Source organism: Camelus bactrianus, chromosome 2 (assembly GCF_048773025.1).
Source record: "Camelus bactrianus isolate YW-2024 breed Bactrian camel chromosome 2, ASM4877302v1, whole genome shotgun sequence".
NCBI lineage: Eukaryota > Metazoa > Chordata > Mammalia > Artiodactyla > Camelidae > Camelus > Camelus bactrianus.
Genome location: NC_133540.1, coordinates 127,683,333 through 127,827,511, shown reverse-complemented (window position 1 = coordinate 127,827,511; position 144,179 = coordinate 127,683,333). Strand labels below are relative to the sequence as shown.

The window sequence follows — 144,179 nt, the reverse complement described above, 5'->3', positions numbered from 1 at the left end:
TCTTTCACAAACTTATCCTTGAGTTTGTGGATTTCCCTGCACATCTTTCCTGCTGGCTATTACATTTGAGTAACTGTACCTTTCCAACACAGCATTCCAACTGCAGTGACAGAATGCGGTCACTTTTGATAGCAAATTTGTGTTGTTTGTATTCCTATATAAAAAATCTCAAGATATAGAACACAAAAATTTTAATTTTTTGTTTAATTTCTAGTGCCCTCACTAAATTCATTTTATAACCCACTAATGAGTTATGACCCACTATTCCAATTACTGTCACAGCATAACAAATCACCACAAACTAGTGGTGTAAAACCACCACCATTTTATTATGCTTGGGGATTCTGTTGGTCAGGAATTTGGGCAGAGCACAGCAGGGGTGGCTTGTCTGTGTTTTGCAATGTCTGGGGCTACAGCTGGGAAGACTCAAATGACTGGGAATGACACAAATGCCTTGGGTCTGGAGTAATCTGGAGCATTCTTCGCTCAGTGTCTGCATCCCGTGCTAGGATAGCTTGAAGACTTGGCTTAGCTGACACTGAATGGGAGTATCTCCATGTGGCCTCTCAGTGTGTCTTGGGCTTCCCGCAGGATAGTGGCTGTGTTCCCAGGGAAGCGTCCTGAGACGGTGTGACCAGAAAGCATGTATTCACAAGACCTGGGCAGAAGCCGAAAGCTTTTTCTGACAGAGCTTTGGAAGTCATGTACGATGACATTTCTGCTGCATTCTGTTGGTTATGGCAAGTCACTAAGGCAGGCCTAGATTCCAAGGGAGGGGAATTATACTCCATCTATCAGAGAGAGAGCGGTGGGGAACACTGCAGAAGTACCTCTGATGGGAGACAGTGTTGCAGCCCTCTTTTTGAAAATATGATCTGTTCCAGTTTGAAAGGCATTTGTCTACTAAGTAAACTATATTTATATGCAGTCTCTTTGGGGTTGAAGTCCTAGCCCTCAGCACCTGTGTATGTGATCTTATTTGTAAGACTGCAGATGTAATCACGTTAAGATGAGGTCATTGTCATGAGCTTTCAATCTAGTAAAACTGGTGTCCTTATAAGAATAGTTAAAAATACAGAGTGGGGAACAGCATGTGAAGATATAGAGACATATAGAGAGAATATGGAGGCTGAGATCAGAGCAATGCTGTCACAAGCCAAGGAATGCCTAGAGCCACTGGGGCTGGAAGAGGCAAGGAAAGATTCTCCTTTAGAGCCTTTAGAGAGAGCATGGCCCTGGGGCCACATTGATTCTGGACTTCTCACCTTCAGAACTATGAGAGAATAAACTTCTGTTGCCTTAAGCCAATGTTTTGTTACTGCAGCCCTGGGAAGCTAATACACAATCCCTCCGTTTTTTTACACAAATATTACATACACCATACTACATTTTGCTTTTTTTGTTTGTAAGTGTTCATATTTAATCATATTTAAATGTAAAATTTGCTCTACTTCTTCCTAACATTTTCTTCATCTGAAGACATAAAGATTGTTGTCAATTCACTTCCTGAACACTTTTACCTGATAAACACTGGATTTTTCTTTCCATTTCCAATTCTTTTCTCTGTTGATCTCTATGGGATTTTGTTAAGTGGTTTTCCCCTGGCATTTTTGTTCTTCCCACTCTAATCATGATTTAGTCATATTTATATGTCTGCAAGTAACAAAATCAAGCTATGTTCTTGAGAAACCTTCATTATTCACCCTACTTTATATCACTTCAACTAACACAATTCTATGCATTCTCTTCTCTAAAGGGCTATTGTTCACAACCCAACTTCTGATACCAACATTCTTAGTTAAAACTCTTTTAATTAAGATATAACTGACATATAACATCATATTAGTTTCAGGTGTACAACATAGTAATTCAATATTGTATATATTGTGAAATGATCACCAAGGTGAGTCTAGTTTACATCCATCACCACTAAGAGTTACACATTTTTTTCTTAGCAACTTTCAAATATACAATACAGTATTATTAACTATAGTCACCATGCTGTGTAATACACCTCTAGGATTTATTTATTTTTATAACTGGAAGTTTGTATCTTTTGACCCCCTTCACTCATTTCACCCAGCCGCCCACCAGCTTTGGCAACCGCCAGTCTGTATCTATGAGTTCTGTTCTTTTTTATTTCTTTTTTCAGATTCCACATATAAGTGAGGTCATACAGTATTTGTCTCACTCTATCTGACTTATTTCACTTGGCATAATGCCTCCAAGGTCCATCCATGTTGTCATAAGTGGCAAGATTTCCTTCTTTTTTGTGACTGAATAATACTCCATATGTATGTATATATATCACATCTTTTTTATCCATTCATCCTTTATTAGACATTTAGATTGTTTCCATGTCTTGGCTATTATAAATAACGCTGCAGTAAATATGGGGGTGCATATATCTATTCAAGTTGGTGTTTTTGTTTTCTTTGGACAAATCCCCAGAAGTAGAAAATGCTTTGGATTAAAGTAGTAGTCTGTAACTTGAACTAAACAGTAATTCGTTACTGGGACAAAGGAGTGTCCTATAGAACCAATGGGTAAGAATGGAAATAAACTTAACAGGGAGACCTTAAGCAAGACCTAGAAATCCATAAGAAAGAGACTGTCTATTTCTTGTATTTATTTCTCTCTCTGCATATAATTTATTCCAGTCTATCTAGCCTGGAATTTTCAGCTTCCTTGCCCCATCCTGGAAGATAGCCATGCCTCAGCCCTCAGGCTTACGTGACTGTAATTCTAATTGCATATAGAGATGAGTTCTCTGTCCCTGAATCCCAATTCCAAATTACTGGAGAGAATCAGACTGGTTCAGGAGTCCATTCCAGGTCTAATCACCTGGAGCTGGGGGCAGGGTCACAGACAGTGTCCTTGGTAGGGGAGGACAGTCATCTGAGAAAGGGTGAGGGGGAGATGGCTTAAATTGCATAGTTCATGGGGAACAACTTGACAGATCTCCCTTTAGACTTTCTCGTCCTTCAAAAGTTATGCTTCAGGCTCCTTTCTACCCAGATCTCTCCTTTCGTCTCTTTCTTCTAGGCAGCACCCAGCTACGCTGGCTTCTTTTCCCTTCTTCCCGATTCCCCTTAGAACTTTAGATTTCTCCTGCTTTATCCCCTGTGTGCCAGCCTACGCCTGCATATTGGGGTTGAGTGTGCTTGTGTCACCAGGGGTGGTGGAATGGGGAAATGAGAGCATCGCACTAACCCTAAAAGTTAGTCCTATACCTAAAAAGAACTACGGAGAACAAAATTTCTCCATCCTAATTCATCTATTTCTTGATTGATGTTTATCCTCTCTCTTCTCAAAAACGATGTGAAGCAGCTCCCCTCATCTCTACATCTTCCCTTTCACTCCCTCTTCCCTTCCTGCAGCTCTTCATCTGGCACAGATTATGTACAATGCTTGGACTTAGTCCTTGAGCGTACAGGAATTAGTGATCCTGTAGACACTCCCCAGTCCTGAGACATTTCTTGTTCTGCCTTTGAACTTCCAAGTTCACATTTGGGGAAGATATATTTGAAGCCATACGGTGTCTTGAATTGGCTTCCCTGGAAACAGATTTTGAACCAGAGAACTGCATGCAGATGGTTTATTGGTGAGTGCTCCGGTGGGATACTTCTGTACTAAAGTCTGGATTGGGCAAAAAAGAAGCTGACCCTGAATGCAGTTGCAACTGAGGCTTCAGCCCACCCTACAAAGTGCTCTGGAGCTGGGGTGGCTCTTCAGAGTTGTCTCAGATGGAAACAAGGGAGCCAAGTCTTTGTATTTCTGAATCAGCCAATCATTAACCATGAGACACTCTCTGGGAGTAGGTGGTGCGTAACCTTCCCAAAGCAGTTTCTGGCAGCCAAGGGCAATTCTTTGTGATGGATGCAGCGGTGAGCTGTCAGAGCTGATGCCCAGCCTCCGAGGGCGAGAGCATTTACCATGAAAAGAGAATCTGGGCAGAGCACCAGAACAGCCGCTATACACAGTATCGCAGAAAGGTCAGTGGACTAAAATCAGAAGACCTGGGTTTTGGTCCTGGCTTTGCCAAAACTGTGTGTCTTTAGACAAATCACTTTATCTCCATGGACGCTGGGTACCTCAATTATAAAATATGACAATGGCAGCAAAGTCCATAGGTATTTATTCTAGAATAATAATCCCCCATGTATGTAAGAGGGACAAGGCACCTGGTTATAATAGTGAAACATTCAACACTTGAGAGGCACTTAATTATATAGATTTACAGGCCCCAATGAAAAAGAATTAGGTATATCTATATGTACTAATATGGAGAGCTTTTAAAATAATATTACAAGGTGAAAAAAAAGCAGGTTGCATGAGAGGCATGGTGTGATTCCATTTATGTTTGAAATAAATCACACACACACAAATTATGTATGAAAATGCATTTGTGTCCGAAAGAACCAACACCAAAGTACTATCAGTTAATTACCACTGGGAAGGTTCTAGGACTGCGGGGAAGCAGGATGAGGGAGGAGAAAGAGTACATTCTTTTACCTTACATAATTTACATATTTTAATCGTCATATATTATGTGTGTAATTTAAAAGAAAAAGAGAAAACATGAAGTAGATTGAAATAAAGTGACTAAATATGAGCTGCAAAATTCCAGCTCTGAACATCCGAGGTGTTAAGGCTACTCCTCTATCTCTGTTCCACCTGCCTCCCTGAGACAGCTAGCTGTCTGTCTGCCAAAAGACTGGTAATTCTAACAAGAGAGAAAGTTGACTGTGGCAGCAGATCCAACCCGAGGTGACAGGCAAAGGTGAGAAACGAGAAATAGAAATATTCTCAAAAGTGACTGCCTCTCAAATTTAAACGTATTAGCTAAGGAAACCTTATGCACCATTTGACTGATATGTCCTCTATACTTAATTCTAGTTTTGATTCAATAAATAGAGGCACAGGAAGAGGTATTAAAATTGAAACAGCTTCAAACACATGTTAGCTGATTCAAACAAGTCTTTGAGAGAGGACTTTGACTTTTAATATAGAAAGAAAAACTAGCCCTCCAAAATGTGATTGCTATCTTGGCAATCATAATTTTTAGTATGTATAAATTATTATAATAAAGCATTCTTGATTTCCACTATGTAAAAACTAAGCTGTCGAAACTCTGAAGTTAACATAACTGCTTTACATCATCCCTTAAAGTGCCCTAGAAGTAAAATCTTTTGAAGAAAGTTTCTATGCATGCAGCAAATAATATGTATACTTTATAAATGCTAAAGCCCTCTAATGCTTACACGTGCACAGTGTTGAAATTAACTACTTTGATAATGTGCAGGAGGTTGTAATACTCGCCAGAAATTTAGCCAAAGAAGGGATGACTGTCTCCTCTCCCTCTGCCAGAATGGAAATGTTTAGGAGGGAAGGCTCCTTAAAGTGAAGAAAAGGGTCAGACCCAATTAAAACTGCAAAGGAAACTTCGAAAGGACGAATGCCATTAGCCCAAACTGGAATGTGGCCAAAACACAGGGTAATACTTCAACTCTTAAAAAAAGTGCCAGGGGGATATTTAACAACCGCAGGTGGCCAAATGCTTTCTCCGAAGTCTCATCAGAAAAGTCATTTATAGCAACAATATTCACCGTGGTAAAGTAATATTACTTGACAAACTGCATATTCAATTATTATGTTTAAACTCTGATATTTGTCAACTATCAGTTGAGACTGCTTCTCTGTAGAACAATAAATAGAGAAATGAAATGCTTCTGTTATTAAGATTACAACACAGGAAACAATTGTTATTTAAATCTTACATTGGGCTTTCCTTAAATGAAACACCAATTATCATTTTGTCCAATAAACTGAACCTTGAAATATGCAGGTTTTTCATTTCCTTCTAGATTTTGGAAATCTTTAGGAAATCTTAACCATGATTTTATCCCCCATAATATTTTCTCACTATCTGCTTATTTTATATGACTTTAATCCAGTTTATATTTTCCATTATCTGCATGAGAATGAGTTTGACTTATTAAAAAATAATACATCAATTCTTATCATACGATACACTTTCTTATTTCTTTATGCTTCTTTTTATATCTGTAACTTATTTCTCTTTCATTCAAATGTTTCCCTCTTTCTTTCTCTGTCTCTCTCCTCTTGGGTTGTAAGAGAAACACTTTGTGAACTGTGATCTAAAGGCAATGGAAAATGCAGGCCTGTTAAGTGACATAACACATCCATTCTTGAACCCTGCAAAGGATATTATGTGAACAAATGCACAGAGTGAAACCTAAAAAAGGTTCCAGTTTAAAATGCTGAATGCTTGAGAGCGCTGCTTTTACCTGCTGTGATTTAAAAGGCTAGAGGCCTCATTTTGAGCCACTAAAATTCAAAGTGACAGAAACCTACAAATTTTTATTGCTGTGCATTTAATAAAATTTACATTTACAAGCTGTCAGTTTGAAATGTTGAATAACTGGTACTTTCGCATTGAGACGAGCAGATTTGGTTGTATTGGGGGTTCATTACTACCTACTTACACGTTCCTTAAATACTCAGAATAATCCTTCAATCTATGACTTTTGATATCTCTTAACTCAACACTGCACAAAAACACCATTGAGTGTGCAGTAAGGTCAACAAAAGGAATTTATTGTGCTCCCATAAAGCAAGGCGTAATTAAGAGCCCCCTTTCTGCTTTTTTTAATGTGCTAATACGAGAACATTAGAGCCAAGGAACAGCCAATTGCTAGGTGTCTGCAGCAGCTGCCTAGGTTTTTGGTAATTTACTTACTCAATTATGTGGACTCTCTTAAATCCACAACACTGGTGGGTGGTAAGGTGGAGGGATAATAAAAAAACATAGAGTAGGAAACGCCTTTAATGCATGTTTTATGTGCATCTTGGGAAACATTTTTTTGTTTGTTTGTTTGCCTTAGAGAGCAAGAATTAAAGATTGTAACTTTAGGAAATTCAGCACAGGAATAAACGTGCATGGGTGTGAGGCACCTCTAAAAATTATGAGATGTCTAATAATCCTATGATTATGTGGTCTGTTCTGAAAAAAAAAAAAAAAGAATATTAAACCAAATATTTGACTCAGTATTACAAAAACAGATTATCTAATGGCTTACAAGGGGGAAATATGAGAAAGGCCATTCATAAAGTTCCTTAATAGTAATAAATTATACACACTTCCTTATTCTGCACGTAAATGGAAAGACAAAAGGAAACTCTGAGAGAATGTGTTCTCACACCTTTAAAAGCATAACACATTAGTAAATTTCTCTTCAAATTGTTTGCTATCAATATAAATTCGATATTCTTTTCAAATGAGCACCAGAAAAATGCTCATTACACTTGTAAAAATACCTCATTTTTCTTAACATTCAAAGAAGCTTTGAATGCCAACCTCGATGTCTTAATTTTTAGAATGCATTTGTTTCATAGGCAAGGCAGAATGCAAACTGGGAGAAAAGGGTCAATGTGAAAAATTCATCATTATTCAAATATGAAAAATGAAATTACTGAACAAAATGCAAATTACTGACTTAATCTTGAAAATTAAATAACATCATTTTAAATTTCATTTAAATTGTCTCTGTAGCTGTGGCATTCATATAAAAGGGCGCATTGTAACATGTTGATATAAATGGAGACTTTGGAGAAGAAAGAATTTAAGTAATTTTCTTCAAGTGCCAAAATTTATGTAGCATTCTTCATCCATTTTCTTTTCCATTTAAGTCCCACAAAGTGTCTTTGATAAATCAAATGATCTCCAATTTACAGCTCAAAAATTGAAAAAGAATTTACAAGTATCAATCTACTAGTTTTGATTGCAAATTAGATATCCTTAAACTTTCCTCCTTGGAAATTTTCATCCTCTGTTAGACAAAGTGAAATTATTTAAAAATAAGAGAGAACCAAAAACACCTTAATTGTATAATTACCTTTTAATCATTGTATTTGAAATAATTTTTATCTTTTGCCCCTAAGAGAAAATTTTTTTCATTTTGGTCTCAAGGGAATTGAAGGTATAAAATATATTATACCCAATTAAGTCCTATGCAATATTATGTTCAGTAAAAAGGTACCCTTCTGGGTTTTCAGAAGCAATTTATGCCTTATTTTTCTTTTTAGTTGCCAGACGTGAATTAAATAGTTTGGAAGGGAGCCTGTGAAATTTTGTTTTTAAAATGAAAAGTGAAACCTGAAGACGGCTGAGAGGCTACAAAAAGACAGAAGAATGTGTAAAAGTCATCTTTCCCTTTTTTCATTTTGCTAATAATGAAGCCACTGAGCCATAGGGGACCCTGCTGAGTTATCACTGTGCAAAGATCACTGAACTAGCCTCAATCTGAATTCTGTTTGTTCATGACATCCAGCTCGAGCTGATTCCATGTTTCTAAGTGAAATGTGAACATCCACTCTGCTCAGAAAATGTGGACAAAAATAATGTCTATAACAGAGTAAAATAATTTCACCTCTCAAAAACACTGAAAATAGAGTAGCTTTGTAATGATGTATCTAAGATAACACATGCCAATGACTCATCTACTATAGTTCAGAGTTTTAAAAGAGCATCTTTTGCTCTCATTCATCAGCTCAGAGCAAGCTCAGGCTGAACGTAAATACTCACACACTCATCCTTTCTCAGACACTGAGTTTCAATGTCTGTTTAGATGCAAGGCTGATTAGTGTAACATATGCATTGAATACATCAGGTCTATATTAATTGACTGGTTGCTTTCAAGATAACTAAACTCTAAGTAACTAAAATAACACCAGTATTAATGTAATTGTATTTATTAACCTCTCGCTACACCCTCCTGCCTGGCATAAGCTTTGGAATTACAAGTCAGACAGGGCTGAGCAGCAATCTTCAGGAAAATTGCTTTAAATTGGCCTTCATTAGCACTCACGGCACTGAAAAACAACTCCAAGTGCATGCCTTAAAGGAAGGTAAGCCAGTAGCAATAGTGCCCTATTAAAAAGGCAGCACATTAACCTGCTCAACCAGCATTCACCACATTCTATAAATACTATTAAATAAAGAATCTTCAACCACAAACTAATTCTGCTATTTCTAAGTATTGGGGCTATTAAGACCAGATTTAACATTCCAACCATCAATGGCACATATGTTGATTCCAGTTTACTTTTTTTTTTTTTTCCAGTTTTGGAGAATTGGAGATTGTAGTTGAACTTTTAATTTTCCCTTACATAATGGGGCTCCTGGGTTATAAAAACTCAGTACCACACAGTAACAAAGAATAAAGAAACCAAAACTTTCATTGGAAACTCAAACTTACATAGATACCAACACCAAGAAGAAAATGTATTTCAAAGTGAAGAAAAAAATTCTTCTGTTTCATAACTTTGCTTTGAAGAGCATGCTCTTTCTTGACATCTGCATAGTAAAAGGGAGCTTAATTTCCTTGGTCAACTATCCTTTCTGAAAATCCTGCATTGGCAGACTTGGAAATGGAAGGAATTTTTCCCGGGGATTAATTCGCAGCTCTTCTTAACATTCAAAATGCTGAATATCTTCAGTACACAAGCCAGGGACTTTGGCCCTTAGAGTTACACATTTTAGCAAACAAATGTTAAAGAAAACTGTTTCAGCAGAAAGAGGCCACATGAAATCTATCAGACATATGAAATTGTCTGATATGAAAACTTGATATCCACATTAACTCCCCCAATTCAGCTCCCACCGGTTTACAGCTTGAAAAAGTTCCAACATTTCATCCTTTATATTGGCATCTCCATTTCTGAACCTTACCACTGGTTTTGTTCCAAAACATAACATTTCAAAACAGAACAGTAAAGTAAAACATTTAAGGCCTAGCAAATAAGACCACCTTCTTGAAAGCCAGGTAATTTTTCGCAAAGTCTAAGTTCATAGCCAATTCTACCATTTCAACTTGAACCATTTAATTTAGTAAACATTTTTTTTTTTTGAATACAAGGTTCTCTGAATTCAAGACTGTTCAGTGAAACACGCCTATTCGTGTCAATGGAAGGACACAGCAGACAGCAGTGGCTGAAATTTGGATCTTACGGTCAACCGACCCCAGTGCCACCATTTACCATCTATATGTCTGCATAGAGGGTCCTTATACTCTCTAAGGGGCAATCTTCTCACCTGTTAAGTGGGGATAATATCACAAATTTTCACAAGAAAGAAATGAAATAGTATTCACAAGTCATCAAGCATGCTCCCTAGCACATGAGAAGCCCTCAAGTGGTAGCTGCTATCCCCATGTTTAATTTGACCTTTTAAAAAAAAATGAAACGGAATAGTTTCAGACCAAAATGAGCAGTGTTTTAAAACTTTATCTATGTTCAGTTCAGACTTCAATTATCCGTCATAAACTGCCTATACCCAGCAGATAACATGTGAAAACACTTTCTCTCTCATACAAACACAATGCCATATTTTCCCTTCCAAAATACCTGGTTATCTGTTCCTGTAAATAGGACACAAAAATGACAAATGACATTTTTCACTTTTCTTCAAAGCCTTTTGCCATCTTAAAAACAATAGTGGTACTTTCTTTTTTGTGAAATTTTCATGTAAACCAAATTGTATTTTAAATATTTATTCAAGACTTATCTTGAAGCTGACTTTAAATTTTCTTTACATAGACCGCTGTCAAGTAGAATTCTAAATTCCTGCTCTTCATTCTAATTCCAAATAAGCTACATTTTTGCTAGATTATTATTTTAAAAAAATAAGAAAAAATATATACAGAAGGCAGGGGGTATGTGCAGTTCTTTCCCCCAGTTTTCTTGAGTACATAAGCAATGTTTTTCAACGGAGGTAACATAAATTAATTTCATCCATTGCAACACCCATCAGGACCCAAGATTATTTATTTCTATGCCAATCTACGTGTTCTTTACTGAGTAACCCTTTTCTAGGGATCTAGTGATCCTATTAATATTATTTTTAATTTTATGATCGAAAATAAAGGAGTATAGAAGCCCGAGGTAAAAGCCACAGGTGGCTCACTGTGTGTGGGGAAGGGGTGAAAATAATTTCAAACTCATTTGCACTAAGGAAGAGAACTGGGTATTCTGTTAAGGGAGCAGGGCAGCTTCAATTTAGGGTTCATATTTAGAGGGTAAAGTTGGAAGGATGGCCCAGGCAAACCAATTGTTGAAAAAAAAAAAAAAAAACCTCCAATGTAATGATGGGCTTCCCATTTACTCTCTGAGAAAAAGGACTAGTTGAAGAAGAAAGGCACCCAGGCCCAGTTTCACAAGAAGTCAGGGGCCAGGGCCACTGTGGGATGCAGTTAATATTAGGCATTTACAACACAGATTTGGCCAGCTCACACTTAAGCGTGCCATTTATGCCATTTTCTACTGGTCTACCTCCATCCATGAAGGTGGGACTCTGGAAGTCAGTGTGAGTTCAGGGCATGTGAGCATGTGCAAAGCAAGCCCATACAGCCCAAGCAGGCCCATAAAAGCCAGGAAATGAACAAGTTCAAGTTCTCCTAGTGTGTTAATGTGCCCACAAATGTACCTACTTTATACATTTAACAACTCATGTAGTAATGAAAAATGCCATGTAGAACATATAGCTGCATGTGCAAGGTGGGGTAATTAATATGCCTATGTGTGCTCCTTAATTGTTTCATGCCCTGTATTTTTGGTTAATGTAACACTCTGCAAACTTTTATATAAATAGTTTATGTTTTATATGGAATTCCACATTTAAAAAAAAAAAACCAAAGGGGAGTGATGAATAAGGAAAAATTCTAATGGTATTCTTGCTGAATTTCATTAGCTTGATATTCCACCTTTTTAATTTTCTATAAACTGCCAATATATTGACACAAAACTTTCAATTCTAGTATGGTCACTGAGCAAGCGGATCGTCAACTTAGCAAAAGAAAAAGGAGAGTTTCAAATCTGTCCTAATTAACATTTTACATTTTCAGTCATTTCTCAGCCAAGCTATCTTTGTAAAAGAGCCAGATATCAAGTTTGACATTTTGAAGTCCAAACATGTTTGAGTTGTCAGTGTGAAAACTGGGGAAGCCTGGGATAAAGAGCTGAATTTTAAAGTCTTCACTATAACTGGTGAGGTCTGGGTTTGGGTTGTTTTTCTAGGAGAACCCAAAGGCCACTGAAGATGTTTTTCCACCAATTTTTCATAAGCATTTAAGCTTAAAGGGAAAAAAAGGTGGCAAGACAGGAGGACATGGTTTTCTTTGGGGGAAGGAAATTAGAAGCCACCGCAAATAATTCACCTGGATAGGTAAAGGGCGCGCAAACACTGTCTGCTTGTGAATCCCTGACAACTTCATTGCCTTTTACCCAAGGGAGGGGCAGAGCCTCTCGCTTCATTTCAAACCAGCATGGAAAGGGCTTTGAGAAAGGAACCGGGAGGGGCTCCTTCCAGGTGTGGGTTCAGCCCCACTCTCGCCCACGGCCTCCACAGGTGGCTCTCCTTGGCAGCAAGGCCGGGCGCAAACCCGCCTGCTTGGGAAGCCTGACTTGACCCCCGCCCAGGCTGGCAGGAAGCGACGCCCCTGTTGCAGCGGGGCCCAATTTGCTCCCATCCCTCAGGGCAAACCGCCTCAAGACCCGAGTTAGGGAAATCTCTACCCTCGCACGCTCCCCAGCTGCGTGACCGCTTCTCAACCACGCACCCTCCAAGCTGGCAGAGGCCTGGTCCCCGGATTGGGTGCAAAGATGCTCGCCCGAGCGCTCAGAGCCAGGGCAAAGCCTCAGCGCACGCTGTTCCCACTGCTGCCGGGACCTGAGGGCGCCTGTGCTGTCCCCAGCCCTGCACGGCGGGTGCCACGAGACTTCACCAAGCAAAGCTACTTAGAGGCAGAGAGGGATCCGGGGAACAGGAGCGCGTGGAGGCACGTGGAAGTTGCAGACACCGCGGCTTGGAGGCCTCACTGGAGTGAGTGGCTTAAACACAGACGTCTGGTCCCAGGTCTGACCCTCCACGGCTGAACTGTCACTTCCCCGAGGGCAGGTCTTTGACCGTCCCTGTGCCCCCAGAGCTCCTGGCACAGTGGGTCCCAGGACGAGCTGACCCAGCCTAGCCGAGGCCAGACTCCACTCCCCTCGCCTCCCCCCACCCCCCGCAGCGCTGGGTCTCCCTGTGAGGTCCCTGAACCACGTGCATCAGGACCACCCGAGGGGTAAAAATGCAGATCCTGGGCCCCACCCTCACCCACTGAAACCGAGCACGCTCCGCACTTAATTTTTAAGCGTGCCCGAAGTCGGAGGCTGGGTGGGCCCTGACACACACCGCAGCTTTTTCGTTTTGGAAGCGCCTTTGTCTTTGTTTCAGCTTCTCGAGTAAGGAGACATCATCAGCCTTGTCTTACAGAAGAACCTGCAGCAAAAGAGGGTTGCTGCTGCCCACAGCCCCTCGCGGGAAGCGGCTCTGAGCCCCCAGGGCTCTCCCTGCAGAAGCGCAGAGTCGGACAGGGCTGTGTGCTGCTAGGCTTCCGGAGATTCAACCGCTCCGGCTCCCGAGTATTTGACCGACTACCCCCGCCCTGCCCCCGCCCTGGCCTTGACTGCGGGCGTTCCAGGGAACTTGGCTGTTGTTGCCTGGGGCAGGGAAGGAGAGACTAGCATAGAGGTCTGGGGCGGGATACAGTCAGCTTCACCTTTGGCGCTACTGCCAAGAGGGAAGTAACAGGAGGAGAGGGGGTACTGGCCTGGTTGGTGTCTGTGCGCCCGGGCCAGGTGACCTCCGCCAGGGCCCAGGCTGCATCCTTCAACCCTATCGCATCCAAGCCACACCGCACCTGCGATCCCTACCCGATTCACCCCCCTTCGCTCCCGGCCACTGTCCCAGCCCGGTTCCACTCCACTCACGCCTGCCAGCTGCTCCAGACACCAGCCAGGGACCAGATTCCCGGCCTAATCCTTTCTGTCCGCTGTGCTTGGGGGACACCGATGGGATCACTGCCAGCCTCCGCGCACCCAGACAGACAGACAGACACATGGTAGAGTCCTGCTTGACCGCGCCTCAGCCTCCAGCACCCTGGACCCGCCCAGTGTTTGGGGGAGGGGGGGTAGGGTAAAGGTGAGTCACTGTTGGGGTAGCCTACCGACTGAAGAGCTCGAGAGTTGAAACCAAATCTGCGTCCTCTGGCCCCCAAGCTGAAAGACCTTATTCACAGACCCTCGTGCTCTCCTTGGGGCAGAAGGACAGGGGTTTTGAAGGCAGGGGTGTATCAGGCTAGTGGTCCTGTGTCACGGCCATTTCCAATTCTGTGTCCACCTGGGACGCCGGGTAGAAGACCATGCCAAGGCGGCCTCGGCCGGCCTCCTGGCCAAGGTGGGCCCAGCAATTCTGTCCACTGGCACCATTGGTAACACGAGGATAACAGAGGATAAGTGACTCCTCTTTCCACAAGCATTAAAGAAGACTATCAGATGTTAGGCACTGTTCTGGCCCCTAGGGACAGCAGAAAGCGGCACAGAGGCGTGGTAAAAACATGAGCTGTCAAGGTTCCAATCAGAGTTCCACCGCTTGGTTAACTGCAGAACCAGAGAAAAATTCAGCTCTTTGTACCTCACTCCTCTTAACTGTAAAAATGGGGATGATGATACATCCCTCATAGAATGGATGTGACAAAATTTTTAAGGGGCAGAGATAGATAGCTTGTCATGGTTGCTGGCCCCTATGGAAAGCTCAACAAACTCTAATCCTTTTTCGAAGTGCACCGTGATGTCCACCTTTCGGTAAATATCAGAGGGAAGGGATGTAGACGTGAAGACATGTACCCTGGGCGCTCGGGCGGATTCCAAATCTCGGCTCCTGCCTGCAGGACCAGAAAGCCGAAAACACAGAAGCCCCGCCCGCTCTCCCTGGCCTCAGGGTCCTGGCTGTGAGCTGGGAAGATCCAGCAGCGCTCCGGGCACACGGCGGCGGACCGGACGGGATGCCGCAGAGCTCGCCGCCCGCGCAGACGCTGAGCGCCCGAGAGAAGCTGCAGCAGGTGCCGCTGCTGCACAGATCTCCCCAGCCTTTCTGAGCACAGACGCTGGGCACTGGGAAGCCCGGGAAGCAAGCGCCAGGAGACCCAGGCCACGCACCTTTCCAAGTGAACCCCTAGGATAGACTCCTATCTGAGGGAGTTTCCAGTAGAAAAGGTTTCTCAGCCTCAGAATATCCTTCAGTGAAATGGACAGAAGTTGCACCACAGGCTTTTCAAAGGCTTAAAAATGCACTGTGCGTCTTCTTGTGAATATATCCCGGGAGGTCCTGCTCAGGCCGTTTTATTTCAGGCATTTATGATCTGACTTAATAATAGGGGTTCCCACTTTTTTTTTCCAGTACTGTGTGCTAGGCACATTGCCAAGTATTTTACATGCTCTAATTCTAAATGTACGAAATACACAGGCTGAAGCCTGTGGGCCTTTTAGTACCTTGCGGGCACATTGTAAGTGGTTCATAACATCTAGTAATTAATCAGGATTTCTGATCCAGGCTGTCTTCCAGAAGAGCAGTTTGTGAACTCTAGAGGAATTCTGCCCTTCTGCTGGCATTTTATGAAGGACTAAGCAGCAAGTGCCCCACTCAATCAGACTTAAACCTTCCCTGTCTGCCCCACCTGCAGACCTGAGGAATCGCTATGGGAACATTAGCATCGCATTTTGTTCTCTTTGAATAGGCTGAGCAGCACAGGGCACCATAGGCTGCAGTCTCTCTTCCAGTGGATCCACAAGCACACATCCGACTTAAGTCAAGAGCTTGCTTGCTCTGCCAACCAGCTCCGAAGTCCTCAGACCTTAGAGCCCTCCCTTTTAGGATATTCTGGAATCTCTGCTGCGAAGTGAAAATTGTTATCCTCCTTGGGGAAGTAGCAGCTGGCTCAAAGAGGCTGTCATTGGGGCAAGGTCACCCCAACTGTGAGTGGTCATGTCAGTCGTGGATTCAGATCATCCCTAAAGTCCTTGGCCCTGAGCAATCATACCTGGTTACCAGAGCATTAACCAATTATGGCATCTCCCTCTATACTGGCAGTGTCTGTAAGGGCAGTTAATATACAACAAGGAATAAGAGCTAACAGTATTGAACTCTTACTGAGTCTCAAGCAATGAGATAAATGCTTCACATCTATTTTTTTAAAATTCATTTAACAGAGAAGAAACTGAGGCACAAAGAGATTAAGTATCCATTAGTTTAGGGTCACCTGGTTAGTAAGTGGCAGAGCTGAAATGGACAGCCAGGCCCCTGACCAACCTCCAAACTGCTGTTCCAGGCAACCCTTAAAGCGTCTCTTTGCAAGTCTCTTTAGGTTCCATTGGTCTGTGATAGCCTTTATATTTGCTTGTTTAAATATGGGCAAAGACCTGAGATTCCTTCTACATGAGCCATGATGTCTTTGAAAACAACAAACACATATTGATTTCTTAGTATATGTCAGGCACCAGTAACGGAGTGCATAGTATATACCAGGCACTCTTCTAAGCCATCTACAAGTTTCAACTTAATGCTTAGCAAAACCTCATGAGGTAGGTCCTATGGGTACCCCCAATTTACAGATGAGCATATTGAGGTCACTGTCATACAACCAGCAAAATGAAGAGCTGGGCTTGACTCTCAGGGACTCTGGCCTGTAAATGATGCTGTACTGGATGTGAAAATGAAAAGTCCCTTTGCTCGGAAGCCTCTGCACCACTATCTACCATCTCTTTTATTCCCAATTAGAAGGATGTCCCGTTGGAGGTTCTCTGCTGAACTAAAGCCTTAAGCAACCTAAAGAAAAGAGGAGGGCCACGCTTTCCAGTCTCCAAGTTAGTAAAACGAGCAGGCTATGTAGGTTTGAGCCCTGCAGATTTTGCCTGGAGCCTGAATGATGGAAAGGGGGCAGGGGCGTGGCTCTCTACAACCTCTGGGCGGCCCCATTAGGTAACTACTCATTGTATACCTTTTTGGTAACAAAATCCTTTCACAAACGACCCTTCCTTTGCATCCTACGTCGAGGAAGGTGGCCGGGGAATTCGTTGTTCTCTCACTTTTCGTAAGGAACCAAAATCCAGAATCTCCGTGGACATGATCCACTTTGGCTTCAAGCCGGCCAAAGGCATGAGCGAGGCTCCTAGTTTATCCTGATAGTCAATTGTCTTCAGCCTCCCTCCCTGAAAGCCTCCAACTTATTTGTGTCTAAAAAATGTATTACCAATACATTTCTTTTTAATTAACAAAGGTGGACTTTGGGAGTAGGGTGGAATAGATATTACAGAGAAGCCAGCTGCTTTAGCGTTTACACCCCACGGCCTCCCCGGGCATCTCAGAAGATACTGAGTTGGAAACAACAATCGAGGCTGCGGTAGTGACCGACCGTGGTCCCAGCAGACCTTAGGTGCGGAAAAAGGCGCCCTGCGTGGCGCGATCCTCTGGGGACCGTGGGGCAGACGCCAGAGGAGGCGCAGCGCGGAGCCGGGTGCGCCAGGGCAGGCTGGTGCGTGGATGGCGGGGATGGAGCAACGTGGAGGCTGAGACCCGCGCTCAGCTTTCAGACCTCGGCGAGAGATTTCTCCAGCTCCCCGTTTCCGGGGTGAGTGCCAGCTGCTCCGTTTCCCTGCCAGGTCATCTCTGCTTCTGGTCAAAGAGGAGCACGCTTTGATCTGAGCCGCGGCGTCCATAAACTCTCGTGGTCCCTCGCGGACCAGACTTCACAGAGAGCGCCCAGGATCCGTCCGCGACTTCTCTGCGCTCGCGCCACCCTCGGCTCAGGCCCCCACACGGATGACAGAAAACCTTCACGGATTCACCCGCACCCCATAGGGAAGCTCGTGGCTTCCTTGCCTGACTAGGGTGCGTCTCTCAGCACCAGGGGCGTTCCCCTGTCCACCGTGGGAATGGTATAGAGGCTTTTCCAGATTGAGTGGGATGGAGCCCCAGCGAAGGTCCCCAGTGCCTAGACAGGAGGCCTCTACCAGCGTCTCAACCATGTTTGGAGGTGGGCTCTTCTCCCTTGCCTTACTGAGGATGAATCTGAGGTTCTGTGACATATTCCAAAGCAGGGTTAGTAAATTATGAGCACACACTCCTGCCCAGTGGACCCTCCTGCTTCCCTAGAACAAGCGCGTCGCTTTCTGTTAAGCCCCTCAGGCCTGCGTGGTGAGCCCCTAGTGGAGGGGGTCCACCTCTTCACTTCTCTGTCCTCAGAGCCTCGCTTAGACCTGCGACTGGAGTGTGGGTGAGGGGAGTGGCACAGAGGAAGTGACTCCTGTAGCAGACCGGGGAAGGTTGGCCAACAGTGGGGTTCGCTGGGCCCCCTGGTCCTCTATAGTGAGCAAGACTTGGGCACGGCCATTGGAGTTTTAGTCGCAGCTTTCTGCCTATTGGCCTCAATTTCCTCACACCCATGATGGGTGAGTGGTCAAGGTGAATTACATCACCTTAGAAAGAAGTTAAGAGCAGGGACTGACTCCTCTACCAGCACTGTGATCTTGGGCAATGTGTTTAACCAATTTGAGGTACCTCAACTTCTTCCTCTGCTCTAGCTCTCCTCTTTTTTTTTTTTTTTCTAGAAAGCTTTGCCTTCCTGATGCTTCTGAGGCTTGTAATAAAATGACAAGCCAAGTCTCCCTTTCCAGGGCTGAGGGACACTCACTGCTGCGGAACGCCTTGGTTTTGAGAAAAAATTTGTCCTCCAATGACCACCTGGGAGATCTTGGACACACGGCACTCCCCTCCCTGCTCCGTCTGTGTCCCCAACTGTAAAATGGGTCCCTGAAAATTCGTGTCTCTGAGGCCCCTTCCACGTTCCGATTTTTGTCACTGGTGGTTCGTTGAGCACCTCATGTTGGAGGGAGGGGCCGGGAAAGCTGGGGAGCCAGCTGAGACCAGTCCATCCCTGGGGCCGCTCCGGCTCCACCCCTCTGGGCTCTGCTGAGGGGGTGGGTGGAAGCACCACACCGCAAGATCTCGGTCGCACGGCGGCGGGGAGGGAGGACCGAGGGGCCCAGAGTTCCCGCTGCCACATATGGTCTGTGGATTTAGGTGTCAAAAACCGGAGAATTAGAAATGGTAATTTTCCGTCATTATGGCTGAAACGCGATCTGTCACAACAACTGGAACATGTCTCCGCGCTAGCGAAAATAATGTTCGTGATTAGGAATCATTACGCATGTCAAGCCGAGTCCATTAAGTTGTAGGGAGAAATTAGCCTTGACAGGAGGAATCAAACTACAAATATACAGGCCTCGCCTTCAGAAGGCCGAACAGCGGCCCCTGGGCAGAAGCGGGCCAGAGAGGGGTGTTTTCTTAATAGGAAATCGCCCAGAGAATTACTACCCGCTTTCTCGCTCCCCAGGGGATTCCTCGCGCTCTCCTCACTGCCAGGACCCCACCCTAGGAGTGGGAGTGGGGTGCAGGAGTGTCACAGGCGGTAGCTGGAAGCTTTGAAGTCCTATAGTCTCCCTGACCGAGTCCCCTGCCCAACCTTGGCAAGCTGTGTGACCCTGCCCCAGTCACTTGACCCTCCTGAACTTCGCTCCCTCATCTGTAAAGGGGGGATAATCCCACCCACTTCATGGGATTCTCCTGGGGGTTAAATGAGATCAAATGTGGTTAGAGCAGAGCAGTAGAAGCTCTTTGGGCCTGTGTGCCCCCTTTCCCCTTCCTGGAGCTTCCAGTCTCTGCTGCTGGGGACCCTGGGTGTGGGGGCTCCAGCGCCTGTTGGGAGGTGTTGGAGATAGGGGTTGAGTGGAGGGAGCTGAGAGGCTCTTGCCCTTCAGGCCCCGAGAAAGGAAGCCAGAAATCTTCAAAAAGCAGGGAAGAGTGAACTGGCAGCAACTGACGTGACTTTGGTAGACTTCACACACCCCTTCCTAACACAATGCCCAGGAAGAGGGGCACTGAGTCCTCCACCCTGCCTCCCCAGGCCTGCGCAGCCAGCCAGCCACCAGCCCACAAGGATCCACGATGTCACCAGGAACCACACTGTCACCAAGGAGAGGTATATAGTAAATGGAACCTAGGATAAGAAGCTTTCCTCTACAGGCTGTCTCAGACCACGCCCGCCCCCAGACAAAAGAGCAATTTAACTATCCCTAGATGCGTCCCCAGTAGGGAGTTTGGGGAAAATCCTATCCCTTCTGCAGATGGAAAAGAAAGGAGAAAGACCAGGGTGACAGTCTAGGAAGGCTGGTTTCTTTCAGCCCTGTACCCTTATCACCACTGAGGGTTTGCTGTGTGCCAGCACCAACTCCCAGGACTTTGCCTACATTATTTCCTCTTATTTCCCAGCAAACCTACATCTCCATTGTTCAGATGGGAAAACTGAGGGCCAGAAGTTAAGGAACTCGTCCAAAGGCCATGCAGCTGGGAAGCAGCAGAAGCGGAAGCCAAGGCCTAACACAGTGCTACCATTAGGACCTGCACGGCCAAGGCCAGCTGACCGGGCCTTATCTATTTCTCTTCCTCCTTTGCTACCCACGCCACCCATGGGAATCCCACCTCTCAGAGAGGTCGGCAAAATGACATGAGCTAAGGAACGTCGAACGTTTAGCTTGGTGCCTGACAGTGCTGACTCTCTCCGGGCCTCATTTTCCTCCTCTGTAAATGGGCTCCTCGTCGCCGCGGCTCTGCGGTGGGGGGAACAGAACGGAAACGTGGCCAGAGCTGAGCGGTTTGGAGCCAGACAGTCTAGTTTGAACCCCAGCTCCGCCAGCAAGAGCCGCAGCCTAGGGTCGATCCCAAACGTCGGGTAACAGTAATCGAGCTGCCAGGAGGAATGAATGAAATAATTCACGTAAAGCACTTAAGGAAACAGATTAAGCACAAACAGATGAAGCACTAAATAAAGCGCCCGTTACCGGGATGGTGATCGGCCCGCGCAGGCTTGGAGGATTGCTGTCGAGCAAGGAGAAGCTGCCTTCCCAGCTCCTTCCGAAACTTCACGGCATTTCCAGCGGCTCTGAGCACTAGTGATCGGATCTCAGATCCAGACTCCTGAGAGCGCATGGATCCTGGGGCTGCGCCTCCCAGACCCTCCCGCCTCCCGGGCCTCCCAGGGATGGAGGGGTTGTTAAAAAGGGCACTCAGAGCTCCCGCCTGATCTCCGCCCTCAGACACTCAAGAGCTGAGAAGGCTCTGAGAGGAACAGAAAAGAAGGGACAGAGACTTAGCCCCAAATAGAGACGTTCTGATGGAGTCAGAGAGGCAGTGATGCGGCCCTAGTGATCTGCGCACGCGGTAAGCGCTCTTGCAGATATTTGGCATTCCAATGACCTTCCTTGACTGACCACCGCCACCTACCCCCCAATGAAGCCCTGCCCTCAGCGGCAGTGCTACTCCACAGCCCGCTTTATCTTCCTTTTGGCACTTCCATTCCTGTCTCCCACTGGACAGTAAACTCTGCCAGGGCGGGGCCTTTCTTCTCTGCACATAACAGGCACTTAGCAAATACTGCTGAATATTTGAAAAAAATAAATGAACGAGGATGAAAAGAAGGAAAAAGAGGTCAGACAACCATCCCACAGCACAGATTTATCTCTTTAAAAAAAAAAAAGCCCCCAAATCTCTATATTTATGATTCCCATCCGAGCTCTCTTTTGAGGTCCCTCCCTGGCCAAACGTCTGTGTGTAGGACCCCTGTTCTCTCCCTGTGTGTCCTATGGCTGTCTTCCCAAATGTGCTCTGAGGCTGCATTCTCCTCAGGACTGAACCGGAAGGCAGGACACCAGTCTCCCACACACATGAGTAGCAGCATAGCATGGAAAACAGTTATTTTAAATCAAATAAATAATACACATCTTAGGAAAGAATTATTTTCAAGAAATTCTTCTGCAAGTTCTTGTGGACAGAAGGAATTCACTGGAAAGCAGATTAATGTATTTCTTTTCTAAATCTGAAAAATCTATGCATTGGATTTATTTTAAAACTGCAACTTCAGTGGCATAGAACATGCGAAACTTGTTGCCTTCAAAGTTTCCAGTAGGGGTGGACTGCTCTCACTCATTCAGTGGTTTTTACAATCTTTCCACAGTTCTTGTCCACCTCTTACCATCTCTATAATTTTTTTAAATGGTAAATGTCCTTGTTTAACTTCACAAAAATTATCAGTTAGGCTATGAGCATTACGTGGCGCCTAATGCCCAGGAAACACGGGGTTCTTGGATTACCCTCTCTCTGCTGGGGCTGGGGTTGGGAGGGGGGCTAATTCATATTTTCAGCAGCACAGCTTGAACTAGATCTTCATGAAGGACCTGGTTTCAAATCCACACTGTTCATATGGAGTTTTTCAGGAGGAAAACTGCCTTCCCTCCTGGAGAATCACAAAGACCTTGAGCTTGAATGCCTGGGCTCAGCCTTTCTAGTGGAGCGCTCCTGGACTCACCCTCTTCTCCCACTGCTTCTCATGGAAGCAGAGCTGCCTGCCTTGAGATTCAGCGGAGGTGGCTTGGAGAATCCATTCTTGAAACTAAGGTGCAAAATAGGAATCTAAAAACTTTTGAGTGCTTACTATGTGTGAAGCCATGAGCTGAGAGTCCAAAGTCCTAACTCTGGAAAGCCGCTAGCCCAGCTAGGGGTACTGCCAACAGCCCACCCCTCCTGGCATGAGCCCGGGCTGGCTCCTAGACTCTGGTGCAGTCTCTCTACCAGGACCACTGAGGGCTCAGCCTAGCCACTTGATTGACCACCTGATCCTCTCCAAGGGTGTCTCCCCATTCACCGCTCTGCCAAACAACTGCCCTCTCCAATCACAGCGCTTGTCCAGTTCTGAAACTGGACCATTCCCCTCAACCTGTATATACCAGAAACAGAACGTTTATTCAAGGCATGTTTTTTTTTTAGCCCTTAGCCAGTCAGGTTTTATGTGCATTTTAATACAATCAGATTTGAGGTTGAGATACTTTGTGGAATTTGCTGTCAACTAAGTGGGTGCCCGGGTGCCAGGAAGAATCTTGAGCCTGAGGCATGATAACTTGATTCCAAGGCACACCGGGCTCTTGCTCTTGGCAAAGACACTTCTGTGAGGAAGAAGAAACTGGCACAACATTACCAGCCCTGGATCAAGATCATGAATTCTTAAAGCACTTAACAAAAACATACCAAAGCTCTGAAACTTCTAACCCAGGGACCAAACCCTAAGGAGGCACTTCTTTAAGAATCCCTTTCTCTGGGTGAACCACAGGTGTATAAAGCTTTTTAAACTGAATGTTAATAAAACTTTCCACCCCTCTAAAAAAACTTTGCAAAGCTCAGGGAAGCTCCATTGGCTCTCCTGTCCTCTGTTAGCTTCAGGAGCACCTGTGGCTATGCACTCAGAGCCCGAGGTGCCGGTGGGGTGTGGCAGGGACAGACAAGGACAAAGCTGAGGCTCCTGGTTCTTATTTAGGAGTCCCATCTGTATGTATTGAATGTCAAAAAGCAACAGCCCTTGCACTAGGCACTGAGGGCCACTGTGGGGGCAAGCCCTCCTGGCCTGTCTCCTCAGAGGTCCCTAGGCCAGGCCAGAAGACAGTGGAGTGTGACACTGAGCCAAATATCACTTATCACCACTACAAGTAATAAGGACCAGGACGGTGGGTCTGACTCAGAAGGGATTTTTAATCAAAACTTGCTGGGAGGGTTGCCTCGGGAAAGGCCTGCAATCTGTAAGTTGAATACAGAAAGATACTGAGCCTTTGGCCAGGAGAGGTCGTCCCAGAGCCCACTTTTTTGCTCACCTGCCCTGTGTCCTGGCGTGTCTCTTCCCTACCCTTCCTCACCACCTTGTCTCTATGTGTCTCTACCTTGTTTATCACAATCCTGGGGGCCAAGGACTCATCACTCAACTTTTCCTAGAAAGAGAAGGAAGGGTGGCATCCCGGGCCTTCTTAAAGAGGAGGGAGTCCTGGACGTCTGTCACCCTGGTGACACCGGGTCCGGGATGTGCTGGACCAAGCTTGGATGCTGGCCCACGCTAGCAGGGGTGCCACAACACCTGAGCAGGGGGGGAATGTCAATTCCACCAGCACCCTTTGCAAAAACACAGCAAAAATGTGCTAAAGCAAGACAAACCCTCAGACCTGAGGGTCCTTGGAATCTGTGGGGACAATTCGGGGTCATATGTAGGGTCACTCAAGCTCCTTTGTGACTTCTGACCCCATGTAGCCCTATATCCTCCCATGGCCGCAGTCTTGCTAATGGTGCACAGCAAGGCGTGGACCAGCCAGGGACACCCGGGTCCAGAGTTGGCACTGTGGGGCTGCCCAGCTACCCCCGCCTGTCCGGCCCCCTGTGCCAAGAGCGGCAGCACCATCGAGCTGGTGTGCTTGTCGGTGCATAAAGATCCCCGGCTGCGCAGCTTGGTCACACCACCAAGGGAGGCCTCGGAGTGCACAAGGGAAGCCATTCAAAATGTTAATAAGCTTATTAAAATAAGCGGCTTTACTGGCTCTTGTTTTACAGCGGGCTGCCCACCGTTGCTTTCTGGGGGACTAAGGGAGAGAAAACACTTGTGGTATTAATTTTTTTTTTTCTTAAGGTGTTACCTTTTCCGTTGAAGGACAGGGGACTCTCTGGAGCTCAGCAAGGCCACAGAAGCAGAATAGCCTCAGGTCTCCTCCCTCCCAAGCTTGGTGGGTGGGGAAAAGTCCTTGTAGAGAAAAAGCTGGACTTTCCAAAACTGCTGACCACCCAGGCCGGGGAAGCAGATAAAGGAGGCCCAGAGATAATGACTTTGGGGAGGCCTGTAGGTGGCACTTTGGGGGACCCAAATTCTTTTAAAAAATACCCCCCCCCAAAAAAACTGCTCACAAAGGGCATGGCATTATTTAAAGTAAAAAGTAGAAAAGTTCTGTCCTTGCTTCCACTCCAAGCCAGGGGTGAGTGTAGACCCCAAACACTACCTAGAAGTCTTAAGGAGCATCTCACAACTTTCGTTTTGTTCCTTCTTTTTATTTTTTAAAATAGAGATTCTGAGAAGAGAATCAATTGCCTAAGATTCATCAAGTGAGCGGAGGGGCTACTTCCAGCCTATGGACTCCAGACCTGGAACAGAATCACTCTGTGGACCTATGGGGCCACTGAACCCGATTCGACCACTTCCCACCCTCGAGTGTGCAGGCTGGAGAGAAAAGCTCTCACCTTGTGCATCCCGAATTTCCAGGGCCGGGTTTCCCAAAGTGCGGGGGCGCATGTCCAAGTCACAGAGAGGGCTGCTCAGCCCGGAGGCCTGAATGTGGCGATGGGAGGCTGCCTGGCGGGGAAGGAAAGGACTCACCAAGAAGCCCCGAGGCCTGCGCAACCCCGGCGCTGGATCCTCGCGCCAGAAGCTAAAGCTGCAATTGCAGAAACAGCAGAGAGGGATGCAGGCGCTAGCTGCAGGCCGTGAGGCCTGTGCAGAGACCACGCGCTCTTGGCTCCGGGGAGCGCTAACCGCGGGACTGCGGGGCCGCACCCGGGACTGTGGGCGGGGGCACCGAGGGAGGAAGCCCGGGCGCTTGTAGGAGGGAGAGTGGAAGAGAGCGCGGGCCTTGCGCCGGGGAGTGTGTCCCGCACACTCAGGCAAGCACGGAGGAAACGTTTGAGCCCAGGAGCAGGAGCGAGCTTACCTCTTCTGAGGCTCCGGAGTGACGCCCCCTCTCCCACAGCTACCTTTCAACTTGACATTCCAACAGGAACAGAGAGGTGCTGTTGCCTGTGCCCCGGGTTCCGGGTCAGCTCCGGTCCGTCGGAAGGCACGCTCCTGCCTTTCCTGGCCAGACTTACTGCAAAAAACTGCAACAGGAACCGCAGCGCTTCGGGAGGGGTGCGGGGCTGCAGGGCCGTTCGCCCAGTTCTTACAGTCGTGAATTGCCCTCAATTTGGACTTTCTCACGTTTCCTTCATAGGAGGCACAGCCTCAGATACACCCAACAGATTTAAAAGAAGTTCATCGTTCAGCTTAACCGGGACCCCACACCGGACCACCCTGGGACTCAATCTTCTTTTAAAATGCTTTAATGATTTGAACAGCCCAATTTATGTTGAATAACTTCTATGTGTGACTACAGAAAAAAATTAATTTATTACATGATGTAACCGTTTACAATATAACACACGTTTTGCAACCCTGTTTTGGCATTTCTTCATTGTAAAAACATATTTATCAGGAGATTCGAAAACTGGAGGTGGCCCAGGGTCTCTACCCCTTGGAGGCCCCCTTCTCTGGGCACACCACAGAGCACTTGGAAAACTTTGAAGAGTGTAGGAGTCCAAGGAAGATTGTTTCAGACCAGCCAACTCAGCATTACCCAGAAGTTCATAATAATCATTATGGCAACAATAATAGTAAGTCCACACCAGCTGCACACTGCTTAATGGTTTTCAAAGCACATCCACCCCTCTGTGATCTAGCCACCCCAAAGCCAAACCTAGGGGATGCTAGCTCTGAAAGACTAAAATATGCTCTAAGCTGCTGCCTCACATCCTAAAATATGCTCCTAAGCTTTGAATGACCCTGACTTGGCCTCTGAATGGCCTGTGACTTTGGGCAAGTCACATTGCCTTTTTGAGCCTCAGTTTCTCCATCTGCAAAATGGAGTTTGTGTCCACAAAGCCAGGGCAGCCTCAGGGGACGGCTGTGGGACAGGACGCAGAAGCACTTTTCCACATGTAATGAATGCCCCTGACAAACAAATGCAGTTATAGTTATTATTATCATTGGTGGTGGTGGTGGTATGTATTGTTTAACTGCTCCCTCAAGCTTCTGCCTGTGCTTCCTTCATGGCTCTGAGTGTGATTTTTCACCAGTGGCCATGACTTCTGCAGCAGCCACACAACACTGACTGGTACATCTGCCTTGCCGCCCTCAGCGCTTTCGAATATTTGCTGTGTCTGGTAGACATCATGCAGCTCCGTGTGGTTCCCAGTGGAGACTCAGGAGGGTGAGGCTGGAGGCTTGCAAGACTGAAGCCCTGCGGCCTCTTGCCTGGGGCCTGGGCCCCAGCTCAGGTGTGTCTCTCCCTCCCCTCTTCTCTTTTCTGCCCAGGAGCTGCTCAGCTAGTTTTCTGGTTCGGGGAAATGTGTGATTCGCTCTGATGCTCAGGCTCCGGAGGTGGCGGCTTTCCCTAATGCAGGAGGCTTTCTGAAGAGCCAGGTGAACTCCGTGGACTTGAGGGAGGCCAGATTCTACCTTTTTCTGGGTGATGAAATGTGGATGGAGTCTCCACCTGGCCAGACTGAGCTCTGGTGGCCAGTTAGGGTCCCGATCCTGCAGACATCTGCAGGCTTTGGATGAGGTCCTGTCTCCAAGGGACTCTTGGTGTGGCTCTGCCCGTTTCCCGCTCCCTCAGACGCCACCTCTCCTCAGGCCCAGCTTCTCTGGTTAGGCTACCACTAAGCCGCCTCTCAGCGGCACATGGATGTCCTGTTCGAGCTCTCCTCCGACCTTCTTGGTTGAAGTCAGATTCACTGTCACCTCTTTCCTTTGCTAGAGTGGAGGAGTGAGGATTTGCTGGGGCCCGGAAGCCATTTGTTTTCTGAAATGGAATCTAACCTCAAACTCCCCCTGCTTGGCCCAGCTCTTTCCGAGATATTCTCCCAGGGTCCATGAACTCCTCAAATCAAGTCGCTTTGAGTGAGACACAGCTTGTGATCTCTATGGTCTACAGGCCCTGGAGTTTGTGTTACACACACACACACACACACACACACACACACACACACACACACCCCAGCAACATTTGATAACCGATCATCCCAAATTTGCTGCCCAGAGCAAGATTTATAGGCTAAGCCTGATTCCCCAGGACCAGTTTCGGCACAGGTCACAGCGTATTCTACCCTCCTTGCCATCATTCTTCCCATCTAAGTGTGTGAATTAGACTCAATAATCTTTAAGGCCAGCTCTGAGATTCACTAAGGGCAGAAAGGGGCTGAGAAAGATGAAGCCAAAAGTCTACTGAACTCAGGTGACAGTTGCTCCTGGCGACCAGGCCCTGAGAAGGCTGAGAGGGCTCAGCGCAGCCCAGGGGCACAAGGAGTGGATGAAGGAAGATCCCCTTGGACTGGAAGCAGGGCGGGAGGATGCAGAACTGACTTTCTCATCTTTAAAGAAAGGTGGGAGGGGAGTAGAGAAGGAAAAGGAGATGAAGAAAGTCATACCGAGAATTTCCAACAGGAGCTGTGTCTGCGGCCTGAGGCCCAGGTAAAGACATCCACCTTGGGTCTCGAAACGTGATGGGAAATCCTCCTAGGGCGGACTGGATCCGGAGGCTGCCTCCAGCTCCTGGAGTCAGATCTTTAGTCCCTCTCAGCAACACCAGCTGCAGGGCAGCTCAGAGTAAAACTGCAAGAGTCCAAGGCAAACTGAACTCATTTGAGTCATTTTTCCTGGGCGACTCAAGCCAGCCCAGCGGAACTGGCCCAGGCAGGGAGCCTGAGAGGGGGCGAGGAAGGGAAGGGGAGCTGCCCGGCCTACGGAAGACTCCCCAGTCCTCTCGACTCCAAATCCACAAGGATGGAGAACAAACTACATTCTTAAGATGTAGCCACAAACAACTGACATTTTTAGAAAGGGAAAAAAACTGACCTCCTCCCCCTCAAAAAAAAAAAAAAAAAAAAAAAAAAAAAAAAAAAAGAAAGAAAAAGAAAAACCCTTCAGTAGTTCTGATCTGTAGAGAAAGAGAGGAGATTCTTGCTTTATTGGCAACGTTCTAACTTTCTATAAGAGAAAATGCACTCATAATTAATAATGAAATTGAAATGAAATTTTTTAATATGTCAAAAAGAAACAAAATGATTGCAGCAATCCTTTGGAAGGTAGTTGGACTTGGGGGCGAGAGTGTGCCTATCTTGAGAGCATTTGTTTTTCCCTTGTCGTCTAACTGTTTCCAAAAGCAAGAATCGTTTTGTAAAGCATTTGTCTCGGTTCTCTGACCCCATCCGGGCTAGGGGGGTTGCAGAAGCCCGGTCAAGGCCTTTGGGGTGCCAAGGCCGGGGGGCCTGATGTTGGGAAAGCTCGAGGGCGGGCAGCGGGACAGGGAGGCAGGCGTGGTGGCTTATGGGCTCGGGAGAAATTGAAAGTAGCCCCGGCCTGGGTTTCAGTGTTTTCCCGATTCGCCGGGACTGGAGGCCTTAGCGCCTGCAATATGTCCTTAACTCTTGCTGACTAGCCCCAGGCCCGACGTGAGAGGTGTGTAGCAGTGAGTGCTTCGCTCAGGTGAATCCTCGATATCTGGGGAATCATTCTGGGGAACGCCAGCGGGGCGCGTTCATCTCTAAAATGGAGTAATAAATAATCATCGCCCTGCCCATTCTTTGCTCCCACAGTGAGCTTCTGTGTGGATCAAATGACGGCGTGTCACTGAGGGAGTGAATGGAAGTGCTTTGGAACAGGGTAGAGCGTCATTTGCACCCAGCAGGGGTCAAAGCGCAGGTGACCCTTCCCGGGAGACACATTAGCTCCACGTTCTCCTCTAATCGCTTCGGGATTCCAGCAAGAGTTTTTGCTAGCCTATTCTCGAAATAATGACAAGACGGCTTAGAGAAAATGCTCAGAAAATCGAAAGCAAAGAGGATGCGGGCAGGTGGAGGAGTGAACAGGTTAGGGTGGGAGATGGAAATTGGCAGCGAGTTGCTATGAACCCTTTCTAGACTCTGAAACCAATGCCACGAGAAAAAAGTGAATCCTAGGTATTTGCTCTGGATTCAGAGGGATTCCTCCGTGACTCCTGCAAAGTCCTGGAAATAGCGATTCCCTGAGCTGCGTGGGTTTAAACTCTTCCTGGGATTGCGCATCAAGGGCGGCTTCCGGAAGGGGCTAGGCATCTGGTCCAGGACTGAAAAGAGGTTGGCAAAATGAGCCCCAGGTATTTCCACGTTACCGGTTCCCCCAAAGCCGGAGGGGGAAAGGCTCAGAGAAAACACGGCGTCCAGAAGGACATGTTAATCTAAAAGTTTATAAATTAAAGGGAAAAAAATACAACGAATAGAGCTTCCAAATTTCACAAATCTTTTAAAAGTTAATACTCTAGTTGAGTGCACAGTGCCCTTAAGTAGGCGAAAAGCGGCGAGGTTGACATGAGGTTGACAAGATCACCTGTCTTAGGGGCAGGGACAGGGATAGGAGAATCCTGGGTCAGGACGCAAGAGTCGCGGAGGGTGGACAGTAGAGACAGAGCGTCCAGCGGCCAAATTGCGGAGGACGCCAAGGAAAGGCTGGTCAAGGATATTCACATTGAATACAAAAATAACCGTCATTTGAATACAAACAACTGAAAAGTGCTACAAGTTTTAACCGCCTTTAAAAAAATAAAAGAAAGAAAGGAAAGTCTGAGAAGGGCTCCTGGGTTTGCTTTCTTCTGGTTCAGGGGCTCCCAGGAGCTCCCCGTGTTGGTCGCAGCCCTGGACCTCCGAGAGGGAAGATGCGGGGCAGTTGCCCTGCCCTGTGCTCAGAGGCTCCGTTCTATACATTCAGCACCCAATCGGGCGCCCCCACCCGAGCTGTGACACCAGGGAGGGGTGGGGCGGAGGGCCCGTAAACCAAACCCTTCACGTTTCAATGAACCCCTAGCCTGGGGCTCCCTGGGGCTGCCAGGGTTCTGCACCCCTTTGTAACAAATGCAATTTCCAAAAATAATAGATATGTAGATACACATAGATTGGTAGCATGGATACCATGAACTAGTGTGGCCTAGCGCACGAAGCTCCCAGCAGGCCTGAAATTCTGGGATTCAGGCTATGTGGTCTCCAGGAGTTCTCTCCGCTCTGGGGAAAAGCCATCCCCAGGCAGACACAATCCAAATTCAACATTGTGGTGGTAATAAATAATGTCCAAGGGCTTCCAGGCAGGTGAGAGGGAAACAGGGCCTCTAGGTCACCGGATGCCTCTGTTCAAACCAGAAAAAGGTGCCCCCCTCTGGGTAGACCCAGTCCCACAGCCAGGGCAAACGTCCTGGAGACAGGGCTGGATTTCATCTTCCACTTGTCTCTTCGGCGGCGGGGCGCCATTGTGCAGGGCACAACCTGCGCAGCCATCAGCGCCCGTCCGGAGCTGGGGCGCGGGGATCTTCCGTTGCCTCACCCCAGGCCGGCTCACTGGGTGCCCGCAGCAGCTGCGCAAGTGGAGAGTGCCCAGCCGGGGAGGCAGTAGTAAGGGTAATAGTAGGAGGGCTGCAGAGGCAGCAGCGAGGGTGGCCGCAGCACCTCTCCGGGCAGGTACTGTCTCTGGTCGTCGCGCACCAGCACTTTTACCGCCACCTTCTTGGCAGCGGGCGCCGAGGCCAGCAGGTCGGCGGCCATCTGCCGGCGCTTGGTCTTGTAGCGACGGTTTTGGAACCAGATCTTCACCTGCGTCTCGGTGAGCTTCAGCGACGCGGCCAGGTCTGCGCGCTCCGGCCCGGACAGGTAGCGCTGGTGGTTGAAGCGCCGCTCTAATTCGAAGACCTGCGCGTGGGAGAAGGCGGCGCGCGAACGTTTCTTGCGCGGCTTGGGCGCCGCGGGCTCCTCCTCCTCTTCCGCGCCGCCCGCCGGCCCTCCGCCGCCGCTGCCTCCGCACAGCACGGGCACGCGTGCGCCTCCCGTGCCAACACCATCATCCTCGGCCCTCGGGCTGCGGTCGCCTGCGGACCCAGTGGGAACAGAAACAAGAGACTGTCAGTGCCGCAGAGGGGTGAGATCGAGCCTTAATTAGGGGGCGGGTGGGGGGCGGAAATACACTTTGATCTTGCCCGAGTGGTGGGGAGGGCCTGGAAACTGCGGGTCCAGGAGACAAGTCTTAGAACCCCATGCCACTCACTTCCTGCATTTAGTCTTTTTCTGAGCGGGCAACTGGACTAAGCCGCTGTATGAACTCTGGGCGGCCGAGATCCAGCTCCCTGCCCTCTCTGGGCCCCAGGATCCCCTCAGCAACAATGGGGCATTGGGCCTGAGCATCCTCGCAAGACTTCTCCGCTCTAAGCGTTGAGCCCTGGGGTTATAGATGGCGTTTCAGACTCCCACCTCGGGCTCACCCGCCTCCCCACACTCACGCTCACACACGCATCGTCGCAGCACACACGTGTTGGCTGCACGCAAAGGGAAAGTGGGGAGACGGATCCTGGAGACTGAAGTATGCGGAGTCTTACGTCCCATCCACCCGGAACTGTGGGAAGGCTGTGGCAATAGAATGCGCCAAGGCCATGGGTAGGCTTCTCCCTCTGTCTTCAAAAGGCAATGAAAGGAGAGCTGAGGACTGAGGGTAAAGGGGCTGTCCCTGCTTTAAGTCCTTGGACCCTAACCTGACGCCAGGTCCCCTGCTTCCCCGCTCTCCCGTAGCACCCTAGCAGAGAGGTCCAGCACTGCCTTGGGCAGATACTATTTGCTTGTAGCCAGCGTGAGGCCTACAGCATTGTCCAACCGACAGGGGTCTTTCTGACCCAGTGACAAGCCAGCTCGTGGCTGAGGAGGTCCCTCTTCCCCAAGAGTCTGGGATGACCTAATCAAGCCCATCTGCCTTCAGTTGGCCTCGGGGTTTGCCTCCAGCTCCTGAGTCCTCAGCCCAGAGCAGCTCTCCCTGCCCTGGGGTCTGGGAAAGCGAAATAAGCCCTCCTTCCAAAGCTCGGGCTTGGTTGGCCTCGGGCCCACTTGAAGGTATCCTTCGCTACATATCTTTGGACGTTGGGCCGGGCTCTGGGACCTCGAGCTAGGTGCGTTTCTGATCTCTGGGCCAGGGCCAGGGCACTGGCTACCCGAGGTCTCTGGGCCCTTCGCTCTTCCCTTTCACTGACTTTCGGGATTTGGAGACAGACTCAGCCGAAGGCACTGGCGATGGGCTCAAAGCCAGGGAGCAGTGGTTCTCTCCCAGCCTAGTCTAAAGCACACTGCCCCTGGACGTCTGAGGCTTCACCGCAGGACGCAGGGTTCCGAGGAGTTTCTCGGTTCTCTTTCGGGATCAGTTGTTGGAGGGTTAGAACAGTCCGTGCCAGCGCGCAGAACTTAGGGTCTTGACCAGCCCGGGGGGCCCCAGGGTGGCCCCACCCCCCTCGGCGTGGTTGCCTTCCTTGCCCAACCCCTCAGCTGGGCCCCCTTCCCCGTGAAGCCTTAGCAGACCTGAGACGCTGGCCGACATCTCACTGTCGCTCCGGCCCGCGGCTTCCTCCTCCAGGTCCTTGGCGGCGGGCAGCTCGCAGACCGGCTGGCCGAGGCCGAGGGTCCCCCCAGCACGGCAGGCCCCGCTGGCCCCCGGCGCGTCCGCGCAGCGCCGCCCACCCTCGTTCTCCTCGCTCATCGCAGAGTCCGAGTCCCAGCCGCCCGGGCTCTCCGCGGTCCGCCCCACAGCCGTTCTGGTCCCGGCAGGCGACGCCAGCAGAGAGTCCTCGGCGCCCCCCAGCGCGCCCGCGTCTGTCTCCCCAAAGAGCCGCCAGCAACAGACAGCGGGCGCCGAAGCCACTGCCACTGCCGTGCCCCCGAGTACCGGGCGCCCCTCCGGCGCGGGCAACCCTCCGCGCTCCTCTTTCTTGTTAAGGATCGCCTGGATGGAGAAGGGCGTCAAGGTGTTGGCGCCGCGCACAGCCATCTGCGCCGCGGGCCGGAGCGGCCGGGCGGGCGGCTGGGGCGCGGGGCAGCTCTGAGCTGGATGAAGCGCGCGGGCCGCCGCAGCGCGAGTGAGCCCCGCGCGCGAGGCCCCTGCAGCCCACTCCTGCGCTGCCCAGCAGCCTCCGCCCCCCTCTGGCCCCGGATCAGCGCCGACCCTCACCCCCACTTCCGAGGCCCACCGCACCCGGAGACCCCCTCCCCCCAATCCAGCGCCAGACGCTCTCCTTTCGCAGCTCAGCTGGATTATCTCATCGCCTCGCGCCCTTAGGGGCGGGCCGGGGTCTGCCCCTCGGAGGATGTGGGGGGAGGATCAGCGAAGCCCCTCCGCGGCTGCAGTCCCCTCCTGAGCGCCTCCGGGGCGCACGGCCCGAGTCACTTTTCTTTGCGCCTCTGTCTCTTCCCCTTCTGCAGGATTTCTCTCCAGGCTCGTCCTCTCCTTTTTCTGTTGGGCCGGCTCTTCCGGAGCCCACCCCCGGCAGCGGCGGCGGCGGCGGCAACAACGACCGCGGCCTCTGGATTCCGACAGACGCGGGGGCACCTTTTTACCCCCTGCCCTGGTTTTATCTGTTTCTTCTCTCTTTCCTTCCCCAGCGTTCCACCGTACCCCCCTCCCGTCCGGGTGTCATTCCTCACTTCTGAGTGACAGCCTCAGGCCACGCCCCTCCACTGGGCTGTCCCGGGCGCTCCTGGCCGCCCATTGGTTGGCTCCCGCTGGGCGACGTTGCCTAGAACAGACAAAACTGGGCACGTTGCGCGGAGAAAGTCAGGGTCTGACTTAACCCCTTTCCTCCCAAGCCTAGTCCTCGAAGCATCCATCCTCCAGCAACAGGGAGGCTCACCCACCTAGACAAACTGTCCAAGAAAACTTGCTTCTTACTTCTACAGATGTTATCTGCCTATTTTAGCACTTTTATGGAACACGATATTTAGTTGAGTTAGATGGCGACGGGGGGACCCAAGATAACGCAGTTCTGTAAATAGCGCGCATAGTTTCTGTTCTCTAGGAAGGTTTACGAGTTCGAAGAACAAAATGTTGCTTCTTTTCCCCTTACAGTTTCTCGGCTTCCTCACTGTTAATTCTTTCCTCTGAAATAATCAGTTAATTAAAATCACTCTAGATATATTTTTCTTTCCTCTCCGGATTTTATTTGACTCAATTTCTATAGAGGAATTAAAAAGAAAAAGATGGTACAGATAGAACTAAAGTTAGGCGAGAAATTGGAAGGCATCTTTGGGAGAGTTTCTGGAAATTGCGCGATCATTTCCCTGGGTGGTCAATGCTGAATTTACTTGGAGTTTGTTAAATTTTACACCAAGAAGAAAATGAAAAAAATCAACTTGTTCTTTATTCTGTTACTGGTGAGTTGAATAAGATTAGAAAAAGATACGTTTTTGTTTAAAAGACTATCTGGGAATTACCATAGAAAAGATCCCCACCTAATGACAGTAATGCTCTTAAAAAAAGAGTTATGCATTGTTTTACGTAGTAGAAGGAGACAAGCTAAGAAACACAAATATTGTGGGTATATCAAAACATTTGTTACTTATTTATGTTATTTATTTTCAAATAAAAAGTTTGCTCAAGGAACATACTTTACTGTCTTCCATAGTTTTACCAAAGGTTTGACTTAAAACCAAATACACAATTCGAACCATTAAGTAAGTTTAGAGAACCGTGATTTTAATTTAGTAAATTGCTGGGATTGGTGTTTTTGGTGCCACTAAAACAAATGACATTCGCTCTTGCAGCTTTCTTTTTGGTGGTTCTTGTTCTGCACCGCAGGATGAAATGCACACGCTAGCTGTAGTTTTCAGGGTCTGTGTGTGTGGGGGGGGGAGTCTTCACAGCATCTGTATTTTCTAGCATTTCAGCCACGTGATGCTCTTTTGCATCCAAAATACACTACAGTGCAGGCTCTGTAGTGTATTTGGGGGAAAAACTCACCCTTGAAGAGGTCATTGCCCTTTTACAGCTCTTTACAGGCTACTTCAGTTTTGAGGGAAAGTGTTTAAATTTGGTGTCAGTAGGCGGCAAGTATAAGGAACTGGACGCCCTTCAGGCCCGATGGGGAACAGAACAGAAAGCTTACGAGGTTTCAGAAGAAAGCTCTTCTTTCCTTCCTCCCGCTGACCTTCATTTATCCTCTAAATTATCCCCCTCTCCCACCACCCTATACAATTTGTTGTTACTCTCTTGGGGCGAGCTGAGGAGATTGATTGACACAGGTCGCTCAGAAGATGAGAAACGGGCAGGTGTGAACTGTGTGTCCCTTTGTGGGGTTAGGACTTGGTGTGGACAAACTGAATGAGTCTGGACACACAGGCAGGCAGAGATGCTTGGAGGTTGAATGATTGAGTATGAGAGTAAGTTTGGGGGAGTTATACAAATACTTGAAATATAATCACCACTTACCCCAACTTTTTTTTAAAAAAAGGAACCCCAAATCAAAGTAGAATATACTCTTTGCCACAAACTTGGGCAGAGGTTTTCGAAGCTTAGAAAAATGCGGTTTGGTGATTTTGAGTTGTCCGGAGTGAGTGAGTGAGTGAGTGAGTGAGTGTGTGTGTGTGTGTATGTGTGTGTGTGTGTGTGTGTATGTGTGTGTGTGTGTGTGTGTTTGTGTGCGCGCGCGCCGAGAGTGTAAGAAAGTGGCCGCTTTCCGAGTCTTCAGGAGGCGCACAGCGAGGGAGGCTCGTGTCATCTCGGGCAACTGCAGCGGTTAGTCAACCTCTAGGTCTGGGGAATGACTGCAGGCAGGGCCGGGAGTAGGGTGTTGGAGGAGAGTAAACACACCGGTCTGGAATCACCACTAGAAGCTGCACCTAATAAAGGATTGAGTGGTAATGAAAAGGCTTTGGGGCCAGAGAGCGGAGGTGGTCTGATGCACCGAGATTTCCTCGGGTACCTGCAGAGTCGAGGCTGGCGAGTGGGGGTGTGTAGCGAGGACTCAGCAGGTCACCGCATATCGCAGGGCTGCAGATAGGTGGGAACAGGGGCGCGTCCACGGGGGCGCGCCGGGGCCGGGTTTCCAGCCCATCGAGGGCGATTTGCTCCGGACATAACCGCGAGCTCCGGGAACCCGCGGCTGCCGCAAGCGTCTGAGGTTCGGTCGGCGCGGTTCTCCGGCCTGGTCCCGCCCCGAGAATCTGCGGAGCCGGGGAGCCCCCGCTGCCGGCCAGTCTTCGAGGAGGCACGCTCCGCGTTGGTGCCTTCTTCCCCGACCCCGCGCCCAGCTATTTCCCAGTCTTCTCCCCTCCCTTTCCGTCTTCCATCCTCCACCTCCTCTTCCTCCTTTGCAGTCTGGTTCCTGCGCGCCCCCTACGTGCCGCGCCCTCCAGCCCCCGGGACAGCCTAGAGCCGCAAGGCTGCCGGGAGGTGAGGCTTCCGCGGGCCTCGGCGGAGCGCAGAATTGGGGTGGGAGAGCCGAGGGGGCCGGATGGGGCGCGCGCCGCAAGCTGCTGCGCACACTCCCGCGCCCTCCGGTCCCGAGTCCGCTGGGATTTTCCGGTGGGGTCCCGCACGCCGGGCGCCTGCCGCCCTCCACCTGCGCCCTGGGCTCGGGGAGGAGAACGCCTCCTGTGCCCAGAGCAGCCTGAGAGCGACCGCCACAGGCTGCTTTGCAATGGGAGGCCACGCGGGTTTCTCAGACGCCGACGGCCTTGACCGGAGTCACCTGCTGTCTCTGGACCACGGTTTCCAGTCCTTAAAAACGAAGGTTTGTACCCGGTGCCCTCTGAGGCCGTTGCTGAACTGCGCGAGCTGGCAGGCGGAGAGGGGACGCGGTGCCAGCTCGCCTCGCGGGAGCCAGATCTAGGCAGGCCGCGCCTAGGACTTAACGTCTCTCCCCATGCGCAAGCTCTTGTGGGCACTCTTAAGCATCCGAAGCATCTCGAGCGTCAAGCTATCCGCCACTTTCCCGCCAGCAGACACTGACACCTGGGTTTCTGAGTCATCTGTTTCCAGACCCCACCAGAATTTTTCACGCACATGGTCCAGGTGTATCAGACCATTATTATGGGCCAAGGTAATTTTATATTTAAATAAATGTTATGCACCAGCAATCTGCCAGGAGCTACAGCTTACTGTTTTATTTAATCACTCTGAGGGTGGAGTGAGTAGAAAACATTATTATTCCCATTTTACAGATGAAGAAACTGAGACCCATGGAATTTAAATGACTTCAGCATTAGTAAGCAGCTAAATCAGGATTCAAATCTGACTTCGTCTCATGACACCCAGTTGGATTTTCTACCCTAAACTTTTTTCCTCATAAACCTGCACATTTATTCTAATTAAATGTTTCTCATCGTTTTCCTTACTTATTTCTATGTGATGCATTCATCAGAAAAGGAACTTAAAACTTAAGGAAATCAAAGATTCAGGCAGGCAAATCTAACGATTTTTTCTGTTTCGTACTTTTGAAAATAAAAGAATGCTAAGGCCTGAGGATCTGACCCTAAACCTTGTTATGTAGAAAGAAACACACCATTATTACGATAATCGATAAACTAAACCGTGTGTAGAGGGAGACAGGCAGGTGTTGGAAGCTCGTTGAGTTCCGAAGTATGGGGACCTGGGGTATGCTCGAGGCTCTGAGATGCTGCCATACATCCCCACGGAAGACGTTTTCCCTTTGGAGCTTAGTTTTCGTACCTGTAAAAAGCCAGCGTTGGCAATCACCTCTCAGGTTTAAAAAGAAATGTTCAGACTCCCGAACCGGCCTGGATACAGTGGAGGACGAGCGCCACCTAGCGGGCACCCCTGCGGGATGTGTAGGTACCGATGTAGAGAAGTAGTGTGGTAAGTAGAGCCAAAAAGAGGACGTTGGTTTATGAAACGGAGTATTTCCCTCCAAGCTTTGTTTCCACAATCTCATGTTCTCAGGGGTATAGTATCGAAGGTTTTCCATGTTAAAAAGCTCACCCAGACACAGTCTGGATCCCCAGTGAAGATGCCCCTCACTCTAGGGCAGGGAGAGAAGATTGGGCGGTTGCAGGGGGATCCCAGAACCCTACTGGCCTGACACCTGCTGGATTCCTCTCTGCTGGCTCCGCGGGCTGTCCCGGGCGCGAACTGGATCCAGGCACCCGCCGAATGGCTGTTTAGGGTCCAGGCAGTCTGCGTGATTTACTGGAGCCGTAGACAGGCCCTTCAGTGTTTTCAGAAATTGACTTCTTCATGAGACTAATCGGAGTATCTCACCCTAAACGTTGGCAAGCTCAGGCATTGCAAACAAGCCTGTCTTGTCTCTCATGTCTTGTTTTTTCCATTTGGGTTGTCAGTTAGACAGTAGGTGAATGAATGATGGTGCTCTTGGGGATGGGGTGGCGTGAAGGAGGAAAAGCAGGTTTGCGTGGACAAAGGGGAAGATGCTATCTGCTGTTCCTTGTACTGAGTTTGCTTGTGAAGTACTAAGAAGGTCTTCTGAATTTATTGTATTTCTGTCTCTAAGTAACTATCCCGGGGGTCCCTCATGATGTTATGCCAGATTCCCCTTGCAAAATTTCCCAACCAATTTCCCTACGGTAGTCTCTTCCTGTTGTTCATCTGTATTGAACAAGAACTTCCTGAGTGCTTACTGTATCTCAGGTACTGTTCGAGGCTCTGGGGCTCCCGGCCCGGTAAGGCACTATTCTAGTAGAGAAGTGCCACCAAGAAACAAATGCCTACGTAAAGCAGTGGGCAAAGCATCAGGTGTGAGCTCTCTGAAGAAAATTAGAGCAGAGCAGTGTGACAGAGGGTGATTTGGGGCTATTTTTCAAATTTAAATTTTATTTTTTATTTAGGTTTTTATTAAAGTATAGTTGTTGTATTAGTTGCAGGTGTACAACATAGTGATTTGATATTTGTATACATTATACTCCATTTAAAGTTATTATAAAATATTGGTCCTATTCCCTGTGCTGTATGATACATCCTTGTTGCTAACTTATTTTATACGTAGCAGTTTGTACCTATTAATCCCCTACCTCTGTCTCCCTCCTCCCCCCACCCTCTCTCCATTGGTGACCACTAGTTTGTTCTCTGTTGGTCTGATATTGTTATATTCATTTGTTTGTTTTATTTTTCAGATTCCACATGTAAGTTATAATGTACAGTATTTGTCTTTCTCAGTCTGACTTATTTCACTAAGCACAATGCCCTCCAAGTCCATCTTTGTTGTTGCAAATGGCAAAATTTCATTCTTTTTTATGACTGAGCAGTATTCCACTTTGTGTATATGTGTGTGTGTGTGTGTATACACACACACACACACATATATATATCACATCTCCTGTATCCATTCATCTGTTGATGGACACTTGGGTTGCTTCTGTATCTTGACTATTGTAAATAATGCTGCTATGAACATTGGGGTGCATGTAACTTTTCAAATTAGTGTTTTCATTTTCTTTGAATATATACCCAGGAGTGGAATTGCCGGATCATATAGTAGTTCTATTTTTAATTATATGAGGAACTTCCATACTGTCTTCCATAGTGGCTGCACCAGTTTACCTTCCCACCAACAATGTGTGAGGGTTTCCTTTTCCACACATCCTCGCCAGCACTTGTTATTTGTTGTCTTTTCGATGATGGCCCTTCTGACAGGTGTGAGGTGATAGCTCATTGTTGTTCTCATTTGCATTTCTCTGATGATGCTGAACATTTTTTCACATGCCTGTTGGCCACTTGCATGTCTTCTCTAGAAAAATGTCTGTTCAGTTCTTTTTGCCCAATTTTTAATTGGGTCATTTGTTTTTTTTGATATTGAGCTGTATGAGTTGTTTATATATTTTGAATATTAACCCCTTTGTCCACCATATAATTTGTAAATATTTTCTCCCATTCAGTGGGTTGTCGAGGTTTACTTTTATTTTAAATCATTTTTATTGATATATATATTTGACACATAATATTGCATAATTTTTCTATTTAACTACAGTTTATTTACAATATTTGTTACTTGCAGGTGTACAGCTTCAGATTCTCTTCCATGGGTTATTACAAGATACCAAATATAATTTCCTGTGCTATACGGTAAATAACTGTATAAATTTGAAGTGTACGACATGTTGAGTTGGTACATTTGCATCTTGCTATAGGATTGCCCTTAGCACTTCTAGCATGTCACGTATCTATCACTTCTTTTCAGTGGTTGGAATAACTAAGATCTAATCTCCTAGCAAGTCTGGTGATTATAATACAGTATTGTCGTCTCTGTTCCCTATATGGTGCATTAGATCTCTAGTGCTCGTTTACTATTCATTGCATCTGTCTTGTCCCTCTTAAACTTCTGTCCTGTTCCCCCTCTCACCCCCTGATAATCACATTTACTGCAAAAGATTCATCTTTAGAGAGAGGATACTAGAATATGTTTCTATGTTGGTTTAAATCATCCAATGGAGAAGACAATTGATAATGCAGGAGAGAGGAGAAAACGGTAAAGCCCTTGAGAAGTGAAAGGGGTTGGTTTTTGGTAAAGATAATGATACAAATGCTTATAGGCTATCACAGGGGTTATCACAGTGACTGACAAGGAAGTGATGATAACCACGGTTGGCATTTACTGAACACATACTGAGATGCAGGGCCTGTTCAGATGGTTAACATTTATTACTGTATTTAATTCTCTCAACAAGTGTGAGGCAAGCTGAGCACAGAGAGTGGGGCAGGGAGGACTAGAGGGGTAGGGAGAAGGTGAGAAAAGCCATTTAAGACAATGGGAAGGGAAGAATTCAGGGTCATAAGGTAGAACAGCTGAGCAGGATTGAGGGTGTATTTGAGATTCACATCCATGACCTAAAAGTGTGACCATTTATCACAGGTGTGTGCTTTTCTCCAGCACAGGGTGGGTGGACAGTTGGGCAACTCAGGGTTGGGACATTGCTGGGCCACTAACAAGAGCAGCCTGGGATTTAAGGCTGTTTGCAAAGGAGGGTTTACAATCGGGGAACCATGGAACCTAAGCTGGGTCAGGGCAAAAATAATGACACAAGGAAAGTGGTAGATTTAGGATCAATGAATTAGAAGTCCTGAAAGTGTGAACACTTGCTGGAGTCTGAGTATTAGGGATATGAGTTGGAAAGAGGAGTGGTCACAGATTTGGGTACCAAGTCAAGTTTCAGAGGTCCTCTGGTATCCGTGACCCCAAGCTCCATGGTGATAGCGGGGGCTGGAAGCACTGATTCCTGGAGGTGCTGCCTCACTTCCCCAGCTCCTAACACACCAAGTGACTCGCTGATGTCCCTCTGAAACCCCTCCGAACCTTCACCCCTGTTCCTCCCACCTGTGTGCCGTCTGGCCCATGCCTCTCTGTGGAGATCCCACTGACCCACCAGGTCTGGGAAAGAACATGGAAACAGGAAAAAGTGCTATTTTAAAAAGCTACTGTTCTCTACCCGCCAGGCTCAGCTCACATATTATATTCCTTTAGTCTTAAATCCTTCTGGAGTCTCCCACCCCTACGTGTTGTGACCTTTTCCTGCTGGAAACAAGGAAACTCACTACCTTAGAATGATTTGTCAGTGCTCCCCCTCCCCCCACCGCACAGACCTGAGCAGCTTGTCTTTAATTAAACTGACTCATCCGGGCAAGTTGCCACCCAGTGATGATAAACAAAGAAGTGCCATTCAAAAGAGTGGCTTTTTAGAGTAGAGTTTCCTAAATTACAGCCCTTTCATACCCCCTTTTCATGTTTTTGCCCTCTGTGTGTTTCCATCTGTAGTCTCTATTTACTTAATACCTTTATTTAAATGACTACCTTTTAAACTTGGAAAAACACCTCACTTTTAAAAGAACCTTCATATAAATAACATATAGATAATATATATATGTTTGGATATAAATATACATATGGAGCATCAATAACCTCTTACCAAATGTAATCTTTAAAAAAAATGCATATAGAATGCTGAGAAAACAGTATTAGTAAACTAGCTGTGTATACTAGGATGCTGAAGGCTCTGGGCCTGGGACTGGCTCTCTGTTATAAGGACACATTGACAAGAGCTGCAGAATTGTTACAGCTCACTAGCACCAACCAGACCTCCTCTCTGACATGTTAGAAAGACTAGAAGAGAACTAACTCAAAAGAAATGTGTAGGCAAGTTTCCCTAAAGACGTACGCCAGAATGCTCATAGCCTCAGTTTCCAGTTTCCAAAAACCCGGAAACTACCCAAATGCTCATGAAGAGTAAGATAAGTCTCAATTTCATTCCTGGACATATATCCACGGAAAACACTAATTCAAAAAGATACTCGCACACCAATGTTCATAGCAGTACTATTTACAGTAGCCAAGACATGAAGGCAACCTAAATATCCATCTACAGATAGATGATTGGATAAAGCACTTGTGAGATATACACACACACACATATATATACACAATGGAATATTACTCAGCCATAAAAATGAAATAATGCCATTTGCAGCCACATGGATGAACCTAGAGATTATCATATTAGGTGAAGTAAGTCATACAGAAAAAGACAAATATCATATGATACCACTTATGTGGAATCTAAAAAAATGATACAAATGATATTTACAAACCAAAAACAGACTCACAGACAGAAAACAAACTATGGTTACCAAAGGGCAAAGAGGGGGAAGGGAGGGATAAACTAGGAGTTTGGGATTAACAGATACACATCACTGTTAGATAAACAACAAGGACCTATTGTATAGCACAGGGAACTTTATTTATTTAAGCATTTAAAAAACCTGTTTATTTTGGTAGTTATGTTTGCATTCATTATATATCCTTTTTCTTTTTTACTATTTTTTAATTTTATTTTTTATTGAGGTGCAGTTGATTTACAATGCTTGTTTCAGTTGTACAGCAAAGCAGTCCTGTTATACATATATATATTTTTTCCTTTCCAGATACAGGGAACTATAATATCTTCTAATAACCTATAATGGTAAAGAATTTGAAAAAGAGCATATATCTGTATAACTGAATCACTTTGTTTTACACCAGAAACTAACACAACACTATAAATCAACTATATGTCAATGAAAAAAATAGGTAAGTCAAGTGTGGTACAAGCACAGTATAGGATGCTTGTCAGCCACAAGGACGAGCCACTCTGAGGGAGGGCAGCCGTGTGGATACCTTGTAAGCACTCACCCTGGCGTCCCCGATGCCTAGAGTGGGCCTAGCACGTGCTGGAATCTTAGCAGATGTTTATTGAATGAGTGGCCTCACTTTGTCCTCACACAACCTGCGATCAGAGGGACAGGTATCAGAGTTCCTATTTACAGATGAGGACTCTGAGACGTGGAGAGGCCAGGTGATTTCTTCAAGGTCACGCAGAGCGCGGCCGCTGCATCAGGACCCCCGAGAAGACAGCCTGCTCCCTTGCATAGCTGTTCCCTCGCCTTTTAGCACAAATAACATATTTCAGTTTCTTTTGTTGTTGTTAAATCATCTTCTGAGGCCTAACTTGGAGATGTTTATTTCCATCATGGGATATTTTGGACGGGCTTTGCAAAGGGAAAGGGCCAGAAGACTGTGCTTTCAGAGGAAGGGGGTTGGGATAGGGGGAGAGAGCTTACTGGGGAGATTTATGTCACGGAATCACAGCAAACGCTGTCACTCCGTCTGAGTAAGTGTGGCTAGAAGCAGGAAGGGGAGGACAGGATATCATGGTAGCACACGGGCTTAATGGAATGTCAAGGGAACAGATGGGACTGAGCTGTCCTGGCAACTGTCAAAGGAAGAAGTTTGAGACACAATCTCGACACAAAGGCAGGTGGACCGGGGCTGGAGACCCGTGCTTCCTGTGCATTCAAAAAGGGCTCTTAGTGAAGTAGCAAAAGACATCTCTCTAGAATCAATCCATATTCAGGTCGGAAGTAAGGAGGGGTCCAGGGAGCGGGGGTGGAGAGTGGACACATCTATTTAAGTTTTTCTTAGTTTTGTTTTTAAATGAAGTGTAGTTGATTTACAATGTTTTCAGGTGTACAGCAAAGTGATTCAGTTATACACACACAAACACACATATATATTCTTTTCCCTTATAGGTTATTACAAGATATTGAATATAGTTCCCTGTGCTATACAGGAGGTACTTGTTGTTTATCTATATTGTATATAGTAGTGTGTGTCTGTGAATCCTAGACTTCCAATTTATCCCTCTCTTCCTTTCCCCTTTGGTAACCATAGTTTGTTTTCTATTGGACACATTTATTGAGACATAGATTTCACTTAAAAATTAGATTTACATTTTAAGACTCTGAAATGACCAATAATATATTCTTTGATACTCCAAGAATGTTTACTGGGGAAATAATCTTTTTGAAGGACCAGCAGACCCCAAATGACAGGGATGAAATGAACAACACTGTTTGAGGGTAAATAGGGACACACAAGCCCCAATAGGAAAAGGCAAATTCTTGTTGAATACATCTTTCGGGATGAAAAAAATGTTAGTTTGACGCTTTCAAGTGAGACTTACGGAAGACTGACAAATTGGTTTCCATGTAGAATAACAACTTTTGAGTTTTCATGATAAACTTATTTTGAGAAGATGACATTTGAAAAAAAAAAACAGCATGGGGCAGATTCTGCCAATGGTGACAGGGAGCACATTTATTAAAAGCTAATGGAGGGGGGAGGGTAGAGTTTACTGGTAGAGGGCCTGCTTATCATGCAAGAGGTCCTGTGTTCTATCTCCAGTACCTCCATCAAAAAAATAAATAAATAAACCTAATTAGCCCCCCATCAAAAAAAAAAAAAAAGAAAAAAAAAAAGAAAAAAAGCTAATGGAGGGGGAGGGTATAGCTCAGTGAAAAAGACTCATTCAGAAAAAGTATGACTAGTCTTGATTAACAATTCCCAAAAATTGGGAGTTTGGGATTTGCAGATACAAACTACCATATATAAAACAGATAAACAGCAAGGTCCTACTGTATAGCACAGGGAACTATATTCAATACCTTGTAATAGCCTATAATGAAAAAGAATATGAAAAGGAATATGTATATGTATAACTGAATCACTGTGCTATACACCAGAAACTAACACAACATTGTAAACTGACTATACTTCAGTTAAAGAAAAAATAAAAGTCGAAACAGAACATGGAGCTGGAATCATCTCCTCCGTCCCAATCTCAAATCAGTTAGATTTCACCAGTTGTGGCAGCGTTGGGGAAGGCCTCCCTGTATCCCAGCCCTGCAGCCGCTAAGCCTGCTGTAGAGGTGGGAAGATCAGTCCTCTCTCCCGTGGGCTCTGCAGGAAGGACCCGGACCTGGGGTTAGAAGACGGTTCACTCCCAACTTGGCTAACTCACAGTGAGCTCACCTGATGGCCATTCCTAACTAGTGGGCTTGGCCAGCTGGAGTTGGTGGGTTCTAGTCTTGAAGAAGTCTAAGTGGTGGGGAGGAGCGGGGCAGGGACGAGGCCTGCAGTAGGGAAGGGAGGCCCCTCTGCAGTTGCAGAGGAATTAGCCACATCACTTTCAGCCAGGGGACACTGCCCCTTCAGGACGTCTTGCTGGATTGTCCCCGCCTTGTGTCAGCTCTGCAGATGCGGGACTGCTCAGGTTCACAGAGAAGGAGCAGTGAGGCGTGGCAGTTGGAACTAGGCTGGGACCAGGGAAGTGGCAAGTTTGAGATGGCGTGCAAGTGCTTCTTTGTGGGTTCTTAGGGGGAAGCTACTGGCATTTGTGGCTTGACATTGCTGTGGGGCCAGGGACTGTCCCGTGCATTGTAGGATGCTCAGCTTCCGGACCTCCTCCCTCCTACCGAGTATGTACCAGTGGCACCAAATCATCGTGATGACCAAGAACTGCCCCCATGTATTACCAGTGCCCCACGGGGTGGCATCTCCTCCCTACATGGGTTTCAGAACCACTGGAGATTAAATGATTTAGCTGAGTTCCCCACTGGAAAATTCCTTAATGCAGCTCCCATGTTTACTTCCAACTTTATTAAGAGGTAGCATTTCCTCACAACCCAACTACTTAGTCCCTGTAAGGCCATGCCTGGAGCAGGCATAACTCAACCGAGTAACGGTGGCTTCACGTTGAGAGCACATTTTCAGGTGTGCACTTCTGGTGAACCGATCTCAAGCTCACAGTGCAAAGATGGTTAGCCAAGGAGTTTGTGCCCTGGTACCTGGTCTGGCTTCTTACTCTTAATTAACTTTAAGGCAGATCATTTTACATTTTTGAGCTTTGGTAAAACTCAACCATATAAGTGAAAATGAGGAGTTCTCACGTTCCTCCTCTCCCAAGCCCCTTCCAGATCTACCGAGAGAGAGGCCATCATGGACTCAAATATGATGTGAAAATGGAACAGTATATCTAAGACCAATTATTTAGAGAGAAAAAACAGTTTTCACAGGGAGAGATTTTAAAACAGGGAGAAAAAAAATCTGACCACGCAACTTTTGGGAAACATTTTATAATTTATATATAAAATCTCAGTAAGAAACAATGTAAAATGACAGAAATATCCACCTTACATTAAGAGTCCAAAAAAAAAAATTTCACACACACTGAATGTAAATTTTAATTATAAAACAAGAATATGAACAAAACATTTTAAAATAATCTCAATTATTTGGCAACTCATCACATCATTGCTAGAGACAAATTTGATCTTAAGAAAAGTTTAATCTTATGAAAAACTTAAGTTGGACAGTTTGCTCATATGGGAGTTAAAACATGTTTTAAAAAGAACCTGGCAATAAAGCCAGTTTCTATCTTGAAATCATTGTGTATAAAACAACATAAAATCCTGAAGCTCGATCGACAGGAGTGACCTAATCTTCAATGCATTTCTCATCATTGAAAAGACACTATGGAACATATGGGTGGAAGCCTCGGAACAGCACAGAGGAGAGGAACGAACACCCACAGAGGCGTTTCTGCTGCGGTGACGGATGTAACTTCACTTGACCCAGAACCTCCTGTGCCGGTGGGGCTGGTAGTGAAGTCACAGATGCGAGTATAATCTAAAAACAAGTGACATTCTTAAAAAACAGAGTCACAACTGTGAGCAGAAAAGCAATGGAGGTCCTTTCTTGAGCTAAACTACTTTACTTGGATACATGCGAGAAGAGCCTATTTCCTGCCAGGTCGGATTCAGATAGTTACAGGGCAGGCGGCATCCTAAAACATCTCTACTGATGACTGCATAACATTTAAAACCCTTTTTATTTTAATTAAAAAAAATAATAAAATAAAATAAACAGATATATAGTAAAGTCCACAGATAAGTTTTCTCTGTAAAATAAATAAAGTGTTCATTGATTAGCATCATACACAGAGTAAAATACAACCTATTTATACATGTTTATATACTGTACATGGGTTACCGGGAGACAGACAGCCTGGTGTCTGGTGGGCTGGAAGGGTTTGCGTTAGTGACGCGTCACATCGGGAAATCCCAATCTCGAATGTTAAAATATACAACTACTTTGTTTAGAGTTCAGATACAAAGTAAACTTATTTTCTTTTATCTGAAATAAATGTACATAATACCTTCTATGAACAATAGTTTATAAAGCTGTTTAGAACATAACAAGAAAAAGCTTGCACCTAGGAACCTGGAGCACATGCACGTCCTTCCCCTGGTTGAAGGCAGCAGCCTGTGGCCCCGAGGCCCGCCCCCTCTCTCCACTGTGTCCCCGAGTCGACCAGCAGGGGCGCTGCAGGCAGGATTACCGCTTGGCCTTCTTCCCAGGGGCCTCCTCCACGCGCTGCTGGCCCCTGGTGCGCGCAACGGGAGGGCTGGCCTCTCTCTTGCGCTTGGCAGAAGGGGAGAGCTGTGCCTTTGATCTGCAGTGAACAAAAGTCGAGGCCGAGGTAAGACTTAAAAGGAGCTGCTTCAAGTAATCTGGGAGTTCTTTAAAATACGTTAGAGTTCTAAACTTGAGAGCCGAGAAGAGAAAACCGGGGTAACGGCTACACAGGAGAAAAGGAGGCTCTAGAGGAGCCCGGCCTCCTGTGCAAACAGGGCGCCAGCGGGCAGTTAGGAAGCCCGTGCCTGCTTCAGCTCTGCCTCGCCCGACATGTTGCCCTTGGTCAAATCCACTTTCTTCTCTAGGCCCTAGTTCTTCTGTCTAAAACATAAAGAAATCAACAGCCGGTCCCACGCTGAGACAACCGGCAAGAACACAGCAGCGCGGCAGCCTGTGTCTGAGCAGGGACACGGCCGAGCTTCGTGCAGGACAGCTGGTGGCGTCAGAGAAGGCACAGGAACTTGAGAAGAGTTTTCTGCCCTGTCTCCCTGCCAGGAGCCTATCCCTGCTCTCCATTCTGCCTTTAGAGTGATTTGTCGGAAACTTCAATTAATCATGTTAAAGTCACTATCTTGTTTATCTGTCTCTACAGAATCAGAGCCTGCATCTTAGCAAGAGCCTCTGTGAGTGGTCTGCACATAATGAACCAGGCTTGCCTGAGAGTCTTCTCCTCACATGTAAAATAAGGAAAAGTGCTACATTGTACCCAACAAGGACGGATGGGACAGCCTATGTGCAACGTGCCTGGCACTTCAGTTTGCCCCCTTTCCGTAAGCTGGGTACGATGACGCATATACCTGTTGTAAGTGTGCTGTGAAGATCAAACGTGATGAGACATCAGAGGAGTTTTTGTATACTGTGAAGTCTTAGTTTTTGATGCTGTAATGTACAGAAAGCAAGACAAGTCCCTGATCTCAAGGAAGACGTTTATAACTCAGAGGGGGGAAGGAAAAGGAACACACTGAAGGCAGTGGCCTCGGCCGCCCTCACTGCGCAGCCCTGACCGGAGGTGCAGCGGGAAGGAGGAAGACGGGCCGAAGCAGACGGGGCGGCGTCCTGAAGGGGGGTGGTGTCTGTGCTGGGCGGAAGGACCTGGCTGCCTGGGGGCTGGTGGCGAGGGGGCTCCTCAAGGAAGAACCAGCACCAGCAAAGGCTCGGAGCAGGCTGGGCACAACTTGTGGGAAGCGGGAACTGGGCGGTGGGGAACGTGCAAATGGGCCAGTGGCTGTGCCTCAGGGGGCTCTCCTGTTGCCTTGCTGCCCCTCCAGTGCTCTGGGCTGTTATCTGCTCGATCATGCTGCACCGATTTAACCAAGCATTCAGATCTGTGACCACTCGGAAAGAAATACGCTTGGCCTTCGGTCCCGGTGGTGGGAGTCTGCACGTAAGGCTCACAGGATCTAGGACAAGCCTGTGCGGGAGGCCAGGAGGTGGGACAGACTGGCGAGGCCGCCAGGACTCCTTCTGGCTGCTCTTCCTGGTCTGTTTGGAGTAGGTTTCCATTTGGGAAACCAATGATTCCCAAAGACAGTTATTTGGCAAGACAGAAATTTTAGAGAAACTTAGGAAGAAAGCATCACTGCACCAGAAACAGTCTCGGGGCTAAAAGTGACCCTAAGTGTAGGCAAGACCCAGCCTCCTACTGGGGGAGATTTGCTTTTTTGCTGGTAAATAAATTCTCTTTTACTGATTTTTGGCGCTGTCTAGGAGAGACTGTTTGTGGGCTGCCACGTTTGGACGCTGTGCATGTAGACGGCTCGCTGGGATGCTTTCTGAAACAGATTACAGAAACACCGGGCAGGGGAGCACTGGGCACGCCAGGCCCTGGGACTCAAGAAAGGTCCAGGCTCCTGGAGGGCAAGGCAGGGAATGGGGACCACAAGCAGGAAAACGGTTGGCTTTCTGGCCCATTGCTGGGGAGCAGAGCTGCGTTTCATCATGAAGACTAACTCTGCTTGCAAGACTCTGGCTCTGCCTTCACTGTGCAGGATGGCATGTTGTGATTTGAAGATGAATCTGTGATAAACAGAAAATACCCTGGCTGGTGAGATAAGATCCCAAAATGCTCACCAGAGCAGAACGAGGGGCCAAGACTGATGAAAGCACAGTTCACGAAGCTGAATGGTCAGGCCCCGTTACTGGGTCCAAACAGTCGATGGGCCCAGTATCAGGGAGAGGAGGTCTGACTCCTGAGCTGAGCTGGTGCGCAGCTCAGGCCGAGGGAGCCAGCAAGCCGGGGCGAGCTGAGGTGCAGTGTCTAGGAGACACGGCGGACAGTCCTCTTCCGGATTCATTAGCACACACTTCGTGTAGAACATTTGCTTCTTAAAGAAAATAAAGGTAAACTGAAGCGAACGAACAAAAGGAGAAGACCTGGAAGCTGGCCCCCAGTGTGTCGGGGCAAGTTGTACGGGGGGCTCCCAGGGGAGAAGCTGCGGGGAGGCGGCTTCCACGGAACACAGGAAGAGAGCTGGGGAGGCGACCTACCCGGGCCCCGAGGCAGCGTGCAGGAGCCGAAAGACCCTTCCAGAGGAGCTGCTGGGTAGTGACGGGGGCACTGACGGGTAGGCAGTACCTCCCCAGACCCCATCTGACCCTGAGAATCTGTGAGGTTGTAACCACTCCAGAGCCCTGGAACCAATCAACTGAGGCCGAGGTATCTGGAGGGGAAAGAACCCGCCTGTAAGTCACAGCCCCTCGAGTGCATTGAAGGAGAAGCACCAGTAACCCAGGTGATTGCAGAGCCACACGTCACATATGGTTTATTTTTGTGGAATGAATTTTAAAAGGCAAATCTGTTAGCTACTTTCAGACACTCAGGGGGAGATGCCGGGAAGAGCTACGGAAACTTCTCTGGGTTGGGCTCCACTGTACTGGACGATCTTCCAGGACTGTTAAGGGGGAGGCGGTGGTGCTGGGCGGTGTCTCATCCGAGTGCACCCCCATTCTGTCTACCAGCAGGAACCCTGATTCTGTGGCTTCCGTCTACCCGAGCTGCCCCTCCTAGACAACACTTGTGCGACCACCACCGCACCTCCAGCCCTGTGAGCGCGAGTCTTCTGGCTCTAAAATCTGATTCTCTCAGAAACTAACCAGGGCACGAATGGCTAATAATGTACAAGTTTGGAGGAATTAGAAATAGGTTGTTTTTTTATGTAAACATATTACTTTATACTACAGTGGCAGGTGTTAGTAAGTGATACTCTTGAAATAAATGTTCCCGAACTTTCTGACTAATCTTGGGTAGTGAGATTATAGAAGACGATGACAAGATGAACAGCTTGTGAACCACGTTAAAAACAAAGTATTCTTGCTTCAGAGAAAGCTAAGACTGTAAAGAGACGCAGCATTTCTCAAAATGTGCTGTGGGGAAAGGAACGCCGATGCTAACAGGCACAGCGACACAGGTGAGGGTGTGCAAAGTCTAACTGACGAAACTAAACAGGTTTCCTCCCTTCAGGACTAGGACAGGCCCTTAATGTCAATGTACAGTGTGGCTTACGAAGGAGAGGGAACTCAGTGGCACTCCCCAAACTCATTTGACCACGGTCCTCTTTTTTCCAGAGGCCTCTGGCTCTCCTAGGGTTTGGGAGAACGTACTCTGGGAAATGTACGCAAGCCCAAAACGGCCGCACGTAGGTGGTTTCAGGGGGCGGGCCTGTCCCAGGTGCTCCTTAGCGCAGGGACGGGCAGGCTGCTCCTCTCGCGCCGCAGCTAAGCGCGCTGCTGCAGGGGCTGCGTTGTATGACCTGTGTTTCCAGCACAGCGTCAGAGGTATCTACTCACGCTCGATAAATATTTGTGAAGGAACTGATCTACCAAACAGGTATCTAAAACCTGGCGAAGAGTCCAAAGTGATCCTCAGAAATGGTTTAAGAAGGAAAACGGGTTCTCCAAGCGGAACTGAAATGTCAGAGGGCTGAGCATGTGCTCTCTGAAGATAAACTGAAAGGAAAGGGCTGATGAGTGGCGGGAGTGAGTCAAAGAGAAGAACCCTGAGAAACCCGAAGCTGCCTGCTGGCTCGGGAAGCTCTCCGTGGCCCCGTTACCTCTGAGCCTCTGATCTGGCGCTGGACCTCGTGGTGGCTCCAGAGGGCTCATCCTCTTCCTCCTCTTCCTCTTCCTCATCAGAATCCTGGTCTTTCTTGTCCTCAGCCGCTTCAGAAACTGATTTCTGGCGTTTTCTTTCCGGCTCGGAGGATTCTGTTCAGAGAGAAGGGTAACACCTGGATTGTACACTTCCCAAGGGCAGAGTCACGCCGTTTGGAACATAGGAGATTAGGGACCTGGAGGCAGAAGAAGTGGTTTTCCACTTCCTTTTTGTTTCAGCACTTGCAATTCACAACTGTTTAACTTAATCTCAAACACATTTGGGATAGTTTACTTAGGCAGTTCACAGCCAGCATTTGCGAAAAATTCACATGTACTCAGAAAAGCATCTGGGATGTACCATTTCTGACACAGGATTAGAGCCATTTCACACATATTTATGTAATATTAATACTAGCTGCACCCCACTGGATTTCCCCTCCTCCAAAGAAGGCCTCTTAAAAAGGTGATTCTGAAATGATAAGACTCTGGAATTAAGAATCTGCCAGGAACGTACCAGCATCATCTGACAGAGTGAGCGAACGTTTGGGCTTTCTTCCTCTCCGCCGCACACTCGCCACAGTTTTTTCATCATCATCCTAAAGGCAATAAAATTAAAGTTGAAAGGGTGGTCACTGGAGCATCTACTACGTTTATTTCTAAAGTTCACGTCTTGATAACAGCGTTAACACTTACATTGCTTCCACTTCGTTCTTGTAGGTTAAGTGTTTCTTTATTGGACTCATCTTTAAGAAAAGGAAAATCTCTGCATTAATACTTTATCAAATTTAATTTCAACAGTCTGGCTTGTAGTCTATGAATGTACCAGAGCTAATTAAGGTACTGTTACACAATTTATCATTATTTTTTACAGCAGCCAAGCAAAGATCGTGGTGGAATACCTAAGCAGAGAGCACAACAGAACAAAAGCCAGGACGCTGAAGTCTGCATATTAGACCTGTCACAAATAAGCTATGTGATCTGGGCTTATTACTTAAATTCCCCAAGCCTGAGTTTTTTCACCTGTGAGATGAGGAGTTGGGCTACACCACCTTCATGGTCTCTCTTTCAGCTCCAATCCCCTGAACCCGAAAAGGGAAGAGGGAGGGGACAACTAGGGAGCCCCCCCAGATGCAGCAGGAACCGCAGGTCAGGATTACAGACTTCACTGAAACCACAATGTAGCTCTATATATAGTACAATTATAGTATATTTCCCGTTTTGTAGTCAGGAAAAATGAGGTCTGAGTAACTAGTTCAGAGTCACATAACCAGCAGGTGGGGTGGTAGGTGGGATTCTTTCGACTCCATGCACTTATATCATGGTATCTAGAGAAGTGACATTTCATAAGTCCATTTTAGGTTGTATTTGCCTATTCTTTATATATTTGCTTTCTGTAGATGTTACCATTTTCTGAGAATGTAGCTTGGTTGAAAAAAAAAAATGAAGCTAAAATTATGAGGATGCTGATGAGACAATCAATAACCCAAAGGTGGACTTAATAGTGAGGAAGACTGTGTCGCTGCCTTTTCTCCAAGTTCACTTTGCTAACACAGAGAGAAGAGTTAAAAACCAAGAACAAGGCCCACAAAGAAGAATCCAGTCTCAAAAGGGTCACCATTACCCAGATTCAGAAAACGACTGATGAACGAGCCTCGAACATAATCACATGGCTTAAAATAGTCTTTAAAGGACATTCAAATTATAAAGATTTCTTCTTCTATGAATTTAATTAGAAAATTATGAATAAAAAATGGTTAAAAACGAAACATCAGGAGAATCTTTTGTTAAAAAAAATAAACCTCCTTAATTTTCAAAGAGACAAGAAAAAGCATGATCACAGGATCACACACATAGTTAAATGTGGAAAAACCTTTAAATTACACAGTTGCTTTGCCTTGATATCAGAACATGTACTTTCCTGATCTGACCACGCTGTTTATTTGATTCAAAATAGCTGTCATATTCATCTTTTTTTGCCTATGTCAACACTTAAAAAATCTACCAATCGCTCTTTTTGCTTGTATGTAAAAAAATTTAAACTGTGAATTTAATATATACACGTGGTAAACACTCTGGAAAATGCAGGCAGCAGTAACAACACGGAGGGCTCCTATCATCTCACCACCCAGAGCTAAACATTATCAGCATTTTGGAATATTTTTTTTCTCCTTGGAATGAGGCCAAAAATACTTCACTGAAACAATTTCCTCTCTTGCATCCTAGCTCTGTAAGCTGCACAGGCTGCTTTCAGAATTCTCCTTCTGAGAACAAGAGCCTCTTGGGCTGAACTCCTGTCTTCCTGATAAGGGTGCCAGTTCCCACGCTGATCTACTTGTCCCTGACACATGTCCTGTAAAGTGTGGTTTGGACACAGTGGTGCCTTCCCTCTTTTGCTTTTTGTTGCCTTCACCCTCCTCCTTAAAGGCTTTCCAGACTAACAGAGAATCTGAGAATGACTCAGATCACAGGAAAAGCCAAGAGCTATGGTCTCTCATGGCTACAAGGACAGCCTTTTCCACCAAGAAAGGCACCCACATCACTGAGAAGCGTGACACTCTACAACCTCCCCTGCCAGCCAGCTCCCCCACCCCTCCCTCAGATCATGCACAGGGCAGGGCTTCAGGTACACACCCGTCTGCATTGCTTTCAGTTTGCTGCCAGGTGGAGACTGTTCTACCTAAATTTAAACAAACAGAAAGTTGAAGTCAGTAGTTTGTCATCATAACACAAAAAGTTAATCAATAATGTAAAGAAGGTTTAGAACTGCTGTTTATTACATAGGCAGCATAGTTGGAGCCTACTTTCTGCAGTTGACTATACCAAGCCATGGCTGCCTATGACTCTGAACACACAGGCCTTTCCAGAAGGAGAACTAGGGCTGCCACAAGCCTCTTCCCTGGCCACTCTGCTGCTGCACCGGGAAACGCGCACCGGAAGTCCCCCAACCCTGGCAAACCATCTTACATGCTGGTAAATGCATTCACACCCTTACATGTGGCTCTTTGTTTCTGTTATCTTGTAAGAATTCTCGTGAGATAATTAATGCAGGTATTGTTATATCCAAGGAAATGGGAGTCTCGAGAGGGTCACATGATTGGCACAGTGTCACAGATCTGCAAGTAAGTGGCAGAGCTGAGGCTTGAATCCCATTTGCTTTTGTTAGGTCAGTGGGCGTGGTTTGTCCCCTTAACAATGCTATCACTGAAACCCAGGCAATGAAGCCTTGATACAATAATTTTGTTGGGTATACACTTCAGAACCAAAGATAAAGAATGTTAGAAAAGATAAAGCAGTACTGTGGATTTTCCTGCACTGAAACTAGCATACATTTTATAAAATTAACTCCACAGAAAGTAGTAAGATGGTGAGACACTTTGAAGGTTTCCAAAAAGAAACTACTATCTAAAAATCATACAAAACAGCTATTTTCCATACTTTAGTCAAGGATGACAAGAAGATAAGCCCCTAAATAATTTTTATATGCCAAGCTCACAAGTGAGGATAGAGCCAGACTGAATTACAACTGATATAATTATGTTTATATGAAGCTATCAGTAATCAAAATATCTTTGGAATGGTTATTTGATGTTTTATTTATGAAAGTCTCTTAAAGCTTTTCAAATACTTAAAACAAAGGTAGTTGAAAATACTAATGTTGCAGTGAACTCTTTCTAGGTCAAGAGCAGACGTCTGAGGAGTTGTCATCTTTTGCAATTACTTACAGTGACGATGCCAGTATCTGTTTTGTAGTCATCTTCTAAAAAATGAAAAATACAAGTCTTAGAAAATCAGTTTGAAAATCTCTTGCATGTGAACTGAAAAGACACCAAATACCTACTTGTTTTTAATGCTATTTCTACAGGGTATTTACGAGGTCTTCCTCTTTTCCTTTTAATAATTACTGGTTGATCTTCCTAAGGGGAAAAGGAAAAAAAAAAAGCAATAAAAATTTTTCATTCTGTATTATGCAAGTTTGTCTTCCCAAAATAGGATTTAGAGTTCTCTCTTCAGAGGTCTCAAATCCCAGCTGCGTCTCTTAAAAAATACGTGATCCTGGGTTTGGTGCTTCACTGCTCTCAGTGCAATTCCCTCACCTGATAAACATTGCTAACTGGAGTAGAATTTACCGAGTCGTGAGGATTATGGGATTTAGGTAATGGAAATAAGCTCTCAGTGTTAGCTTTTACTTCTGTAATAAATATATGTGTCCATTTAAATGTGGATTTAGTCCTAGTCACTTGTGACCAAATGTGATTACTTATTAAAAAAAAAAAAAAGGAGGCCACTGAAAACAAACAGAACTATTAAAAAGTTATATCAAGACTGGCAAACTTGGCAATGTCTAGAAGACCTGGCTGGTGTACAGGTTGTTTCCCTTGATTTATGGGCCTCTGTCTCACGTCACCAGGATTCTGTGCCCTCCTGGTCTCTCGCAAATCTGAAGGGGCCTGGAACGGGTAGTGCTGGAGGTCTGCCTGCTCCTGCAGCCTCCCAGGAGTCCCTGATGTCGCCTTGTCAAACTGGGTCCCGTTCGGCACTTGCCGCAGGCCTTCTGCACACCCTGCTGCTGCCCCCATTTCTTCCTGCCAGACTCCAGGGCTCAGCAGCCCTGTTCTCTGACCTGAACTGGTGCCTGGCCTGGCCGTGCTAAGCTGCCAAGTCAGGAACTAACATGGACACCGAGGTACAGCTCTCGGCCGATCCCACATGGCCGACACAATTAGGTCTCATACAAACGTTTGGATAAAACGAAGATACAGAGAACAGAATTAATCAAAATGACAGTGATCAAGTGTACCGCATGAAATGCTGTCCCAATGTACTAAAAAAAAGCTACTTCAAAAGTACTTAAGAAATATGGGGAATAGCACTGAGTGCATTTTACTTGTTTTTAGTACTTAAATAAATCTGAACAAATAAATACGAAAAACATTCCTCACCTCCTGAGATTTTATGCTGTCATCATCATTCTGCTCTGTCTTTTCACCAGCAGCTTCACCACTGCTATATTCATCTGCAGAGAGAGCAGAGCCCTGTTCACTGCTGGGGACCACAGTCAGCCAGGACACCTACCGAGGGGACCTGTGTCGTCCCTGTCACGTGCACACACAGACTCCGTTCTCAGGCGGACACCACCGAAGTTAATAAGCTGGAGTCTGGTTAGCTGGTAAGAAGCATACTTTGGGTAGGACAGGGTCCAAACTACAAATCCTAAGCCCTAGTGATACTCAGCACATCAGACTGTGTTATAAAAGGGAAGGCAAGTCAGTGAACTGCGGTTTCAGCTGGCGGAGCCTCGTGAGAGATGTGCTGGCTGCTTTGAAGGATTAGTCTCTTCTCAAAACAATTTATCTATGTAGATGTGTTGCTCACCTTTTTCTTCCATGGCCCTTGAAGCAGAGCTGTTTGCCTTAGAACTTGTTTTCGATAACTCTTCCAAATCTTCAGAATTCTCTTCCTACAGAGAAGTTGAACAAGACAAGAAGCTTCTTTTTCATACTTGACCCTGCTTCCACTTATCCTCCCCAAAGTTTTCCTTTCAATTTCAACAACATATTCCAAGCAGTATTTTAGATATTTGTTGGAAATTTTTTAAAAGGTAACTATTTTGCTGCTCAGGAGACCATACAAAAAGATAACAAATTCTGCAGGCAGAAAAGCATGAGATAAGGTTCAACTATAAAGCAACAAGGCCTTTATTTTTTCCTTGCAAAGAGGAAGTCACTCGGCTCCTTCACCCTGGACTATTTAAGAGAAACTCCAAAGAAAGAACTGAAAGGAATTTACAACAGATTTTTTTTTCTTTGTTGGGTGGTGGAGGGGAGGGGCTGGGGGAAAGGGATAAAGCAGAAGGTAACAAAGAGAACTGCTGATTTCTCAACAGTTGAATTATTTGCCTTTAGTTGCAAAAAAAGTTTTGAGCATGAAATACCAAATTGTTTGTACTATAATACTAATATAATTATAAACAAAAATATACAAATTAAACTTAAAATCAGAATACTGTTTTATAATATTATTATTTGTATATATGATTTTTAAATGAAAATGGTTAAGGTAGAGTATATTTAAATTTAACATTAAAAAATTTACATGAAATTGAAGGGAAAATAAAAGTATACCCTTTAACTGCTTCTCTCCAAATTCAGGAGTACTGTCTCGAGGCTTTTGTTCTGGATAGGGCACGGCAGTGATGGGCTTTTTAAAAGCCAGTTTCTTTCCTTGGCCATGACCAACTGAAATTCATGGCAAAGTGTGACTTTACCACTTTCGTTGTTAAAATTCTTTTACTACGTTTTATTTAGTTTATCAGTTACTGTGTGAAAAAGAGACTATAAGCTGGCTTTAGTGAGCTGGAAGTCAGCTGCATGCTTTTATAAGCTGACAATTACAAAACAAAGTGGAGAAAGACGAATTAGGGAAAGAGAGAGAATGAGAAGAGGGAGGGAGACTGAACAGACAATGGGAAGTACTGAGTCTCAGAAACAGGAGGACACCTAAGAAGATTATCTACCAGGGAATGGAGAAGCCTGGGCCCAGAACAAGAGATGGTAAGAGCAGAAATAAAAAATCGTGAGCCACTTTCCTGAGTCACGGATGAGAATAAGAGTAAAATAATGTCATTTGCAGCAACATGGATGGACCTAGAAATCATCACTCTAAGTGAAGGAAGCCAGAAAGAGAAAGAAAAATGCCATATGATATCACTCATATGTGGAATCTAAAAAAAAAGAAAAAAAGAGGACACTAATGAACTCATCCACAAAACAGAAACAGACTCGCAGACATAGTTAACAACCTTATGGTTACTGGGGGAAAGGGTGTGAGAAAGGATAAATTTGGGAGTTTGAGATTTGCAAATGTTAGCCACTATATATAAAAATAGATTAAAAAGAGCAAATTTCTTCTGTACAGCACAGGGAACTATATTCAGTATCTTATAATAACCTTTGATGAAAAAGAATATGAAAATGAATATATGTATGTATATGCATGACTGGGACATTGTACTGTACACCAGAAACTGACACCTTGTAACTGACTGTACTTCAATTAAAAAAAAAAAAATCCAATCTGGGGGAAAAAAGAACATAGGAGAAAAAAGTAATAACTGAGGAGGGCCCATCGTTGGACTACCTATATTTTAGGAGCTGGAGGTATGGTAAAGAGGATGAATATTCAAAATTTTAAATAGTATGTATCACTGAATTTCACTGTTTGGATACAAGTATTTCTGTAATAAAGCATACTACATTTTGGAAGAAAGCACCTAGAAACCTAAAGAAGTCAATAATACGACTGAACAAAAACCTAAGCAATGATCATATTTAAAATGTGGCATTAATACAATCTTGCAGTTTAAGATTATAAAGTGCAACATTTTTTTTTCTTTGAGAGCCTAAAAAATATACATCTTTTATAATAAAGTGATTATTATTAGAGATACATAAAGTAAAAGGGATACAAGAACGAACTCTCTCTCTATATATATAGATAAAGTAAGTATTCACAGTGATATAATTAGGTTACTTCTAAAACTTAAAATTAAAATGTGGAAAAAATACCTTTGCATCTTGTGGCTCAGTTTCAGAACATTGCCTCTCTGCCGTTTCTATTTTGGAATCCAGGACATCTGGATTATCATCTGTAAATCAGTTTGGACAGAATCACAAAGGAATAAAAGCTAAATGAAAAATGAAATGCACAGTTCTATTTTAAGACCATTTGAGACTTCTTTCTTAGGCTTATGATGCAGTGAAACCAAAGTTATTCTAAACGTCCTTATAATGTCATGTGATTTGAGCACCAAACACTGGCCTTGGCCCTAGCAAACTGAAAAAATAAAAAACAAAACAAAAAAATCTACAAATGCTCAAATGACACCAACAAAGCAGGAGCCTCTATGGAGAGGGCTCAGGACATACAGAGTTCCCAGAGATACCTTTAGCTTCCTGAATGAATTATCACCTAAGAGGCATGGCTTAGTGATTAAGACCATGATCTTGGGAATCAGATTTACTTGGTGGAGATGGTCACAATTTCTCAGAATCTTAATTTCTTTATTTATAAAATGGCAACAATACCTAACACACAGTTATTAGGAATGTGTATAAAGTACCATGAATAGTATCTGCTTACAGCATGAACTCAGTAATTATAAAATGATCACATGCTCCTAACCAAAAAATGAAAGCATTTAATTATCCATTCTTTCCCACATATTATTTAACAAGTGTTTATTAAGTTGGCACTTTGTGTCAGGAATCAAAGTGTAAAAGCCTCTGCACTGTCAGGAGTCATCTGCCACGTGTGGCCACTGAAATTTAAATTAAGTTGACTACAATTAAAAAGTCAGTCTTTCATTCACTGACCACATTCAAATGCTCAACAGTCACACATGGCTGGTGGCTACTACTAGACAAGGCAAACAGAGAACACTTCCATCACTGCAGCAATGGCGTCGTTACGGACCGAGACCACAACCGTATGAAGCACAGAAGGGCTATTATCACATATACGTTACTACGGTGCTTCACTAGTTCGGGGTGGGGGGGACCTGCTTATGATATAAAATAAGGACCTCAGTGACATCTGGCTGGGTCCCAGGCCCAGGTTACAGAGAGAGGCTGGGTTTTTGTGATTTCCAGGGGCTGGGTATTCTGCAGGAACAATCTAGTTTCTCAGTCAAGTCCAGAAAGACCCTGGAGGTATCAAGTAAGTCTGGAAACAAACCAGACTCAAGCGTTATAAAGTAAAAAAATTACTACCCTCAAGAATTTTCTATGTTATTGGCCCACCATTTTGGATACGAAGATAATATGATTCTCAAACACGTCTGAAACAGAAACACAAATACTCTCAGTACCTAGCTCATCTTCTGAAGAGAGGTACTGCTTCTTCCTTTTTCTTTTAGGCATATCCGTTTCTTCCTCTTCAACCTGGAATTAAGAGTGACTATATTAAAGGCAGTAGAATTTGGATCCAAACCTACTAAAAGAGGGCACATATTGTATTAGTTTCTAGCTTTTGGAATAAAATTTCTAAAAATCTAGAATAATACTTCTGACATTTAGATCTGGATTAGATTCATTTTATAAGCTTGAGTCTTCTTTTTTTTTTTTTTTTTTAAGATTTGAATGTAAATCCATTCAAAACATCCATATCTATTTCTGGTTATTTCTAAAATATGTTAAAATATGCTAAAATAATTCTCTAAAATATATTAAAAAAAATTGTCATTTACTATCTCTGAAATCAAGCTATGTCTTATAACTGATGGCATGCCATAAGTTGATTGGCCGCACTTCTCTCCTCTCAGTGGCCCACTAAGGAACTGACGAAAGGCAGTATATGAAAAAACATTCTTGGCGATCCAGTATGGACATGCCCAAATAATCCTGGACCTGCCAAACTACCTAAAGCTTACAAGAGCATAAACAAGTCAAAGTAGTGCGGAGAACTCTTAACATATGCACTCAATTTTTAATACATACAAAGAAGCAAAGCCTTTGTGCACAGAAGGAAACACCACGCATAAAACATGAAATATTTGAATTTCGTATGAAAACCCACCTCTTCAGTAGGATTTTCTCCAACACTATGACCTCTTGTGGCTTCCGTGTTGTCTCTTCCATCACTGGATATCTCTGAGTAATAAATTGGGAAAATGAAAGATCCTGTTTCAACATCATCAGATTACAAGCCTTCAACACCAAAAGTCTGACAACACCAAACACGGGAGAAGGCGTGGAATGACAACTGCTGCACACTTGGGGACAATGCGGCCCATTCAGAAAGCTGAAGAGGTGCCTATCAAACCAGCAACTCCACACCTAGAGTTACAGGGACACTGCATGTACACTGGGAAATTGGTGCGTGGTGGCTCTCTCTGTGGCTGGGACAAGCTGCAAAACCCCTAAATGTCCACTAACAAAAGAAGTAAAACAGTAACTGTGGTATAGTCACACAGTGTGACACTAAAGAGCCACTGAAATAAAGCAACTAGAATTACACATATCAATATGACAAAAAAAGATGGGGATTGTGGAGGGTATAATGTGCATTCAACTATATCTGTAACATTTTAGAAAAAGGTTATGAAGCAAATGTTAACATTTTTATGTCATTTTAAGATAAGACAAATCTAGGTGATGGGTACATGGGAGTTTATAATTATTGCTGCTTTGCTTTGATTGAATATGGCACATAATACGTTATAAAAATAACCGTGTAGGGGATTAAGACCTCTTTCTCCATTCTTGGAATAAGGAATCAACATAATTCCACATTTTGTTTGAGAAGAGCATGATTGCTCTGGAGTTGGCAGCCCCTAGGGCTGCGTGGACTGAGGGCCGGCTCCTGGGTGACGAGCCACACGAATGTGACTCCCTGCTCTGCCGCCACATGGAGGCTGCCTGTCTGGAGGCAACACAGTTGAGTACTTAACACAGAACTTGTCCTACAGTAAAAACCACAGGGACAATACACCTTGTATTTACGCTGGATAAATCCGTTGTGAGGTTACCGGCAAAGTCCTGGTAGCTATTTAAGCACAAAGCACCGTGTACAAGCTACGTGGCCTTGAATGAGCCGCTGGACCTCTCCATGAACCAGTTTCCTCACTGGCACATGTGATGCCGTCAACATTCACTTCACCAGATCATATGAATTAAATGAGAGAACATCTGCTAGGTAATCGTAATTAATATTAAAAGTCCTCCTATGAAATTCGTAACTTACCTTCCTTGTTACGAGATATGCTATGAATTTCATTTGTTCTTGAGCCTGAATTTTCGACCTATACACACAATAGAAAAGGTTACTTACAGATAATCTCACAAAAATCTCAAAGGTTGGAAAAAAAAAAAAAAAGGAAGGTAATTTACATAACCTGGCCATTTGTGGGAATGTTAAAAGGAACTAGAATATATGTTCTTTTAAATTTTACCCAGAAGCTCAAGAGCACAGGGTAATTTTCTTTCTGAAGAAGTTTCAGTTTAACAGGTTAACATCACACTGTTTATTCTTGTCTTTAAAATGGTTATGGCAAAAAAGCAAGAAATAGGAGAGAAAAAGTTTTGGAATTGCATGAATTCTCTTCCCATCTAATGGCCTCTCATGATTTTCTTTTCTCTTTACTTAAAAATATTGAAGGATTCTGTCATTCTGTTATAAGGCTTCCCTTTGGCAAATCTCACCAATTATACTTTTTTTTTTTTTAAACTGAGGGGAAGTCTCAGAATATCCTACAACATTCTAATTCCTAATTACAGAATTTCATATTTGGAAAGGATGGTTATACTTAGACGAGGAAGAGGCAGCTGCTGGGGGACTCGGGGAAACAAGGTAGGACCAGCACATGCTGGGGGAGTTCACAACACTTCGCTGGCTCTGGAGGTTTCAGCCACATTTAGAATTCTTTTAACTTCGGGGTGGGGCTAAACCTGAACAGAATTGGGGGAGCTTTTCTCTTCCTTTTACTCAGCAGACTGTGTGTGTTTCTAGATGCAAACTGGGATGTTTCAACAAGGTGGGGTAAGCCCTCTGATGCTGTGGGTGTCTGGTAGCAAGCAGAGCTGTTCTGAGTCCTCTGGGGCACTGAGAGACTGTGCTGGCTGCCTGCGATTTGCAAGCACTTTACAAAATGCTCACTCCTCTATGCATTAAGAAAAACAATCAAAAAAACCACAAAAAAACCTTTCAAGCACAAAAGGGATTGTGAGAACCGCAGCTGGGAAAAAATTTGTATATATGGCAATTATAGTTCAGTCTGTTCAAAAAAGCTTTCTAAAAACATAAAGTGAACTTTAGTTCTTAAATTCAGTTTGGCCTATAGTACCAGGATAATTTAAGACATGGTCCAATTTGCAATTCCATTATAGTAATAAAAAAAATAGAAAGTTTCTAGTTCTTTGAAGGGTTTCATTAGGATTACCAGGGGAATTGCCTGGTCTGAGGGGCCTGGGCCTCCTTCTGTTTCCTAGTTCTGGCTCACGACATTGGCCTAAAAAGCCACTAGAACACAGTGCTGCTGAATTCAGGCGGACTCCCTTTTTCTGACGTCAGTGCATATAGCTGAGCGTGGAACTGGACGTGTCAGCAGGCTGAACCCGAATGAAGAGCACGTTTCAAGGGTCTCCTGTCTCCTAAAGAAATGTGCAGCGAGCCCCTCCCCTAAACGTAACCACTCTCAAAACACCAAACCCAAATAACCCCAACCGATAACAACAAAACCCAAGCCATGTTGGTGACTTACGTTTAGTGATTCAATCGCCAACGAAGGCGCCCTCTGAACTTCAGCTGTTCAAAAATGAGAAATAAGGAAACTGAATATTGTTTCTGAACCACAGAAAACTAATTTAGAGACTTCTGGGGTAGTTAAGCAGGACTGTGTCACTAAGTGGCCTAGCTGCCTTTGTGGATTATAAAATTCTGACCAATTATTTTCTCCAGTCCGTGTGCTGTCACACTACAGGAAAACAACAAAAACAACGTTGCCTGCATTTTTACAATAATGGCAGTGATCCATTAAATCACTACAGTGACTTAACCATGTTGGTGATCTGAAGCTTCAAAGGAAGGTGGAAGGGAGCCTTTGCAGTTAACTGTTATGCCACAGTGTAACACTGGTTTGTTTAAAAATAATGCCATCAAATGAAAAGTTAGGCCCTATCCCCTCAAATAGCAATGGTCTATTTATATTCTTTGGAAACTTGAAGTACAAAGTCTACTGTTTCTACTCAACGATGACAGAACACACATTTTTCTTTTAAACAACTTCCTTTTACGTAAGTAGATCTCCTATTGAACTGCACCTAAACACAGTAAAGTAATCCGAAATACTACTATGGGAACAAAGGACTTCAGAATCTAAAAATGTTCCCTCCTTGACAATTAACAAATGGGATGTTAATTATCTGTACTGTAACACACACATACAAATTTTAACTAATGCATCTGTTCAAGTTTTGGGTAGATCAGTCATCGTTAGGGCTTTAGTATGTCAGCATGAATGACTTACCCAGTCTCGGGGTGGTCTTCCAGGACTGTCTGATACTTCTGTTTCTAAGGCTCTTGAGGTCACATACCTTGAAGGCTGCCCTTTCAGATGGTTTTGCCTTGGAAGGTGCCCACCCTGACTGCCCCAGATAGTCCTGGGTGAGGATTTAGACACACTACTCCTTACACGCTGCCCTTCCCTTTGCCTTGTCCATCAATACACACCTATTTATCCTTCAATATTTGGCTCCAAATTAGGGGGAGTGGCAAGTGCTCATGAAAATTCAAAAGTTATATATGCTTGGACCTCTCAGTTCACTTTTAAGAAAATACCTGGGCAAATACATGGTTACATGCATATGAAAGTTCATATTTATAACAGTACAAACTACAAAAACTAGAGACCACTAAAAGGTCTAATAACAAATGAGAAAGTACATTACAGATGACTAATAAAACAAATGAAGTGGACCTGCACACAGTGACAATGAAGAATGCCCACAAAATATGGCTAAGTTAAAAAAAATTACAGAACAATATAATATATTCAGGTTCCTAAACTGAATCAGAGTAAGTCTGTCTCAGGGTTTCTGCCATGAATGACAGCACAAAGATATCTTCCCAGAGGCCAAGAATGAGAAAGCAACTACCTCCATCTGGGGCGAAGGGAGAAGATAAGAAATTGGACTTTGCAAGATGTATCTTTGCTCCTGGCTCATGCTTTGCCTGAACTCTTCAGGTTTTTTAATGCTATGGACTGGATGTTTATGTCCCCCCCAAAACTGAATATATTGCACCCCTCCCCCCATACATTGAAACCCTAATCCCCAGTGTGATGGTATTGAAGTCAGGGCCTTTGGGGGGTGATCAGATTTAGACGAGGTCATGTGTAAAGCAGAACATAATCCTGAGACCAAAGTGTTTGAGAACTGCTGCCCTAATCCTGTCTGATACTAGGATCTCCCCTAAAAACTCTTCAGTGGATGCTGAAGGCTACCGCACAGAGAGACTGAGAAGAGGCTATGCAAGCTGGGAATAGCTTCAGTGACTCAGCCACAGCCAGAGTCCAAGGGCCAAGAGTATGAGGTTAAAAGAAGCAGGCACACAGGCTGCAGATTGGCCTTTGGAAATGAGCTGTGATAGCCTCTGGAAGGGCAGGAAGGGCCACAGAGACACAGTTTTGGGACAGAACAAGGGTTTGCTTCAAAGTAAAATTTTTGGGCCACAATTATTTGGAGAGATCTGATTTAAACAATTACCTTTCATAATACTGATTGACACAATACTGATTTGACACTTCATGAGAAAAAGTATACGTTAAAAATGAAAATAGTACAGAGTTTTCTCTACTCTATGTTAAAAAGCGAGAGGTAAATTCATATAGCCTGTCAGTGTTTTATGAATTAGCGATCAATCTTAAGCTGCAATAAAAGGTAAAACCACATGCAAGGAAAAAATTATGTGAATAACTGCCAAAAGGAATTTACCTATTCCACTCAGATTTCTCCCACTTGGACTTTCTGGTGGTGCTGGAATTTCATGATTTTTCTCTTCCTCTGATGGCGCAAATATCTGAAAAGTCCAAAGCATCATAACAGGTAAGTTAACTGAGGTTTTTAAAACAAGACGACTAATCTCGAGTGCGTTAAACAAAATACACAGCATCCTGAGACAATATAAAGGTCTACTTTCAAGTCTGTGAAATTTAAACATGAATATATGTCAACCTTTAAAAACAAACAAACAAACAAACAAAAGAAAATCAAACTAATCTCATATTTCATCCATCAGTGACTCTTCTATTGCTTTAAAGTAAACTCCAGCTGAGTCCAGCACACAAGGCCCTTCCTGATCCGGCCCCACTCCTCCCAGGGCTTGTCTCTCCACAGCTCACCCTGAACCACTGCAGTACCTGGGACTCACTATCTCCTCTGCCCTTTCTATGTCTAGCCCACTATTCTTGCCTGGAAGACTCTTTTTTCTGTCTCCTCTGGTACACTTCCACTCTACTTGCAGAATTCCACTCAAATGTCCTCCTTGCAAGCCCTCCTGCCTGCTGCCCACTGCTCCTGCTGGCAAGTCGAGCCTCCTGTGCACTGCTGTTCACAGCCCCCACAACTGCCATCTTGTCTCGCATACTCGGAGGGTGCCCTGAGATCAGGCTGGAAAGGAGGCATGGAGACTAAGCTGTGTAAGGCACATAGGTTGTGATAAAAAACCCAAACCAAAGAAACCGCTAGATTTTACTCTAAGTATGAGGGGAAATCACTGGAAAGTTCAAGCAGAGCAATGACATGACCTAGTTTATGTTTTTCAAGATAACTCTCAGGGCTGTGTGGGGTCTGGAGGAGGGGTTGGAGAGGAAGGAAGTCCAAGAGAGAAACTACTGAAGTGGTGGCTTAGACAAGGGTGGCAGCTGGAGAAACAGAAACAGATGGATTCAAGCTATATTTTCAAAGTGGAAACAATCAGAATTGGCCGTGGACTAAATGTGGGGTTACAGGGAGAAACCAGGGTGACTCCTGGGGTTCTGGCTGAGTAGATGGAACCGACGATGGCACTATTATCTGAGATTCTGAGGGTCTTAGCTCTTCTCCCCACAGGATGTGACAGTAACAATACTTAAACATCTTAAGCACAATGAGAACAGGGGCTATGTTCTGCTCAAGTGTACATGTGTCTGCGTGTGGGGACAAGGTACTTACACCACTGACAGCTCAGCACAACCGAATCATCAGCCATACCTCAGTTTCCAAGTTGGCTTTCGGTCCCTGTCCTCTCAAGTCACTCGATGGAGACTCTTCACTGCCTAATGAAATTCAAACCATTAGATCAATTTAAGAATCTGTGAGCAAAATACATCCTGAATCAAAAGGTAACAGAAAGTTGTATCTAGCATGCCATTCCCTCTTCCTCCGCTCTCAGCAGAAAACAATAAAAAGGAGTATATATGAAAATTCTCAGATGAAAAGCAAGGGGTCATTGACTCTTTTTTGGGGGGGTTGGGGATAAAAATGCTTCTTGTTCTTAAGATGGCCACCCAGAAAGAATGACACAATATTATTTGTGAAGTCATCGTATTTCCAAGTGCTTTTCTACAGTGATTTGCATTAAGTATGTCCCTAAAAGAAAGTATTCTCTGCCACTGAGATATATTCTCAGTAAAGGTGATTTGTGAACAGACTCACTTTACATGCATCATGCTGATACAGCAAAGCTGAACATACAGTTGAAAAACTGTGAAGTTGATAAAAAGAGAATGGCATTTTCTCTGGTGGAGACTCAAATCTATCTCGTCCTGGCCCTCTCTTTCCTTCTCTCCTCTGTCCTGCGACTCGCGGCTTCTAGCTTCCTTTACCTGCCCACATGCAAGCCTCAAAGAAAAGCCTTCCTTCCTCTAAGAGGCTGCAGGCTTTCCCTTGCTGAAAGCCCTTCTAGTTCTGCTTCTTCAGGGGGAAGAAAGTGGGGGAGGGAGGGAGGGCGTAGCAATAAAGTAGCAGTAGCAATGGTTGAGTCACAAAAACTTCCAGAGCATCCAATTTATCTCAGGCTAAATTCAATGGAAATTTTTAAAGTTACTTATTTCAACTGTTGGAACATTTCTTAATGTCTCCTATAACCAAGAGGACTAAATCTACTGGTCTCAGCCTCTGGAGGCTGCATTTAGATGATGTCTAAGACCCATTCCAGTTTAGAAGTCCAGGATACTACAATTTATAAAATTAGAGTGGAAAAGAAGTCAACACTCCTGACTGCTTCAAGCCCAGCCCATGTGACCCCTGAGTTCTCACAGCATCCTCTGGTTAACCCTATTCTAAGTGCCTGTCACATTGCAGTGTCACTGATTACATACAAAACATTGCAGAATTCACAGCTGTCTTCCCATCTGGACTATTGTTTTTGAGTCCACAGTGGTACCTGGTGTAACATGTCTGAAGTGGGAGGGCATGAATGACCGAGCTCAGAGCTTGTACGTTTGAAAGTTATCAACTATTTCTAATAAGACCAGCACTCTCTGAAATCTACCAGGAGGAAACACGTTTCTTTTCTTTTTTCAAACAAATTCTAAACCGGAAACTAACTTATTTATGTGAACAATAAATTACAATTAAAAAAAAAAGTGCTCCCTTGATTAGAAGCAGCCAGCCCGCCGGCACTGACACGTCCTTTGAATCTGTAAGTCAGATGGAGGTTGGACTGATGCTTGTTTTTGTACTATTATCCCCCTGTCATACAAGGCTCAGAGCTAACCTTTCTTAAGTAGCATCTGAGTACTATTCAAGTTATTTAAACTCTCTGAACCTTTTTTCCTCATCTGAAAAAGGAGGATGATTTAAAATAAATACCCATTTCACAGGGCTGCTGTAAAGTATCTTCATTTTGATTCATAAGAACCCTGAAGGTCAAATAGGTTTAGTAACTTGCAACCATCCTGCGGATGACACTTGTCCAGCTGACGTCCTGGCTCTCAGCCTCCTGCCTCTACACTCATTGCACGTAAGTAAGTGGGTCTAACTTTAAGTTTTAAACACAATTTTAGAGAAGCTTGACCTTCAAGATGGATGAGAGTTATTCTGTGACATTCTAGAACCAAAACCATCTTTTAAAAGGTGGTCTTAAATGTCCTCTACATACAATTATCTTTGTAAAATGTGAAAACTTGCAGTTAGAGATTCTCACCTATGTCATGCAAATTTTCTTCAGATGAAACACTGACTTCAAGGCCTCCTTCTTCCTGGAAGGACTTCTTCATGCTGTTACCATCTCCCGTGTGCTCAGGGTATGCCGGAACGGTCCCTTCGCCACTGGGATCACTCTTGAAAGTCAAGTCCTGTTCGCACTTAGGAGCCAAGAGAGCTTCGTCATAGGTAGCTGTAAGGACTGCCGTGTGGGAAGGAGCAATTTCGGATTCTTGGCCATTGATACATTCGGTGGTGGGGGTTGTCAAGTTGCCCTCAGGCCCCCACTGGTCAGGAGGAAGAGAGGATGTGTCATCAGCTTTTCCAGCACCGGTATTTACTGCACGGCGAACACTGATGGGGGAGTCCTCGGCGGCCTGCTCTGGTCCTCGCAGGTCGACAGGCAGGTCTGCACTCCTCTCCAAGCCCCTCCCTGCTGAACAGCTTGCCGGAGTACTGTCCCCTGAGGTCCCTGCCTCGGGGCTTTCATGTTCTCTCTGAGCTTTGCCCGGACAGCAGGCTTCCCTTTCTTTGGTGCCAGGCCTCTCTTTCTCTGGTGCACACACAGCACCGGCAAAGCACATGCTGACTGACACCCTGTCGTGCTCTTCCCAGGTGCCCACTGCCACCACGGGGCCCGCTTCTTTTCCTCCTGTGGATGGCCCAGGACACTGACAGTGGTGCTCAGGCATGAGGCTGGGCCTAGGGACCTCACACTTGCGCACCTTTGCGGCTGACAGGTCGTCTCTGCCTTCTGGGGGGCCTGCAGTCGGCTGAGCCTCTTCGTGCCTGTCTGGACCCGTGGCGGCCAGCACACATTCAGCTGTGCTGGTGGAGATGAGGGCAGCATCGCCCGGGTCCTCCACCCCCGCGAGAGCCGTCTGATCGTCCCGGGGGGCGGCGCCCATCATGACCGCTTCCCGTCCTTCAGAGGTGCTGGTGGAAATCATGGCGGCGTCACTCATCTCCTCCGCCGGCGTGACCGAGGGACAGACCTCCTCCCGAGGGACGGCACTGGACACTGGGCCGTCGCAGTCCTCCACGGAGCTCGTGGAGATGACAGCGCTCCCGTCCTTCTCTTCCAGGCCCGGCACGGCCGCCCCGGAGCCGGACGCCTCACACTCTTCTGCGATGCTGGTGGAAATGAGGGCGCATTCGTCCTTCTCCTCCTTGCTGGTTGAAGCCAGGGGACTTTCGACTTCTGTGGGTGCACTGGGCATGGGCACCTCGAAGTCATCGGCGCGCACCAGGCTCGGCCCTCTCGCTCTTTCTTCAACCGCTGGGGCGGGCGGCTGGCTTTCGGAGCGCTGGATGGTTGTCGCGCTGGAAATGGGCACTTCGAGCTCCTCCCCTATGCTTGTGGAAATCATGGCGCACTCGTCTTTCTCCTCGCCTCTAGGAGCAGCGGGCTGGCTCTCATCTCCTGCAACAGCGCTGGGCATGGGGGCCTCGAATCCCTCCACGTTCACTCTGGTGCCGTCGGCGATTTGTTCGGTCCTCAGAACACGCGCGTGACCTTCCTCCACGTGTACAGCCGGGCTTAACTGCGCGGTGTAACCATGCGTGGTACTGGTGGAAATCGCCAAGCCTTTGCCTTCGCTTTCGCCCCTTGCTGAACAGGTCTGGTTGGCAAGGCTGTCGCTGGCCGTGGTGGCCATGAGGCCGTCGCAGTCTTCATTGTCCACAGAGGTGATGACACCCTCATCTTCTTTCTCGCTCGGCGATGTGTGATGAGCTTCGTACTCTGGGACGGCCCCGGATACGAGTCCCTCATAACTGCCCCCGGCCAGGCCAGTGGAAATAGTGGTCTCGTCAACCTTTTCCTTTCTGGTGAGCTGCCCGCCACTTTGACCTGAAGCTGCACTGGTCATGGGAACCTCACAACCTTCACGAACTAGTGCCGCTTCGCCCTGGCCTGCGGCTGCACTGGTCACGCTGCTTTCCACGACGCCTTTTGCACTGGAGCAGATCTCTGGATCTTTGCTTCCCTTCCCAGCACCGCTCACGCTGTCAATGTTACTTTCGGTTGCGTTTGGGACGGCTGCTCCGGCCTCAGCTTCCACACGCCCCGCCGCGGTACCAACCCGACTGTCCCCCTCCTCTGCACTCTCGCACACTGCTGCCCCGTCGCCTTCCTCTTCCATCCCCGCGCACATCGACGCGTGCCCGACTTCATTTCCTCTGCCGGTGCTGGTCACCACGCCCTCCCCTTCCTCGTCCTCCTCCTTCGCGCCGGTGCTGGTCACAACGCCTTCGTCGTCGCACGGGCCGGCAGCGACTACCGGGGCGTCAGCGACGTCTTTAGCTACCGTGCTGTCCATGGCACTTTCTCCGCCTTCTTCTGATTCGGAACTTAGAGCAAAGCCTTCGCTGCTCTCTTCCGAACCTGTGCAGCTTGCCGGCCCCTCTCCATCCTCTTCCGTGATCCCGGTGCTGGTGACAGCGCTGTCACCTTCCAGCCCGTCGTTCACAGAACCGCCTCCCTCCTGGGCGGCACTGGCTCCTGCTGGTGCGTCATTGCCCAAGGGGACTACAGGGGCACCGGTGACCCCGCGCTCTTCCTGTGGCCCCACATCAGTTACCGAGCACAGGACAAAGCTGTCACTTGTCCTCTCTGCCCCCGTACATGTCACAACCCCCTCAGTTTCTTTCTTGGGGCCCATTCTCGTCGTATTTCTCCGGAATCCATCTCCCTCTCCGCTGCCCAGGGACCCCTCTCTGATTTCTGTCCCAGCACTCGTCACCGCCCCGTCACTTTCCCCCTCACTAATAAAAGCGACGGTCCCTTCCGCCAGTTCTGAGTCTCTGCTTGAAGAGCCATCACACTTCCCTTCCAAGCCTGCACTGGTCACAGCGTCGTCCTTCTCTTCCGTCGCCCCGCTGTTGACATCGTCTTCAGTCGTGCCGGCGGGAGTCGTCACCGGCTCTGCTGCTCTCTCTTCAGGCCCCACCACGGCGCACTCCCCACTTTCTCCTTCCTTGGTGCTGGTAAGGAAAGTTTCACTTTCAGCAAATCCTTCCGTGACCACGGCGCCACCTTCTTCAGCTGCGGCAAAGACAGTGCCTTCGCTGGCTTCCGCCCCGACGTGAAGAGGGTTGTCCCCAGAGCGCATACCGGTCGTGAAGCCTTCGTCCGCCTCGATGCTTGTGCAGGGCACGGCCGCCTCGCCCTCCCCCATTTCTGAAGACGTGGTGGTGGCATCACCTGCCTTTACGGGGCTTAAGGGAACACCCCTGTCCTCCCCTCCAGCACTGGGGGCAGCAGAAGCCTGTTCTGCTCTAGCAGACCCCGTTGTTGCATCGTTAGCATTCCCACTCCCTCGGTGGAGAACAGAGGACACAGCGTTCCTCCCAGCACTGGTGTCCACCTCACTGTTTTCGCTCCTTCTTTCAACATCAGCTGACGTGTTTTCTATTTCACCTGGGCCTCTGCTATGCTCAAGCCCAGAAGTTTCCGCATCTTTTCCTGTGCTCACGCCTACCGTATGAGCGACAGCAATGCCGTCTTTTCTGCCATTTTCTATGGGAGCTCTAACTGTCTGCTTTGAACTGGGCCCTGTGTTCGTGTCACCCTCTTTCCTGGCCGTGTCCATTGAGCCTCCTTCTTTGTGAACGTTCTCATTTTCCACAGTCATGTCTGCTGACTCACTACCAAGAGGCACGTTCACTTTCCCTTGTTTGCTGTGTGGCATGGTGGCCTGGGGACCTTCTGGGATGTGTCTTCTGCTCCCTGCGCTGGCTTTGGCTGCCGTATCTACTGTGGAAATGGCATCACCCGGTTTGCTGTCACATGCCCTGGGGACCTGTGACTCTCCAGCAGCCAGACTTGGGTTAGGGGTCTCAGAGCGGCCCACAAGTGAGGTGCTGGCTGGGCCTCCTTCCCCAGCAGTTCTCTTCTCAACCACAGGAATTACACTTGGATCATGGGACTGCTTCTGAGGTGCAAATGTCATGGGGCTTAAGGATGGGGAAGGGTCTAAATCTGTGGGACGTTCAGGAGCTGTGTCTCCTTGAACAACACACTGCTCACTGGGTCTGGTGGTGTTTTTCAGATTCTTTTGTGCCCTGCAACTTTCTGGGGCCTGGGGTAACAGTCGATGACTAGTTTCTGAGTCTACGTTCATCTCACGAGCTCCTTGCTGAGTGTATTCTTTCTCCCCTGGGTTCGGTTTGGACACAGTGCTTTGGAGATGCACTTTCTTGGTCAGGATGCTTTTGTGGTCAGCGTGCTTTTCAGAATTACCAGTGGCTCCTGTTCCACGTCCTGATTTACAGGCCAGGGCTGCTGTTTTTGAATCTACCATAGAAGTTCTTAACTCATCCTTTATAACTGTCGTGGCAGCCTTCTGTTTCGTAACATTTTCCGAGTCGATGTCTTGCTGAGGACTGTTGCTGCTGCTGTCTTGGGTTTTAGATATCTCCAGTGCATTTTCCATGGCTGGCTCTGGATCAACTTCCATTGGCTCCTGTTCAGGCATCAAGGTGGGATCACTGCATTTTTTGGGTTTCTGAAGGAAGGAACTGCTGGGAGTGCCCAGAGGGTTTGCTGCTGGCTTTTCCTCTCCTTTGGTCATTTCTTGGGATAAGCTCCCTCTTCGATTTTCACACAACCTTCTACTTAATTTTTTCTCCATGACTAAACTATTTCCTCTGGCCTTTTCATGATTACTGTCAACTTCTTTCCCATCCCTGTCTTCTGATTTACTTTCTGATTTATTTTCTTCCTTCTTTTTCACATCCTTACTACTGTGCTTCAAGCTTCTGCTTTTGTGACCATCTGATAACCTCCTCTCAAGTCTGGTGGCACTTGAATCTTTCTCACCCTTGTATTTCTCCTTTGCTGGCGGTACCTTAGCTCGGTGACTAGACTCTTTCTGGGCACCATGTGCTGAAGAAGCAGGGCTCTCTGACGCAGGCTCAGCGCCACCTTCCTCAGCGGGTCTGTCTTCAGCTTTGGACTTCCGCTGCCTCTCTGGGTCACCTTCTTCTGTGTTCTTCTCCTTATCTGCTTTTGGAGTGGTTGCCTGTTTTGTGACATTTTCCTGCAATTCTGTTTCAACCACTTTTAACGGTTTACCCTGGCTTTTGGATTTAGACTTTAATACAAGTTTCTCTTCTAACAAGCTCTTGGTTCTTCGCCTCTCCTTGTGAACAACCTCTTCTGGCTTTGAATTACTGTCCATACTCGTCGATTCTGTGTCACACTTATCCTCTGAATAACTTTCACTTCTTCTCTGTAATGTGATTCCATGTTGCTTGGACCCCAGAGAATCTTTCTGAATTTTAGAATCACTTGATCTTCTTGATTTGTGCTCTGACTTAGTTTTCTCGGCTGACAAGTATCTCTCTTTTTTGCTGTTTTCTTTACGAATGTTCTCATCGGTTTTTATAATATATTCAGAGACTGGTTTGCCATCTTTGCCCAAAATTGATAATTTCCTTTCATTCCTGTGTTTACTTTTTCGTTCAGCTTTATCATCTGAAGAAAGCTTTGTCTGTTGATTTGGCTTCTGAATATTTTCATCGACTTTTAAGCCTTTCTCACAAGAGTGAAGCTCAGTCTCATCACCTGTTTTATGTGTGGGGTCACCTTTATATTTATGTTTCATTGACGGTTTGTCTTCTGACAGAGTTTTCTCTTTTTCAGGCTTGTCTTTGGAGGACTTTGCCTCTTTTTTAGGTAGGCTTTTCAAGTGGGGTGTTTCAGAATCATCTTTCTTTGGATGCTTTTCATTCTTAAGTGTGCTTTTCTGTTTCTGGGGCTCTTCTGTGCCAGTTTCTGAGCGTTCTGCTGGCCTTTTTCCATCTCTTGTGTCAGTCTCTTCCTGTGCCCCTTCCACCACAACAGGGGTCGATGTCCGTCTTTTATGTTCCCTTTCTATTTTGGATTCATTTTTATTTTCATCAGCTGAATGCAAAGACTCTGAAAGTCTCCGGGCAGGTTTACTTGGTTCACTTTTTGCATGAATATGCTTTGAATCCTTTGAAGAAGACACTTTTTCCTTTTCACAATGCTGTAAGAAAATAACAGTTAAGATATAAGAAATACTAAAATTAATTTTTATATTCAAATTTAACATCTGGCTTCATTTAGTATGTTGAGTGCTGTCACACGTTACACCTCAGTCAGTCTTTGCCAGCAGCCTATAGTATTAATAACTTCATTTTCTGCAACCGGGACCTGATTCAGCATGATTCAATAACTTGATGCCTAGGCAACAAGTTTAGATGATTTCATCCTGAGTCCAGTACTCTTCCCATGACATTGTAGCATCTTTGTAGAGAGTCTTTCTCCTGAGATGTGTCCATGCCTTTAGGAGGCCTTCTTAAACTCTAATTTGCCAAAGCCCACTAATGCCCAGTGGTCATTTTTAGTGCAGAAGCTTAATACCTAATGAAGGCAATTTAAAAATTTTATTAATGAAATAAAGGTTTCTTGTATCTTAATTTAGAAATCCAAATTATATATGGAAACTTCATGAATTTAGGTAACCTGTAAGACAATGTACTTAGGAAATGTCAAATGAACCCAGTAACTCACAGTAATAGAAATCGTATCACATATCACGTATATATGTGTTTATGTATCAAGGGAAGATACTGATAGACCAAAGCCTCCAAACCTCCCCCCATCCCACAGAGTACGGCACTGAGTGAATTAATGTTAATGGCTAAGCACATTTTAATAAAGACTCACTGACTAGCTGTAAGTATTCTTATTCACACAGTGGGCTGAGTCCTCAGAAGGGCCTCTGGGTCAGTTTATCAGTGCACCTTTTGACATTTTAACATGGAAGATTAATGTAATACTAATGTAGGGACCAGAACATAGCAAGATCTTTAAAAATACTTTAAAATTAAATTCCTCAAAAAAAGAACTAACAGGGATTTCATCAACCTAATTTTACAGTAAGTTCTAACCAATTAATGTGAATAAAATTTTATGAGATCATTTTTCACAGAAATGTCTCATAAAATGGTTAAATATTTTAAAATATGCCATTAAATATCAGAATATAATTATAAATATGCCTCTAGTTCCTGGATAAAGACATCAGGAATAATTACTGGCTATGAATAAATAATTACTAAATTATCAGTGTTCCCCTTATAAGTGTCAAGATAGTTCAGCTAGAGAATTATAAATATGGCAGACTATATAAAGATTTAAACCCAGTGAAAGCAAAAGTTTAACCCAAGAACATGATGAAAAAAGAAGAAAGGTATTTATTGCATATTTTTGGGGTACTTTTAGGTAGATATTTTTACTATCTAAAATTATCAAATCTTGGAAGCAATCTAAGCACCAACTGTAAGGAAATGCTTAAATTATGGTGTATCTGTTCAATACAACACTACGCAATCATTAAATATAATTAGGAAGCTATAAGGTAACATGAAATGAGCATTAGGGAATGTTAAAAACACTTTGCAAGATTACATCTACTCTACAAAATTATGTACATATGTGGATGAGAAATGGAAGAGAATGAAATGGATAATTTGTTAGGTGGAAGGATTTTAGCTTTCTCCCCCTTTTCTTTTTCATTATTGTTACTGGCAGTCTTATTATTGCCAATATAAGAAACAAGAGCAGGGGAGTAGAAAAGTAGCTATTATCCAGATAAAAGATCACATGAATCAACTCACCAAAATGAGGAATTTAGGCCATAACAGAATGGGGGTGCTAGAACGCTGAATGTGCTGGACTTTTTATTCAACTCGGAAAAGATCAAATTGTATTCTAAATTTTACTACAAAGGACTGAATGGTCTGTATCTAACAAAAGAACATTTAAAATGGGATTTTATTAACTAAGACACACCTCACTTGTTTTGAGGGTTTCTTTGGCATCTTCTTCAGATTGCTGTTTCTTTTTAGAATTCTCGTCAATGTTCCTAGGTGGGGGAAAAATGAAATATGAACTTCATTTGAATCGAATGTAAGAACTTCCCAGGAAGGTTAAGAAAAAGGCTTAGCTTTTCTTTACCATGAACACTTAATCCATACAAAGAGACTTGCACATTTCAATTTAAATCCTACTCTCGGACAACAGAGGAGAATCCAGTCCCAACTGTGACACGGACTGTTCTTGGCCCTATAGTATAGCTAAAACAAAACTTCCTGAGTTGTTGCTTGAAGATGAATACTGTATGGGCTATAATTTCATTTTGAAAGTCTTATCTTTTGAATAACATACAGGGTAGTTGTATTTATTCAGATCGACAGAGATGGGGTCTCTAAGAAAAATGAGAGCTAACTCCTCTCACTGAGGTCTGTAAATTACTGATTCAGCTATCAAGTCCAAGATAAATGTACATAACTGCATCACGATGGAACAGCAAAACTGTGGCCCATGGCTGCACAGCCACATTCAGTCTCTTCTTATAGAATTAACTATAACTCAGTGTTAAAGAAAAGTTTGCTTTAGACCTCTGGCTTACAGGGAGAAGCATGAGATACTGGTGAAGTGAACTGCCTGCAAAGATGGGAGAATGGACACAATCACTGCCAGTAAGAGGTAACTGAATGTTCAGAGCAGGGACACTTCCCGGGTACTTCTAGAGGGTCTATAAACTTTGAAACTCTAGGGACAACTGTGTGTTTGCACACATGCATTTTTGAGGAAAGAGTCCAAAGCTTCCAACAGATTATCAAAAAAGACAGGGACCACCCCTCCAATACACTACTTTGAAATACTGCAGGTACTAATACAATGAACTATGATACTGAAAAGGAAACCCTAAGGTCTTTCATGGAACAACATGCACATTCAGGGTCTGGCTCTTTACTGTCACTTTCAATGCCTCGCTTCTAAAAGCGTCCCGAGAGAATGCTACAACGGGAATGTGGCCAGATAAAATATGTACCTGGAATCCTTTTTTCTTTTTTTGCTTAAGGCTACCTTTTTCTCTAAAACTTTCCGTTCCTTAAGAACTTCTTTAATTCGAGGGGCCTTGGGTTCCAAACTCTTTGCTGATGATTCTTCTAAGTCCACACTACTTTTGCCTGGGAAAGAAGCAATTGATAAACTGTGTTTCAGAACAGAGTTTTAGAAATAGTGTAATATTTTTTTCATTAAGATTTTCTAATCATTGTAAAAATGAAAAATGGCTTCAATATCTCTAAGCTGTGCTGGAACAAAAACATTTTAGACAGAGAAGAGTCATATTTTCTATTTCAAATGCTCATATATGTACATGCATGTATTTCTATACACACGATCAGTGTCCAGAGGAAGTTCAACTTTGTTCAATGAAATATTCCAGATAAATGTTTGCCACTTCAGTTAACTTCAAGTATAGATTAATTCCATTAGTATCACTGCAAGGCTTGATGACTCACATGTTAACAATGATTTTTCCAGTGATAATTCATTCCATTATCACTGGAAAATAAATTACTAACATGTGAGTTATATCATCTGGTACATGATAGAATGCTTAATTAATTAATTATTTTTATTTTTTATTTATGTATTTATTTTACAATATAATTGTTTTTAATTGAAATATAGTTGGTATACAATATTATATGTTACAGGTATACAATATAGTAATTCACAATTTTTAAAGGTTATACTCCATCTATAGTTATTATAGAGTATTGGCTACATTCCCCGTGTTGTACAATACACCCATGTAGCTTATTTCACACCTGATTAGAATGCTTAATTCAGATACAGCAATACAATAACAAAAGAAAAGGGACTAAACAAATCAGATTAACAAGTAAGGAAATCTTCTACACTTGAAAATAGATCATTTAAAAAACCTAACAGCTTTACTGAGATACAATTTTGATCATTTTATTGTATAATCATATCTCGTAAGTTATAATAACATCTAGCAAATAATGGAGTATATAAGATAGTTTAAAATATTAAAAGCTCACATCTCCTATACCTTGACTCTTAGCTTTCGAAGACTTCGTCTTTTCTGCTTTCTGTTTTCGTTTTTCTTCAAGTTTCTCTCTATTAATTTGCCTTCTTAAAAGCCTCTCTTCTTTTTCTTTAGCCTAAAACCACAAAATACTCATAGGTGTCCTGAGAGATTATCAGGGAAAAGCAAAAACACTCTGGGATAAAAAATATGCTTGCCCTTCAGATGCTTTTACAAATCTGGGTTCTGCAAAAGTGCATATACAGCCGTGTGTACATGTGTATGTGTGTGTGTATGTGTTTCAATTTGGAAGCTACCAGGAGACCAATAGAGACAGATGTGAAACGTTTTCATTACTCTTCAGAATGTCATCAGTTTAAAGAATGAGAAAGATGTTATTTGGAAAATGGTGGTTTAATAAACTGCTATTTTAATTAAAAGGATAGCTGTAAAAATATCTATGAGCATCAAGTGTATAGAGGTAGGTCTCCAGAATTTTTTTATTTTCTCTAAGGCAAAAGTTGAAATGCAGATTCAAGAGACAGGCTAGTCCTACAACAAATGTGACCTGCTGGCTATATTGTTAGGACCCAGGTTTTGGACATGGGACTTTCTGCAGCCGTATTTGAAAGCCAGGGAGAATCCAGTCATTGTGTGTTACTCCCACTGTCCTTTTCCCACCCAGAACTCAAAGCCTCCAAGTGCCAAAAATCCTAAACTAGGACTAACTTCTGATCAACTAGCCTCTTCAAGAGATAAGCCACCATTAACATTTTGGTGTACTTCCTTCAGATCATTTTTTTACATGCAGTATTTCCTCATTCTATGATGCACAGCTTTTTATATCTTAATGTTTTTGAAATTGTAGGCCATCTTAAAACTAATGTATACATAAAATGAGGTAGCAATTTTTTTCTCTAAAAAGCTGTTAGTAATTCAATAAACAACAAGTTTATACTCTATAGCACAGATAACTATATTCAGTATCTTATAGTAACCCATGGTGAAGAATATGAAAACAAACATATGTACGTTCATGCATAACTGAAGCATTATGCTGTACACCAGAAATTGACACAACATTGTAAACTGACTATACTTCAATAAAAATATATACATACAAAAAACAATTCAATGGCACATCTCAGAAATATTTTCAAACGCAGGAAATATGTGGACTGACTAATCTCCCCGTTAATATTATGTTAATGGCTGACAACATCTCTCTTTATGGCTGGATTCACACTTGAGTCAAACATTTCCACACTATGAAACACCTAGGCCATTACCAGTTCTTCACTACTATTAATCACAATGATACGAACACCTCCAACACATGTCTATTCTACCTGGAAAAATGACAACGTTCCTGAAGGCAGAACCTACATGTTGCTGTTTCGACTGTTTACCAGTACCTGGTAAAGAGATTTGTCAAGTTTCCCAACCTGATTTAACAGGTGACCACAGCAAGGGATTAAGTCTGACTTACGATGGACTGCCGCCGCTGTTCTACAGTGAGTTCATCATCAGAGTCACTGTAGTACCTTGAGTAAAGATACGGTTTGTGAACGTAAGCATGCCGTACACTTTTTGCTTTCCCTTCACTGGGATCACTGGCTTGAGCTTTTGTTTTGTTCTGCTTGTTCTTTTCTTCATCTGGAAGAGAGTCAGCAGAAAGAGGAGCGTGCCTGTCAGTCAGCAACAAAAGCAACATGAAGCAGGAGAAGTGCTATCAACGCAGTGCGAGTGTATCTGTGGGCCCGACGCAGGGACCTCAGCATGTGAAAACTAAGAAGCTGCCATTTTTAAAGGCTGTAATCCATATCTTAATTTATTTCTTAATTTTCTCTTTCAGCTTCTCACGCATCAAAAAGGCAAAGAAAAATTAGACCTGATAGTTATTTATGTTTTCTTGACAAATAGTTACTCCTCGTTTGTGTGTCAGTAGACTTGGTATGAATGCTTTACCACTGCTAAGTGGAAAAATTCACCTGAAGCCATACTTCAAAGTCAAAGAGATTTTAATGACCACCTGTGATCTCTTGTTTATGGAAGAAGCAAGAAGCAATAAGTGGCCCTACTCCAAGCAGACACTAAAACCCCTCTACTTTAGGAAGGAGGGTCAGTTCCCTGTGACACAGCAAGGAGTAAAGAAGAAAACTGTATGCAAAGTTTTCATTCCCTACCATTCGGTACTCTCAAAATAGCCATCTTCTTACTTTTTGGATCCCAGACATGTAAAATCTAGCCCTGTCCATGAAGAACTTTGAAAAGACCCGATAAAGCATCAAGAAGTAAAATTTTCGTTCGGCTGAGAAGTGGAGTGTTCACAGGATGAGAGCTGCCTCCTACACTGGTACTCAGAAATGACCTCGTGAGGATGATTGTGAAGAGTGGGGAGTGCTGCCATTGCATTTTGGGGCCGCTAATTTAGTTTTTAAATGAACACTAAGAATGAAGAATGGGAGAGACTGAGAAATACATCTTTGGCATTAAAACCTTCTTCTTTTTCTCCTCTATGATTTTCTCTCTAGGCATTCTATCCAAAAGCCAGCAGCAAATTTACAAGATGCTACCTATAAGCAACTGCAAATAATACTCAATATTTTGGATTTTTTGAAAAAGTCATAAACAATATCCAATCATGTGGTAAAGAGCAGCATAAGGTGTTGGTCAGTAGCCCAGACTCGGGTTTGAAATTAGTGCTTGTGGTTGCTAGCTCCAAGACCCTGGACAAGACACCTTCTCCTGGTGACTGTTTCCTCACCTGTACCTGCACAATAGTGTAATAACTGAGCACGCTGCCTGGAATGCCGTAAATGCTTAATGAGGGTTGGCTGAAAAATAAACTCTGTAACAAGGAGAAGTCTAGTCTTTGCCCTTGGTTCTGCGAGGTGATTTCTAACCTTTGGAATGCCATGTATGATAGGAGTGTTCTTATTTACCTGGAGTCTAGATCAAGTCAAATTGCTGTGGGTCATGGGGTATCAGCTTGATCTCCAGAGGGGCTGGAGACTAAGGACAGACATATGTCTACATGATGGAGCCCCAGTAAAAACTTTGGACATCCAGGGTCTAGTGAGTGTCCCTGGTTGGCAATAATCTGTATACATCTTCAGATGTCAATGCCAGGGAGGTAATGCTTTCCACAATTCAACAAGGAAAGGACAACTGGAAGCTCTGTGTTCAAACTTTCCTGGACTCTAGCCTATGTGCCTCTTCCCTTGGCTGATTTTAATGTGTCCCTTGGTGGTAATAAATCATAACCATGAGCTTAACAGTTTTCAGTGAGTTCTGGGAGTCCTTCTAGTAAATTACCAAACCTAAGGAGGGTGGTGTTGGGGACCCTGAATTTGCAATTGGTGTCAGAAGTGAGGGCAGTCTTGTGGACTGTGCTCCTCCAAACACCATCCACACACATGCACACACACACACACACACACACACGGCCCCCAAGATAGCATATTCATACACGATCTCATCTAAAGCTTGTAATAATCAGACAGACAACCTCAGAGCTGGGGCTTAAAGAAAGGTCCCACGGTCGTGCCACTACACCACAGTCTTTCACGATATAGCCATCTGAATATACACTAATACCCGATGGGAAGCTTCAGAGGCATTAAGTAAAACACTTTACCGTCTGATGTAATCTCCCCTTCTTCCATGCTATCAGACATTACAACTTCCTCCTCAGTGTCTTCTTCAAAAGATGAAAGGTCACTGGTATGGACAGAGCTAACTGTGATGTCTGTAAGTCCATCCACATCAGAATCTATCGAAGAGAAATCTTCACGAAGAAAATAAAACATAAAAAGTACATCATCTTGTTATAAGAACATACTCAACACCCACATCTAAATTTTTCTGCTTTAAACACATGTCAAAAAACTTTAACTTCAGAACTAGTCTCTCATCATCAGTAACCAGTATCATCAAATAAGGGAGAGTTGTTTCTGAAAAATACAAAGGCACACTATTACCCTGTGAAATTAATGAAAATGTTAACTTATGATGTAGATGATGTAAGTAAGGAAATCTTAAGTAGCTAACTAAAATATTTACTATCTAATATTTTAAAGATTAGGATATACAAATATGAATAAAGTTGCTTGGAATAATGCATGTGAATTAATTACAAGAGTTCAATTGTAAGGTTTAGAGCTTCTCTGTTCATTTACTCTGTGAACTGGTTAATTCACATGGTTAACATTAATACAGAAAAGAAAAATACAAATATTTATTCCTTATTTTTTAGCAAAGAGGATATGAGTTTTCAGGCTTTTAAACACAAGTATCAGATGTATTTATTAAAATTTGAAGGCAAATTTGATGTGCCCACAATGGACACTCATTGTTCTTTAAACTGTTGTAGATTTTTCTAAGTTTTTTACCTTCTTTTGTCCCTTCACCAGTTTTAGCTTTATTATTGTTCTTTTCTGACAGAAGTTTTGAACATTCTCCCTCTTTTTCCTTTGCTTGTTTTTCATCTTTTACTTTTTGTACATCTTCACTCCTTTTTGAGTGATCGAGTTTCTTTTCAGTCTTTTCCTTCTTTTCTTTCTTTCTTTCTCCTTTTTCATTGCTGTCTGGTTTCTTTTCACCTTTATCTGTTGATTTATTTTTTTGGTCACTGCTTTCCTGTTGAACATCCTTGTTTGGCAGAACTGAACTATTACTCTCTTTTGTGTGACTTTTAACTTCTTCAACTGGACAAGGGAGATCACTAAATTCTTCAGACTTGGGGGCTGTTTCCTGTCCTTCCCCTGCAGGGTCAGGTGTAGATTTCTCTTTGTCAGTTGTCTCCTCTGAAGTTCTCTCCTTCTCGGCAACAGTGTCAGTGCTTGGCTGAGAGGGTAGTTTTTTGGATATTCTCTCACTGGACTTGGCGTTTGACGTTTCTGTTGAGGACCTGGCAGCACTAGCTTCTTGGTTAAGAGATGTGATGGTTTCCAAGATTGACATGGCATCACTGGCCACGTTCGCACTGGGTCCAGGGGCAGGGACACCTTTGCGGGAAAGACATGTTTTAGAATAAATTTACGCAGAAGGTAAACCCCTCTGCTGAACAAGGTCACTTGCCACTGTCATCTTTATATGACACATATGTCTTTAGCCTTTCAGGTACTGGTGCTAGTGCCTCACACATTCTAAATTTTCTACCTCGCTACTATACTATCTTAGGAAAGGCACCATGCAAATCTGACAACAGTCTAGTTTCCAGAAAGAGTACGTTCTCTAATTATTTTAATTATTCCCTCTATTGAACCCCCCCTCCACTAAAAAGCCTATTATTCTGTATTAATTTTAAAAGAGAGAAATGTTATGCTAGTTGAGGAATTTGGGTGATAATTAAGATAAATACAATCTCACCGGACTGGCCAAATAGAGAAACGCTTTAAAGAACTAAATACCCCTAACTTGATACTCAGTTCAAGAAGAACAGCAATGGGACTGACCAACAGCAAAAGCAGCACACCTGGTGTGATGACGGAAGAGTCTGGTTTCTCCTCGTCGGGAGCTGTGCTGCCACTCGCTTCCTCTCTGTGATTCAGTGTGGCCAAAAACTCATGCACAGCTTTTTCCACCTGAGGTCTGAATGTGTGGTTGATCTTTGGATCCACAACCTGAGAAATAATTCGGTCAATGCCAGACTCCAACATTCCTGATCTGAAACACAGGATAATTAACAGAAAAGTAAAACAAACAAACAGACAAAAACTGCATTATGTGCATTAATTACTTTTAAGCAAACTTGTCTCTATTGCATATATTTTTAATCTTCATTTGGATATACACAAAGAATACAGAATGGAAAGTAAGTTTCACACCATAGTGGCACTTAATATGCCATACTGCAAAAAGTGCATGAACTTTCCACCACTGTGTCACTAGTGGAAATTCTAGAGCAGATAAAACAAAACCAAAACAAAACAGCCCTAGAACTAGACACAGCACGTGATCTAAAGGCCAGCCCTGTGGGTGATGCTTATGCCGCCCCAACCCTGCCCACGGCCGACAGGAATAAATGATCACTAAAGCTGAGTTCTGGGTGTAAAATAAATCGATGGGCTCTGCAACTTAAAAATGTAAGCCTCTGTAAGAATTAGAGTCTTCACACAAAGTGTAAATTCACCAAACTTACAAAATTAAAAAAAAAAAAGAAAAAAGAAAACTTTAGAAGAACAAAAATACAATATAAGACTTCTGGCCTTCTTTTGCTTATCTTCCTGCTATAAAAACAAAATGACTTATTCATTCAACAATTATGTTGTGAGTGTCTTCTACGTAACAGGTACCACATGAGCCGCTGGGCTGCTACAAGTCACACCTGGTCCCCATTCTGCAGAGCAGACAGACATACACAATCAAAATACAAGATGACAGGCACTGGGACACACCGCACACTGTAAGAAAAGAGTAGGATAAGGAATTATTAGCCATGTCTGAGATCATCTGGGAATGCTTCACAAAGGAGATGACATTTAAACCGAGTCTTGATTTCCAGAGAAGAAAAGGGGAAGAAAGTGTTCAAAGAAATACCATCTATAGAAAACGGAGGAACCAAAGGGACACAAAGTCTGAAGAGTGCCCAAAGTCACAAAGGCATCTGAGCAAAATAAGAGGACAAGAATTTATTTTAAGCAACGCACTTAACCCTTGTTTCTTTCTAACCAAGCACTGGAGGATCACGGCTCCCTGGACGGTGCTGGAAGCCGGGGTGCTGGGCCTCTCCGGCTTCCAGGCCTCAGGCTCTCCCTGGAGAACGGGTGGGGTGTTTCTCCTCACACTCCACAATGCTATTTCTGAGTGCAGCTCCGTCTGGCGTGGAGGATGGATGGGATTTTCATTTCCGGAGGCACCTCGCAGCCCCGGGATACTATAATTCCACTTATGTAGGCCAAAGAGAAAAATGAGTCAACACTGCATAAAGTAGGTAACCTGCTTTCTAAGGCTCTGCGATTGGGAAAAAAAAAAAAAAAAAAAAAAAAAAAAGAGCAAGTCCTGCAAACACTGTTACATCTTAGAGGCGTCTTTAAAATGTAGCAGGTGGAAAAGAAGCTAGGACAAGCAACCAAAAAAATGTTTTAAGACACAAGTACAAAGGCACAAAATAAAAAATAAAACCCGCCCAACCCCAAATTACTGATTCAGTCTCTTTCCCTGTGTGTGGATACTGTGGGCCCTCATTTACTTTAGTCCACTCTCACAGGGGTCAGATTGGACCCTAAAAACAGAGGCCATACCATACTACGGGAAGAAAGTCAGAGAAAGACAAGTATCATATGACATCACTTATATGTGGAATCTAAAAAATGATACAAACGAACTTATTTACGAAACAGAAATAGACTCACAGACATAAAAAACAAACTCAGTTACCAAAGGGGAAAGGGTGGGATTAAAAGATACACACTACTATATACAAATTAGATAATCAACAAGGACCTACTGTATAGTACAGGGGACTATATTCAATATCTTAACCCAAAATGGAAAAAAAAATCTGAAAAAGAATATAAACACACACACACACATATAAACGGAATCACTTTGCTGTACATCTGCAACTAACACAACATTGTAAATCAACTGTATTTTAATAAAACAAGGGAAAAACAGAGGCCAGTGCTAACAACCACTCTGCTCTTTCCGGGCTCACTACAGTGAAGTGCGGGCAGAGACGTCTCACCTGAGGGAGGCAAAGCCACAACCCAGCAGACTGCATTGTCCTGCTTAAAGCTACCTCCCTTCCTTTTAAATCCTGTACCTTTAAGGTCGTTATTTTTTTGCTCTCTTGCATTTTTTAGATTCTGTTGCACAAATGAACGCAAAAATAGAATAAAACTTTTTTCCACCTATTGAGTTGGCAGGTTAGTTACTAAACCTAAACATCCAAAATTGTTGACACTACACTGCTTTGTCCTACAAAAATGGCAATTGTAGATGCTTCAATCTAACGCAGTCAATTGAGTATTTTACAAAGTGTATAAGAAAAACTGTTTGAAATTGTATTTACAGGTGCTAATCCATCCCTATCGCATTAGTTAGACACAACTAAATAGTCTTTAAAGAAACTGTAAAATGTTATGGAAGAGACATAAATTTATTACTGGAATTTAAACAAGAGAATAGTTCAATTAAAAATAAATAAGATAGCTAGAAGGAGATTTACAGAAGTCCCAGGAAGAGCAGTCCCTAAACTACCCACAAGATCGCTATCTCTCCGATTCTGAAACGTCCCTAGGGGAGTCCTCTTCACCCGTAGGCAGCCTGCTCCGGTGCTAGTCTGACAGTCACAAGAATCCCTTACTGATGTGTATAGCAGTCCCTCGCCAAGCAAGATTCCGTGAAAACAAGGTCTCATATTGGCATAATTTTAACTTAATAATTTTAAGTGTCTGATTTTACATGAGCAAGACTGAGTTTAGTTCCCTTTGAAGAACAACTGCTTTCGTGCTTTATAGGTTTTGTATGCCGAGGACAGGCAGTTCCAGGAAATTTGCCTTCCATTTAGCCTCTCAACATATGAGAAAAAAAAAAAAAATCCAAGACCCTCTTTTCCAAACGAGCTTTTAAAGCCCTGGTATCAACTGTGAAAAGGGGGGAGCCATGCAAACTGACGTGACAGCACTCCGTGATCAGCAGAGTGCTGTGTGAGCGTGTGGGCACACCAGTGACACTGTCAGGAAGTTTCCCTCTCCCATCCCACCCCCTCCCCCCAACCAACCCTAATATTTTGGTTACTGTTCTCCTGGAGGTCTGGAGATGAGGTACCCCCTAGGTCTGCCACCCAACAGGAAAGGCTTCGACCTTCTCCCACAAGGCATTATTATGCAACCCTCTAATGGCATCTTTTGATCTCACCTGGACTCTTTTACAGGTTCCTCAAACATCCTTTAAAATGTAGACAACAAAGCTATTGTCAAATGTCCCTCTTTTCTTATTCATTAAGAGACACAGGCTGAGCCCCTAGGCTCCCGGTGTCTAGTATTACCTGTGGCTAAATGGGCCTTTGAGTCAGAGGGTGAAGTTTTATCTGTGGGGCTTCCTGTGGGTGGAACTATCAGTGGAGTAGCACACAGGTAGGTTTGCAAGGTTCCTAAGGGACAAGAGGGAATTAAGAGGTAACAGCTATAAAATAGGTTTGTTTAACTGTTTAAAAGCCACATTTCATTCTAATAGATGAGCCTAAAGGTAAGTATTTGTCAAGGCAGGAAGACTAAGGCACTTTTTCAATTAAGTAGTCACCTTTTCTGGGGGGTACAGCAGGGACAGAAGGTCCAAGTCTTCTTGTTTTGGCAAATACAAAAACAAAACCAAAAAAAAGCAAAAAAAAGAAAAAAACAAAAAAAACCCCAAAAAACCAAGAACAAGATAATACTGTAAATCTGTTTTTTGGGGGAATACATACGATTTTTCTAGGTCCTTCTAAACATTCCAGTTTTTTAAACCCCCTTTAGGCTTACCAAAAAAATGGCTCTGATGTGTCCAAATGCACTTTAACCCCCTTTTTTGGTTACAGCATCACTACAAAGCATAGGTAAGAATAATAGTAAAATGCCAAAAAAAAAAAAAAAAAAAAAGAGAGAAAGAAAAAAGAAAAAGCAGGGGGCTATATTAGAACACAGAAGACACAGCCTCAAATCAGGAGGAAATATTTTAATTTCAATGATCTTTAATGTCTTTATTTGTAAAACAGGAATAATAAAGTCTGCTTTTTTAGGGCCAAGAAAATAATTGTGAACCTAACAGTATAGGATACATTAACCTACCTGGCATTTACTATCTATTCATGTCATATCTAGAGTTTTTTTTTGTTGTTGTTTGTTTGTTTTTTGTTTTTTTAAAGTCATACTGTGATTCCCTTCCTTACTTCCAAAGGACTACAGGAGAAATCAGATTGTTGAACGTATGAGGGAAATGTGAAGCGATTAGAGCCTGCTCTAAAACTACACTGAATCATAATATGAAGTAGCCACAAGAAAACTGACAAACTTCACAATTTATCATGAGGTGAACAAACTTCTGCATAACTTCTCTGCTTGCAGGCAGAGTATAGCGCGGCCTTCCCAAGCCCTCCGAGGAGCTCTGCAATTCTGAGACTCACTTGAGCACTTGCTGTCTAATATTGTTTCTTAGCTGGTTCTTATTGAGGTGGGGACTCCATGTATGAGTTGCTAAATGGTTCGCAACAAAGTTGTCAACGCGTTGTCTCAGATTCTGATAGGCAGGCTAGAGAGAGAGAGAGAGAGACAAAAGACAAATGTTAAAAATCTCCACTGTTACACAGTATCAACACTGACAGCCTCAGGAATTTGAGTATCTTTAATAGCGTTAACAATTCTTAGGTTATAGTATCAATGGGGCAACAAGCTTTCACAGTTTATGACACTCCTGCTTCAGGATAATTTTTAAGTCATTTAAACACCTTTCATTTTGTTTAAGACAAGAAGTTTGGAGATGAAGAATAAGAAGAAGACAAACGTATCTCTTATTTAAAGACAAGGGACTAGAAAATAAGGTACCAGTAAGTATTACTGTTAGATGATTTGGAGCAAAGAAAGGGAGAGGAACAGAGGTAGTAAGCCTCCATTGAGAGCATGGCATCTAAATTGGACCTTCAAGGTTTCACAATGCAGCTGGGATTAGGAAAGGCAGGCGTTACCAGTATGGCCAACAATATACACAAAGAGCAAGTAGATGAGAAAACATGGGGTCAGGAGCATTAGGGAGCCCCACGTTGTTAAGGTGGAGAAGGGAATACAAAAAAGTAGAGCAATGAGGCTGGAGACATAGCTTGGGGCCAGAGTCTAGAAGGATTTGGGTACCTGTATAAGAAGTCTGGAATTATGGGAGAGAAAATGGGAACCCCCTACACATACAGAGTGCTATGTGATAGCTGAGCTTTCTGATGATTAATCTTCCTACAGTGAAAGGGGAAACTGAGACAAAATATATTTAGGAAAGTATGCAATAACTAGAATACTGAAGGCCTGTACTGGGATGGTGAAAATGGGCTGAAAGGCATGGCTCCAAGAGAAATTATGAAGGGTCAACTACTGGAACTAGGCATTAAATTTGATGTAAGGTACTGGTTCTTAACTGGGAGCAATTTTGCCCCACTCTCACCCCAGGGGACATTTGGCAATGTCTGGAGACATTTCTGATCATCACAGGTGAGGGGAGCTGTTACTGGCATCTAGCGTGGAGAGGGCAGGGATGCTACTGAATATCACACAATGCACTGGGCAATTCCCCACAGCAAAGAACTATCCAGCCCAAAATGTCAGCTGTGCTAAGGCCGAGCACTCCCGAAACAAAGGAAGGAGAGAGAGAATACACGTGTCATCTCTGCTTCAAAGGACACTGCCTAGAAGGATGCTTGACTGCTGAATCGGGACTGCAAACTTTCTTCCTGGAAGTTGCCCCCACTACTCATGCTTTTTATTTTTATTTATTTATTTTTTAATCTTTCTTTTAGGTGGCTTTTAACATAGATGAGTTTGAGTGTTCTCGAATGATTTTAAGTGAAACTGTACAGCCTCATCTTCCGCTATTTGCTCCCTTACCCGTCAAAGCTTATTCTCCAGTGATAAGTTCTCACCCCTTTAATCTTGTGCACCTACCACTCCCTGTCCCTGTCATTTGGCAAATTTCTCATCTTCAGAGCTCACCCTAATCTGTGAAGTCAAGCTGACACCCCAGGTAGGCCTTTTCCCCATGTTCCACCTGTCTCCTATACATACTATCATTCAAGTAATTCTATGTTGTGGGGAGTGGGGAATATTTATCTCCCTACTGACACGTAAGCCTGTTCCTCCCACAGGAACAGGCTTGCATCTTTGATTCCACACAACTTTTCACACTGTCAGGCAGATAAGCAATTAAAAAGCAGTTGTTAGATGAGAGGACTGGGTAATAATCAAGGCAACACAGATGATAAAGGTTTTATCCCTTTGTGAGACCCCTTCATCTCTTCCAATTTCCAGACTTTTGCTCATACCTATTTTCTATCCTACCAAAAACGGGCTCACGATCATTTCTCATATTCCTCTCCATTTATCTAAAATCAATGTGAACTGAAATTAACTCCCCCCCTCAATGATTCTAAAATATAATTCTTCTCCCCAGTGTTTCCAAATTCAGAAGCATTAGGCTCAAACATCACAATGCAGTTAACATTCCAGTTGCCCCACAAGCTTCAATTTTAACGACAGCATGTAATTTTCCTGGTTTCTAGGTTCTCTTTTTGGTAAAAAGCCTAGTGATGAGAGAAGTATCTTGAGTTCCGCTGTTCTCCTGGGAATAGTTATGCATCTCCTTCCTCTTCTGGAGCTCTGGTCAAAAGCCTTGGAGTCACCCTTGACCCCTCCCTTTCTCTTCCATCCCATATTCAAAACAACAGCAAATCCTGTCATCATTAGCATCAAAATACAGCCAGAATCTGACCACTTCCTGCCATCTTTACTGCTACCCCTCTGGCCCAGAGCTTTCTCATCTCCTGCCTAGAGTTATGGACCTCCTTGCTTCCATCCTTGCCTGTCTGAAGTCTATTTCCCACAGTGCTAGTGCAAATCTCCTAAGATTAGGGTAACCATATAATTTATTGTCCAAACCAAATCATGACTGAATGTTAAAGGGACACTGTTGATAATTACATGTGGTCAAGCCATCCAAAATGAAAGTCAGATCACATCCGTCTTCTGCTCTACACCTGCCAATGGCCTCTCAGTTCCAGTAAGAGCTAAACTCTTCCGATGGCTTCCATGGCCTGACAGATCTGCGAAGCGAGGGGGCAAGGACACTCCTACCTCACCTTCTATCACTTTCTCCCTCAGCAGGTGCTGCCCTGGGCCTTCCACACTTGCTGCCAGTCTCTTCCTGGGATTGGAGTGCTCAGCCTCCAGAAATGGACAGCTCCTTCAGCTCCTTCAGTAGTGGCTTAAATGTCATCTTACTGAAATCCTTCCCTGAACAACTCACTCAAATCAGCAAACCTTTCCCCCTCATCCTGCTTTCTTTCTTCCACAGAACCTCTCACACACTATTTATTGTCTGTTTTTCTTTTCTGGGATTCAAGCTCCCTATCAGGATGCACTTTCTGTTCACTGCTGTATCCCTGGCACTTAAAACAATGCCTGGTACATTGCAACTATTTGTTGGGTGAATAAACCATATACTTCTGCCTTTGATATTCCTTTTGAATCTAAAAAGGATTCAATAATCACAGTGACCAGGAGCCATTTATAACTGAAAAAGTACCCCCAAACTGGCCCTTATTACCTAAGGAGAGGTGCCAAATTGACTTAGTCAGTGAGCTCCCTGCCTGGGACTGAGAGACAGGCTCTAATCAGTGCAAAGGGGTCAGAAAGGCTTTATAATCTCTTAGCTTGCTCCAAGGACCTGGGAACTGGGTCTACAGTAGAGGAGCCTCCGTGTTAGCTGAATCTTGGGGCTACATTTTAATGTGTCCCCCAAAATGTTTTAGGACTCTGCTTTTAAAGGATCTGGCAGGGATATTACAAACACAACAATACCATTCAGCGGGGTTGGAGTTGAAGAAAAAATTGAGCGTTAGATATTGCAGCCCCCCACCTCTCTTCAGTATATTTTAATTTTCAATCTGCATACACAATAATACACAGATTTGTAGGTTTCTGAGAACAGCAAAGTGAAATCTCTACTTGCCTGTATACATAATCAGCTTTATTTAGTTGAGTCACATTTACTTGGCCATGTCCCATGAAAGAAAGGAAGGAAGGAAGAGAGAGAAAAGGAAGAGGGAGAGAGGGAGAAGAGGAGGAACTAAGAGGCAATAGGCATTATTTTCAAAAGTTGGTTGTGCATATTCCTTAAAACAAAGTGAGAAGACTATACACATGCTACATAGATGAACATCCCCAAGTAAATTGAATTCTCTGTGGTGCAGAAACTCTAACACCTCCAAAAGGCACATTCTACTTCTGGTCTACAAGGTGGGCCAGAGTTTTTAAAAGGGAAGATGTCCCCAGATTTTCAGGTAGGTTTTCCCAGAGAAGATAGAAAAATTGTACAGAGTTCACCTCAAAGCCTGAACCCTTTTCTCAAAGAAACATGGTTCTTTAGAAGAGTTGAACATGCTATGAGAAAACGCTCACCCCATCAAAACTTTAAATCAGTGAACCAAAACAGAGCCAAGTAAAACAAACAAACAAACAACCCCGTCCAATTTCCCAGCCATTTCCAACTGAACCTTCCTGCTTCATTTTCTTCCAGACTTCCAGACCCTACTGGGTTTCCACCATCTCCCTGAATGCTCCTTCCGGGTATCCTCTACTCATTCTTAGCTGAACCAGCTAAGTTTACCTGTTTCTGCTAATGCCCTTTCCACTCTGACATTTGGTACAAAATTCCTTCCCCTTCCTAGCTCCAAACTTCTTTTGTACAGGGAATCACTTTGCTGACCTTCCCCCTCTACCCTTTACTCTCCCAAACGCATTCTTTTGTCCAGTCTTTTTTCCACTTCAATATCTGCTGTCATCTCTCGTCCATCCTTTCCTCAGTTCTCTCTTCTCACCCCTCACCCCACTTCCTCTCCCTTCTCACTTCAGAGAAGTGACTTGGTCTAAGCTACCTAAGTCAGAGTCACTGGTAGAAACAAAAGTCCTGATCTCCCCAGCCCACCTTTTCACCGTCCAGCTCTGCCTCCTTACCTTTGCAGCCCTCACAATGTCCAGTAACACACACTGCAAACAGTTTGATTCATTACCGCTTAACCTCTCCAAAGGGCAAACACATGACCCTTACCAGAAATCTTCCTGAGAGGAGGCAAAAATGACTTGGCTACAAAGCAAATAATTTGATTCATTACCACTTAGAAATCTGTCCGAAGTACAAAGGCATGACCCTTACCAGAAATCTTCAAGAGGGGAGGCAAAAATAATTTGGATAGAATGTACCGGGGGTAAAAATAATCAGAAATGACAGCTCTGTTAGCGTTAGTGTTTCCAAACGAGTCTCCAAAAGAACAATGACTTCGTCTTTCTATATTCCCGGCACCTAAGCAGTGCCCGGCACGTAATAGGTGCTTAACTAAGCTCGTCTGCTACGCAAACGGAACGACAGGCGAATGAATGAGAGCAGCGCGCCTCGTACAGAGCCGGGCACCGAGCAGCAGCTCAAAGAGGAAGCGGCTGCACAGGCAACTCGGTGAGAGGCGCGCTCCAGAGGGGCCCCGGCTGGGGAAGCTGAGGCGCCGCCGGCCCATCGACACACGCGGGAGACCGACACAGGTCGTCCCCGGTCCCCGCACGCCCGCGGCCCCCGCGCGCCCCGAACCTTGGTGTCCACGTCGGCCAGGCAGTCCCTGCGGAACTGGTCGAAGAGCCCCTGGCTCTTGAGGTGGTTCACGATCATGGCCACGAGTTGCGGGTCCCCGGCGCCGGCTCCCGCGCCGCCCGCCCCGCCCGCGCCCGGGCCAGCCCCGGGGCCGGGAGGCGGCGGCGGCGGCTGCGGCTGCGGCGGAGGAGGCGGCGGCGCGGGAGGCGGCGGCTGCGGCTGCGGGTTGGTGGCCATGGCGGCCTGGGCCGGGGAGGGCTTGGGCCCGGGCGGGCGGGCACTCCTGGGAGGCGGCGGCTGCACCGGTCCCGCCGCCTGAGGGAAGCCAACGGGATGTTGTTACGGAACCAGCGGATCCGGAGCAACCCCGGAAGTGAAAGGGAACCGGGGGAAGGGAGGAAAAGGCGGCGACAATAGCAACCAAGTCCGGCGACGGGGGCCGGGAGGGGTCATTTCCCGCCGCCGCCAAGCGCGGGCGCCCTCGCTAGGCCGGGCTGCGAAGGAAGCGGCGGTGAGAAGCCGAGCGGCACCGAGAAGCTCGCGCGACTCCCGGGGCCTGAGGGCCGTCTGGGCGCCAGCTCGGAGCCGGCCGGGGCCCGGGAGCGAGACTCGGGCCGGGTTCCAGCCACGGTGGCGTTTAGGCCTGACGCTCTTGCTCCGGTTTCACCGGGCAGTCGAGATCCGTAGACATTTCTAATGCGAACCATAGGTAGAGCTGCTTATTCTAAACTCGCCCAACGCGCCTCGTCCTCAGCCTGTGATCCTGCCCACTTTTCTTCCAGGCGGGTAGCTCCAGGGGTCTCTCCTCCCCACCCCACCCCGTTTTCCCTTGAGCATCCCCTTAGTCCCCGAGTGTGCCTGTGGTCTAGAACCCGACTCCTCCGACACCTTCTTCCTAACGGTGAAGGCAATACCGATAAGCCTTTAGTTTTTAAAGTTTTGCTGTATTTTTGTTTGATCAGTAGGTAACGCGTATTAGCACGCATTATGTGCCAGGCGTGGCGTTAAGAACCTTTACCTGCATTAATTCTCCCAGTCTTCAGAACAGCTCTAAACTAGGTCTTACCAGTATCACCAATTTGCAAATCAAGAAACTGAAATCCTGGGGAGATTACATAAATTATCCAACAGACAGCAAACTGCCTGATTCTGGACTGAGTTATCTTTAAAATTCTATTACAAAGCAAAATAAATATTACACATTTTCATAATTAGTCAATGGAATGTAAAAGTTATGGGAAAATGCATCTCAGTGAAATAGATTTTGTTGCTTTTTAAAATTCATAGGTCTGTGGATGAATATGTCTTATTGCTAGAAGGGGAAGGATTGAACATAATTTTATTTCTATTTCTAGTTTTTATGGTTGTATGCCCTGAGAAACTGTGTTCATATAAGCAAATACTATTCCTGGGAACAGAGTTTTATGGTAGCAATCTCACTCAAATGTTTTAATCTCGGAAAATTTGATTTGATGCGCTTTGAGTTGACTATTCAATTAGGCCCTTCTTCAATTTTGTTGAAAGTAAAGAATTGAAAGTCAGCTGACTTGCCAAAGTATTTGTTTACTTAGGGCTGGGTTACATAAGCCCCTGGGGTATAGGGGCAGGAACCCCAGAGGAGGAGAAAAATTGTGATGGAGGGGTAGGTGGGAAGAGAGGGACAGAGGCCTTCTGGTGAAGTGGGACATATCAGTCACCTTAGTTATTCGTACTTTATGTGACAGGAGAGTTCTGTGTGGATAATCAGAAAGATGAGTGTGCATCAGAAGCTCCTGGAGGGCTTGGTAAAACACAGTGCTGGCCCCATCCTCAGAATTTCAGGTTTGGTAGGTCTGGGGCAGGGTCTGAGACTTCTCATTTTTAACAAATGCTTATGGATCACCATTTGAAAAATATTGGACTAGACTAACTATGCCCCACAGGCCTAATCTGGTTTACCTGTTTTTATAAGTAAAGTTTTATTGGAACATAGCCGCACCCATTGGATTTGCTTTGTTTCCATTGTCTCTGGCTGCTTTTGCTGCAAGGCCAGAGTTGAGACCGCCTGACTTGCAAAAGTGAGCTTTACCATCTGGCCCATCACAGAAAAAGTCTGCCAGCATCTGGACTAAAAGGAGGCAGCAAAGGTGTGGTTGTGAGACTTTGGAGTTGAGAAGCCTGTATTCAAGAACTTCTGCCGTTCCCTAGACTACAGGTTGCTTCTCTGAACAGTGGAGATGATGTCTAATTCACAGGGTTGTTGTAATGACTAATGGCTTTAGGGGAGGTGTTGGATATACTGAGACACAACTCTAAAATATGAATTTTCTCATCAGTGTTTAAGGACTCTGATAGTCATTTGTGGTGCCCTTAAGTGATTGGTTGCCTTTTTGTTGTATTTTTATTCCATGCTTTCTAGTTTCAACGTGTTTTTTTTTTTGTTGTTGTTGTGTTTGGAAGAGGATACTCCTTTTATGCAGATAACTACTTTTTCATATTTCTTTGCTTTTAAGATTTAAACTTATGCTAGTGATAACAATAAGATTTACAAAAGTAAGATTCATTATGAAGTTAAGCATCCAGTGTCTATTAATGTTACTGAGTTGCTGGTTATTTTGACAGTTGGGATGGCAATATATCCAATAGCTTGAAATAAAAGTTACTCCTTTAAAGGCTTGTAAAAATGAAAGGAATTTTGCATTTTAAAGAGTTAGTCTTTGATTAGATTGTTTTTATTTAAAAAATGGCCATGTGAGAGTGTGTGTGTGTGTGCGCGCGCGTGCGTGTGTGTGTTTACTGAGTAGTCTATCTAGATGGTATATGGTGACCTGAAAACTGAAAGCTCCAGGAATGAAACTAGAAAAGTTAGAAATGCAAGAAGATCTGAGGAAGTGATGTGATATCATCTGAATAACCCAAATCCAGTCCAAGTCGTCTGGGAAGAAATTCTGAGAGGGATGAGAAAATAGTGATTATAACCAAGAAATTATATCCATAAGTAATGAAATTATTCTACCTCTGAATAAAGAATAATTTCAGAGGGGAAATGGCTGGCAGAGCATCGAGGAAAGGAAGGGATCCCCAGCGCCTGGAACTGGCGTTGTCTATGGAAAACACGCATTTGCTAGTAGGCACCAGCCATTTTGTTGATCTAATTCATTCTTTTCTGACTCTGTGGTCGTTAGACAACCTTTGGGTCCTGTTTGGCTTCACATTTGGCTTTGCCTGTGGAAAGAAGAAATGCTGTTCAGCAAATATAGGAAACTCCACAGGTGATTATCTCTCCCCCCATGGATGACTTTTATGCACACAAGGCTCTAAAAGCTTGGTTAATGGTAAAATCACTTGGGATTCAGATCCATTCTTTGTATGTATTGATATTCACCTTCTGACCTTGCAGGTCTGAGGTCTGGGCCCCACACTGAGGTGAGCAAATTGAGGTATCTCTGTGGGGCCATTCTGGATGTTCTGTCTCGGGTAACATCACATTTATTGGCCTTGTTTTAAATCTAAATTTAAATCCCACAAGTTCCTTGTAGAAAATGAAGAAAACCCAGAAGTTTACTGATAACAGCTAATTGTCTAGTCTAGAGATAAACCCCCTGATACAAGCTGCACCAATTAGAACTATCCTGGAGATTTTGGAAAGTATTCGGTGTCCCTCTCTGGTGGCCACACCCGATGTCTGGAGTAGTCAACCACCAGATCCTCTGTGGATAGAGCCAGTCTGTGGAAGGAAAAATATCTGACAACCCACAGAGTGAAGCACAGATAAGAGATGGATGACAAAGTCCCTGCCTGTCCTCCGCAGGTTCCTGCAGCCCAGTTATTCTCGTCCTTATCCATCCTTTGACCATGTGAAACAAATACCAAAGAAACATTCAAACTAGTAAAAATTCCTGTTGTTTAATATGGAATATGCCTTGTTATGCTGATGTGAGGGACTGTGAAAATGGGTGGCATGTGCACAGAATTCTAGTGAGTATCAGTACTGGTCACCGTCTCCCGCTGGTAAACAATCTGAACCTTGGCTTGACACTTCCTACTAGTCCATGCTGGCACACCTCAAAACCTCAATACAAATCTGATATTCTGCACGCCATCTGGAGAGAAGCGGGCAGGGCACAGCCACTCAAGGAATGACAGACAGCAATTAACACCAAAATGGTGGAAGATTCAACTCCCAGTAGGGTTTGAGGATTGAGATGGTGGGAGGTTTGACTTCTAGTAGAACTTAAGCTTCATTATATGCTCCTTGTAACATATTAGCATGATAAATAACATGCCCGCAGGTGCCATGACAGCCCCAAGGCTAACCACAAAAAGCCCAAGAGTGGGCGGTGGCCCAGTTCCTGGGAATCTCAACCCCTTCCCCAGGGTAGTTGGAATGGTCCCACCTGTAGGCCTGTGAAGCTACTGAGCCCATAAAAACTGGCAGCACCACTCCTGGCCGCCTCTTCTTCCCTCATCTTTGGAGACAACCTGCACTCTGTCTATGGAGTGTGTACCTACTTTTACTCTAATCTCAGCACCCAACCCCCTACACCTCATGGCCTTTCTCTTGCCCTCTGAAACAGCCTACACTCTATGCAGTATGTATCTCTCTAAATAAATCTACATTTACTCAACTGTGGCTTGCTTTTGAATTCTTTCCTGCATGAAGCCAAGGACCCACACTTGGTGGGGCATGTCCCAGGGACCCAACTGAGACCTGGGACACAACTGTCTTCATGCCCCACATCTGTTTTTCCTGCATTACTTTTTCCTATTAGTGCCTCTGTTACTCCAGGGGAGCCATGAATTTGGGGGTGGGAGTGGGGAACAACTCTCTAAAAGTATTGTCAAACGAAAGTTGACATGCCACATGCACAGTGAGGCCAAACTGAAATGGAGTTTGCAGTAGAGGAAGATTTACTGCAGGGCTAAGCAAGGAGAACATGTGGCTGGTGCTCAAAAACCTGAACTCCCTGATGGTTTCAGGGGAGAATTTTTATAGGCAACATTTAGGGTGAGGGTTGCAGGGTGTGTGATTTTTTCCTGGTTGGCGGGTGGTGAGGTAACAATGCAATGTTCTAGGAATCTTGTGCTCAGCCTGAGGTTACTAACCTCCACTTGGGAGGGGGCCTTAGTTCCCACAGAACTCGAAGATACATTGTTATGTATATTCCTTGAGGAGGAACCAGGACCCTGCTTTACCCATGGAGTTGAATCTTATGTCTCAAGAGATATCAGAGTTGGTTGGAAAAATAGAAGAAATGCTCACTTGTTGAAAGAAAATTGAATAAAAATACTCATCAGTAATTCTTTCAGACAATGAGTACTGAACTGATGATCGTACATTTCTGGATTTAAGTAAGTAAGTAAACAGCCTTGCTGTTTTCTAGCTTTATGACTGTGGGCAAACCGTTCAACCTCTCTGTAACTTATTTTCTTATTTGTAAAATACAAAGAATAACAGACTTACCATGAGGTTTTGGGAAGACTGACTGAGATAACTCATTCATTCCTTAAGTATCTGTTGGGCTCCTACTATGTGCCAGGAAATGTTCTTGGTGTGGGAGAGAAAGCAGACAAACCGTTTCCCTACCAGTGCTTCCATTCTAGTCAAATTAGCTGGTCAACAAATAAACAAATGCACAAATAAAATGTCAAGCTGGGGTAAGTACTCTGTCTAGGATGAAGTAGAGTGATTCCATGGAGGTTGACTGGGTAGCAACTCTCAGGTTAGGGAGAATCATTCTCAGATCTGAATGCCACAGTGAAGCTGGCCGTGAGGAAATGAGGTGTAGCTGGTGCTAAGGTCCTGGGGCAGGAATCAGCTTGATGTGTTTGAGGATCAGAAATAAGGTCATTGCAGCCAGAGGATACTGGGCAAGGGACAGAGTGGTAGCAGATGGAACCAGATCACGTAGGGCTTGGACAACAAGGATAGGAAATGTGTTTTGTCTTAAGTGCAATGAAAAGCCCCTGGAGAATTTTAAGCTGGTGAATGACATGATTTCACAATGGATGTAAGGTGTTCACCACTGATCCTGGCACAGGGAAAACACAGTGTGTATCAGCTGCTGTTACCTTTTCATTTAATCCTCATATCAATCCTCTGTTACTGTGAAAGGAAATCATTCCAAACTTGATCTGGGGCAGAACTTTGTGGGCTGATGTGATTTTCAGCCTCTTTGGGAAGGATCTAGCATTCCTAATAAAGCTCCAGAGTATTTTTCTGATGGACTTTAAAGCAATTTAGATTCCTTCTGGGAAGTCATATTGACTGCACACCGCTCTTGTAGTTTAGATGTGCCCAGTAACCCTTAGCCAGGTATGCAGAGCTATGGCACTCTCTCAGCTGTGAACTTTCCTGATAACCTTCAAACCAGACATTCCTCTCCTAAAACTTTAATTGAGTAGTGTTTAAGTCACTTTTGCTTTTTCTCCCAAAGATCTTTGAACTATCTTTTTTTTTTTTTTTGAGATCTTTTCTCTTGCCAACAAACTTGCAATGAAATGTGGATCAATGTTTATACTCAGTTCATCCCAGAAACTGCTTTGACAGTGTCAGTAATATGACCCTCTACAGACAAGGAGACTGAGCCTTAGAAATGTTAAGTAACCTGGTCAAGGCCACAGTTTTCCAGCCAAGGCCTATGCCCTTAAGCATTCCAGTGTACTCCCTGCAGGAAGACCAAACTCAGCATAAGCCAGTGTTCTAAGAAGAAAAGCAATTCTGAACCTAAGCGATGGCCCAGTCCCCAGGCATCATATTTCTTTTATTGCAGCCTCATTATCGTGTTTTATTTTATATTGATTTTTAATGACAGGTATTCTGTGGTTCACTGTGACCTCCCTTTATTCCCCCCAAGATATGTGTGTGTAGTTCATCTCCAATCCCACTCTGCTTTTTGATTTTTAAGAGTTCTAATTTGTTCTTTCACTAATTGAACCCAATCCTAACAAGAATAGACTTTTTCTCCAGTTTGTCAAGATCTACAGAATCTATTCTTCTGGTCTTGGATGTCACCTACTTGAATCTTCAGTCTATCCAAGCCCAGAGACTTAATTCATTAGTGTCTGTGACTCATGCCAAACACATGAACAGACTGTGTGAGTCTGCCAAGCTGAAGTAAACAATGCATTTGCTCTTGTGAGAAAAATCCTGAATGAAATCATTGAAGGATGCTAAAACACTCTGGGTTATTTCAGACTGGAGGATGGGAGAAGTCCCTACTTCTAACTAACAAGTATTAGTTTCTTAGAACAAAATTGATTTCATGGGTGTACTGGAACCAGTTTAAATAAAGTTATGTTAAATTTTCAGGAAATTTGTGAAGTAGTTGATGCCAAGTTGTTACCAGAGAGTAGGTTCTTGTCTTGTCACAGAAAGAATTCAGAGACGAGACACAGAGGTCGAGGGTAAAGTGAGGATTTATTAAGCAATAGTTTGCTCTCAAGTGGAGAGTGAGTAGACTCAGGTGAGTAGCTGTACTGAATTTCTTTGGCAAGCTGATTACATGAGCTGTAAAAATGAATTGGCAGAATATTCATTGGAGAAGGAGGGGTTTGGAGCTGTATTTCCTGATTTTCATCCCAGCTCCACCTTCCCGAGGGAAAGAGGGATTCTTGTCCTTTTTTAGTCTTGATTAGAAGTGTCATGGAGTTAGTGCATGATAGGTACTTCTAATCTGCAAGGCTAATTTTATTGTAATGACAGCATAATGAGCAAAAGGTTATATTTGGATGTCAGAGATTCTTGCCTTATCCCACCTTTCTTTGTCTGCCTCCAGGACACTTGTCAACCCGAAATGTGTGGTTTCTTATCAGTCTGTAGGTTCCTGCTTTTTGTTGTCTGCCCAAGGGCTCCTGTTGTTCACAAGATGTGTGGTTTCCTGCCATTTGGCCCATGCCCTGCTTTCTCTGCTCATTTCTAGCTCTCTGCCTGCTCTAAGAAAGTCAATAGCTTGAAATTGGCTGGAGTATTTATATTACAAAAATTGGCAAATGCCACACATCAGGGCTTTCTTACACCACAGAGCCAGCTTTTGAACACCCAGCAGCACACCTCACCACTACAAGCACCCTTCTGGCTCATGGTTTTCTTCCACCTAGTTATAGAAGAGGAGGGCATGGAAAGAGAGTGGTCCTGTTTCCAAGACAGGTTTTGTGAAGGAAAAGCTGGGCTGGTCTAAAAAGATAACTCACAAGTCTAGGAATGTGAAGGAGAGGCTGGGCTGGTCTAACAAGATAACTCACAAATCTAAGTATCGGAATACTGATTTGAGTTCTGCTGGACTAACTTGTGAATCTAAGTTAATTAGTGTTGGTTTGCTTTTCATGTTGTTTTGCTAGCCAGCTGGATTTTCAAAGATATATATCTGGCTTTGGAATGTTGGTTTGCTGCCTCCCTGCCTCCGCTTTTGTGATAATGATGCTGCTAAAGCTGTTCCATGCCTACTGGCTGAATACCCCAAGCTTGTACTTTACCCTATAAAACCTCATGCGCACGTCTTGGAGGTGCTCAGAGCTTCGGAGCAGAAGCCCCTCTGAGCCCGCCGGCATAATACATCTGAGTACTCCAACCCTCCGAGTGGTGCTTGTTTCTTGGCGGGCCCGTCATTTCCGTAACAGTTTTTGGCTGGCACTTGGTTTCCTGCCTGCATTTTTCCCTGTCACATACTCTGTCAAGAGTTCTATAAAACAGACCCCACATTCTTAGCAGAGATGAGGTTCACCATTATTTTACCCTCAGGTTTAATCCCATATCCATTACCACTTGCTCTGTGACTTGTGCTGGTCAATTATCCACATCTCTAGACCCATTTCCTCATCCCTATAATGAGGATAATATTGCTAACCTCATAGTCTGTTTGCAAGTGTGTATGGGGTAAGGGAGGTTACCCATGAAACGTTTTGCTTAGAACTTGGTGAATTGTAAGTTTTTCATAAGCGGTATCTCTAATTAAAATGACATTATTAGCCAGTAGGTATTCACTGACACTCACAGAACTCCTGCCCTTGAGGCTCTTGTTAAGTGCCAGTGTCTAGAGGCCTCGTATCTCTGGTCCAAAGCCTTGAATCAGCCTGGCTCGCACATTTCACCCACAAGGTGGCGTTCCCTTTCTGCCTGTGCTTGTTAAGGCCGGGAGCCCTGGCACAGGGCTTGTAATCCAAGCCACACCAGCCATACCCTCTCTTTCATTCAGTGTCTGCCTCCCAGTGATACCTCAAGTGCATCGAACTTGACGATCTTTTTGGCTAGAAAGAAACAGGAGAAAGAAACCCTTCTTGAAATATGTTGATTTGGCCTGTATGACTTTTCATTGACATGAAGAAGAAGGATTTTGTGTCTCTGTGGAAAATCTTCCTTTTTTTTCACTGCAAGGATGCTTTTAACTGGTAGGAAGCTGAAGTCTTTGTGAGGTTCTTTCTGGTTCCTTTTCCCTTTGTCAAGAATCCTCAAGGCAACATGATAGAGTGAAAATCAACATGGGGCCAGCAATCAGACAGACCTAGATTTGACATATGATTCTGCTGCTTATTGGCTGAATGTTCTTGGGCTACTTATTTGAATTTCTAACTCTTAGTTTCCTAGTCCATACAATGGGGGTGTCTGTCTGTCTGTCTGTCTATCTATCTATCTTGGGTTAGTCCTGTACTTCACAATCTGCTTCACATTAGATTCATTTATGGAAATTTTCAAAAACAGTTGATTCCTTGGCTCCAGTTCAAAAGACTGATTCAGTTGGGCTTGGTTTCAGCCCAAACATCAGTCTGTTTTAGCACTTCCAGGTAATTCTATGTGTAGTGAAGTTTTAAGAACAGCTGAGATCCTATTATTAAGCCTCTCTAGGCCTCAGTTGGCTCACATGCTCAGAATCTGAAAGTCCTTGGACCTCAGCAGCTCATACAAATGCAAAATGAGTCTCTTTTGCCAACGGCCACTTTGTGACTGTAATCTTTGACCTGTTCAGATTAGCAGACAGTGCAGTCTCCCTCACACCCACTTCTTGTCTTCAGAGGCTGTTCCTGGGAAGCCCAAGAACCCCTACTGTTGTTCTGCAGGTGAGGAGAACAACACCTAGGACCCTTGTCCCCTGCTGAAGCTGGGCAGTCCCTGTGGTCGGGAGAAATGTCAGCCCTTGCCACGATTGCACAGAGAGCAGCGGGCGATGCGGCTTCTCCTGGGTCACCCTCAGTCAAGGATGTTCATCCCTCCAGTTGGCCTGGATTGTCAGGGACAGGGCCCATCAGGGGTCAACTCTTTCATTTCACACAAAAGCAGACATTTCCTTAGGCACAGCCCAGCACCCTGAGAGCCGTCTCATGAGGCGAAGGAGCATCTCCTCACTGCCCAGAACCAGCTGCTCCTGTGTCCTTTGCCTGGGCTGCCCAGCCCACACTCCTCCCTCTTGATGAACTTCCTCTTGGAAATCCTTTTTCTTCTCACCATCTGGCCTCAAGTGGGCCCACCCTTGTCTGTCAGATGTGTTCTAATAAGTGAAGTAAGTAGATAAATACCAGACTCTTCTCCCAGCAGGCTCCTTGGCCCACCACGCAGGCTCACATATGTAAAAGGATGCATGAGAGAGGGTTCATATCAATTTACTTAGCAACCTCTTCTAAACCCAGGGCCTTCCCAAGTTCCACCTCCACCAAAAAAAAAAAAAAAAAAAAAAAAAAAATCCCTTCCCCAGAATCAATGGGTAAGGATTCATTCACTTTGCACACGTGTCAGAGGGACTGCTGAAGTGATTATTTCCATGATAAACAGACAGTTTGCCCCAAAAGTATGTTCAGGTTTTCACCATGGGTACAGAAGCCACATAAAACAACCGAGATAGCAGTGTCCTTAGTTTCAACTAATTCTAGGATTCAATCTCCTCTGGACAGTCCATCACATATAGATGGGGTTGACGTGAATGGCAACCTCACAGGGTGGCTGAGGATAACAAGTGAGAAGGAGAAAGAACAATTTCTAATGTCTTATTTTTTTCTAATAAAATAGTTTTTTAATAATTTAAAAAAGATTTTGTGGGGAGGTAACCAGGTTTTATTTTTTAGAGGAGGTACTGGGGATTGAACCCAGGACCTCGTGCGTGCTAAGCATGCACTCTACCACTTGAGCTATGCCCTCCACTGTAATGTCTTACTATTATCACTGTTGCTGGCTATGCACATCAGCATCTAAAGAAAGTTGCCACTTTGGACAGTGGGTACCTCAGGACCAAGTTATCTCCCCTCCTCTTCCTGCCCCTGTACAGTAGTCAGTATAAGGGTCCGGAATCCTGACCAATGCAACCCGGCAGTCCCAGGTTCTCACCCTGTCACCAAAAAGTCGCAGTAGTTGGAGTAATGGAGCCTCTCCACTTAAATGCAGGGCTGTGGGCCCAAGTGTTGCTTGCTGTCTCTCTCTCCTGCTTTGGTAATGAGAACAATTCAAGAGAGTAACTTTTGATCAGGTGGCCTTTGAGTTGCTTCTTGAGCTTTGGTTTTCCTCTGAATAGACCCAAGTGTCTTCAAGAGGTTAGGAGAAAACTGGAGAATGTCTGGCTTGAGCCATGTTCTCCAACATACTAAACCCAAAGCCCTGAATATTGCAGCTCTTGGGGACTTGCCTGGCCTTTTAAAGAAGTGCAGTACAGGATCTTGATTCTCATGTGGTTCCTTGAGTCTGCTGTCTATTTTTCAGGAATCTGAGAGGAAGGAGGCTTATAATTAGCACTCCTAAGCCTAGAACAGTTCTTCCCCCTGAAAGGCTAAACACTTTCGCCCTGGGGTTTTAGTGACCACTGACATTTTAAGAAATGTGTGCATGTCTCTCAAAGGAAGGTCAGTTTGGGGGTCCTCCTGCAGTTACTAGCTATGGATGATCTGGGTCTGATTACCTAAGGGGCCAGCTTGTCTCCCTTATGGATGGTCATGAGACATACTCTGGAGATGGTGCTGACTGGGCTCAGTGGTTGACTGGATGGAGCAGGAAGGGAGGGGGAGATAATCTGCTGGATGTTTCCTTTAGAGCAAACACTGGCCAACTATAGCCAGCAGGTCAAATCTATCCAGTTTTTGTTTTTAATTTTTATTTTGAAATAAATTAAGACCCAATTGCTACCTGTTTTATAAATAAATTTTACTAGGATGTTACCACACTTATTTGTTTATAGATTGCCTACGGCTGCTTTCATGATACAATAGCAGAATTGAGCAACTGAAACAAATAATGTATGACTTGCAAAGCCTAACATTTGTACCATCTGGCTCTTTACAGAAGAAATTTGATGGCCCCTATGCTAGATTCAAGGATGCTTCTCACAACTGCCTCAGTTTCCTCCTGGCTGCAACCCAAAGGCCACAAGACCCCACTGAATCAGAGAACTCCAGGGTTAGGAGGCATTAGTGGGCTTCCAGTGAAATTTCTCATCTGAGGCCAGAATCTCCCAAGGATACCTTCTCAAGACATCCCCTGGAGGCGAAGGCACACCACTGCCTGCAGAGGCCAAGTCACCTTCTTTGGGAAGTTCTTGCTGCTGGTAAATCACTCCTTACACAGAACTAAAATCTGGTGGAAAAAAAAGAATTTGTTCAGGTTTTATTGTTTATAATCCCATCTCCAGCCTTTGGAGGAGGAAGACACTGTCACCAGCAAGATGGTCTGCGCTGTCTGTCTTGTGTGGGGCGGCACAACGGGTGGGGAGGAGACCTGCAGAAACTGTGGTGCTCTGCGTGGAGGAAGATGCTGGATGCCTCTGGAGAGAAGAATCCAGAAAAGGGATGCTGGAGGGGCATGGCTGAAGGGGAGGGGTGAGAGAGGACCTGCAGGCTGGGAAGGAGACAGAAGTGTGGGAGCTGTCTCAAATTATTCTTCAGTGCTTCTGGAGTAGGACTTGAGTGTGTGGGTGTGTTTCTAGATGCTTCAAGCCATTGAAATGTCCTTCAAGGATATGGTCCAGGTGCATTTGAGTTGTGTCAGTTTCCCTGAGGTTCCCATAAAACAATCTCATACCGTCAGTCCCAAGAGCTTTCAGACCAAGCAGCACCATAGCCATAATGATCCAAATCCCACCTCGCTGTCTTCCTTCCTGGCTACAGGTTTCCTCTTCCCTCACCTCAAAGGTTGCTTCAAACCAGAAGGCATGGAAGGAGAGAGAGGAGGCGGGAGACCATGCGCCATCTCTTTGGCCCAGGGTAGAAGGTTTTCCAGGGCACAGAGTAAGGCACAGATCTCCAGAGCTATGTTAGAGGTCCCGTATTCAAGATCTATACCTGCAATAATTGTGTGTGCAAACTTTTGTTACCATTTCTCTTCTTTGTGCCTTAGTCACTTCCTCTGTACAACAGGAGGCTGGGGCTAGGAAAGTGCTCAAATCCTGCTTGTTGCACTCGAGTGTTCTACAAGGGGGCTTCGGAGGCGTGGGGCAGGACACGCCACAGTGAGGATGCTAAGGGGCTGGGTTTCCTGGCCATCCTACTCAATTTTCATCTAAGCATCTCTGTGCTATCTATTGGGTAGACTGGGATTTCTTAAAATCTGTTAATACTAAATTTCTGCTGCTAAAGAAATAAAAAGGCTAGAATCCAGTGAACTTTATCTGTATTTCTCTATGCTGTAGTGCATGTCTCACTAGACGGATTCATGCTGGGTTGTTTTTGTGATACGTGGATGAACATTATTTTTATTGAGATATACTTGACATAACATTATATTAGTTTCAGGTTTACAACATAATTATTTGATATATGTATATATATGCAAAATGATCACCACAGTAAGTCTAGTTAACATTCATCATTATAAATAGCTATAATTTTTCTTCTTGTGATAAGAACATTTAAGATTTACTCTCTTAACAACTTTCAAATATACAATACAGTATTGTTAACTATATTCACCACACTGTATATTACATAGTCAAGATTTATTTCTTTTATAATTGGAAATTTGGAAGTTTGTACCTTTTGACTTCCTTGACCTTTGTTGTTCACCCCACCTCACCTCAGGTAACCACCAATCTGTTCTCTGTATATGGGTTTGGTGGGGTTTTTGTTTTATTTTTTTTAAGATTCCACTTAAAAGTGAGATCATACGGCATTTGTCTTCGTCTGACTTATGCCACCCTGCAAATGACACGATTTCATTCTTTTTAACTCTGAATAATACTCCATCGTGTATACGTACTACATCTTTTTATGAATTCATCCTTTCAGGACACTTAGGTTGTTTCTATGTCTTGGCCATTCTAAATAATGCTGCAATGAACACGGAGGTGCATATATCTTTATGAGTTAGTATTTTTGTTTCCCTTGGATAAGTACCCAGTAGTGGAGTTCCTAGACCATATGGTAGTTCCATTTTTAATTTTTTGAGGAATCTCCATACAGCTTTCCATGGTGGTTGCACCAATTCACATTCCCACCAACAGTGCATAGTCTTCCTTTTTCTCCACATCCTTGCCAACACTTGTTATTTCTTGTCTTTGTTTTTTCTTCCAGTTTTATTGAGGCATAATTGACATACGTGCTGTAGCAGTTTAAGGTGTCCAGCATAACGGTCTGACTTACATACATAATGAAATGACTGCCACAATAGATTTAGTGAACATCTGTCATCTCATATAGATTTGACGTTAAAGAGATAGAAAAACAATTCTTTTCCTTGTGATGAGAACTCTTAGGATTCACTCTCTTAAGGACGTTCATTTATAACATACAGCAGTATGAATTTTCTTTATCACATTGTACATTCTATCCCTAGTACTAATTTATCTTATAACTGGAACTTTGTACCTTTTGACTACCTTCATCTAGTTCCCTCTTCTCCTGAGCCCCGCTTCTGGTAGCCACAAATCTTATCTCTTTTTCTATGAGTTTGTTTGTTTGTTTCTGAGATGTAACTGCCCCACAACACCGTGTTAGTTCCTAGTACACAACATAGTGATTCAGTATTTCTATACATTTCAAAATGATCACCATAATAAGTCTCATTGTCATCTGTCTCCATACAAAGATGCTGCGTAGTTATTGACGATATTCCCCACACTGCGCTTTTCATGTCTGTGACTCATGTATTTCGTAACTGAGAGTTTGTACTTCTTCCTCTCCCTCACCTAGTTCTCTCCTCTCCCCACCCCATTCCCCTCTGGCAACCACCTGTTTGTTCTCTGTATCTAGGACTGTTTCTGTTCAGTTGTATTTGTTCATTTGTTTTGTTTTTTAGATTCCACATATAAGTAATATCATATCGTATTTGTCTTTCTTTGACTTATTTCACTTAGTACAGTACCCTCTAGGTCCATCCATGTTGTCACAAATGACAAGATTGCATTCTTTTCAATGGCTGAGTAATTCAATGTCTAAAAACACTATGGAAAAAAATATATACAGTAGAATATATATATATATATATGATGTGTATGTGTGTATATATATACACACATACACATCATATATACACATCACATCTTCTTTATCCATTCTGTTGATGGACACTTGGGTTGCTTCCATATCTTGACTATTGTAAATAATGCTGCTATGAACATGGGCTGCATTAACTTTTTGAATTACTGTTTTCATTTTCTTTGGATAAATGCCAAGAGGTGAGATTGCTGGATTGTATGATAGCTCTATTTTTAATTTTGTGAGGAACCTCTACACTGTTTTACATAGTGGCTGCACAATGTACGTTGCTACCAACAGGTCATGGGGTTTCCTTTCTCCACATCCTTGCCAGTACTTGCCATTTATTGCCTTTGGATAATAGCCGTCCTGACAGGTGTGAGGTGAAATCTCATCATGGTTTTAACACTTAAAATTTTCATAGTTACCATGTTTATTTTAATATCTATAGGGAAAATCAAACCAGCACATCAAGTGTATGATTTTATTGATCTATAGCTAAGAATGAGGTCAAATGTAGTCAAATAAGCGGGTTATTTAAAGGAAGAGAAGAGGTAAATAATAGGATCAGATAGGAATATGGCAAATATGATTGACATTTGGGAAGACTGGCAAAGTGGCCTCTGCACCCCTTCTGGCTGTGACATTCTAGCATTCTTTCCCTTCCCAGTCTTTCGTCCTGTTTCCTCTGCTTCCCCAGGAGAGAAAACATTGCAGTGTGTATTTTTAGGCTAAAAAATAGTGGCCCTGACATGCCCGAGGTCGGTGCTCACTGGGTCCTCTCGGTCCTGCTCTGCAAAGGGTTCTTTTTTGTCAGGGAGCAGCTCTGTTTGCCCACCTCTGGTCTCTGATGAGGTACATGAAGCCGGCAGGAAACAGACCAAATTGAGAGCAAGAAAAACAGGCAGAGCTCTGCAGAAAGTGCGTGGCTGCACTTCATGGGATTAGCCAAGGGGCTCTTTGCTCCATTAGCAGAATGCATAATGGGCTCGTGTTCGAAAAAGCAAATCTGCAGAATTAGCAGCCAATAAATTGTTAGTCTTACAAACTGTGGATTCTGTCTTGCTCATTTTAAACCGTCAGACCTCACTTACTTTTCTGTACTTCTTGGCATGAAATCATTTCCAATGTTCTCTTTTTAACTCACTCCTAATGGTATAATGCATGTCTATTTCCTTTTTCTGGATTCTGGATGATTCTGTTTTCTAATGTTAGACGTGCACTGTGTGTTCACAGTTGATGAAGTGGGCATGCCATGGTGGACAGACCTTAGGTATTAGACAGACCTGGATGTGAACTTGATTTAGCCACCTGTGTTCTGTGGACTGGCGTTCTGTACTTAAATAAGCTTGGTTCTCACTTTCTTTGATTACTCAACAAGAATTTTGCTTCTTTCCTAGGATTTTTGTGAGGATTTAAAAGATGCCATAAAAACAACAACAATAAAACACCTAACTTGAGAATGTTGAGTTTTAGATGTTAAATAAATGTCAGTTATTCTTCCATTTTTACAAGCTCGACAAGTCTTTGGACTAGATGCTACAGACAAGGCAAAGATGAATGTGAAATAGGTCAGGATGGCAAATAGGTTTTATTTCATATGCCAGCTCTCAGAGAGCGCTCTGCTTCAGGGAGAGCTGTGTGGAGATGGATTTTAAGGCTCAGCAGGGAAGAGTGTCACAGTTGATTAGCCCTGTCCTCAGGCTCAGGAGGGGGCAGTGGGGGACACGAGCATCCTATGTTTGCCATCACTGACACCAGCCCTGCTTTGGGGAAGTCAAAGCTAATGGAGTGTGAAATTCCTGGAGAAGCACAAGGACAGGGGTAGGCACTTGTACATATGTTATGTCTGGAATCCTCTCAGCCAGCTGGAGAGGGATGAATGATCAGTCTTACTTTATAAATGAGGGAATGGAGGCTCAGACAGGCTAAGTAATTTTCTCAAGGTCTTACAAAGTAGAAAGTGGTGGGAATGAGATCTGAACCCAAATCCATCTGATGTCAGAGGCCTTTTGTTTGCAGTTACTAACTTTTTAAGCTGAGATATTCAGATAGAGTCTTTTTCCTTTAAAAAAAGATAAGGTAAAATGTGAATACTTTAAGGTTTGTCCAAGTGCACTAATCTTGAGTGTCCAGCTTGATGAACTTTTGATTACATCCGGGTAATTTAAATACACCTGTATCACCATCAGTAAGACAAAGGTATAGAACTTTCTCACCTTTCTAGAAGGTTCCTCTGTGTGCTTTCCTAGTCAATAATCTCTCCACCAAGAGCTAACTATTCTTCTGACACTAAACAACATTAACTAATTTTGAGTATTCTTTAGCTTCATATAAATGGAATTATAAAGTAATTTCATTTTTGCATCTTGCTTCTTCTTTCAAAAAAATGTCTGTGAGAGTCATCTATGTCGTGGCAGTAGTTGTTTTTTTCATTGCCGTGTACTACTCCATTGTATGAATACACCACGATTTATCTATCCATTCTCCTCTTGGGGGACATTTGGGTTGTTTGCTGTTTTTGGTGTTGTGAATGAAGCTGTAATAACCATTTTTGTAATGCCTTTGGGTGGACATATGCTCTTATTTCTCCTGAGTATGTACTTAGTAGTGGAATTGCTGGGCCATAGGTTAGGTGAATATTTAACCTTAGTAGACATGAACCTTTGCCTTTTCCAGTGAGAGCTATACCGTATCAGGGGCCAAGGTCTTCTTGATCTTTGTTACATCCCAGAACCCACAGCAATTCCTGGCTCAGAGTCAGTGCCAATGAGTACTTTTTGAGTAAATGGAAGTACTTGCATATTATGCATCTTGGTTCTTGGCTTTGTTTTGGAGGCTACCATGTTTCAGTGAATGGAAAGGTCAGAATCTGTCTCCCTGTGCCCAGAATCCCCCTTTCAAAACAAACGTTTTATAATGCTTCCTTAAATGTCTCAAAATGAAGTTCACAGATAATACAACTTGTCTACACATATATTTTGTTTTTAATCAATGTGATGTCCTAACTTTTATGCAAAGGAAAAATAGAAAGGAAGTAATTTATAGTAAGGTAATGAGTATTTTGATATACAAATAGCTGGGGACTTCTACACTGAAGACATATTGAAATACACAGATTCTCGCAATTGTACAAATGATCAGTACAAATGCAAAGTGAGAGAGAGGTGCAAATTTCTGGTAACTCCTATTACAAATTCCATTGTTGTCAGTGATATGATCTTCCAAATGGCAACCAACGCTTGGCAAAATTTTTCATAAAAGAAAATACAGTCTTCCCTCAATTTGAAAAATTCATTGTATATTAAAACTGTATAAGAATGCTTTTTTTTTTTTAATGTAAAATGACGTTGGGGTCTAGGTTTAGAAAGCTTTTCAACAAGAAGAATGTTTTGTGGGATATATATGGCATGAAGCATATTCCTCAATGGACAGGACTGTCCCAAGCATCGTATAGGGTGTCTACTCTTCTTGGTATTCAACCATGAAATGCCAGTGAGTGTCCTTTTATCTATTCCTACAAATTTCCAAAACATTTCCACCCCCAAGAGAGAATCATGGTTCTAACTCAACTCTTTCATTTTACAGGTGAGGGAATCATTCCTTTGAAAAGGGAAGAACTGCCTCCTGGATCTCCCAGGGACTTAGAGGTTCATTCGTTGTGGACAACAATCTCTTGACTCCTTAATCTAAATCAGGGTTAGTTCCACCACAGCAATTGGAACTGGGTCTTTGAGTCAAATAGGTGGGCTCAAATCTTGGCTCCGATCTTAGGCAAATTGTTTCATCTTTTTGAGCTTCTGTTTCATCATCTGCAAAACTGAGATTAAAAATAACATTTCCCTCAGAGACTTGTGAGGATCAAGCAAAATTATAACTATAAATTCCTGGCACATAGTGAGATCTCAATAAATGGTAGTTATTCTATTACTCCTTTAAAGCTCATTTATCTAAGTTCTCACAGAAATTGGTATATCCTATTCTGGGAGAACTCCATTTGAATTTTTCTCTGCAGAGAAGCACTTGTGTATCTTTTTTTTTTTTTAATTGAAGTACAGTCAATTACAATGTGTCAATCTCTGGCGTACAGCATAATGTCCCAGTCGTGCATATACATACATATATTTGTTTTCACATTTTTTTCCATTAAAAGTTATTACAAGATATTGAACATAGTTCCCTGTGCTATACAACATAAACTTTAAAAAAAATCTATTTCTATATATAGTGGCTAACATTTGCAAATCTCAAACTCCTAAATTTATCCCCTCCTACCCTCTTTCCACTTATTTATCTTTATCCTTTGTTTCCAGTGATCCAAACAGTCCCTTTCCAGGGCTAAGTGTCCTTCTAACCCCCTCCACACCAAAGCTGTCCTAGGCCATAGTCAAGGACAAAATGCCTTGGGCTAAGTAGCTCAGAGCACCCAGACACTTTGGCTTTTGTTAAAGAATGGAAGAAGAAACTTTGGGGCTGCAAATGACTTGAAAAAAAGGGAAGAAAGACGATGAAATTTTGTGCCAGATGCACGGTGAATGGTCTATCTCTTTTCACTCTATCAACACCTGTGAGGTAAGAATTGTTTATTACTACCTCCGCTTTACACATGAGAAAGTGGGGACTCTGAGCTGGCCCTTCCTTGAAGTCACACAGAGCCAAGACTGAAATAAAGCTTGATAGACATTCTCTCAGTGTGGGTTCTTTCAAAATCAGACCCCAAGGTGAGGATTTGGGTGCAAGTAGTTTACCTGGGAGTTGTTTTTATTATCAACTGTTGCCTCTCAGCTCTGATGCACCCTTCAGTATATGGTCTGTGATAAAGAATTTCTCCTTGACATGAGTGTGATGCTGAGCTTTCTCAGTGGAGGATGCTGGAGGGATGTTGCAGGAGGAGGAGGGTCTCTGGCTATTTCTGTGCCAAATGGGTCTCAATTATGGGTGTAGGGACATTCAGTGGAATCTATCCATAGACCAAAAGGCAGTCCTTCTGCAACTTTTCAGCCTTGATGTGATGATAGCCTTTGTGTAGTCCCCTCAGCGTGGAAATCAGAACCAGCAGCACCCCTCACACGGTCTGAAGGGCTCCCCTCCCCACTGGCTCCCAGACTCCACATCTCTACCATCAGTGCTGCTCCCCCACATGCACTCTGGAGGGTGAATTCTTGCTTGCAGCACCTCCAGACCAGCTCCAGCCTAGCCACAGCAGCAGACCTCTCCACTATCCAGTGGGCTGAACCACACCTGCTCCAAAGATGTCTGGATGCCTCCCATGTTTGTCCTTCCATGGGCACTTAGCTTAAGCCATAGGCTGCCTTGTAGATTTTCCTTGTATCTTATAGTTACTCTTTATCGTAGTTAATGGTTCTCTGTATTACATCTCCTCTGTTTAAGTTACTGTGTGTTTTGTCTGATTGGACCCCGACTGTCCAACAGGGGGAAGGCAAGAGAGTGGGGAAGAGAAAAAAGCCAATAAGGACCGTGTCAATGAATGAGCCACTATTGTCCATATCTGGGACTCAATCACACTGGTGTTCCTTTGAGAGTCTGGGTACCACACACTCCAGCATTGCCCCAACAAGAGGCAAAAGGTCTGGATGTTTAGCCACCAACTTCTGTTCCTTGTTGATTAAGGGTTGCTTTGGGCGACTTTAACTCCCTGACACTTTTGTCCTGCCCTGCATGTCCAGACATTCCAGAGCATAATAACGTAGCCAGAAAAAGCCCTCATGTAGAGGGAGACAGATCCTTGAAGGTTAGCTCTCTGAGTGCCTGGTGACCTCTAGGGTGGGCCAAGGGGATGTGGGTGGCCATGATGTGTCTACTACAGACATGTAAGATGCCAGGCAGCAGAAGGAAATTGGTCAGCTGGAGGCCCATGAGTGGCTCAGACTGATTCAGGGTGAATTTTCTGGAAAAGCCCAGTTGCAGAAGATCAAATGTTTTCCTGACTGGTATAATTTAATTGTACAGTCAGTGTTTGCTGTGGATAACCAGGTTTTTCTTTGACCTTAACAGTCTCACTGACTTGCTACCTGCACTGGAAGACACTGTTTTCTAGCCGTTTCGAATATAAAAAGCCAAACCTGACTTTCATGAAGAGCTGGCAGCCCTGCCGTTTTCAGGAGGTGCTGAGTATCCAACCAGCAAAAAGGCATTGGTGTTTGTGTTTTCTCTCTGCCCTTTACAAGAGTATTTCAGCTAAAGCAAAAGGCTTTTTTTCCTTCACCTTGGGTGTTTTAATAGAAATCTTGGTGACATTAAGCCCTTTTAATACTGAGCACCAACTTCTAAAGTTCAGTGACGACAAAGCTCTGTTCTGCCAAGGAACGCGGTGGGTACCAAAGTGATGGATTCTCATTACCAGGAATACCGGAATAAAAATACAGTCGGAAGACAAGTTTATTACAAAGGGCCACGGACGGTGTCTGTCTGTGGGAAATGGGCTGAAAGAGGTTATTTTTATATTAAGTTTTTTAAATCATTCACATTTTGTGGTAATTTAATCAATTGATATGGTTTCACAACTGCTGTTGCGTTCTTTCTGCGTTTAAAATATTCAGTGAAGAAAGAACAAGGAAACTTATTCCTGAAATGGAAAGCTCTCCAAGACGGGTGTTAAGTGACAAAAGCAACATGGTGAACAATATCGAGTAGCTAACTATGGTCTGAGAATGAAGGAAAAAAGATTATCTAGTCACCTTTGCTTAGGTGAAAATCTACTGAAAGCATCTAGGCATGGGTAAAGAGGGCAGAAACCAGAAGTGAGAGTTTTCTGATTTATGACTTTTATATTGTTTTGATTTTACAATCACATCATTGCATTTCCTGTTCAGATAAATAGATAACCAAAGCCCAGTGAAGAACATAATCACTGGAGACTAAGCCTCTGTTCTATGATCATTTTTCACAACCTTTGAAGGTAGCTTCAGATGGGAAAACGCATTCCACGAAGTTCAAATATCTGCACAGAGTGATTCCTTTGCAAACATTTAGGGCATGAGTGCTTTTATCTGATCATGGACGATTTTTTACATCTATGCTGCTATTTACCACACAGGCAGCAGGGGGAAGTGTTTCTCTGTTTTATTTTGTGCATTCCCTGTCTCCCCAGCCTCATATGCAAAACCAACCAACTATTCTCTAATTCAAACCTATGACAAAATGCACCACATTTTCTAGATTCATGTTGTTACTCTCTCATCTCAAAGATCTTTGGGGAACTTGAAGCTTCCAACAGGCTGCTTAATGATTATTCAAAAGGGGCTGATTACTGGGTCTGCCGGTGAGAAGTCCTTCCCTTTTCTCTCTGTCCCCTCTTGTCATTCCACTCAGCTCCTATACATCACTTTCCATAATCAATTCATAGAAAAAGACCGTCAAATTAGGAGAATCCACAGCGCTCCCTCTCTCTCGCCCTCTCTTACTTTGCAGATGAGACTCGGGGTTTGGAAGGCAAAACGAACAAACAAATAAAAATACAGTGGATTTTGGACCAAAAACAGCTGAAAGGGAAAGAGAAAAAGTGTTGGCTGAGTGTTTATCTGTGTGCCTGGCTGGCACTGTACCTGCTTTAACGCCTGACGTCTTCACTACAGCAAGACTGTGTCGTTAGAGCCATTTTGAGAAAGAGGAGATGAAAGCTTGTAGGCGATCAACAACCCACCCAGATTTATGTTGCTGCAAAAAGATAGAATTGGAATTGGGAGGCAGACTGCATCCCCAGCTGGAATACTGACATTTTTCCCTCTACACCACACTAAATACATGGAAAGCAGTGCCTCCCTCTTGCCCCCTGCCCCCCCAGGTCTCTGAACCTGGTCTCTCACAAGTGTGCGCCAGCCTCCCCCTCCCCCACCGTGTCTGTAGAGAGAAAAGGGAGAGAGGGGAGTTGTCTCAAGAGCTCCCCAGTGTTCAGTGGTCTTTTTGCTGTGCACCAGCTGTGATTCCTTTAGAAAACGCAGCAACATTGAACTGCCCGAGGACAGAGATTCCTCAAGGTGTGGACATGGGGCAGTGCTGGCAAAGGCACTGCCCTGTTTCCAAAGTGCTTAGAGTATTTTGTGCCCGTGTGTGTTTGTGTGTGTGTGTGTGTGTGTGTTTCTAAGTGTTCCTGCTTTCTCATCTCAGCATCCTGGCAACGCTTTTAGGTGAAGATGGCAGTGAAGGTGACAAGTGAAGATGCAGAGATGGACAATTTGGGGCATTGGGTGGACTAAATTACAGCAGTAAACCAGGAAGAGTGGTAAAGACATTTTACCCAAAGGGAAGTTCCTGGGAGTGATCTTGTGATCTTGCGTGGCATCCAGCCTCTGTAATAAAGAACACCAGCACCCCTGGAGGGGGAGTGTTGGCCCTTTTCAGTGCTGAGTAGGGCAAGGAGAAAGTCTCCTTGGGGGCAAGCATGACTTCCGCGTGTTTTAACACTTGCTGGGCTGCCATTTCAACAAAGAGGGGCGAGCAGCAGGCTGGGGTCCTCCGGCGGCGAACAGCACGCAGCTAGAATTTTTTTCAGTTGTTTCATTTTCCTTTAGTTACGATTCCCTCTGTGGCAAATGATTATGATTTCCTATTTACAGTAGGGAGAGGTGTCCTTTTCAATTTGTGCATTTAGATAAAAACGTCAACTTAAAAACAGCTGGGCCAGTGATAGGGTTGACGGTCTGGAGATGTTGGCGAAAGTGATGAAATGGCTTGAAAATGATGGAAAGGTGGGGGTTGTAGCAGATTATTTCTAAACGTGTCTTCCAACTCAGACAACTTATGACTTTAACTCTGTCATTTGAGAGTCATGGGGAAGTTGGAATTGTGCAATTTCAGAACAGAGTGGGATAATCTAGCCCAACCTCCCTGTTTTATGGTTGATGAAGGGGAGGCTTAGAGGCATGTGACTGGCCCAAGGTCGCTCAGTGTTCTGTTGGCTGATAATCTGTGTGGGGTGGGTGTGTACTGGCTGGAGAGGGAGGGCAGAGTGGGGGTAGCAGGGCAGGATAGTAACCTAGACAAAGAGCTGCTTTAAGCAATTCAGGCTGTCTTGGCCTCATGGAGGTAAAGAGGGAAGAGGAAGGGGGAGACAATCTTTGAACAGATAAAAGGAGAGAGAGAGTCCTTAAAAATCTAAGTTTCTTCTGCTTGCTGCAGAGCAGGGACAGGAACTGGCTGGTTTCCCCCAATAAATGCAGCAGTAGCTTTTTTTTGCTGCAGAATGTGGCGTTAAATACAATAGGTCAGCACTGAGCTTGAATAAAATGTGATGACTGATTGGGAAATGAGTGGTAAGTCCTGCACGGCAAGTCCTGATTATGGAGATGCTTATCAACACCCCCACCCCCCACCCGCCCGGAATCAACAAAGCTGCACTTGCAGGCTGGCAGAACGGAACCCAGATGTCCTTGTCCTGGGGACACTTTAAATCTGGCTAGGACAGTCATCTGCGAGGAAACCAGACGTTGCAGAGAGAAAGGACTCAACTTCTGGTGCTTCAGGACCTGCTCTGGGGGTGAGGCAGGGGGCAGGTCACGGCCCCGCCTTCTCTTTACTGTGAAGTGGGCTCTGAGCTTTGCTTTCCTCTGGGTGTACTGAGATTATAGATGCGGGATGTAGTCAAGGATTCAAGACAGCTCTCCCGGTGGATGGGGCTGCGGAGCCCAAGGCATGGTCCAGAGCAGGAACTTAGCATCTATTTGTGGACTGAATGGCCAAAAGGCAGGATAAGTCAATCAATGGGCCTTGCACCCTTCTTGGCATAGAGCCAGCCCACTTATCACCCACATTCCTGGGTGGACAAGTCACCCGATGTTTCCTCTGTCACTATTTCTTCATACCTAGTATTTAGGTAAGAAGCTGTTCTACAAGTACATTGTTGGGATATGAGAGATGACTCTAATGAGTGTGGTGGTAGCCTTTTCACTCAGTCGCTCATTAAATCATTTATTCATTCAATCAGCTGATACTTATTAAGCACTTAGTGGGGAGATAATGTGGGGCCCCTCCTTATAGATTATGATCTAGTGGGGAGGTCAGATAACAACCTTGTAAATAAGTGGATACCAAAATAACGCTTTCTAGACTATCAAACACCTAGCACGAAATAGCGATTAGATAAAAAGTAATCGTAGTAATAGTGATAAATGCTGATATACATTATATACTTCCTGTGTGCTAATCCTGTTGTAGACAATGAACAGTATGATGCATTTAATCTTCACCACTGTCCTAAAAGAGGTCTAAGTATCATCCTTCAGTTCATGAAGGGAAGGTAGGGCAAAGAGCTAGATGGCACTGGGGAGAGGTGTAATATTTCAGGCAGCATGGTCAAGAAAGACTTCATTGGAGGTGACATTTGAGCAGAGCCCAGAAGACGTACTTTCTTGTGTATCTCTAAAATCCGTAATTCCCTTTCTACCCACCCCACCCCACCCCATCATTGTCTAGTGAGGGCTACCTTGCCACTCACTGTCCTTGCAACTACCTTCTAAGTAGACGGGCTGTCCTTGCAGCCAGAGTGGTGTGACAGCTACTGGAGGGGACAGGTAGATGGACTAAATGCATTTGATCCATTCCCTGCTCTGTTGACCTTTCAAGAGTGTGGCTTATTGGTGTCCTCGGAATCTGAAGGATACAAGACTTAGACGTCTGGAGTGACAGCATGGAGTAACAGTTTGCCACTGTGCACTTACCCATGCGGAGCCTGGGTGTTTTCCTCCTCTTCCCATAAACGTTAAGTCATGGCCATTTACTGTGGGACCAGGGGTAGAAAATAACCCAATGGTCAGGGCAGTAATCAGAGTAAAATCACCCACACCCATAGTACAACAAGTTCTGTATGGCCTTTCATTTCCCAGATTCCACCTGGGTCTCCCAATGACCTTGTGGAGCAGAGGTAGTCATGCATTTTTGGAAGATCAGAGACAATGAAGGCTGAGATGCTTTAGAAGCTTGGCCAAGGGCGTACAGCTGGTGGGGGACGGAGCTAGCGCTTGACCTTTCTGATAAAAGAGGAATATGTTAATCCATCTGACCACAGGCTACGGAGAGAATGTCTTGCTTAGCAACAACGACTGTTTGTTCTTATGAATGCTTACCTTGTGCTGGATTCTAAACCAAGAATGTTACGTACATTAATCTATTTAATTCTGTTGTGTACCACTTGGAGAACATTTGGCACAGTGTTTGGCACATGGTTAAGAACTCAATGTTAACTTGTATGATTATATTTTTGAGTGAGGGGAAACAGAGGCCCAGAAGGGTTAAATGACTTGTCCCAAGTCACCTGTCAGTAAACAATGGGGCCATGTGGTTATGGGGCCTATCTTTCATCCGTGATGTAGGCTGCCTACCTGCCTCAAGGCTGGGTCCTCAGTTCCTCAGTGAGTACTGTGGGCACTGCACACTGAATTTTAGACTTCTGCTGCTTGTCTCTGGCAACATATGGTTTATTCCATTTTTCATTTGAATTACCATTCAAAGCCATTTCAGCCTTGCAGAGATGAGCGATGCTGAGGCCCTCTCTGTGGTTCCCCTCTAGAACCTACTCACCCCTCTTTTCACTCACAAGAGGCTGAGAACCTGAGGTACTGGAGGGGCAGTTTTTCTCCTTATTGAGGGCTGCATGTTTCTTGGAGGGGCTGGTAAAATCCCAGCCCTGTGAATGCAATTGGATTTGAATTCCAGTTGTAAGGGTTTCTTGTTTTGTATTTTGCCAGACTTTCAAACATAAATCTATTTCCTAAGTAGACAATGCCTTGGAGCTCCCTAGTCTCTGCTCCAGGCTGCAGCTCCGTGTTCACTTTGCTTCATTCCAAAAAGAACCTGTGGGGCCCTGTGCTCAGCAACCCAGAAAAGGCAAATTGAGGGGAATTTGGGTTCTGTTTCCACATTGCTGGAATGGGGCAGAGAAAGGACAGATAATTCTCAGTGGAAGCTTTCATCAAGGAGACAGAGTTTTAGCCAAGCTCTGAAAAACATTTGGATTTTGATAGCTGCAGGGGGAAGACAAATGCAGCAAAGTGTATATCTGATAAGGGGTTAATAGTCAAAATATAGAAAGAACACAAACAACTCAATAGCAAAAAAGCAAATAACCTGATTAAAAAATGGATGAAGGATCTGAATAGACATTTCTCCAAAGAAGACGTACAAATGGCCAACAAGTCTATGAAAATGTGCTCAACATCACTAGTCATCAGGGAAACGCAAATCAAAACCACAATGGGCTGTCACCTCACACCTGTTACAATGGCCATTATCAAAAAGACAAGAGATAAGAAGTACTGGTGAGAGTGTGGAGAAAAGGGAACCCTTGGGCGCTTGCCAGTAGGAGTGTAAATTGGAGCAGCAGCTATAGAAAACAATATGGAGATTTCTCAAAAAAATTAAAAATAGAGCTCCCATATCTAATCCAGCAATCTCACTTCCAGGTATATATACTCAAAGGAAATGAAATCAGGATCTTGAAGAAATATCGGCACCTCCATGTTCCTTGCAGCATTATTTACAGTCGCCAAGATATGGAAACAATCTAAGTGTCTGTTGATGGTTGAATGGTTAAAGAAAATGTGGTACACATATTATTCAGCCTTAAAAAAGAAAGAAATCTCGCCATTAGTGACAATGTGGATGCACCATTATGCTAGGTGAAATAAGCCAGTCTCAGAAAGGCAAGTACTACGTGATCTCACTGATATGTGGAATCCGTAATTGTCAAATTCATAGACGCGGGAAGTAGGATGGTTTGTTGCCAGGGGCAGAAGTGTGGGGGAAATAGGGAGATGTTGTCAGAGTCTGAAGTTTCAGTTGTACAAGATGAATCAATTCAGGAGACCTGACAGACAGTACGGTGACTATAGTTAATGATATGGTTTTGCATACATGAATTTTGCTAAGGGAATAGATCTTAAGTATTCTCAGTACACACACAAAAAAATGGTAGCTGTGAGGTTGATTTGCTTGATAGTGATAATCATTTCACAATACGTGCTTATATCAAAACATCACATTATGCACTTTAAATAGACCCAATTTTTATCAATTTTACTTCAATAAAGCTGGAAGGAGAAGAAAAAACCAAAATGCCTTAGAGTGAGTGGCTTAAACAATAGAGATTGATTTTCTTATGGTTCTGGAAGCTGGATGTTCAAAATCCAGGTGTGGTCTGGTTTGGTCCTGGTTTGCAGATCCTGCCTTCTCGCTGTGTCCTCACATGGTCCTTTCTCTGTGTGCATGCATCCTTCGTGTCTCTTTACCTCCAAATTTCCTCTTCTTGTAAGTCAGACTCTCCAGTCAGATTGGCTTAAGGCCCACCCAATAGCCTTGTTTTAACTTAATCACCTCTTTAAAGGCCGTCTCTCCAAATACTGTCACACTCTGCACTGGAGAGTAGGTCAGTGCTTCAACATATGAATTTTCAAGAGACATGATTCAGTTTATCACAGACATCAAGATAAACATTTTACATAATTATTTTAATGTTCATAGTAATGCTCATGACTAGTCCTATAAGTGACTTCATTTTTCTGAGGCCAACAGAGGTTAAAGTATCTGGTTTATGGTCACACAGCTGGTAAATGGCAGAGCCAGGATTCTTCTATAGCCAGCTCTGGCGAATACACAACTGGCCGCATGAAACACGGCTGCCGTCATGACGGGTACATTTGGAGTGTGACCAAGGGCCAGCTGCACCTTATTATCAGCTCCCCCTAATCAAGTGTGGAAGAACAGCACCTTCAGGGGAAGGACTCCAGAAAGGTGGAGAACTTGAGGGCACAATCAGGTTTACATTGTTTCCAGACACACATCTTGATCTTGGACCAGAGCAGCAGATTTGGGAGGGGCAAGGCCGGCTGCATAGATTGGGTTGCATAATGGGGTAGGCATCCTGAGCTAAGGAGGAGGTGATGATGGTGGCTTCTGGGGCTGGCTCTGTCCCTGAGCATGAAGAACAGGTTATTTATTCTGAAGTCCAGTTGACTGAAATGCAGGGATGCAAAGTCACTATTGGAACAGTGTTGTGGGTTGAATTGTGTCTCTTCAAAAAGGTATGTTGAAGTCTTAACCCTGGTACCTGTGAGCGTGTCTTTATTTGGGAACAGGATTGCAGCAGATGTAATTAGTTAAGATGAGGCCACACTGAGTTAGGGTAGCCCTGCATCCAATGACTGATGCGTGATGATGGAGGCAGAGATTGAAACAGTGCTTCTGCAAGCCAAGGAACACCAAGGATGGCCAGCCAGCAGCTGCCAGAGGCTGCAAGGGGGACGTGGGACAGACTGTCCTTCAGAGCCTGCAGAAGGCATCAACACTTTGGATTTTGTAATTTTGGCCTTTAGGACTGTGAGACAATATGCGTCTGTCATTTAAAGCCACTAGGTTTGTGGAACTTTGTTAAGGCAGCCCTAGGAAACTAATATAGATGGGGAGGGAGAAACATTCATGAAAGTAATTGCTTCGAATGATAATAAGTATGACTCAGAGAGAAGGATGGAGGTGCAGAATGTGTCTGGGGACTTGGAGGAAAGAGCAATTTTAAAGGAGGACAAGAATTATGCTCTCAGAATCTCCATACAAATGGGTGGATTATGAGAAATAAAAGAAACTAATGGTAAAAGGTGGTGGATGTGATATTTCCGAGTCACCAAGACTTGGGATGGGATTCGGTATTGGTACATGCTGAAATGCAGGGTGTAACCTATTACGTCGGGACATAATTTGTATTAAAAAAAAGACAGACAGACTTATGGAAGTCAGATGGCCTGAGAGGGGAAACAGACCAGCAGGGCATAGGATAAGGACATAAATAAAGACGCGTGGAAGTTCTGTCCTTAGAGGTGTAATAAGAGCCATGTGACTCTTTAAATAAAGTGGCCTCTGTCTCTCTGGCTCAGGTCACACAGTTGCTCAGAGGTGGGGTGTTGTGACATTGGGGATTCACGTCACCTGTCCAGACACCTGCTGAACGTGGGCAAGCTTGACCTGTTTTTGTCTTGCTTTACTGATAATTTCATCTCACAGGGGCGGGGACTACACAATTCCCACTCTGACTTCATAATGAATTGCCACTTGGTTAGTAAAGCAGAAGTGGCAGAATCTCAACATAAAGCCAGATGGAACGTCTACTTTTGGGGTGACTGCGGCCTCATACAGTTTACGAGCTCCAGTGAGAAGGAACAAATGAACTTGACCAGAACTGTGCCCTAGATTTCAGGAAGAAGGATTTTTTTAAAGAAATTTGGAGAATACCCTCTCCTCAGTTCTTGTTGATGGACAACGCAAAATTCCAAAGGTCTTTTCTTCTCGCTTGTCCCTCCTTTTCTTTTTACAATTAATGCCAAGTACTTCTATCTTTTAAGTGAGTCATTAAGGGATATTACATTTTAGCCTTTAGAAGATGAAGCTAGCCAGAACCGGAGTCTGTGGAAGGTTGGAATTGGTGTTGAGCAGAGAGTCAGGCAGCCTCATCCCAAACCCCCCACACCCAGCTGCACCCAGGCGGCCGGCACTCCCACTGTATTCTGGAAGGACGATTAGTCATTGCGTAGCATCAGGGAAGTCTGTTGGTTGAGTTTTTCACAAGCTGCTAATCATACTTGTTAAATAGAAATGGCAGCTTGTTTTGTTTCGTCATTATGAATTTAGACTGTTGTACATTATTAGATGAACCTTACAGTGGTTTGTTGGCCTTCTTGTGGGAAATGAAAATATGAAAATACTTGTGTCCCTTGTATTTTGGAACTATGGTTCTCTCATAGCTGCATGTTAAGATGTATATTATTGTGGATTTTAATGTGAAACAGCAAGGTGTTATCACTAAAACAGGGGTCTACACCATCTTTATCACCCCCAGATATTGTGCAGTGTACAGTTTAGTGCTAACATTAGAGCCAGCCTGATTAGTTTGAATCATGGTCTCACCTAAGCTTTTTAAGGCTCAGTTTCTTTATCTATGAAATGGGAATAACAGAACCTACCCTAGTGAGGATTAAACAACATCATGCATGTGCACTCCTAAGACACTGCTCAGTAGAACGGGAACTAATCATTACCAGTATTTAAAGAATACTCACAGTTTGCTAAGCACCATCTGAATGTTTTACATATATTGAGTAATCGATCCTCAGAATGAGGTGGACGTTACTATTATCTCTGTGTTACAGATTTAAAAAAAATAGGCATTTGGTAGTGCTCAAGATCGAATAATTAGGAAGTGGCAAAGTGGGGAATTGAACCTGGAAAGCCTGGTTCTAGATTTATTGCTAGTAACTACCATACCACTTCTGATAATGACAAGAACTCACCCATTTATTTTCCAAACGGGCCATATTGTGAGATCAAGGCCAAGTGAATGGTCTCTATTCATTTACAAGCCATTTCCCTCCTCACTTGCTGTGGGCATCTGGAGGGGCTGTGTCTTACTTACCCCCAAGTCCCCAGAAACTAGCTCAGCCCTTGGTCTGTGAATGGTGGAGTCAAGGCCTTCCCCTCACTGGCCTTTTCAGTTATCCTAGTCTTTGCTGATGATGCTAACAAAGTATTGCCCTGCTTGGGAGCACCACCTGGAGAGAAGTCTTCTAGATTCCACTTTGAATTCAGTGCTCCTTGAGTGAAACTTGTTGAAATTTCACAAGCTTAGGCATCCTCCATGCTGGAAGCCATCCAGTTGAGTATCTGGAAAATGTCACTTTCTACTAGTACTTCTTAAAATTCCTGGAGCTCACCAACAATAGCTTTTTAGTCTTCAAATGAAGCTTAGCACTAGTCTACAAGAAAGGAAACAGGGGTCCAAAGATTGGACATTTTATGGAGCTTACGTGGACAGCCAGGGGTAGATTCCAGGCTGGACACCAGGACTCCTGACACTGTCCAGTGTACCTTCCAATTTGCATCTAGAAGGAGAATTTGAAATATTATGAATTTTACAATATGAGTATTGCTTATATGTCCCATAACATTTGGATTAAAGCTGAGAAAGTCAAGCAAATACTCGTATACTGCTTTTTTTAACTAATAGACATCATAGCTTTAAAAGGCTCTTTAAACAATGAACACTTTCAGATTTAGACAAAGACATTTGTAGAATGCTCATGGCCAATAAAACTATGACAGTATTACTTAAGGCATTTAATGAGATCTTAGTGAAAATTCTGTACAATTAGTGTTTTGTTTTGCACATCAAAAATCAAGTAAGTGTTCTACAAAATATTAAAGACATCTGAAACATTCAGAAGTGTATCATTTGTGGAAATTTCTAAGCATCCATGAAACAAACTAGACAGTGGTTTGGACAAACACAAATGATTTCACTAATGGAAACCTTAGGAGAAAAGGGTTTGAATCAAAATTTGAATCAAGATCCATTAAAATATTACTTGAACAGATAGGCTATTTGTGAAACTGGATTTTCAAACAAATGACTATTCCATATTTTGAAATGAATGGCTTATGATTTTGCTTGGAAAGGAAGACATTTGTGAACTTAGGGGAAAAGATATTTTCCTAATAACTATTTTAATAGTGGTCAAAGATAAGAATGATTATCAATTAATCAGTGCTGGGTGATATATGGCCCAGATACAGTCTCTCACTCCTTTCTCAGAGCTACCACTGTCCTTTCCAGATGTTTCTAGTGTGGCAATCATCGCACCCTTGAAGTGTAGATGGCCTGTGATCTTCTATGGGCAGGGGCCTTGTCTCTCTATTTGTGGATTTATTTTGAACAGGTAAGTTGAATTATTCAGTGTCACATGTGGCACCTTTTGACTCCAATTTCAAAATGGAGGGAATAAATGGAGATCAACCAAATGAGAAAAGCAAAGGCTATTTTTTTCTGAACTTGCTATAGCAAAGGACTACCATTTGCATTTAGGCAGAGACTAAAAAGCAGGCAGAGGAGTAAAGAAACTTTGCTGAGGAAAAAGGGAAGGCTTTTCTGTGCCCTGATTGGGGGCTACTGGCATGAGGAAGCTATGGGCGGGATCTCTAGAAGCACGCACGACATCCCATGTGAGTGGTGGGGGGGTGCATATTTAACTTTCTCTGGTTGGTCCCAAGTTGGAAACAGAGACACAAGTTAGGAAGGCTGTCAGTTATCAGTCAAGTCCTAGCTGTTTGGGGCTGATTGTTACAGGAGTTATTGTCTAGTTTCTTGGACCAGTTGCTGGCGATAGTGATCTGACTTCCTGCAAGTCTGACTTAATAGGTAGCAGGTTGACTTCCTGAGCGAGGTACTGTAGGCAATGGATTGGTTTCTTGGGCTGGTTGCTGTAGATTGTGGGTCAGGATTCATATGGGCTCGTGTGGGTCATTTTTGTATGGGGTCTGGCCGGTGTTGACTTGTGTACTCAGTCTGTCATTTCAGTTCTCTTCCTTCTAAATTGGGGATATCAAGCTTTCTGTCAAGGGCCAGAGAGAAAGTGTTTTCAGCTTTGTGAACCATGCAGTCTCTGTTGCAATTACTCAACTCTGACATTTTAGCACAAAAGCAGCCCCTGACGACATGTAAACAAGTGGATTTGGCTATGTTCCAACAAAAGTTTATTTACGAAAATAGGCAGCACGCTTGATTTGGCCCTAGGGCTGTAGTTTGCAGATCCCTGTTCTACAGTGAAGAGTTTGCACAAAATCAACAAATGTGCAAATAACAGCTGTCTCCTGTGTCATGACTCGTTTCCTTCAGGCCCGTTTTCATACTGATGAAATTATGACCTTTGTGATCTAGTTTCCGAGTGGCGGCTTATTCAAGAAGCGTAGTTCAACAACAAAACTAAAAAAAATTCCATTATTTCCCCCTTCCGCTCAAAGGACATTTTATGATACCCATTTAATAAGTAAAGTGATCCTTCTTATAATGTTCTTCTTCTCACTCCTCCATGGCGCAAATTCCATTTTAAGAATCTCTTATCTGTCAAAACCCCCAAAGAAATCCTCTGTCATGTACAGTGAATCAACACAGTGAACTATCTTCTTGGTATACGTCACAAGGAAGATGAGAGTGGGTGAGTGGAACGTGGTTAAGTTGGCAAAGATGGTCTGTCCTTAGTCTGGTCCCCTCATGTTTGCAATATGGCTGCCACAGTTCCAGGCATCACAAATAGACAAAAAATGACTACAGCAAGTAAAGGCCATTTCTTCCTGCTTCTCCTTATGAGTAAAAACCCTCTACCAGAAGCTTCCTAGCAGACTCACACTCATGTCTTATCCACCCAGTTGCATCACGTGCTCATGCCTAACTCCACGCTGGTAAGGGGAATGGGGCCACCAGGACTGGCTTCGATTAAGCAGTAGTCACCTGCTGAGGTTGGGGGTACATCCTGCCTCCTCTGTTGCACATGGCCTTCAGGGGAGGGTGGACGTGAATGAGTGCAGTTGGGGTTCTGTAGGAAGGTTGAGGGAGAGGGAGTCAATACTGAGAAGCCAATGAGTGGTATCTTCAGCAAGAGGCAAAGGGGCAGGGGGAGCAATGGCTGTAGAGAAAAGGTGGTGGGAGGAAATAGAGGACCTGTGAGGTTTTAAAACCTCTAGATTTTTAACATTCACCAAAGTAAAAACAGTCACAGTTTCTTTTTTGTGGCAGACAGATTCTGGATGGGATTGTTGGATTCTTTGATAAAGAGTTGTATTCCGTCTTCCCCTGAACACATCACATATCAGGCAAGAGCAGGTAAAAAACACTTTGTTTTTTCATTTGGGTTAACCAAACCCATTTACTCATTGTTCCCTGAAGCCACATAGTTGTTTTGTGATTTTTCTACCTTCACATACCATTTCTTCTTACATTTCCTCCCACCCACCCGGCCCCCATTGCAATGCCTTTCCCCCTCTTCTCCACCATGGATCTTACCTGCGTCTGAAGTCTGGCTTGAATCCATGTTGCTTGTGAAGCCCTCTTCTCCATTCCAGACCCAGGGCGCCATCCTCTGAAGGAGCCATCAGGGGCCTGTGGGTTGACAGGGCATCACTGGGGAAGCCCTCATGCAGTCAGATGGAGCACCAGAGGGTCATCATTTTCTAGGAGATAAGTGGTCCTCAGAATTATCAGAGCAGCAGAACCAGGAGGCTGCCAGGTCTGGGATCAGGGGCTATGTAAAACAATAGAGTAGGATTCTAAGGCTGAACAGAGAGAAAAATTATTCTGGGAGCCCTTAGCTGGTGTCCTGGTCCTTCCACGTGACATTTTTTTTTCATGGATGAGATGTATATGTTATTTGAGCATTAGTTTTCTCATCTTCAAAGTGAAGTCTATGCTTATCTTTTCACCCCTCCCATACTCCATGAGAATCTAAACTCCAAGAGACAGGGACTATATTTTATTTTCAATTTACCAATTACATCCAGCTCATAGTGTATTATCTGGCATCTAGGAAGCACAATACATCCTTGTTGAAAACTAAAATGAGCGTAAAATAAGGAAGCATCGATGTAAATGTCTGTAAACTTAAGGTATGATACAAGTGGAATACATTTTGTTCTCACCACCTCCAAGATTAGCAACCATTTCTATGCCCAGTAGGTATGCTGTCTGTGTCGGCTAATACATCCTCTGTGCAATGCATAGCATACTGTGAAGCTGTTTCAATAAAAATGTGGCATCTTTTAGAGCAGGGGAACAGCTGTCTTGTGTCAGACCATCACCTATAAATCTTGCCTTCAGGTTGTCTAACGTCTAATGGCAGATGAATAGCATGCATACCTCTACCTGCCTCCTCTGGATGCAGGGCGGATGTTGATAACTGATCATGAGGCTTTCCCACTGATCCTGGACATGGCACTCACATTCTTTAAAAACCATTTTTACAGGCAGCTGCTACCAACTGATAAGAGTTGATCAGAAGTCCATTTGACGGGAAGTCTATTTGCTATCCCTGGTCTTAATTGAAGAGTGCTCTCTTTTTGCTTGTTTATTTATTTTCCTGAAGATCTCCATCTGTGGAATCTCCACAGTCTCCTCCTGTTGATCATTTCTCCGTTTTCTTCTTTGGCTGGAAAGTTCTCATATCCAAATGCAGAAATAAGGCTGTCTTTGTCCTTCAACCCAAACAAATATCCCAAAGAAATATGATTTGGTTTTGCTTCTAGGAAATAAGAGAAGTAGCAAAGAGGGAATGAATCAATCCACCTCAGTGAGGTTGCTGTGAAATTTATTAGAAACAAACCTCCCCTCTGGCATACAAAGGCCACACCTACAACAGCAGATTCAACTGCCCTGTTTCTGTAACGTGCTGCGCCTCACCACATTTTTTACCTTTTAAAGCACTTTACAAACATTTCTTAATTGATTTATTGGCCTGGTACCAGTTTAGAACACAGCAACAAGAGTGATTAAAAGGCCAGAAGAACTGATTTATGATGAAAGATTAAAAATGGAATATGATCTGAAACTTGACCAAACAAAAATCCACAGGCAGACATCTCAGCCACCTGTAATTACCCAGCGGAGTGTGAACCCCAAAGCAAGAGATGAATGATTTCATTCTGCCATTAGGGGTTTCAAAAGAGAATGTTGATTCTTTTTTTTAATGAAGAAAAATTTAGTCGAGTAGATTGATTCTCCAAGGACTATGGGCTGTCCCAGAAATCTTCAGACTCAAGGTTGCTGCAGGACCAAGGTCGAGAGCAGAGAATGACTTTCTTCTACAGTCAGGCAAAAAACCAAAGCCTCCTTCTGCTCCACTTTTCCCGTCCTCCCATCTCTCATGGTCCGTTGGCTTTAGTATATGATTTTAGGAGACTTTATTATCTTTGTGCTTCTGGGTATAAACTGACAATCTGCAACACTCAACCTAAGGAAAATTACAATTTGATCCTCTGTAGAGGATGCTTCCTGTCAGATTGCCTATTGATTATAGGTACCAAAATGGGTATTTATGTGATGAAATCTTTCCAGTTTTTGGTAAGCTCTCTTCTCAGGTTTTCCAAAAATGCATAACAATAAAATCAACAAAATAGTTCATGGATTCTTAACGTTTCAAAATAAAATTTTGGCTTAGTTTTGTTTAAGAAGGCATGTTTCTCAACTAAAGATAAGTAATGTTTCTTGGCTTTAAATTATTCATTAGTTTTTTAATATAAATGCATTCACCTAAAAAGCATTAAATGAGTATTTGTGATGCACACGTTATGATTTAGCCACCTTGGGAGAAATGTTTTAAAGACATTAAAGGCATGACCCCTGTTGGCAAGGAACTAATTTAGAGACTGAAGGGGTAAAGGATTTCAAACTCTCCCTGGGTGCTTAATGTGGGGCTGAATTTCTTCCTATTGGTGACTGAAGCCAGGGTGAAGCTTTGGGAACTGGGACTGTGCAGGGAAAGCTGCTGCCTATTTTCATCAGCAGTGGCTCAGTGGAAATCAATGATACTGACCCAAGTGAAGTTGAGCTTAAGAACTATTGAAAACATGAACGCTTTCAAATCCCCAGGCATAGGGTTTGCAAAAGGGGTTAGCTTGATGGAGTAAAAAGGGTTCAAAAGAATGGTTGAATCCAGAAGAGAACCTGGGGACTTAAGAGGCAGAAGATGGAGTCTCTAAAAAAGAGCTACGATCATAGAGATAAGCGGAAGTTTGCTATGGGGCATGAGAGGAAGGTGGGAGACAGGCAGGTAAACAATTGATTCAGGCGCAAAAGCTCAGCGCTGCCATCTTGCTCGACGCCAGAGAGATCACTCTTTTTGTGTTTAATGTGAAGAGTGTCCCTGGAGTTGGAGGAGGCAGAAGCTCTAAAGAAGCTATGACAGAGGGCTACAGGGGTGCAGAGGAGGAGACACACGCTATTCAGCAGTGTTTGGGAAGAGTTCTGGAAGACATGGCATCTAAGCTAATTCAGGATGATACAGAATTAACTAGGAGAAGAGAGAGTAAAACATATTTCAGGCAGAGCACAAAGCAGCTGCAAACGTAAGGGGGTCTGGGAGATTCTGAGTTGTCTGGGGCATGGTCTGTTAGAAGGGCAGAAGGGAACACATGAATGTGTAAGTAGGGGTGGTACAGAGGAGCTAGGGGAGAGGTAAGTCACTCCATGGAGATCCTTGGCCAGCATGTTGGAGTGCGGGCATCATTCTGCAGGCATGGGGAACATTGCAGAATTACATAGGAAGCTACCTGATTGGAGAATGAGAAAGCTCACACTGTCAATGGTGTAGAGAGTGGAGGGAGGGAGACACTGGTGGCAGGGGACCAGTTAGGAGGCTGTTGAAATAGCCCAGGCAAGAAGCAATGAGGATCTGAACAACGTCACCGCAGTGGGGGGAAGAAGCAGCAGGGAGAAGACTTCATGGCTCTTTCCTTCATACTTTTACCGAGGTCTGCCTCCCTTCTGCTGAGTCGGGTTGGACGTCTTTCACATTTATGCTGTCGAGGTCACTGCTGCCTAGTGCATGGGAATATCTGGAAATGTTTCATTTTTAACTTGCTTAGGTACGGAGACTGACAAATATCTGGGACAGCAGAACCTGGCACGTCCTTCATCATCTGGCAAAATGACTCTGCCTTATTAATAGTGGGAGCCCGTTCATAACTCCTCACTGCATTTCCAACAAACACTTTTCCTTTCTCTGGGGTTGATAAATTTGATAAAAATTTGGGGTAGTGTGGAGAGGTTATGTGGAGCACATTACATATCCCACAGGTTGAGAACCAGATGGATTTTAAGTCATAGACTCTAATAATGTGTGACATGATGGGGAGCGAGACACGAAAAATATGACAGCAAGTCCCAAGCACCACGCCTACCACGATCTCCTGAGTTTACCGCCCTCCCACCAGATACCTAATATGTAAGATTGCAGTCCGACGCTGTAAAAGGACTTACACAGTCTATTTTGAAAAACTGGTACTTCAATAAATAAGATAAGTGGAGGAACTGGGATATAAGAAAACATATAAAAAAACCTTTAGAAGGTCAACGAAGCCTGGGGAGATAAAACTCAATAGTTCAGGGACAGAAACGAAATGGAGTTTTCTTTGTTTCAGATAGAAAATTATAAGGCACTGTTGGAGGTTTAGCTGGAGTTGGAGAAGTCCCTTGCAAGAGTGCAATTTAACAAGCCAGCTAGGAATCTGACCCCATCCGCATAAAGGAAACATAACTTTTTGCTGGCTTTTCACCAGGATGAGAAATGTCTCACTAGTAAGAAAACTTTAGAGAGGATGAAAAATGTTCTGTGCTTTGTTCTGGGTGGAGAGTGCTTAGGGGGTGCACAACTGGCAAAACTCATCAAATTGGACACCCGAGATGGGTGCGTTTTATTGGTATCAGCCCATCAATAAAAATAATATAAATAATTTAAAAAAGCAAAGGAGAAGGACTATACTGCCACTGTCCCACTGGTAAGTTAACATGCACTGAGCAGTGGAGTAGATCAGACTTGGAGTGGTCAGGATCTCAGGATCACAAACCTCCCCCGATCAGACCTATTAATTAGAGGAGGGGCCAAATTTTCATTTAATGTACTTGGATAGGCCAGGCCACCTCTGAGTAGCAGATAGACCGGATTACATGCACCATCTATGCCTTTGGCTTCTCTGGCCAAGCACAAAACTAATTAAGTCTTTCTGTGAACTTGGAACCGAGTGTGGGTTTCTCTTATCCATGAATCACACATGAAGGACTTGGCTAATCAGGATTCCAAGACCTCATCCATGCCCAAAGAGGAGGATCAGCATTGACTAGTGATGTCTGTTGAGGGTGTAGTAAGGGGGATTGGAGAAAGTATGCCAAATATTTGCTAATCTCTGCTGCCCTAATTCTTTTGCAGGAAGACGGCAGATAGGGGGCTGGATTCTCAAGGCCACCAGGAAATTTCTCTAGTAGTGGAAGCAGTGACAGTGCTGGTGCTGGGAATGTTAAGGCACATTGGGTCTGGAGATCAACTTCTTTTTCTTTTTTATTGATTTATAATCATTTTACAATGTCGTGTTAAATTCCAGTGTAGAGCACAATTTTTCAGTTATACATGAACATATATATATTCATTGTCACATTTTTTCCTCTGTGAGCTACCACAAGATCTTGTGTATATTTCCCTGTGCTATACAGTATAATCTTGTTTATCTATTCTACTATTTTGAAACCCCGTCTATCCCTTCCCACCCTCCGCCCCCTTGGCAACCACAAGTTTGTATTCTATGTCTATGAGTCTGTTTCTGTTTTGTATTTATGATTTGTTTGGTTTTCTTTTTTTTTTTTTTTTTTAGATTCCACATATGAGCAATCTTATATGGTATTTTTCTTTCTCTTTCTGGCTTACTTCACTTAGAATGACATTCTCCAGGAGCATCCATATTGCTGCAAATGGCTTTATGTTGTCGGTTTTTACGGCAGAGTAGTATTCCACTGTATAAATATACCACATCTTCTTTATCCAGTCATCTGTTGATGGACATTTAGGCTGTCTCCATGTCTTGGCTATTGTAAATAGTGCTGCTATGAACATTGGGGTGCAGGTGTCCTCCTGAAGTAGGGTTCCTTCTGGATATATGCCTAGGAGTGGGATTCCTGGGTCATATGGTGGAGATCAACTTCTGTTTTTTTCCAGAAGTTTCCAGAGGTGAAGCTGGCTTGGGAGAGCCAAACAGATGGTGTGATAGAGGTGGAAACCAGGTCTGTGAACAGGTGACCAAAGCAGAGAGAAAGAGGAAGAGCGAGTGAGTGTTGACTCATTTAGGAATTGGCTCTGGGTTCCCTGATTCGATGGGGTGTAGGCTCAGGGGTTTGGCAGGTGGGGTGCTGCTGTCAGGTTGTATTGCTAAATTCTGGCTCCTTTAACCACGTCTCCCTTCCTTGAGGACATACGGGGTGCCAGGGCCTAGGGTTGAATGATCTGATGTGAGGGAAGACAGAGCAGGGAGTGGATGAACTAACCCGCAAGGAGCCTGGGATGGAAGGAGCCTCTTTGTAAGGACAGAGACTGTATACATACTGTGAAGTGCATCAAGTGCTGTAGTCTTGGGTGCCGAGCATGATAATTTCCACATGTGTACACAGTCACATAGCCTCCTTCCTGATCAAGGTTTCCATCTCCAGCCTCCCAGGAGTTCCCCTTGTGACTCCTCCTAGGCTGTAACCTCCCCTTCTGGGGTGATCACCAGGGTGACCAGTTGTCACACTTTGCTCGGAGCTGAGGGATTTCCTGGGATGTGGGACTTTCTGTCTTAGAACTGGGAAAGTCCTGGGAAAAACTGGGATGGGGGGCACAGCAGCACCCACAATCTTGATGTTGGTCATTATTGATTACTTTTGCCTCGTTTCTAACTACCGTCATTCAATGGAGTCAGACATCAGCCCTTGTTTCCATCTAGCTTCCTCTGTATAACAACACACCTGTGTGAGTTCACTCTTCTTATGGCATGTGGCCGTTCTTTTTCAAAGCTTGATTGCTGGTTAGTGTCCATGGTGTGACTATACTGCAATTTGTCCATTTGCCTGATGAAAGGCATTTGGGCTCAGGTACTTTCTGGTGTAAATAATAAACACACTGACTAGCATGCAAGGCATACCTATTTTTTATTGTGAGTTTCCTCAAATTTGTAGGAATTAGGTGGAGGGATAAATTATAAGCACTTCTATAATCAAATGGGGGTTGGCAATTACTCCATTTCCCTTAAATAATTTCAGGGACTAGGTAAAGAGCTTCATTTTTCAGTTTTCATGATGGTCCTATCTGGTACCATAATCAGCCCCCATTTACCAGTTGAGAAAACTGAGGCACAGAGTGGTTAAGTAACTAGTATGTGTGGGAGTTACAATTTGAACCCAAGCCACCTGGCCCCTGTGCCTGCTTTCTCAACCATTTTACTCAATGCCTCTGCAGAAATGAGCAAAATTTTATTAGGAGGGTACTCAGCCTTAGGTATCCCTGAATGTAATACTGAAATCTGCATGGCCCTCTAAATTTGGAAAATAGCGCTTTCCTGTCTACCGTAGGGTTATATGTGATTGTAGACTCTAAAGTGGTGTGTGCTCATAAGAAATTACAAATTTCCTTCCAGTGGTACAACAGTCTAGCCATTCTATAGCTTCTAACTAAAGACCTGCCACCTTGTTCCCTGTGTTTAACGTTCTCTGGTATTTCACGAAGTTCTCTGCACTTGAAATATGATCATCCCAGAGTTAAGGCATTCATCAAGTGTGTTCTGTGTTTCACACAGCTGGATGCTTTGAAGGGCGTGACAAAGACAGAAAACGGAGATCACATTTTCATCAGCAGAGTGAAAATGAGTTTCCCTCACGGTTCTCCTGAGAACACCGAGGCCCTGGTTGCCCTCAGACGGGAGGAAGCTCTGTCCCCAAGTCTCTAGTGTCCGGGGGGTCTGGAGAGAAGGGACATGTGAGCAATTTGGTGGAATGGAGTTAATTAGTACCACCTTTAACTGAATTGTTTTCCAGGTAAGCCAAGGCTAAAGGTGAGGTGGGCAGGTAACTTGAGTAATTACTTCATTTCAACGGTGAGTCATTTCTAGCCCGAGGCACCAGATCCGGATTTCAGTTTGATGTCATCACATTCTTCTAGCAGCTTCTGCTTTAGCACAGAGATTAATTTCCATCCTGGTGGGCTTGAGTGATGAAATCATTCTGTGAGATGTTCAGAGGTTTAACAATTAGAGCAGATGAAGATCTGTGAATAATCCAAGTTTCAAAGGACTGTGGCTTTTAAACAATGGCCTGATGAACAGTAGGTCATAACTTAAAATCAACATTCATCTCAGAAATCTGAGTTCACCTCTGCTATGTCTGTTTCCTCTCTTCTTAGCTTTCTCTTCCTTCTGTTTGACTCCCTTCCATTTCTTCCACACTTCTCTGGCTTTCTCCTACATTCACCAACTGGCCACATGTATAATGGAAGCATTGAACCGAAGATATTGAGGGCAGCCTCCGTGTCCTGCAGATGACGACGCTGGGGCACAGGCTCGAGAAGGGATTAGAAGCAGAGTCAGAGTGGGAACTTGGCATTTGTGCTTCTCTGTTCCATATTCTTATTTAGTATTTTCCAAAAGTATTTAAAATATTGATTATTTTATTTTGTTGTAAAATAGATATATGGCCCTTGTAAAACATGTTCTCAACTATAGAAAACTTCAAAGTGCCCTGGCGCCCTGTCTGTTCTCAAGGAAGGGAGACGTGGTTAAAGGAGCCAGAATTTAGCAATACAGCCTGACAGCAGCACCCCACCTGCCAAGCCCCTGTGTATTTCCTTCAGTCTCTTTTCCATTCAAGTCAACAGAAATTACATATATTCTAAAGAAATAGGATTCTATTGTTGAGGCACATTGGGATCTTGACTTTTGTGTTTAACTCTCATTAGCATTGTCTCATGGCCTTAGATATTCTGGAAAATATGCCCTTAAAGAGGGCTTGCTACTCCAATCTGTGGCTGTACCAGAATTTAACCACTTGTGGAATGAAATTCCCAGTTTTTGATTTAAAAAGCAGGCAAGGGAGATAGTTTATATCCCAAGGGGGAAAAGGGAGATCAACAATCCTGCATGGGTTGCTTTTTGCTCAAAGCTCTCAATTGATTTCTCCCTCTGTGGGTCAGAGACACTCACAAAGGAGAAAAGGATGGTTCTGTACTCTGATAATGTTGATTTAATTACCATATTTGTCTAGAGACTTCCTTCACTCTTCTCCTGTTCCCGCACCAGTGGAGAAGCCGCTTCATTCTGTGCCTTTTCTCCTGTAGTCAATGTCATCCTAAAATCCAGTCGCTTGCTCCTGCTGCCCGCAGTATGTTGATCCCTCCCCACCTCCTCCTCTCCCCACACTGGTTTTGCTCAAAATCCTCCTGAAGCAGAAAAAGTGCTTGCTGGGCACTTGCAAAGCATTGCCAGAGAAGGCAAAGAGAAGCTTTCTCACTGAAGATGGCACTTTACAGTTTATGAGTATTTACCTGCTCTCGGAAAGGTAGAGAGAATGCTCCTGAGGTCCCAGGAGACTCAACAGTGTTGCAGTCACAAATTGGACCCAGTTTTTGGAATTGTTCTCCATTGCAATGATGAGACAGTATATAAAGCACAGACTTTGATGGCAAACAGACCTTTGCCCTAACTTGTGGGATGCTGGATGGATAATTCATGGAAATCACCTGTGCCTCAGTTTCCTCATCTGTGACTCAGGGATAATCATAGGTTCTGATTCATAGGCTTGGACAAGGATTTAAAAAGGCATAATGCACCTGAGGAGGTCAGCACGGTGTCTGGAATGTCAGGGAGTAACAAATGGTGGCAAAAACCATCACTTACCCTACCCGCCTGGCTCTGTTGTTTCCATGTTCAAAGGTCAACATTTATCTTCTCAATGAATAACAGAAAATTAAAATTAAAGTGACAGCCTTGAGAATATATGTGTGTGTGTGTGTATTTATCTGAATCACTATGCTGTACACCAGAAATTAACACAACATCGTAAACTTACTATACTTCGATTAAAAAAATTTACAAAGTGATAGCCTTGAGACGATCTCTTACACATACACATAAAATAAAGCATGTCTGGGTTTAAACTGAGGAGTGAGAGGTGAGAGCCTTCATTACTGCAACTGGATGCGGAGCTGGAGATTGAGTTTGAGAACACATTACTAAATGCACTTAGAGCAAGGCATTTTTGTGGGGGGGAGGTAATTAAGTTTATTTATCTTAAGTGGCAGTATTGGGGAATTGAACCCAAGACTTTGTGCATGCCAGGCATGCACTTTACCACTGAGCTATACCCTCCCCCTAGAGCAAGGCACCTTTAGGTTTTCCTTTTCTAGGTGCTTACAGGCCTAGGAAGTGCTGTGGTCTCTGACTATAAGTCTGCATTCTACCCCCTGAGCTTCCTGGACCATGGCCCATTTCTGGGAATCTGCATGATGGAGCTTCCTGGTCCTGGGCGGCCAACAGGCTGCCCTTCCGCTTTGGAACCCGGTTGGAGCTGTCACATCCACTCACAAGGACCATAGGTGACCTTCATCCCACACCTCAGGATGTTCTCTGTGAGCCCAGTGTGGGTGTCCCTGGTGTCGAAGCAACGTTCTGTGCTGTGGAGAACAATTTAGAGTAATATCTGCTCGTAAACACGGCCGCTTCCTCCGAAAGCGATGCATTAGTAGGTGGGCTGGCTGCTTGGGTGCCCTTTCAGGCTGAACGGCAGTGACGTCTGAATCACCTTCCGGAAGCACCTTGTGGCAATTTGCTAATTATTTTTATGATGCCAGGTCAGCAACAGAGGGGGCCTTCCGGCTCTGCTCTTCCTCCCCCGCCGCAGGACAGGAGAGATCATTTTTCAAATGAGTTTGAGCTCCCAGCCCGCCAGGCACAGGAGGCCCTGAACCCAGCCGAGTTGCTGCGTGTTCCTTTCTCTCTGGATTTCCTTGTCCCACACCTGGGATTTTGTCCTCCTTGGAGTGGGAACATGTTTTCTAGTTTTCTAGGGCTGTTACAACAAAGCACCACAAAGTAGGTGACTTCAAATGATAGAAACTTATTCCCCCACAGTTCTGAAGGCTAGAAGTCCAAGGTCATGGTGTCAGAGGGGCGCTCTCTCTGGAGGCTCCAGGGGAGAGGCTGTTCAAGCATTTCTCTTGGCTTCTGGGGTTTCTGGTCATCCTTGAGGTTCGCTAGCTTGTGGATGCCTTCCTCCAGTCTCTGCCTCCTTCGTCCCGTGGTACTTTCCCTGTGTGTGTGTGTGTCTCCTCTTCTTATTAAGAAACTATCTCCAAATAAGGCCACATTGTAAGGCACTGGGGTTAGGGTTCCAACTTATGTTAGGGGGAGGGACACAATTCAAATTATTATTTATTTAATTAATTTTTTTCCTGAAGTATCGTCGATTTACGATGTGTTAATTTCTGGTGTACTGCAGAGTGACTCACATACATATATGTATATATACATTCCTTTTCATTTTTTTTGTTACAAGCTATTACAAGATATTGAATATAGTTCCCTGTGCTCTACAGTAGGACCTTGATGTTTATCAATTTTATATACAGTAATTAGCATCTACAAATCTTGAACTCCTAATTTATCCCTCTCCATTCCCTTTCCCCCTGGTAACCATAAGTTTGTTTTCTATGTCTGTGAGTCTGCCTCTGTTTTGTAAATAAGTTCATTTGTGTCCTTTCTTTTTTTTTAATTCCACATGTAAGTGATATCATATGATGTTTTTCTTTCTCTTTCTGACTGACTTCACTTAGTATGACGATCTCCAGGACCATCCATGTTGCTGCAAATGGCATTATTTCACAATTCAAGTTATAACAGAAGGTATCAAAGGGCACTTCATTTAGGAAAGCTTGGGGTATGATTTCTAACTGTTGGTCAGGCCTGAGACTGGTTAGGAGCTGCTTTAAGTGTTCGCTTTGCAGGTAGGAAGAGGCGGCTCAGCTCCGAGCTCACACTAGTGTGTGCACATGTGTTTACAAGTGTGCCCTCTGTTGAGAGACCTTTGTTCGGTGAGCACAGCTCTCTTAGGATTCTAACAAGATCACAGTGTTCCAACAAATATAGAAACAGAGGCTTCCCACCTCCTTACGGAGTCACAAGACTCATACGCTGAGGCACCCTCATTCTGGTGGTGCCTCTTCTGAGACGAAACCCTGTTTCTGGCCTGAGGGAAAACATTTATGGGGTCGCATTAAAATTACCACAGAAAAGTTAAAACTCTGGAGTTAGTCATTTCAGAGAAGCCCAAACTCTTTTAACTAAACAGGGCAGCTTTGAAATTTAATGGAAAGCTCACAAGCTGTAATATAATGTGAAATCCTTTATTCCTTACAGTAATTTCATGAAAAGTCAGGCATTTCTGTGCTCACTTTCATCTGAAGTGCCTCAAATCCCACGCTGATTATGCTGTCCACGGGGCTCCGATTCCCTGCCCCTGTTTCTTCCTGATTTCCAAGTCCTGTGGAGGTTCAGCCCCTCTGGGGTCCAGGTTTTGAAGGGTTTTGAAGGGCTATGTGTGGTAACAACTCTCCTTAAATGAGGTGTTTGGGGATTTTGAGAATTTCTCTTCCTGATTGATATCATAAGGAAATATCTGGCACAGTAGAAAGAAATGTGGATTTGCAACTAGCTGTGTGAATCTCAGTTTCCTCAACAGGAAAAATGAAGCCTTTGGACCTAGGACTTTGGACTTAGGACTTCTGAGGTGGTCTTCTGAGTCTAAACTTCCAGGAGCACTCTGGTTCACAATGACTTTTTAAAATTGCTTCAAAATGTTGATCAGGGAGTTAACTGTGCTTTTAGGGAACAGTCTGTGACTTGGCATTCTGCTCAGGCTCTGCTGACAAACATCTTCTGCTGTGTGAAGGATTTCCCTAGTATTTGACCCTCATGTTCTCCAGGCTTGTCAATGCCTGTAGCACAGCAGTGACCTTGCAAAAAGAAACAGCCACTTTGCATTCTTCCTGCCAGCGTTCTTGCTCCCTAAATGCTGTCCCGGAGATTACTGATGACGGCTACGGCCCAATGTGATCCCTAATATTTGGATAGCTCTTAATACTTCTCACAATGAATTCGTGAACATTCCTTTATTTAATATCCACAATAGTCTGGAGGCATGCTAGACTGGCATTATTATTCTCCTCTGAAGAATGAGGAAACCAAGCAACATTGAGCCAACATCACCTTAACAAGGTCACAGAGGAAATTAGTGGCAGAACAAGGGCTGGAATACAAATTTTCTGGCTTCTAGTTACATTTGAACTGAACTGTTCAGATGAGGAAGAGAAAGACCTTAACATCGACACCTACTATGTGCTGGAAATGATATTAGACAGGATTCAAACCACCATCTATTTGATTTCAGTGACTAAATTCTTTTCATTACCTAATACTTCTTCCTTGACTGCTGGAAACAAAATTTAAGAACCAAGTGTCATTATACGAAGTAGATCAAATTAGTTTGGTTTTATAGGCAGCTTGAACTCTCCTGATTGTGATGGACTAGTATGCTTAAAGATGCAAATAGCCCTGGGCTGGGTTCAGTCTCCTTGGCATCGCCCAGGGAGAGTCTATGGGAGATGAGTCTGGAGTGAGGATAGCTGCACTGGGAGCATGCTGCTTCTACGTGGGAGATGGCACAGGAGGATGCGAGGAGCCAGGAATGTCACTGTCCCCTCTCCTGAATGGCCGGTGTGATGTTTAGAAATACAGTTGTCCCTCAGTCTCTATGGGGGATAGGTTCCAGGACCCCCTGAGGATATCAAAATTGGCTAATGCTCAAGTCCCTTATAAAAAATTGCATAGCATTTGCATATAACCTACTCGAATCCTTCGGTATACTTTAAATCATCTCTAGATTACTTATAATACAATGTAAATACTATGTACATAATTGTAAATACAATGTAAATAGTTTCTGGCATGTGGCAAATTCAAGTTTTGCCTTTTGGATCTTTCTGGAATTTTTTCCCTAATATTTTCCACCTGCAGTGAATGAACACAGGGATATGGTGGGCCAGCTGTACCAGGAATTCCCTGTGGATGCTCTTAAGTCCTCCTCCCCGATGGCTGGACCTACAATTATATCTCTAGGGACTGACCTCAAGGAGGTATTGCCAAATATTTATGCCTGCCTTGTTTTCCTTACTGGCTGTTGTGAGTATCAAATGAGATGATGTATGTAATTGTGCGGTGGAAATACAGCCAGCTGGTCACAATAAGAAAACAATAC

At 44.3% G+C, this 144,179-nt stretch overlaps 2 protein-coding genes and 1 long non-coding RNA gene across 4 annotated transcripts; 1 reads left to right on the top strand and 2 right to left on the bottom strand.

Annotated features, from left to right (window-relative positions):
• Positions 1 to 29,830: 29,830 nt before the first annotated feature.
• Positions 29,831 to 34,855, bottom strand: NKX3-2 (NK3 homeobox 2). Of its 2 annotated transcripts, XM_074350219.1 has the most exons (3): positions 32,981 to 34,855; positions 31,921 to 32,088; positions 29,831 to 31,512 (listed from the first exon to the last, which is right to left on the bottom strand). In XM_074350219.1, the coding sequence occupies exons 1-3, from the start codon at positions 33,444 to 33,446 to the stop codon at positions 30,986 to 30,988; spliced, it is 1,161 nt and encodes a 386-aa protein (XP_074206320.1). In that variant the 5' UTR covers positions 33,447 to 34,855; the 3' UTR covers positions 29,831 to 30,985. The 2 variants fall into 2 exon arrangements, with proteins under 2 accessions (XP_074206320.1, XP_010971296.2); XM_010972994.3 differs by lacking the exon at positions 31,921 to 32,088 and having other exon boundaries at positions 32,981 to 34,146.
• An 11,994-nt stretch (positions 34,856 to 46,849) lies between these two features.
• BOD1L1 (biorientation of chromosomes in cell division 1 like 1) lies at positions 46,850 to 95,529 on the bottom strand. Its single transcript, XM_045508739.2, has 26 exons — positions 95,180 to 95,529; positions 89,970 to 90,094; positions 85,338 to 85,528; positions 84,253 to 84,867; positions 83,499 to 83,648; positions 81,348 to 81,514; positions 79,883 to 79,994; positions 78,848 to 78,986; positions 77,803 to 77,875; positions 69,979 to 75,991; positions 68,043 to 68,107; positions 66,786 to 66,870; positions 64,556 to 64,599; positions 63,040 to 63,097; positions 61,873 to 61,946; positions 61,166 to 61,238; positions 59,865 to 59,944; positions 57,673 to 57,757; positions 57,240 to 57,313; positions 56,138 to 56,213; positions 56,022 to 56,056; positions 54,931 to 54,976; positions 52,993 to 53,042; positions 52,814 to 52,895; positions 52,257 to 52,410; positions 46,850 to 48,244 (listed from the first exon to the last, which is right to left on the bottom strand). Exons 1-26 carry the CDS (start codon positions 95,414 to 95,416, stop codon positions 48,127 to 48,129), a joined length of 9,021 nt encoding a protein of 3,006 aa, XP_045364695.2. The 5' UTR covers positions 95,417 to 95,529; the 3' UTR covers positions 46,850 to 48,126.
• A 7-nt stretch (positions 95,530 to 95,536) lies between these two features.
• On the top strand, positions 95,537 to 114,714 carry LOC123613688 (uncharacterized). The gene is made up of 3 exons (XR_012501532.1): positions 95,537 to 95,690; positions 107,415 to 114,034; positions 114,128 to 114,714. It is a non-coding gene; the product is annotated as an uncharacterized LOC123613688 (long non-coding RNA).
• Positions 114,715 to 144,179: the final 29,465 nt, after the last annotated feature.

Bases quoted from the DNA above. Each gene is read 5' to 3' on its own strand.
- NKX3-2 (XM_074350219.1), bottom strand. From the start codon at position 33,446: ATGGCTGTGCGCGGCGCCAACACCTTGACGCCCTTCTCCATCCAGGCG. The intron at 32,089-32,980 runs GTCTGCTAAGGC...TTTTGAAGACAG, and splicing joins GATGTCGGCCAGCGTCTCAG to AGGGAGAAGCCTACCCATGG. The intron at 31,513-31,920 runs GTGAGTGTGGGG...CTGGGTCCGCAG, and splicing joins GCGACGATGCGTGTGTGAGC to GCGACCGCAGCCCGAGGGCC.
- BOD1L1 (XM_045508739.2), bottom strand. From the start codon at position 95,416: ATGGCCACCAACCCGCAGCCGCAGCCGCCGCCTCCCGCGCCGCCGCCT. The intron at 57,758-59,864 runs GTATTTTTTCCA...ACTTCTCTGTAG, and splicing joins CTGAGCCACAAGATGCAAAG to GAAGAGAATTCTGAAGATTT. The intron at 56,057-56,137 runs GTAGGTATTTGG...TTCATTTTTTAG, and splicing joins AGAAATAGCATTAAAAACAA to AAGATGACTACAAAACAGAT.